Source organism: Vigna unguiculata, chromosome 3 (assembly GCF_004118075.2).
Source record: "Vigna unguiculata cultivar IT97K-499-35 chromosome 3, ASM411807v1, whole genome shotgun sequence".
NCBI classification, from domain to species: domain Eukaryota; kingdom Viridiplantae; phylum Streptophyta; class Magnoliopsida; order Fabales; family Fabaceae; genus Vigna; species Vigna unguiculata.
The window spans coordinates 57,608,576-57,713,508 of NC_040281.1; the positions used below are offsets into that span (position 1 = coordinate 57,608,576).

The 104,933-nt window shown below is 32.2% G+C and overlaps 6 protein-coding genes across 11 annotated transcripts; 5 read left to right on the top strand and 1 right to left on the bottom strand.

Annotated features, from left to right (window-relative positions):
• The first annotated feature begins 13,949 nt into the window (after positions 1 to 13,949).
• LOC114175538 lies at positions 13,950 to 14,957 on the top strand. The gene has a single exon (XM_028060293.1). The coding sequence runs from the start codon at positions 13,950 to 13,952 to the stop codon at positions 14,955 to 14,957; it is 1,008 nt and encodes a 335-aa protein (XP_027916094.1).
• A 635-nt stretch (positions 14,958 to 15,592) lies between these two features.
• Positions 15,593 to 17,032, top strand: LOC114175539. The gene has a single exon (XM_028060294.1). The coding sequence runs from the start codon at positions 15,593 to 15,595 to the stop codon at positions 17,030 to 17,032; it is 1,440 nt and encodes a 479-aa protein (XP_027916095.1).
• A 15,827-nt stretch (positions 17,033 to 32,859) lies between these two features.
• LOC114176141 (calcineurin subunit B-like) lies at positions 32,860 to 35,760 on the top strand. Its single transcript, XM_028061077.1, has 6 exons — positions 32,860 to 33,146; positions 33,223 to 33,347; positions 33,417 to 33,513; positions 33,613 to 33,722; positions 34,800 to 34,874; positions 35,493 to 35,760. The coding sequence occupies exons 1-6, from the start codon at positions 32,909 to 32,911 to the stop codon at positions 35,541 to 35,543; spliced, it is 696 nt and encodes a 231-aa protein (XP_027916878.1). The 5' UTR covers positions 32,860 to 32,908; the 3' UTR covers positions 35,544 to 35,760.
• Positions 35,761 to 38,207: 2,447 nt separating this feature from the next.
• LOC114177210 lies at positions 38,208 to 41,319 on the top strand. 4 transcript variants are annotated; one of them, XM_028062474.1, is made up of 4 exons: positions 38,687 to 38,905; positions 39,027 to 39,079; positions 39,247 to 40,640; positions 41,034 to 41,319. In XM_028062474.1, the coding sequence occupies exons 3-4, from the start codon at positions 39,294 to 39,296 to the stop codon at positions 41,055 to 41,057; spliced, it is 1,371 nt and encodes a 456-aa protein (XP_027918275.1). In that variant the 5' UTR covers positions 38,687 to 38,905; positions 39,027 to 39,079; positions 39,247 to 39,293; the 3' UTR covers positions 41,058 to 41,319. The 4 variants fall into 4 exon arrangements, with proteins under 4 accessions (XP_027918274.1, XP_027918275.1, XP_027918277.1 ...); XM_028062473.1 differs by lacking the exons at positions 38,687 to 38,905; positions 39,027 to 39,079 and adding an exon at positions 38,208 to 38,668; XM_028062476.1 differs by lacking the exon at positions 39,027 to 39,079.
• Positions 41,320 to 47,424: 6,105 nt separating this feature from the next.
• Positions 47,425 to 50,974, bottom strand: LOC114176920 (putative leucine-rich repeat receptor-like serine/threonine-protein kinase At2g24130). Its single transcript, XM_028062123.1, has 2 exons — positions 48,281 to 50,974; positions 47,425 to 48,066 (listed from the first exon to the last, which is right to left on the bottom strand). Exons 1-2 carry the CDS (start codon positions 50,805 to 50,807, stop codon positions 47,669 to 47,671), a joined length of 2,925 nt encoding a protein of 974 aa, XP_027917924.1. The 5' UTR covers positions 50,808 to 50,974; the 3' UTR covers positions 47,425 to 47,668.
• A 13,220-nt stretch (positions 50,975 to 64,194) lies between these two features.
• On the top strand, positions 64,195 to 94,249 carry LOC114177804 (DNA-directed RNA polymerase 3, chloroplastic). 3 transcript variants are annotated; one of them, XM_028063348.1, is made up of 19 exons: positions 64,197 to 64,930; positions 66,761 to 66,964; positions 67,047 to 67,180; positions 67,587 to 67,656; positions 68,197 to 68,255; positions 74,146 to 74,263; positions 76,766 to 76,879; positions 77,125 to 77,256; positions 77,487 to 77,903; positions 81,338 to 81,388; positions 82,500 to 82,570; positions 82,911 to 82,995; positions 83,077 to 83,229; positions 84,301 to 84,375; positions 84,509 to 84,598; positions 85,529 to 85,576; positions 85,653 to 85,740; positions 93,333 to 93,436; positions 93,627 to 94,249. In XM_028063348.1, exons 1-19 carry the CDS (start codon positions 64,256 to 64,258, stop codon positions 93,735 to 93,737), a joined length of 2,799 nt encoding a protein of 932 aa, XP_027919149.1. In that variant the 5' UTR covers positions 64,197 to 64,255; the 3' UTR covers positions 93,738 to 94,249. The 3 variants fall into 3 exon arrangements, with proteins under 3 accessions (XP_027919150.1, XP_027919149.1, XP_027919148.1); XM_028063347.1 differs by having other exon boundaries at positions 64,198 to 64,930; positions 85,653 to 85,767; XM_028063349.1 differs by lacking the exons at positions 93,333 to 93,436; positions 93,627 to 94,249 and adding an exon at positions 87,593 to 88,043 and having other exon boundaries at positions 64,195 to 64,930; positions 85,653 to 85,767.
• Positions 94,250 to 104,933: the final 10,684 nt, after the last annotated feature.

A 104,933-nucleotide genomic window follows, 5' to 3' on the forward strand; every position in this document is an offset into this window, starting at 1 on the left:
TTATATCTTATCTCTAATCTATTATCCCTTATCTCTAATCTATTATCCCTTATCTCTAATCTATTATCTCTTATCTCGTATCTCTTATCTCTTATCTCTTATCTCTTATCTCTTATCTCTCATCTCTCATCTCTCATCTCTCATCTTTCATCTCTCATCTCTCATCTCTCATCTCTCATCTCTCATCTCTCATCTCTCATCTCTTTTCTCTTATCTCTTATATCTTATCTCTTATCTCTTATCTCTTATCTTGTACCTCTTATCTCTTATCTCTTATCTCTTATCTCTTTTCTCTTATCTCTTATCTCTTATCTCTTATCTAATGTCTATTGTCTCTTATCCCTTATCTCTTATCTCTTATCTCTTGCCTCTAATCTCTTATCTCTTATCTCTTATCTCTTATATCTTATATCTTATCTCTAACCTATTATCTCTTATCTCTTATCTCTTATTTCTCATCTCTTATCTCCTATCTCTTATCTCTTATCTCTCATCTTTCATCTCTCATCTCTCATCTCTCATCTCTCATCTCTCATCTCTCATCTCTCATCTCTCATCTCTCATCTCTCATCTCTTGTCTCTTATATCTTATCTCTTGTCTCTTATATCTTATCTCTTATCTCTTATCTCTTATCTTTTACCTCTTATCTCTTATCTCTTATCTCTTATCTCTTATCTCTTATCTCTTATCTATAATCTCTAATCTCTCATCTCTCATCTCTCATCTCTCATCTCATCTCTTACCTGTTATATTTTATCTCTTCTTATTTGTCCCTTTCTCTTATCTCTTATCTCTTATCTCATATCTATCACCTCTTATATTTATATTTTATATATCATCTCTTGTATCTCGTCTCCTATAATTTATTTCCATTATCTTTTAGTATTTATTAATTTTCTATCTTTTTTGATTTCTTTTTATAGCGTTTTTTCTTGATATTTTTCCATTGATTTTCAATTTTCTTATTTTTTATATTTCTTATTTTTTAATTTTTTAATTTATTTTTAATGTTTTTCTTTAATGTTTTTCTATTTTTTTCATTTTTTTCATTTTCATTTCCGTCTTTTTTATTTTTTGTTTTTTTTTCTTATCTCTTATCTCTTATGTCTTATATCTTATCTCTAATCTATTATCTCTTATCTCTAATCTATTATCTCTTATCTCTCATCTCTCATCTCTTATCTCTTATCTCTCATCTCTTGTCTCTTGTCTCTTGTCTCTTGTCACTTATCTCTTATCTCTTGTCTCTTGTCACTTGTCTCTTATCTCTTATCTCTTATCTTTTACCTCTCATCTCTCATCTCTTTTCTCTTATCTCTTATATCTTATCTCTTATCTCTTATCTCTTATCTTTATCTCTTATCTCTTATCTCTTATCTCTTATCTCTTATCTCTTATCTCTTATCTCTTATCTCTTATCTCTTATCTCTTATCTCTTATCTCTTATCTCTTATCTCTTATCTCTTATCTCTTATCTCTTATCTCTTATCTCTTATCTCTTATATCTTATATCTTATATCTTATCTCTTATCTCTTATCTATTATCTCTTATCTCTTATCTCTTATCTCTTATCTCTTATCTCTTATCTCTTATCTCTTATCTCTTATCTCTTATCTCTTATCTCTTAACTCTTATCTCTTATCTCTTATCTCTTATCTCTTATCTCTTATCTCTTATCTCTTATCTCTTATCTCTTATCTCTTATCTCTTATCTCTTATCTCTTATCTCTTATCTCTTATATCTTATATCTTATATCTTAATTCTTATCTATTATCTCTTATCTATTATCTCTTATCTCTTATCTCTTATCTCTTATCTCTTATCTCTTATCTCTTATCTCTTATCTCTTATCTCTTATCTCTTATCTCTTATCTCTTATCTCTTATCTCTTATATCTTATCTCTTATCTCTTATCTCTTATCTCTTATCTCTTATCTCTTATCTCTTATCTCTTATCTCTTATCTCTTATCTCTTATCTCTTATCTCTTATCTCTTATCTCTAATCTCTAATCTATTATCCCTTATCTCTAATCTATTATCCCATATCTCTAATCTATTATCTCTAATCTATTATCTCTTATCTCTTATCTCTTATCTCTTATCTCTTATCTCTTATCTCTTATCTCTTATCTCATCTCTTGTCTCTTGTCTCTTGTCTCTTGTCACTTATCTCTTATCTCTTGTCTCTTGTCACTTGTCTCTTATCTCTTATCTCTTATCTTTTACCTCTCATCTCTCATCTCTTTTCTCTTATCTCTTATATCTTATCTTTTCTTATCTCTTATCTTTTATCTTTTCTTATCTCTTATCTCTTATCTCTTATCTCTTATCTCTTATCTCTTATCTCTTATCTCTTATCTCTTATCTCTTATCTCTTATCTCTTATCTCTTATCTCTTATCTCTTATCTCTTATCTCTTATCTCTTATTCTTATTCTTATCTCTTATCTCTTATCTCTTATCTCTTATCTCTTATCTCTTATCTCTTATCTCTTATCTCTTATCTCTTATCTCTTATCTCTTATCTCTTATCTCTTATCTCTTATCTCTTATCTCTTATCTCTTATCTCTTATCTCTTATCTCTTATCTCTTATCTCTTATCTCTTATCTCTTATCTCTTATCTCTTATCTCTTATCTCTTATCTCTTATCTCTTATCTCTTATATCTTATATCTTATATCTTAATTCTTATCTATTATCTCTTATCTATTATCTCTTATCTCTTATCTCTTATCTCTTATCTCTTATCTCTTATCTCTTATCTCTTATCTCTTAACTCTTATCTCTTATCTCTTATCTCTTATCTCTTATCTCTTATATCTTATATCTTATATCTTAATTCTTATCTATTATCTCTTATCTATTATCTCTTATCTCTTATCTCTTATCTCTTATCTCTTATCTCTTATCTCTTATCTCTTATCTCTTATCTCTTATCTCTTATCTCTTATCTCTTAACTCTTATCTCTTATCTCTTATCTCTTATCTCTTATCTCTTATCTCTTATCTCTTATCTCTTATCTCTTATCTCTTATCTCTTATCTCTTATCTCTTATCTCTAATCTCTAATCTATTATCCCTTATCTCTAATCTATTATCCCATATCTCTAATCTATTATCTCTAATCTATTATCTCTTATCTCTTATCTCTTATCTCTTATCTCTTATCTCTTATCTCTCATCTCTTATCTCTTATCTCTTATCTCTTATATCTTATCTCTTATCTCTTATCTCTTATCTCTTATCTCTTATCTCTTATCTCTTATCTCTTATCTCTTATCTCTTATCTCTTATCTCTTATCTCTTATCTTGTACCTCTTATCTCTTATCTCTTATCTCTTATCTCTTATCTCTTATCTCTTATCTCTTATCTCTTATCTCTTATCTCTAATCTCTAATCTATTATCCCTTATCTCTAATCTATTATCCCATATCTCTAATCTATTATCTCTAATCTATTATCTCTTATCTCTTATCTCTTATCTCTTATCTCTTATCTCTTATCTCTTATCTCTTATCTCTTATCTCTTATCTCTTATCTCTTATCTCTTATCTCTTATCTCTTATCTCTTATCTCTTATCTCTTATCTCTTATCTCTTTTTTTATTTCTTTTTATAGCGTTTTTTCTTGATATTTTTCCATTGATTTTCAATTTTCTTATTTCTTATAGTTCTTATTTTTAATTTTTTAATTTATTTTTAATGTTTTTCTTTAATTTTTCTCTATTTTTTCATTATTTTCATTATTCATTTCCTTCTTTTTTATTTTTGTTTTTTTTCTTATCTCTTATCTCTTATCTCTTATCTCTTATATCTTATCTCATATCTCTTATATCTTATATATTATCTCTTATCTTTTATATCTTATATCTTATATCTTATATATTATATCTTATCTATTATCTTTTATCTTTTATCTCCTATCTCTTATCTCATATCTCTTATCTCTTATCTCTTATCTCTTATCTCTTATCTCTTATCTCTTATCTCTTATCTCTTATCTCTTATCTCTTATCTCTTATCTCTTATATCTTATCTCTTATATCTTATCTCTAATCTATTATCCCTTATCTCTAATCTATTATATCTTATCTCTAATCTATTATCCCTTATCTCTAATCTATTATCTCTTATCTCGTATCTCTTATCTCTTATCTCTTATCTCTTATCTCTTATCTCTTATCTCTTATCTCTCATCTCTCATCTCTCATCTCTCATTTTTCATCTCTCATCTCTCATCTCTCATCTCTCATCTCTTTTCTCTTATCTCTTATATCTTATCTCTTATCTCTTATCTTGTACCTCTTATCTCTTATCTCTTATCTCTCATCTCTTATCTCTTCTCTCTTATCTCTTATCTCTTATCTCTTATCTATTGTCTATTGTCTCTTATCCCTTATCTCTTATCTCTTATCTCTTGCCTCTTATCTCTTATCTCTTATCTCTTATCTCTTATATCTTATATCTTATCTCTAACCTATTATCTCTTATCTCTTATCTCTTATTTCTCATCTCTCATCTCCTATCTCTTATCTCTTATCTCTCATCTTTCATCTCTCATCTCTCATCTCTCATCTCTCATCTCTCATCTCTCATCTCTCATCTCTCATCTCTCATCTCTCATCTCTCATCTCTTTTCTCTTATCTCTTATATCTTATCTCTTATCTCTTATCTTTTACCTCTCATCTCTCATCTCTTTTCTCTTATCTCTTATATCTTATCTCTTATCTCTTATCTCTTATCTCTTATCTCTTATCTCTTATCTCTTATCTCTTATCTCTTATCTCTTATCTCTTATCTCTTATCTCTTATCTCTTATCTCTTATCTCTTATCTCTTATCTCTTATCTCTTATCTCTTATCTCTTATCTCTTATCTCTTATTCTTTCTTATCTCTTATCTCTTATCTCTTATCTCTTATATCTTATATCTTATATCTTAATTCTTATCTATTATCTCTTATCTATTATCTCTTATCTCTTATCTCTTATCTCTTAGCTCTTATCTCTTATCTCTTATCTCTTATCTCTTAACTCTTATCTCTTATCTCTTATCTCTTATCTCTTATCTCTTATATCTTATATCTTATATCTTAATTCTTATCTATTATCTCTTATCTATTATCTCTTATCTCTTATGTCTTATCTCTTATCTCTTATCTCTTATCTCTTATCTCTTAACTCTTATCTCTTATCTCTTATCTCTTATCTCTTATCTCTTATCTCTTATCTCTTATCTCTTATCTCTTATCTCTTATCTCTTATCTCTTATCTCTTATCTCTTATCTCTTATCTCTAATCTCTAATCTATTATCCCTTATCTCTAATCTATTATCCCATATCTCTAATCTATTATCTCTAATCTACTATCTCTTATCTCTTATCTCTTATCTTTTATCTCTTATCTCTTGTCTCTTATCTCTTATCTCTTATCTCTTATCTCTTATCTCTTATCTCTTATCTCTTATCTCTTATCTCTTATCTCTTATCTCTTATCTCTTATCTCTTATCTCTTATCTCTTATCTCTTATCTCTTATCTCTTATCTCTTATCTCTTATATCTTATATCCTATCTCTTATATCCTATCTCTTATCTATTATCTCTTATCTATTATCTCTTATCTCTTATCTCTTATTTCTTATCTCTTATCCCTTATCTCTTATCTCTTATGTCTTATCTCTTATCTCTTATCTCTTATCTCTTATCTCTTATCTCTTATCTCTTATCTCTTATCTCTTATCTCTTATCTCTTATCTCTTATCTCTTATCTCTTATCTCTTACCTCTTACCTCTTATGTCTTGTCTCTTGTCTCTTATCTCTTATCTCTAATCTCTAATCTCTTATCTCTAATCTCTTATCTCTTATCTCTTATCTATTATCCCTTATCTCTAATCTATTATCCCATATCTCTAATCTATTATCTCTAATCTATTATCTCTTATCTCTTACCTCTTATCTTTTATCTCTTATCTCTTGTCTCTTGTCTCTTATCTCTTATCTCTTATCTCTTATCTCTTATCTCTAATCTCTTATCTCTTATCTCTTATCTCTTATCTCTTATCTCTTATCTCTTATCTCTTATCTCTTATCTCTTATCTATTGTCTATTGTCTCTTATCCCTTATCTCTTTTCTCTTATCTCTTATCTCTTATCTCTTATCTCTTATCTATTGTCTATTGTCTCTTATCCCTTATCTCTTATCTCTTATCTCTTGCCTCTTATCTTTTATCTCTTATCTCTTATCTCTTATCTCTTATCTCTTATATCTTATATCTTATCTCTAACCTATTATCTCTTATCTCTTATTTCTCATCTCTCATCTCCTATCTCTTATCTCTTATCTCTTATTTCTTATCTCTTATCTCTTTTATCTTATCTCTTATCTCTTATCTCTTATCTCTTATCTCTTATCTCTTATCTCTTATCTCTTATCTCTTATCTCTTATCTATTGTCTATTGTCTCTTATCTCTTATCTCTTGCCTCTTGCCTCTTATCTCTTATCTCTTATTTCTCATCTCTCATCTCTCATCTCTCATCTCTCATCTCTCATCTCTCATCTCTCATCTCTCATCTCTCATCTCTCATCTCTCATCTCTCATCTCTCATCTCTTTTCTCTTATCTCTTATATCTTATCTCTTATCTCTTATCTTTTACCTCTTATCTCTTATCTCTTATCTCTTATCTCTTATCTATTATCTCTTATCTCTAATCTCTCATCTCATCTCTTACCTGTTATATTTTATCTCTTCTTATTTGTCTCTTTCTCTTATCTCTTATCTCATATCTATCACCTCTTATATTTATATTTTATATATCATCTCTTGTATCTTGTCTCCTATAATTTATTTCCATTTTCTTGTTTCTTGTTTCTTCTCTCTTATCTCGCATCTTATATATATTATCTTATCTTGTATCTCTGATTTATTTTTTTCCATTATCTTTTAGTATTTATTAATTTTCTATCTTTTTTTATTTCTTTTTATAGCGGTTTTTCTTGATATTTTTCTATTGATTTTCAATTTTCTTATTTCTTATAGTTCTTATTTTTTAATTTTTTAATTTATTTTTAATGTTTTTCTTTAATTTTTCTCTATTTTTTTCATATCTTTCATTTTTCATTTCCTTCTTTTTTATTTTTTGTTTTTTTTTTCTTATCTCTTATCTCTTGTCTCTTATCTCTTATCTCTTATATCTTATCTCTAATCTACTATCTCTTATCTCTTATCTCTTATCTCTTATCTCTTATCTCTTATCTCTAATCTATTATCCCTTATCTCTAATCTATTATCCCATATCTCTAATCTATTATCTCTAATCTATTATCTCTTATCTCTTATCTCTTATCTCTTATCTCTTATCTCTTATCTCTTATCTCTTAACTCTTATCTCTTATCTCTTATCTCTTATCTCTTATCTCTTATCTCTTATCTCTTATCTCTTATCTCTTATCTCTTATCTCTTATCTCTTATCTCTTATCTCTTATCTCTTATCTCTTAACTCTTATCTCTTATCTCTTATCTCTTATCTCTTATCTCTTATCTATTGTCTATTGTCTATTGTCTCTTATCCCTTATCTCTTATCTCTAATCTATTATCTCTAATCTACTATCTCTTATCTCTTATCTCTTATCTCTTATCTCTTATCTATTGTCTATTGTCTATTGTCTCTTATCCCTTATATCTTATCTCTTATCTCTTATCTCTAATCTATTATCTCTAATCTACTATCTCTTATCTCTTATCTCTTATCTCTTATCTCTTATCTCTTATCTCTTATCTCTTATCTCTTATCTCTTATCTCTTATCTCTTATCTCTTATCTCTTATCTCTTATCTCTTATCTCTTATCTCTTATCTCTTATATCCTATATCTTATATCTTATATCCTATCTCTTATCTATTATCTCTTATCTATTATCTCTTATCTCTCATCTCTTATCTCTTATCTCTTATCTCTTATCTCTTATCCCTTATCTCTTATCTCTTATCTCTTGTCTCTTGTCTCTTGTCTCTTGTCTCTTGTCTCTTGTCTCTTGTCTCTTATCTCTTATCTCTTATCTCTTATCTCTTATCTCTTATCTCTTATCTCTTATCTCTTATCTCTTATCTCTTATCTCTTATCTCTTATCTCTTATCTCTTATCCATTATCTCTTATCTCTTATCTCTTATCTCTTATCTCTTATCTCTTATCTCTTATCTCTTATCTCTTATCTCTTATCTCTTATCCCTTATCCCTTATCTCTTATCTCTTATCTCTTATCTCTTATCTCTTATCTCTTATCTCTTATCTCTTATCTCTTATTTCTTATCTCTTATCTCTTATCTATTGTCTCTTATCCCTTATCTCTTATCTCTTATCTCTTTTCTCTTTTCTCTTATGTCTTATGTCTTATGTCTTATGTCTTATCTCTTATCTCTTATATCTTATCTCTTATCTCTTATCTCTTATCTCTTATCTCTTATCTCTTATCTCTTATCTCTTATCTCTTATCCCTTATCCCTTATCTCTTATCTCTTATCTCTTATCTCTTATCTCTTATCTCTTATCTCTTATCTCTTATCCCTTATCCCTTATCCCTTATCTCTTATCTCTTATCTCTTATCTCTTATCTCTTATCTCTTATCTCTTATCTCTTATCTCTTATCTCTTATCTCTTATCTCTTATCTCTTATCTCTTATCTCTTATCTCTTATCTCTTATCCCTTATCTCTTATCTCTTATCTCTTATCTCTTATCTCTTATCTCTTATCTCTTATCTCTTATCTCTTATCTCTTATCTCTTATCTCTTATCTCTTATCTCTTATATCAATCTCTTATCTCTTATCTCTTACCTCTTACCTCTTACCTCTTACCTCTTATCTCTTATCTCTTATATCTTATCTCTTATCTCTTATCTCTTATCTCTTATCTCTTATCTCTTATCTCTTATCTCTTATCTCTTATCTCTTATCTCTTATCTCTTATCTATTGTCTCGTCTCTCATCTCTCATCTCTCATCTCTCATCTCTCATCTCTCATTTCTCATTTCTCGTCTCTCATTTCTTATCTCTCATCTCTCATCTCTCATCTCTCATCTTTAAATATTTTAATTATAATAGGGACCTGCAAAGCTTTTAAATTTAACAAGGACCTACCTACAAAGTTTTTAAATTTATCATGAAGCTACCTTCAATGTTTTTCGATTTAGCAGGGACTTACCTTCAAAGTTTTTAAATTTAGCAGGGATTTACTTGCAATGTTTTTAAATTTATCAAGGACCTACTGTCAGCACTCAATTTTGTCCGGTTAATAAAACAATTAAATAAGAAATTATTTTAAAAAAATAAAAATAAAAAAAGAGAAGAAAAAACACATCACAAAAAAATCAACATTAATTTGAATGTACATATATACTCCTTTTCTTTTATTTATTTATTTGTTTTTGTTTTTTATTTTAATTTTAATTTTATCTTGCTTTTTATTTATCTATTTTATCTTGTTTTATTTTATCTTATGTTATTTTATTTTATTTTTTACTTCACTTTATCTTATTTTATTTTATTTTTCTTTTAATTTTAATTTCCATTTTATTTTTATTTTCACACCATTTTGTTTTTCTGCTCTTAAAAAAAATAATGAATATGAAAAATATATATAAAATATAAAAAAAAGGGTAATAACAGAAAAGTCATTTGACTTGACTATGCCATGCAAAATATGGCCAGAGTGGTTGGGAGGGTTTTTGGACAGCAGAGGAAGAAAGGTGGGGTATTGGTGTGCCACTGTGGCAGCAACCAGGGGCAGTCTGAGCATAGCAGTGCAGCCATGACTAAAAGGCAACTCCATACATAAGCAAAGGAAAAAAAAGCTAGAAGGAGGGGGAACGGAAGCGAAGAAGAGAGGAGAGAATCGTTTGAGTCGCAAAGAGACTGATAGGGAGGACTGCAAGAGGTAAACACTTCATTTGCATACTTGAATGTGAATCTGGTGCAGTTTGCATCGTGCTTGAGAATGAACATAATGTAATCATATATACTGAGCTTTGGCTTGTCATTTTTATTTTATTTGGCTCATTGAATCTGTTGGTGCATTACCACATTACTGTTGAATCCGTATGCATATCTTCCATCATCACTCTCGTCATTCTCGCACCCTCATCGTACCTCCCCCTTTAAAAAGTTTCATCGCCATCATTCATCCTCCCCCTTCACGGTCTCGTGATCACCATAACCCCGAACCAGTTCACCGTGATCAACTCAAATCGACCTAAAGCTGAACGCACGCCAACATTTCCAGCATTTCCATTCACAAAGCCACTCGTTCTCGCCATTCTCCATAGCCAATGAAATACTCAAAGCTGTAAACATTCCCACCAGAACCTATTTTCACCATTATCTCATCCTCCTTCAACATCAGACTCCATTAACCTGCAAACAGAACCCCAACCGAACCCCGCAGCCACAGTTCCCTTCCATTCATACGCCCACACTAGCCTCCAATTCATTCGAACCTGCAGACCCACCAAACAAACAGTCCAACACTCCAAATCCATTCTTCTACCTACACTCTCATCTTCATTGCTCACCTGCATAAAATCAAAATAAAATACAAAAAACAGCAACCCCAAACTCTTTCGTCTTCCCCAATCAACCATCTCCAATCGAAACGGAGGAATCAGAAGCAGGGAAGAGAACCCCTCGCCGGCGGCGAGGCCGCCGGCGATTCGGAGTTTCGAACTGTAGAGTATGGTCACGTGACGTTGGCGGATCTAGTCGCAGTGTGGCTGGCGCGGTGGTGGCGAATCACAGGGGCTATGACAGCCATCTCGCGCGTGGGAGGAGAAGCGAGAAAGGAGACGACTCGCGGAGTTGGGTTCTCGCCGGCGACGCTTCCGTTGGTGGCTGGTGTCGACGGCGGCGTGCCTCGCCGTCCGTGGGACTTGCGGCAGCGGCAAGGGCTCCTGGAATCGTGGTGGTTCGAGGCAAATGGAGAAAGGGTCTCGCGCGCGACGGAGAAGAAAAAAAAAAGGGGAGATGCGTGGTCACCGGCATCGTCACCGGCGTCGTCGCCGACGTCCCTGGTGCGGCGAGGCAGAGGTGGAAGTGGCGTGCTGATGGTCGGTGGACAAGGACCGCATCTCGTTGTTCAATTTTAAGAAGGAGGAAGATTAGGGTTGAGTAATCTGCCATTGCATTTGATTTGCTCGTGCAACCCCTTCTTTTACTGAGTCCACACCCCCACCATGCATTATTACCTTTTACCCCATTTCTTCCTTGCTTTCTGCACCTTCAACTTATTCTTCGCATCCCCTCCATTACCATATGTACTCCCTTTTTTATCTCTGCACCTCCATGTTCATCTTTTCTTTTCTTCGTGCACCACCATTTTAATATTCTCACTCTCTTGCATTTTTGAGTCATGTTTGCTTCCTTCCCGCACCTCCGTTATCTTTACCACACGCACCTCCTCTTTTACCTCAACCACACCCTCCTCTTTCCTTTTTTTCGTGTACACCCCATGTTTAATTCTTGCACCTCTGTTTTGTGTTCTCCTTAGCACATCCCTTTATTTACCACACGTACCCCCTCTTTTACCTCAACCGCCCCCTCCTCTTTTCTTTTCTTCACGCACCTCCCACATGTAATGCTCATGCACCCCATATCTTTGTTTATTATTTTTGGACTTGTTGTGATTACTTTGTGCACCCCCACTGATCATCCATGTACCCCATATTTTGTTTCTCACTTTCATCATTTCTTAATTAAATTATTTCCTTTTATTTATTTATTTATTTATTTTTCATTTATTATTATTATTTATTTATTTTCGTTTATTTATTTATTATTTTTTTTTATTCCTAGAAAACCAAACATTTGAAAATTATTAAAAATTACAAAAAATATAAAATCTAAAAAATGAAAAAAATATTCTCTTCCACTTTATTGTGTCTGTCCGGTCGCTCGCACCGCGTGACACTCATTTTTAAAAATACCAAAAATAGTTTTCTTTCCTTTTTAGTGTCTGTCCGACCGCTCGCGTCGTGTGACACGTATTTTCAAGTAATTCAAAAAATACAAAAATATAAAATTTTCAAAATATAAAAACATCAACATTTTCAAACAAAAGTCTTTTTAAGAACTACGTGATCCTTGATTCTCCACCGCGAGATACGTAGGAGCAAGGCCAGCCCTTGTCAGGTTCACCTCTCAAAAAAATCAAATCATTTTCTTAATAGTTTTTCAAATATCTTTTTAAGAACTACGTAACCCTGATTTCTCACTTTAAATGAGAATACGTAGGACCAAGGTCAATCATTGTCGGGCCCAAAAAATTAAAAAATATATTTTGTTTCTTTTTTAGCATTTTTTGTCTTATTATTTTTGGGGAAAATTAACATTTTAAAAATCACATCGACTTTGCATTTTTAATTAAAGGTACCGCCTTTGGGCGGGCGCTGTAGGGTGCTAACACCTTCCCTACGCGTAACCGACTCCCGGATCCAAAATCTGGTTTTCCGCAGACTTGTCTTATTCTTTATGGTTTTCCATAGTTTTCCAGAATAACTATGGTGGCGACTCCCAAATCTTTTTTAAAACGCGTTTTCTTTTTTCGATTCGTCGTCCCGTCGCGATTCCGGTTGCGACAGCTGGCGACTCCACTGGGGACGCTAGAGAGTCAAGCCATTTAATTAGAAATGCAAACTTGATGTGATTTTCCTAATGTTTTCTTTCCCCTTTCTTTTATTTGTGTATTCTTGTCTTCATATGTGGTATATATTTGCTTCTTGGATTAGTTGTGTGTGAATTACTTTGTTTATTTTGATATATATGTTGGAATTGCTCTATATCTGCCTGGGAAATTGTCTGATTGTTTTGCAGGTGGGGGTTTGGGTATGCATCATCCTCCCTTCACACACACACATTATGCATATCATGAGTGGGGCCCTGTACCCGGGTCTGTGTAACTTAGAATTAGAGGGGATTGTGTAGCAGTGCCACAGTGGATGAACCTCCCAAGTGGTCATTGTGAGAACCCCAAGTAGAGTTTGTTTGCTCCTTTGGTACTCTCACTTCTTGTTGATTACCAACTGCTGTGAGAAATGCCATGGAGTGGGCCATAACTCTAATGACCTTGACCATTAGGTACTAGGAAACCATCCTTGTGAGCGCATATACTTCACCTTAGATCTTAAGCGTCGAACCACAGCTAAGGCACAAAGGGAGATGTGTGCAGTTTATAACTCTAATTTGTATCTTCAGCTTTTGTCTATGCATCTTGTACATATCCCCCTATCATCTCGTACATCTTCTTTATTTTATTTTCTCATTCTTTTCTTTTTTTCTCCATACTTTTTCATGGTCTTATCACATTTGTTGGTTCTAGGTAGCAAATTATAAAGTTGTGATTAAGTCCTCGAAAAGAAAATGGAAACTAACATGGGATTTGGAGATGGGGAGCATTCAAGTGCATACACTTTGAAGAAAAGAATATCGATCAAAGCAAAGGAAGGTAATCTGAGTGGCCTCCGAGAACTAGTGAAGGGAATGAAGTCGACCCAGAGGGATGCATTCAGGGGAAAATATGGGAATTTGTTGAACCTATTAGAGGTGGAGGTCCAAACATCAGCGATTACTACTTTAGCTCAGTACTATGACCCACCCCTAAGATGCTTTACTTTTCAAGACTTTCAGTTGGCACCAACAATCGAGGAATTGGAGCAAATCTTGGATATGCCTCTCGAAGGCAAGACTCCATATAACTACCTCGGACAATATACCCATGTCTTGTCGCTGTCTGAAATAATGAAGATACACCCTATGAAGTTGGAAAGCAAATTCACAATTAAGGGTAAAGCAAGGGGCATTCCTCAAGGATACCTCGAGTGGTACTTGCATCAGTTAGCTGTGGGGGAAAAATGGGAAACGTTTATGGATGTTCTAGCCTAAATCCTTATGGTGTCATGCTTTTCCCTAATGTCAATGATTTTGTTGACTGTGCTGCCATGAATGCGTTTGTGGGATACAAAAGTCGTTATGAAAATCCTGTCACTGCCATTCTAACTGAGGTGTACGGGACTTTGAATCAATGTCATGAGCTTAAGAGAAGGAAGATGTTATGTTGTTTACCGGTGTTGTATGTATGGTTCATCTCTCGTGTGAGTAAGGGCATTTTGAATGCTACGTGCCCTGTGGAGGAGCTACTACAATGTAAACCAGAGATAAAAGGGGCCAATGAATGGGCACAACTCTGTGCAAGCTTAAGTGAGGAGAAGATTAGATGGTGTGCTTCTTGGCAGCAAGGATCGCATATCATATACCATTGTGGCAATTACCCTAATGTGCCCCTCATGGGTATCCGGTGTTGTATTAATTACAATCCTTTGCTAGCACAAAGACAATTTGGGTATCCTATGAGAGGATCACCAACATCGGCATCCCTCGCCACATTGCGAATTTATTACGAGGAAGGGACTTTTGCTGAAGTGCTTCACCAAATTAGAGACGCTTGGGGCAATATTGTTCGTGCAGAGGGGGACCCAAGATCGTGGACTGTTGATGAAAGAATTCCTTACAACCAATGGCTCGCAGCAAGGGTTAAGGCAGTCAAATTGCCATTCAAGTTGATTTCTCCAGACTCGAATGTTGAAAAGAGGTTGTTGAATGCTGAGGTTCAACAAGCGAAGTTGCTGAGGGCAGAACTAGAGAGGACGAAACAGGAAAATGTCACGTTGACCAATGACCTTCAAAACCTGCAACAAAATTATGCAAACCTCAAACATGATAAGATGGAAAGCGAGTGGGTGCATGAAGAGTTGATAAGAAAGCAGAAACAAGACCTAACATCAGTTAATGCTGAGCTGAGGTGGAAATCCATGGAGTGCGGCATAACAGAGATATCAGAGCGTGTTAGAAGAGACTTGTGTGGTGAATTCAAGAGGGACAAGCAAGAAGCATTGGAAAAGTTGTAGGACATACAGATCAAACTTAATGATGCCGAGCAACAGGTGGAAGAAGCAGTGGCGAAACTAGAGAAAGAACGTTTGCATCATGCAGAATCAGAAAATAGACATCAAGAATTGATGATTCAAATGAATGAATATGTCGTGGAACAAGGACGAATTACAGAGCACTGGAAGATATGTTTCTTGCAGCTAGTCTCCCTCGCTAATGGAGCCATCGAAAATGTCCCTAAGTTACTAGCTGATGCTGAGTCTGCAATGCCGATTTTTAACCCACCTAAGGGGATTGAAGCTTTCCTCAACCACTCCAAGAAACTGATGGAGGAAATGAAGAATGTGATGGCTAGGGCTCAAGAAAATTAAATCATGACTTCCTGTGTTTCAAATGTTATGCACTTGGATGCTTTATTGTATGGATCACATTGTTGATTCTGTTTTGTGCTAGTTTCCATTATGCTTGTGACAATGTTTTTCACAACTTTATAATTTCCAACTAGAAGTGATTGCATTATGTCATCTTTCCTTTTTCTTTCCATTTCCTTCTTTCTTTATCCATTTCATTCAATAAATTTCAACTAAAAAATACAAGTAAAATAGGCTAAACTTCCAAGACACCTTACAGGACGCGACCCTATCGCGAAGTCATGGAAAACCAAGGAGAAACCCCAGAGATGATGAAGACCGATATCCAACAATTGAAGAGTCAGATGAGTCAAATCTTGGAGGCCTTGAATGCCATGCAAAACCCTGGAGAGACGTGCACACCACAACAACACAGGGTTCAGGAAAACCAGACTTGTCCTCCATCTAGCCTCCCTTCAGATTACACTCCACCCCCTGGAGTGGACTCGAGGAAAGTTTACGTTCAAAATGTTGAAAACAATGCGGTTAAAGAAGAAAATAAGCTTGAAGCTGCTACTTCCACATGTTCTGGGGAAACCACTCATCCAAATATAGTGAACATGGTAGAGACAAAGCAACATGATGTGAAGTCTATCGCTGCACCTGGGGACGTTAAGGACGAAGAAAGTAAATTAGAAATGCTTGATAAGAGGTTGAAAGCCATAGAAGGGGAAAGGAATTTCGCATTCAGTGATGCTACTGGACTATGCTTGGTCCAAGACGTGGTGATACCCCCAAAGTTCAAGTTGCCAGAATTTGAGAAGTATCGAGGGAATACTTGTCCAAAGAACCATATAACCATGTTTTGTAGGAAGATGACTGCCTATGCTCATGATGAAAAGCTACTAATTCACTTCTTCCAGGAAAGCTTAATTGGCATCGCTCTTAATTGGTATACGCTTTTGGAACCAACTCACATTCGTTCATGGAAAGATCTGGCTGATGCATTCTTGAGGCAATATGGATACAATAGTGATACAACGCCTAGTAGGTTGCAGTTGCAAAATATGGCGAAGAAGGAGTTTGAGGCGTTCAAAGAGTACGCTCGGAGATGGAGGGAGATTGCTGCTCAAGTGGTGCCACCTTTGCCTGATAAAGAGATGGCAACTATGTTTATAGACACTCTGGAATCACCCTTCTATGAGCGCATGGTGAGTAATGTTTCCTCAAGCTTTGCAGACTTGGTGATAATCGGAGAAAGAATTGAAATTGGTGTGAAGACAGGGAAGATCACACATGCTTCTGCCATGATAGCGAGTGTGAACGAGTCCATTTCTAAACCTGGGAAGAGGAGAGATCGGAAAGCTCAATCATGTCCCACTGCTCAAATACCCTTGACCTACCCTCATTCCGGAGCCTTTCCAGGACAAAATTGGAGAACCGATTCGAACTCAACTTCCCACCGAACCACTGTACAGGGAAATGTTAATCAAGACAATAGACTTGTGAGTTTCACTCCTATCCCTATGACCTATGCAGCATTGCTCCCAAGTCTTCTCCAAAGAGGTTTGGCCTCTATTTGCCCGATGAAGCCTGTCAAGCCCCCGTACCCTAAAACTTATGACGCAGATGCAAGATGTGATTATCATGGAGGGGCTATTGGCCATTCAACTGAAAATTGTTGGGGACTCAAGCGTAAAGTGCAATCCTTGATTGATTCAGGACAGTTAAAGTTTGAATGAAATCAACTCACCACTGAGGCAAGGTATGGCAACGCCTTTGCAAACGCTATGGAGAAATGAAGTGGGCTCTAGGACCACATAAGAAAGCATAATTCATTGTAACAGTGAAATTGATGTTGTTTTGTTTGCTTGCTATGAGAACTTTGCTCATTAATGACACGATTTCATCCATGAACTCCACTGCGTTTAGTCATCACGGGGTTTCTCCTAGTTTTACTTGAAAACAAATCCTAAAAGGGTGTCACGGAAAAGAGTGAAAGATGAAAAGAAATGACATGAATGAAGGTCAAAAGCAACGTTCTGAGTCACTTGTTTTTCTTGCAAATCGTCAAATTCATGTCTTTCAAAAAAAAAAAAAAAAAAGAGGAAAATGAATAATCAAAAAGAAGAAAAGAATAATGGGGAATCATGCTTTTTGGAGGTCAAATGTTTTAATCAGGAACTACTTGGTGTTTTCTTTTGAAATATTCGTGTGCCTATTGCTTGAAATCCCTCGCCCTTCGCTTCCCCAAAATAAAGGATCTGTCGTAACGTCGTTTCTACCACCCATATCAATAAACCCGAACCTTCATATTGGGGCAAATTTGCCAAGGTTATCCTCGCTTGTGCTACTAAGGTGATCTCTTAATCCATTAGGACAAATCAAATAATTTTGCTAGATTGAAAACCCAAGAGGGCAGTTTGAGCAAAAACAAAAAAAAAAACAAAAAAAAAAATAAAAAAGAGGCAACTTGTGTTAAGGTCATCGAGTTTTGTCGTAGAGTTAACCTTTTGAAAATAAAGCAATTCGAATTTGAAATGATGTGTGGCCATCTTTCTATATTCATAAAAGTAAAAATTATCCCTTGCTACCCCCATTGAGCCAAAGATAAGTCTTTGTTCAAAAATGTCCTCAAACAAGGGTTATCATTATAGTAAAGGTTAGCTTAAAACGCGCGTACAAAGCACTCAGTAATCAAATGAAGGTCATCAAGGAAAAAAGGAAGGAAGAAATCACAAGTGATGACAAATGAAAAATGGAGATAAAATCTGAGAAAAGTGTAGCGTTCAAAAAGTGGACAAATAAGTCATACAATACCTATATGATAACCCGAGTTTCAAAAGTGATAACTGATAGACACTCATTTGGGCCTTTACGTCCTTTCTTTCAAAACCTTTCAACCCACAATCATGTTACAAGCCAAATAAAAGTCCACACTGATTGAAAAATGATCGCTCTAATTTTCTGAAAGCTTAATTCTATGATAAGGTGACATGGCTGACAATGCAGTCGTTAAAATTGAGCGAATGAAAAAATTCAATAAAAAAATGTGAAAAAATGATGATGTCTCAAGAAGAAGAGAACTCCTTATCATCTAGTCAAAAGCAAGCAAAGGAAAAACAAACCAACTGGGGCAATCCTTTTCATCCAATCCTTTTCAGTCAATCCTTTCCATTTCCACTACCTCTTTTGAAACAATACCCTTGTTCATCCAATTTCTCCTCCATACACAAAAATTGGGGCAATTTTGTGAGTCTCACATAAATTTCTCACCCAACGCTCATGAATCCCCATATTCGGAAACAAAACCCCTTGTTCAATCAAAATTCTTCTATGAATACCAAAGCTGGGGCAGCTTTCCGGGTTTCATGTGAATATGTCACCATAACATTCATTGATCTATATCCTCATACCCTTTTTCCCATATACCAAAACAGGGGCAATCTTTGGGTCTCTCGTGTTCTTCATCCTGACATTCACAAGTTAGATCTTCTTTTAGGAGTTTAAGAGAAATGATGAGCCCACATGGTTATCCAAGCCTCCTCAAAATCCTCCCAAACATCTCTTGCTTTTCACTTTTCCGTGAACCCGAGCAAGCGTGCACGCATATTTCGAAAGAGAAAGTCAAGTTAACATTTTGAGCATTACATCCCAATAAGTGTGACATTCCTCAATTTCATAAAACATTGAAAATAAATATGAATTTGACGATCATAAATAAAACAATTGACTCAGACATGCGTGAAAAGAACAAAAGACAAAACACATTCAACTTTTTCACCAGGCTTTCGTCTTTTCATATCAGGGTTTCGACACCCTCATTCTAGCATTAAGGGTTTGACACCTAGTGGTAAGAAATTCAAAAATCTTTTCTCATAACATGTGTCGACATCAATCCATCAAGACAAAATCATCATATTGGAGCCATCTTCATTCATATGAATGGTTATCATTTTCTTCACTTTCAAAAATGCGAAAAGATCAACAAACATTCAGGTTTCCTCCTTCAAGTTACAAAATTCCTATCAATTAAGTTTCTCTTGCATATCGGGGTTACGACACCCTGATCTCTACACCAAGGTTACGACACCTTGTTTCTCTTGCATATCGGGGTTACGACACCCTGATCTCTGCACCAAGGTTACGACACCTTGTTTCTCTTGCATATCGGGGTTACGACACCCTGATCTCTGCACCAAGGTTACGACACCTTGTTTCTCTTGCATATCGGGGTTACGACACCTTGATCTCTGCACCAAGGTTACGACACCTTGTGTCTCTTGCATATCGGGGTTATGACACCCTGATCTCTGCACCAAGGTTACGACACCTTGTTTCTCTTGCATATCTGGGTTACGACACTCTGCTAAGGTTATGACACCTTATCCCTATCCTCCTTTCTTCACAACCCTCTCTGATAGAATGGTCAGTGATTTCTTTCCCCCACCCTGGATAAGACCTGGTGAATCCATTTTCTTTCACTTTCCATATCCTGGCCCTCTTCTTGGATTTGGTCATCTCATCCCTCTAAATTAGTTTTATTTATCCCTTTCTCTTTGGAATTCGGACAAAATTAGTGTTTATATCTTTACTTATTTTTCATTATGATAATATGAAAATTCCAATTTTTATATTATCTAATAAAATTTAAGTAAAGAGGGGCAGCTGTCAACACTCAATTTTGTCCGGTTAATAAAACAATTAACTAAGAAATTATTTTAAAAAAATAAAAATAAAAAAAGAGAAGAAAAAACACATCACAAAAAAATCAACATTAATTTGAATGTACATATATACTCCTTTTCTTTTATTTATTTATTTGTTTTTGTTTTTTATTTTAATTTTAATTTTATCTTGCTTTTTATTTATCTATTTTATCTTGTTTTATTTTATCTTATGTTATTTTATTTTATTTTTTACTTCACTTTATCTTATTTTATTTTATTTTTCTTTTAATTTTAATTTCCATTTTATTTTTATTTTCACACCATTTTGTTTTTCTGCTCTTAAAAAAATAATAAATATGAAAAATATATATAAAATATAAAAAAAAGGGTAATAACAAAAAAGTCATTTGACTTGACTATGCCATGCAAAATATGGCCAGAGTGGTTGGGGGGGTTTTTGGACAGCAGAGGAAGAAAGGTGGGGTATTGGTGTGCCACTGTGGCAACAACCAGGGGCAGTCTGAGCATAGCAGTGCAGCCATGACTAAAAGGCAACTCCATACATAAGCAAAGGAAAAAAAAAGCAAGAAGGAGGGGGAACGGAAGCGAAGAAGAGAGGAGAGAATCGTTTGAGTCGCAAAGAGACTGATAGGGAGGACTGCAAGAGGTAAACACTTCATTTGCATACTTGAATGTGAATCTGGTGCAGTTTGCATCGTGCTTGAGAATGAACATAATGTAATCATATATACTGAGCTTTGGCTTGTCATTTTTATTTTATTTGGCTCATTGAATCTGTTGGTGCATTACCACATTACTGTTGAATTCGTATGCATATCTTCCATCATCACTCTCGTCATTCTCGCACCCTCATCGTACCTCCCCCTTTAAAAAGTTTCATCGCCTTCATTCATCCTCCCCCTTCACGGTCTCGTGATCACCATAACCCCGAACCAGTTCACCGTGATCAACTCAAATCGACCTAAAGCTGAACGCACGCCAACATTTCCAACATTTCCATTCACAAAGCCACTCGTGAAGTTTTTAAATTTATCATGGAGCTACCTTCAAAGTTTTTCAATTTAGCACGGACTTACCTTCAAAGTTTTTAAATTTAGCAGGGATTTACTTGCAATGTTTTTAAATTTAGCAGGGACTAAATTGAGCTTCGGAGCTCCTGGTAACCCCTACCGGGTCCAAACAGAGATATGCCAATCGGGAAGAGGCCTACTGAGGAGATAGCGGACTATATGGGTAAGGTGATATTTGTGCCTAACTTATCTTATTTGTTCTCTGCAGGAATATATATATATATATATATATATATATATATATATATATATATATATATATATATATATATATATATATATATATATATATATTATCTTATCTTGTGTCTCTTATTTTTTTTCCATTGTCTTTTAGAGTTTATTAATTTTCTTTCTTTTTTTTATTTCTTTTTTAGCTTTTTTTCTTCTTATTTTTCCATTTATTAAAAGTTTTCTTATTTTTTAATAATTCTTATTTTTAATTTTTAATTTAATTTTTAATGTTTTTCTCTTTTTTGTTTTTTTTTTCACTTTTTAAATCTTTTATTTCCATTTTTTTATCTGTTATCTGTTATCTTTTATCTTTTATCTCTTATATCTTATATCTTATCTTTTATCTTTTATCTCTTATATCTTATCTCTTATCTTTCATCTTTCATCTCTCATCTCTCATCTCTTATCTCTCAGATCTTACCTCTTATATTTTATCTCTTATCTTTTGTCTCTTTCTCTTATCTCTTATCTCATATCTATCAACTCTTATAATATTAATTTTATATCTCATCTCTACTCTTATGTCTCATCTCTCATCTCTAGATTCTTTTGTCTTGTATCATATCTCTTATATTTTGTTTCTAGTTTCTTGTCTCTTCTCTCTTATCTCACATCTTATATATATTATCTTATCTTGTGTCTCTTATTTTTTTTTCCATTGTCTTTTAGATTTTATTAATTTTCTTTCTTTTTTTATTTCTTTTTTTAGCCTTTTTTCTTGATATTTTTCCATTTATATAAAGTTTTCTTATTTTTTAATAATTCTTATTTTTAATTTTTACTTTGAATTTTAATTTTTTTCTCTTTTTTTGTACTTTTTTTTTCACTTTTTAAATCTTTTATTTCCATTTATTTTATCTCTTATCTTATATCTCATCTTTTATCTCTTATCTCTTATCTCTTATCCCTTATCTCTTGTCTCTTCTCTCTAATCTCTTGTCTCTTATCTCTTGTCTCTTGTCTCTTGTCTCTTATCTCTTATCTCTTATCTCTTATCCCTTATCTCTAATCTGTTATCCCTTATCTCTAATCTATTATCTCTAATCTATTATCTCTTATCTCTTATCTTTTATCTCTTATCTCTTGTCTCTTATCTCTTATCTCTTATCTCTTATCTCTTATCTCTTATTACTTATCTCTTGTCTCTTATCTCTTGTCTCTTATCTCTTATCTCTTATCTCTTATCTCTTATCTCTAATCTATTCTCTCATCTCTCATCTCTCATCTCTCATCTCTCATCTCTCATCTCTCATCTCTCATCTCTCATCTCTCATCTCTCATCTCTCATCTCTTATCTCTTATCTCTTATATCTTATCTCTTATCTCTTATCTCTTATCTATTATCTCGTCTCTCATCTCTCATCTCTCATCTCTCATTTCTCATCTCTCATTTCTTATCTCTCATCTCTCATCTCTCATCTTTAAATATTTTAATTATAATAGGGATCTGCAAAGCTTTTAAATTTATCAAGGACCTACCTACAAAGTTTTTAAATTTATCATGGAGCTACCTTCAATGTTTTTCCATTTAGCATGGACTTACCTTCAAAGTTTTTAAATTTAGCAGGGATTTACTTGAAATGTTTTTAAATTTATCAAGGACCTACCTACAAAGTTTTTAAATTTATCATGGAGCTACCTTCAAAGTTTTTCAATTTAGCAGGGACTTACCTTCAAAGTTTTTAAATTTAGCAGGGATTTACTTGCAATGTTTTTAAATTTAGCAGGGACTAAATTGAGCTTCGGAGCTCCTGGTAACCCCTACCGGGTCCAAACAGACAGATGCCAACCGGGAAGAGGCCTACTGAGGAGATAGCGGACTATATGGGTAAGGTGATATTTGTGCCTAACTTATCTTATTTGTTCTCTGCAGGAATATATATATATATATATATATATATATATATTATCTTATCTTGTGTCTCTTATTTTTTTTCCATTGTCTTTTAGAGTTATTAATTTTCTTTCTTTTTTTTATTTCTTTTTTAGCCTTTTTTTCTTCTTATTTTTCCATTTATTAAAAGTTTTCTTATTTTTTAATATTTCTTATTTTTAATTTTTAATTTAATTTTTAATGTTTTTCTCTTTTTTGTTTTTTTTTTCACTTTTTAAATCTTTTATTTCCATTTTTTTATTTGTTATCTGTTATCTTTTATCTCTTATATCTTATATCTTATATCTTATCTTTTATCTTTTATCTTTTATCTTTTATCTTTTATCTCTTATCTTTCATCTTTCATCTCTCATCTCTCATCTCTTATCTCTCAGATCTTACCTCTTATATATTAGCTCTTATCTTTTGTCTCTTTCTCTTATCTCTTATCTCATATCTATCAACTCTTATAATATTAATTTTATATCTCATGTCTTATATCTCATCTCTACTCTTATGTCTCATCTCTCATCTCTAGATTCTTTTGTCTTGTATCATATCTCTTATATTTTGTTTTTAGTTTCTTGTCTCTTCTCTCTTATCTCACATCTTATATATATTATCTTATCTTGTGTCTCTTATTTTTTTTTCCATTGTCTTTTAGATTTTATTAATTTTCTTTCTTTTTTATTTCTTTTTTTAGCCTTTTTTCTTGATATTTTTCCATTTATATAAAGTTTTCTTATTTTTTAATAATTCTTATTTTTAATTTTTACTTTGAATTTTAATTTTTTTCTCTTTTTTTGTACTTTTTTTTCACTTTTTAAATCTTTTATTTCCATTTTTTTTATCTCTTATCTTATATCTCATCTTTTATCTCTTATCTCTTATCTCTTGTCTCTTGTCTCTTCTCTCTTGTCTCTTGTCTCTTGTCTCTTGTCTCTTGTCTCTTGTCTCTTGTCCCTTGTCCCTTGTCCCTTGTCCCTTGTCCCTTGTCCCTTGTCACTTGTCTCTTGTCCCTTGTCCCTTGTCCCTTGTCCCTTGTCCCTTGTCCCTTGTCCCTTGTCCCTTGTCCCTTGTCCCTTGTCCCTTGTCCCTTGTCCCTTGTCCCTTGTCCCTTGTCCCTTGTCCCTTGTCCCTTGTCCTTGTCCCTTGTCCCTTAGCTCTTATCTCTTACCTCTTACCTCTTACCTCTTACCTCTTACCTCTTATCTCTTATCCCTTATCCCTTATCCCTTATCCCTTATCCCTTATCCCTTATCCCTTATCCCTCTCTTATCTCTTACCTCTTACCTTTTATCTCTTATCTCTTATCTCTTATCTCTTATCTCTTATCTCTTATCTCTTATCTCTTATCTCTTATCTCTTATCACTCATCTCTCATCACTCATCTCTCATCTCTCATCTCTCATCTCTCATCTCTCATCTCTCATCCCTTATCTCGCATCTCTCATCTCTCATCTCTTATCTCTCATCTCTCATCTTTCATTTTTTAATTTTTTATCTTATTTTTAATGTTTTTATTTTATTTTTTTGTATTTTTTTCACTTTTTAAATTTTTTATTTCCTTATTTTTTATTTGTCGTTTTTTTTCTTATCTCTTATCACGATTTTCTTTTTTCTTATCTCTTAACTCTTATCTCTTATCTATTATCTCTTATCTTTTATCTTCTTTCTCTTATTTCGTATCTCTTATCTCTTTTCTCTTATCTCTTATCTCTTTTCTCTTGTCTCTTGTCTCTTGTCTCTTGTCTCTTGTCTCTTGTCTCTTGTCTCTTGTCTCTTGTCTCTTGTCTCTTATCTCTTATCTATTGTCTATTGTCTCTTATCCCTTATCTCTTATCTCTTATCTCTTGTCTCTTGCCTCTTGTCTCTTATCTCTTATCTCTTACCTCTTATATCTCATCTCTCCTCCATCTCTCGTCTCTCATCTCTCATCTCTCATCTCTCATCTCTCATCTCTCATCTCTCATCTCTCATCTCTCATCTCTCATCTCTTATCTCTCATCTCTCATCTCTCCTCTCTTATTTCTCATCTTTAAATATTTTAATTATATTAGGGACCTACCTGCAAACTTTTTAAATTTATATGGTACCTACCTGCAAAGTTTTTAAATTTATAAGAAACCTACCTGCAAAGTTTTTAAATTTATAGAGACCTACATGCAAATATTTAAAATTTATTAAGGAGCTATATGCAAAGCTTTTAAATTTTTCAACGACCTACCTACAAAGTTTTTAAATTTATCATGGAGCTACCTTCAAAGTTTTTCAATTTAGCAGGGACTTACCTTCAAAGTTTTGAAATTTAGCAGGGATTTACTTGCAATGTTTTTAAATTTATAAGGGATCAACCTGCAAAGCTTTTAAGTTATAAGGGACCTACTTTCAAAGTTTTTTAATTTATCAAGGACCTATCTACAAATATTTTAAATTTCTAAGGGACCTATTTGACAAGTTGGTAAATTTATCAGGGATCTACCTGCAAAGTTTTCATATTTGTTTAGGGACCTCCTTGTAAAGTTTTAAAAATGATCAAGGGACCTACCAGCAAAGTTTATAAATTTATCATGAATCTACTTACTAAGTTTTTAAATTTATAAGACACCCACTTGAAAATTCGTGAAATTTATTAGGAACTTATGTACAAAGTTTTTAAATTTATCAGAGGGACCTAACTGCAAATTTTTTAAATTGATCACAGACCTACATGCAAAGTTTTTAAATTTATTAGGGACGTACCTGCCAAGATTTTAAATTTATCAAGGACTTATCTTCAAACTTTTTTATTTTCTAAGGGACCTATACAAAGTTTTTAAATTTATAAAGGAACTACTTGAAAGCAATTTAAATGTAACATGGACCTACCTGCAAAGTTTTTAAATCTACCAGGGGACGTACCTGCAAAGTTTTTAAATTTATAAGAGATCAACTTGCAAAATTTTTAAATTTAACATGGACCTACCTGCAAATATTTTAAATTTATCAAGGACTTACCTGCAAAATTTTAAATTTATCAGGCACCTACATGAAAAGTTTTTCAATTTATATGGGACTTACTTTCAAAATTCTTAAATTTATCAGAGGGACCTACCTGCAAAGTTTTTAAATCTACCATGGGACGTACCTGCAAAGTTTTAAAATTTTTAAGAGATCAACTTGCAAAATTTTTAAATTTAACATGGACCTACCTGCAAATATTTTAATTTTATCAAGGACTTACCTACAAAATTTTAAACTTATCAGGCACCTACATGCAAAGTTTTTCAATTTATATGGGACTTACTTTCAAAATTCTTAAATTTATCAGAGGGACCTACCTGCAACGTTTTTAAATTTATAAGGGACCCACTTGCAAAGTTTTCAAATTTCTCAGGGGCCTACTTGCAAAATTTTTAAATTTATAAGAGGGACTTACTTGCAATGTTTTTAAATTTATCAGAACCTACCTGCAAAGTTTTCAAATTTATTAGGGACTTACTTGCAAAATTTTTAAATTTAACACGGACGTACATGCAAATACTTGAAATGTTTTTAAATTTATAAGGGATCAACCTGCAAAGCTTTTAAGTTATAACGGACCTATTTTCAAAGTTTTTAAATTTATCAGGGACTTGTCTACAAAATTTTTAAATTTATCAGGGTCCTAGTTGCAAAGTTTTTAAATTTATCAAGGACGTATCTGAAAATATTTTCCATTTCTTAGGGACTAATTTGCAAAGTTTTTAAATTTATCAGGGACCTACCTGTAAAGTTTTAAAATTGATCAAGGACCTACATGCAAAGGTTTTTAATTTATCAGGGACCTATTTGCAAAGTTTTTAAATTTAACATGGACTACTTGCAAATATTTTAAATTTATCAAGGACTTACCTGCAAAATTTTTAAATTTATCAAGGACTTATTTATAAGGGACCTACTTGTAAAGTTTTTAAATTTAAGAATGAACTACACTCAAATATTTTAATTATATTAGGGACTTACCTACAAACTTTTTAAATTTATATGGGACCTACCTGCAAAGTTTTTAAATTTATATGGAACCTACCTGCAAAGTTTTTAAATTTATAGGCACCTACATGCAACTATTTAAAATTTATTAGGGACCTATATGCAAAGATTTTAAATTTATCAAAGACCTACCTGCAAAGTTTTTCAATTTATCACGGAGCTACCTTCAAAGTTTTTCAATTTATTAGAGGGACTTCACTGCAAATTTTTAAATTTGTTAAGGACATACTTGCAAAGTTTATAAATTTATCATGAATCTACTTACAAAGTTTTAAAATTTATAAGACACCCACGTGAAAATTCGTGAAATTTATCAGGAACTTATGTACAAAGTTTTTAAATTTACCACAGGGTCCTAACTGCAAATTTTTTGATTTCCTAAGGGACCTATACAAATTTTTTAAATTTATAAAGGACCAACTTAAAAACAATTTAAATTTAACATGGACCTACCTGTAAAGTTTTTAAATTTATAAGGATCAACTTGCAAAATTTTTAAATTTAACATCCACCTTCCTGCAAATAATTTAAATTTATTAGGGACTTACCTGCAAAATTTTAAATTTATTAAGCACCTACATGCAAAGTTTTTAAATTTATGTGGGACTTACTTGCAAAATTCTTAAATTTATCAGATGGACCTACCTGCAACGTTTTTAAATTTATTAGGCATCTACCTGCAAAGTTTTCAAATTTGTTAGGGACCTACTTGCAAAATTTTTAAATTTATCAGAGGGACTTATCTGCAAAGTTTTCAAATTTATTAGAGACTTACTTGCAAACTTTTAAAATATAATAGGGATGTACATGCCAATATTTTAAATTTATCAAGTACTTACCTGCAAAGTTTTTAAATTTAGCAAACACCTACTTGCAATGTTTTTAAATTTATAAGGGATCAACCTGCAAAGCTTTTAAGTTATAAAGGACCTATTTCAAAAGTTTTTAAAATTTATTAGGGAGTTATATGTACAAATTTTAAATTTTTCAGGGACCTACTTTCAAAGTTTTTAAATTTATCGAGGAGCTATCTTCAAATATTTTAAATTTCTTAGGGACCTATTTGCAAAGTTTGTAAATTTATCAGGGACCTACCTGCAAAGTTTTCATATTTATCTAGGGACCTCCCTGTAAAGTTTTAAAAATGATCAAGGACCTACCTGCAAAGTTTTTTCATTTATTAGGGACCTATTTGCAAAGTTTTTAAATTTAACAGGGACTACATGCAAATATTTTAAATTTTTCAAGGATTTACCTGCAAAATTTTTAAATTTATCAAGGACTTACCTTCAAAGTTTTAAATTTATAAGAGACCTACTTGCAAAGTTTTTAAATTTAAGAGGGAACTACCTCCAAATATTTTAATTATATTAGGGACCTACCTACAAAGTTTTTAAATTTATAAGGGACCTACTTGCAAAGTTTTTAAGTTTATCAAGGACTTACCTGCAAAATTTTAAATTTATCAGGCACCTACATGCAAAGTTTTTAAATTTATATGGGACTTACTTGCAAAATTCTTAAATTTATCAGAGGGACCTACCTGCAACGTTTTTAAATTTATAAGGTACCTATCTGCAAAATTATCAAATTTGTCAAGGACCTACTTGCAAAATTTTTAAATTTATCAGAGGGACTTACCTGTAATGTTTTTAAATTTATCAGGGACCTACCTGTAAAGTTTTCAAATTTATTAGGGACTTACTTGCAAAGTTTTTAAATTTAACAGGGACTACATGCAAATTTTTTAAATTTATCAAGGATTTACCTGCAAAATTTTTAAATTTATCAAGGATTTATGTTCAAAGTTTTAAATTTATAAGGGACCTACTTGCAAAGTTTTTAAATTTAAGAGGGAACTACCTGCAAATATTTTAATTATATTAAGGACCTACCTACAAACTTTTTAAATTTATAAGGGACCTATATGCAAAGCTTTTAAATTTATCAAGGACCTACCTACCTGCAAAGTTTTTAAATTTATCACGGAGCTACCTTCAAAGTTTTTCAATTTATTTGAGGGACCTCACTGCAAATTTTTAAATTTATTAAGGACATACCTACAAAGTTTATAAATTTATCATGAATCTACTTACAAAGTTTTTAAACTTATAAGACACCCACTTGAAAATTCGTGAAATTTATCAGGAACTTATGTACAAAGTTTTTAAATTTATCAGAGGGACCTAATTGCAAATGTTTCAAATTGATCACAGACTTACATGCAAAGCTTTTAAATTTATCAGGGACGTACATGCCAATTTTAAATTTATCAAGGACTTATCTGCAAACTTTTTAATTTTCTAAAGGACCTATACAAAGTTTTTAAATTTATAAAGGACCTACTTGAAGGCAATTTAAATTTAACATGGACCTACCTGTAAAGTTTTTAAATTTACCAGGGAACGTACCTGCAAAGTTTTTAAATTTATCAAGGAGTTACCTGCAAAATTTTAAATTTATCAGGCACCTACATGCAAAGTTTTTAAATTTATATGGGACTTACTTGCAAAATTCTTAAATTTATCAGAGGGACCTACCTGCAACGATTTTAAATTTATAAGGTACCTATCTGCAAAATTATCAAATTTGTCAAGGACCTACTTGCAAAATTTTTAAATTTATCAGAGGGACTTACCTGTAATGTTTTTAAATTTATCAGGGACCTACCTGTAAAGTTTTCAAATTTATTAGGGACTTACTTGCAAAGTTTTTAAATTTAACAGGGACTACATGCAAATTTTTTAAATTTATCAAGGATTTACCTGCAAAATTTTTAAATTTATCAAGGATTTATGTTCAAAGTTTTAAATTTATAAGGGACCTACTTGCAAAGTTTTTAAATTTAAGAGGGAACTACCTGCAAATATTTTAATTATATTAAGGACCTACCTACAAACTTTTTAAATTTATAAGGGACCTATATGCAAAGCTTTTAAATTTATCAAGGACCTACCTACCTGCAAAGTTTTTAAATTTATCACGGAGCTACCTTCAAAGTTTTTCAATTTATTTGAGGGACCTCACTGCAAATTTTTAAATTTATTAAGGACATACCTACAAAGTTTATAAATTTATCATGAATCTACTTACAAAGTTTTTAAACTTATAAGACACCCACTTGAAAATTCGTGAAATTTATCAGGAACTTATGTACAAAGTTTTTAAATTTATCAGAGGGACCTAATTGCAAATGTTTCAAATTGATCACAGACTTACATGCAAAGCTTTTAAATTTATCAGGGACGTACATGCCAATTTTAAATTTATCAAGGACTTATCTGCAAACTTTTTAATTTTCTAAAGGACCTATACAAAGTTTTTAAATTTATAAAGGACCTACTTGAAGGCAATTTAAATTTAACATGGACCTACCTGTAAAGTTTTTAAATTTACCAGGGAACGTACCTGCAAAGTTTTTAAATTTATCAAGGAGTTACCTGCAAAATTTTAAATTTATCAGGCACCTACATGCAAAGTTTTTAAATTTATATGGGACTTACTTGCAAAATTCTTAAATTTATCAGAGGGACCTACCTGCAACGATTTTAAATTTATAAGGTACCTATCTGCAAAATTATCAAATTTGTCAAGGACCTACTTGCAAAATTTTTAAATTTATCAGAGGGACTTACCTGTAATGTTTTTAAATTTATCAGGGACCTACCTGTAAAGTTTTCAAATTTATTAGGGACTTACTTGCAAAGTTTTTAAATTTAACAGGGACTACATGCAAATTTTTTAAATTTATCAAGGATTTACCTGCAAAATTTTTAAATTTATCAAGGATTTATCAGGAACTTATGTACAAAGTTTTTAAATTTATCAGAGGGACCTAATTGCAAATGTTTTAAATTGATCACAAACTTACATGCAAAGCTTTTAAATTTATCAGGGACGTACATGCCAATTTTAAATTTATCAAGGACTTATCTGCAAACTTTTTAATTTTCTAAAGGACCTATACAAAGTTTTTAAATTTATAAAGGACCTACTTGAAGGCAATTTAAATTTAACATGGACCTACCTGTAAAGTTTTTAAATTTACCAGGGAACGTACCTGCAAAGTTTTTAAATTTATTAAGGAGTTACCTGCAAAATTTTAAATTTATTTGAGGCACCTACATGCAAAGTTTTTAAATTTATATGGGACTTACCTGCAAAATTTTTAAATTTAGCAGGGACCTACTTGCAATGTTTTTAAATTTATAAGGGATTAACCTGCAAAGCTTTTAAGTTTTAAGGGACCTATTTGCAAAGTTTTTAAATTTATCAGAACATTCCTTCAATGTTTTTAAATTTATGAGGGACTTACTTGCAAAGTTCTTAAATTTATAAGGGATTTACTTGCAAAGTTTCTAAATTTAACAAGGACTTACCCGGAAATATTTTAAATTTATGAAGGACCTACTTGTAAAACTTTTAAATTTATCAAGGGCCTACTTGAAAGTTTTTTAATTTATCACGGACCTACTTTCAAAGTTTTTCAATTTATTAGAAGGACCTTCCTGCAATTTTTTAAATTTATTAGGGATATACCTGCAAAGTTTTTAAATATATCATGAACATACCATCCAAGTTTTTAAATTTATCAAATGAACCTTATTACAAATTTTGAAATTTAACAAGACTTACCTGCAAAGTTTTTAAATTTATTAGAGACCTATTTTCAAAATTTTAAATTTATCAGGGACCTGCCTACAAAATTTTTAAATTTATTATTAAATTTTTAAATTTATTAGAGACCTACCTACAAAATTTTTAAATTTATCAAAAATTACTGACAAAGTTTTTTAATTTAAAATGTATCTATTTGTAAATATTTTGAATTTATCATAAACTTTTCTCCAAATTTTTAAATTATAAGAGACCTATCCATAAATCTTTTAAATTTAATTAAGGGACAAATTTAAGAATAGATGAGGTTTAAAAGGATGAACGTAAAAAGTCAATAAGAAACAATTATATCTCTGCACACATTAAACAATATAATATGATCATTTGTGCATAAGTAACATCGTTTAAGTGCATAACTAATTACACTTACTATAATATTATCATGCAATTTTTGTTTACCATAAATGTAAAATAATTTTATATATCAATGTAAAATAAATGTAAAATAAAAAAACTAATTAAACTAATTTTTGCACGAAAACTAATTTTATATATCAATGTAAAATAAATGTTTTTCACAAATGAATATGCTGATATATATACTAATAAAAAAAAGTAAATAGTGATTATTTGAATTAGCTAATTTAACTACAAAATAATATAATATGTAAGATTTAAAAGAGAAAATAGTTCATCGAATACCATGTTAATCCACTCAACCAACTCATTCATTTTGGGGTTAAATATACCGAGTCAAATAAGCGTGAGTTTAAAATAATTGATACTTTAATTTATCTTAACATGCTTAATTTAAAAAAAAAAAGTTAAATAAATGATGAAGAAGGTCGAAACCTAAATACTGAACCATAGACCTAACTGTGCGTTAGATCACCTATTCACATCCCTCTCTAATTAAAATAATTGTGTGGGAAAATATAGCGACAAATTATTTTCAGAGAACATTATCATTATTACTATTTTAAAATTTTCAAAAATAAAACCAAATATAAAAAATAAAAAATTTGATTCTGAAAAATCTAATAAGAATTGATCGTAAGAAAGACCTGGTAAGATTTAAGTGAATAAAGGTGGAGTTTGATACAGTGGAGAAAAAGGGAGAAAATGTTGAGTGTGGAGGTGTTAGGCTTCCACATGGCGAAAATAGACCTTTTCAAATTCATTGATGCGTCGCAGAAGAAAGTAGTTGGGAGCAGTTGGGAAATGACGATGCAGTGCTCATTTCTTCTCTCTTTCTCTCTCTCACAGACACACGTTTTTTCGCAAGAAGCCATGGGCAACACATCTTCCATGCTCACCCAATACGACATCGAAGAGGTTCAGCAACACTGCCAACACGCTTGTAACTAACTACCTCCAAATCCTTCAATTTTTTAATTTCATTTACGTGTCTTTGATTTTCGCGTGTGCGTGTGTAGTTACGCAGCAGGAGATTGTTTCTCTGTACCAACGTTTCTGTCAACTCGATCGCAACAACTGCGGTTTCATCTCTTCCGATGAATTCCTCTCCATTCCCGAATTCGCCGTTAATCCTCTCTCTCAGGTCTCTCTCTTTCTCTCGATTCAATTTCCATTCAATTCAATTGAGGTCTTGACATTGATAACATTGCAGAGTTTGTTGAGGATGCTGGACGGATTGAACTTCAAGGAATTCGTGGCCTTCTTGTCTGCCTTCAGTCCCCGCGCCACTCTTCACCAAAAAATTTTATGTAAGTTATAATATGAAAATTATCGATTTATTTTCTCTTTGTTCAATCGAAGACAGATAAATCGCATCATTGTTTTAATTTTGCTTCTTCATTTCGCAGTCATTTTCAAGGTGTATGATACCGATTGCAATGGAAAAGTGACCTTCCATGACATGCTCAGGGCTTTGAGGGATTTGTCAGGATCCTTCATGTTCGAGCAACAGAGAGAGGTCACTTTATTCTTTTGCTGCCTTTTGCTGATGCTGTTCGGTTTTTCTTTTCTTCTTTCCATGTAGTACACTGCAATTTATTGCTTGGTTTGTTTGACAAAAACTTGGTTTTACCAGTAATTACGAAGTTGCTTTCACTTTAGTTTTTATGCACTTAGAGTATAGAAAGTGCTTTACTACCAATTACAAATTCTTATTCATATGACTTTTTAAAATAGTATTAGGGAGTGTTGATTGAGTTATAAACTTTTCAGGGCTTGTTTTGCATTCTTATAAACAAAAAAACCTTTTAAATGTACAAATCAATAAATTTATTATGTATGACCGTTTGTAATATAAATAACACAGCAAAATGTCCCTAAAGATGATGCTATTTGCTCTTTTATTTTCCAGTGTTAAAGATTGTATAGGAAATCAAAAACAAAACGTCATACTTCTGTAATTGTGTGTATTAATGTGTCGTGAAAACATTTCGCAAATCATAGAGGTATTGGCCTTTCACTGTCAACTTTCTGGTTATCTATCAAACCAATGTTTTTGTTCGATTATTATTCTGGCCCACATAACATCAGGGGAAACACATTACCGGTTACTTCTCACCTTTGTTCCTTTGAAATAAAGTTTTGGAATTGGATGTTTCAAGTAATTAGAATTTAGAAGTACCAATGACAGTATTCCTTGTATATAAGAGTATGAGCCACGTAAGCCGGAAACTAAGCAAAAGACAATATGTAACTAAGAGATGAGATAAACCTGTCTTTGAAAACTTGTTATCTTTTACAAGGCTCTCAACTTGTAGCTCTAATTGCACTTTTAATCCTTTTAAGATGAAATGAGAAGAGTGTTTCCTAGCTTCCATGTTGTATCTGTCTATATGTTACCAGGTGAAAACATCTTTATCATTCTTTTATAAAAAACATAGAAGCACAATCCTTTATTAACCAAGAAAAGTATTTATATGAAGTGTATAATCCATGTATGTTCTGTAATATCTCAGTTGCCAAATATATAAAAGGATGATGTGATCTGCTTATAATATAACAGCATAATGCATCCTCTTTCCTTTTGTATATGCAGGAAGTTCTGACACAGGTCCTTGAGGAAGCTGGGTATGCAAAGGATTCTTCATTAGTCTTGTCTGACTTCGTGAAGGTACTGAAATTTGCATGACTTGCTTCTCTAGAAATCTTAAGTTTAGTTTATACAATCTTTTTAAAAGGAAAGTACACACTAAGTGATAGTGCATTGAGTCTTCTATTATTTTTGGTGTTTCTCCTTCATATCTATTATGATCTTACCATTAACTTCCAAGATACGGAAAGTTTACCAGAATATGATTTTAACGCTGGATAGGGCCTGAACATAGATGTAAAGAAGGAAATAAAGTAACAATGCAATGATGAATTGATAATGTCAAATGAGAGTTCTATTTTATTGATTTATCTGTAAATTAGAAGGCACAGTTGCCCATATGATGCATATATATTAGCTTGCAGTGGTAAAGGTCTCTTACTTTCACCTGCCAATATGTTAAACCAACGTAATTATCTTCATTTGGTTCATAGGTTGCGATTAATATTGCATTTTCATACTCATGACTCTCTAAGGGTCATACAACAGAATTCTAGCTCATGATTGCTTGAGGATCTTAAATCCTCATAACCATTCTGGTTTTACACCGTGCATACTGAAAACTTCTCTTAGTTTGACATTTGTTACTGTGCTACCTTTCTTATGGAAATGCTTGACCATCATCCCTTTTGCTGATAGATTCTTGGCAATTCGGGTTTGAAGATGGAAGTAGAGATTCCGGTGGATTAGAGAGAGGATAGCACTATTGCCTAGCATAATTTATATATATATATATATATATATATATATATATATATATATATATATATATATATATATATATATATATATATATATACACAACTAGCTATCATGAGTACTTTATGAGTTTGATATCGGACATTATTGGTTCTGGTATTTTGATCTTTATCTTAATGGGTAATTAGATTATTTATTGAGTGTTTAATTACTCCGAAGCAAAATTATAGATAATACAATTTTTAACAAAATGCTTTCAGGAATCAGAATTGAGTTTCTCCATTGTTTTTAATGTTTGGAAATTTTATTTTGTTACGAACGACTTAGGTTTTTAAAATAAGTTCCTCTGTCAATTTATATATACATTAACTTTCAAGTTTCAAATTTCTAATAAATATTATTAAATTCTTTAGGACTTAATATTATTTTATGTTAATCATAAAACTTTATATTTTTTATACATAAAGACAAGTCATCAAAATAATGAAATAATTAACGTAAAAAATAAACAATAGAAAATCAATTATAAATTATAAAATTTTTAAATATTAAATAAAAAAATTTAGTAAAATTCTAAGGAAAAATAGAAACTTAAAATTTAATTAATTCTTCATTATAGACACTTTCTTCGTACTCTTTTTCTATTTCTAATTTTCTTAACAGTAGATGTCTCAAGGATTTCTATCTCTTAATTAGTATTTTTCAAATCCACGACACTAATTATACTAGTATTTTTAAAATACACGACACTAATTATATTTTTATCACTTATATCATTCACATAATGTTTAATTATTTGTTGTAATATAGAAATAAAAAGTAAAATAAGAAATCTTATATATACTTTATTGAAATAAAAGTATTGCATTTGCATAAAATATCCTTAAAACACTTAAAAAAGAAAATACGGAATAAATTTAACGGTGCAAGTCTTCACTATATAATCAATGTCGTAGTTGCAAACATGCAGAGCTCGTAAAATAAGAACATAGTTAAAGCTACATAATTTTCGACAGCTTCACAATATTAACAGGGTAGTTATTTTTATCGGTGTGCTTTTAACGAATTCCTAACAATAACAAAAGCATTAATAGGTATAATATTTTATGAATTAAATACAAAGTAAATGCATTAAACATTTTGATTTCCGAATATGTGTAACTCCTGTTTCCTTTCTATTAAGGAAGGAAAAATGTTCCAAAGAAGTCCTGTTTGTCTGGTATATATATAAATCGTTGGTTGAAATTTATTATCAAATTAACACTACAAAGCGCAGCGGAAGTAAATACTAAAGTTTAAAATGATCCAATCTATCTAAAATTTGGCAACTGTTTACTATTGTTCATTGTCGTTTATTGGTATTATTATTTAGCTTTTTCTTTAATCTCCTTCGCCTCCTACTTTATATTATTATTCTTCTGTTTTTGAACAAGTAGTCCTTCAATATTGACAAAAATCCCTTTTTCCTTCTTCACGGGACAACGCTGTTTTTGGCTTAATATATTTTTAGTCAAATAAGTAATAACACCAAATTATTTCTTATTATAACTTGGCTTAATAAAAAATATCAAACTATTTAAAAGAATTTTTTATTCAATCCGTGCATATGAGGGAAGAAGCTCTTTCTTTTTTTCATCGTCACTCTTCAGTTGCTTGGGTTTGAAGGGTCTGCAAGGCCTGAGGGTAAATAATATTTCTCTCAATATATTTGACTCTGAAAAAATGACAAACTATGAGTAGTGATTTGTGAAAAATAAAGAACCAAAAATATTGGTAATACGTCCTGACCAGAAAAAAATAAAAATATACGTATATATTGATATTTATAAAATGAACATACAGAAATATAATGGACCAAAACAAAATTGGTAAGATATTTATTTATCATAACTAAAAAAAAAGATACTTATTTAATGGGTATACTGAAAATGAAAATTTTAGAAAATTTAACTCCAAAATGTAATATAAATATCTTTATCTCGTGAGTTCGTCCATCTTTAGAGAAAAGAGCAATTGTCATTATAACACTACTTACAACTTTAAGCACATAGAATAGAATAAAATGATTTTTTGATTACTAAATTTTGACAACTTTCTCTTACAATCTTAGGTGGCATCTTTTAAGTGGTTAACTAGTTTTTCATTTTTTCATTCTCAATATGCCAAAATTACTTAAAAAATTGTAAGAGAAAGTTGTTAAAATTTAGTAGTTAAAATATCAGTGTTCAATAAATAAACCTTTTTTTAATAATTTTCATAATACCTTTTCAAAAGTAGTAGGTTAGTTTATAAGTCCAGTACATAAATCTAAACCTAATCATGCATTATTTAGTTATTAATTATTAAAAGATTAGCTATTTAAACATGATTTGTTTTGTGATCTAATCATTTATAATATCATTCTTTGCCTTCTTTAATGCACCGTAGTTACATTCTACACCTAGATTTCATTAATCACACAAAGTTTATGATTCGTAAAGTTTAACCTATACGTATTGAAGTAAAAACTTAGTTGTTATATACCAATACTTTACGCAACTAACTTAACCGTTTAACTAAGATCTCACCGTAATTGAATAATCACAGTAATTTATTATCAGATTTAGCTGTTAAAATAAAAGCAGATAAAACATAAAAGTCTAATTTAATGTAATAATTTGCCATTAAATTTAACAGTTAAAATAGAAACAAATGATTTTGTTTGATGCATGAGGAGGAGGCAAGCAGGGAAGCGCGTGTTGGAACATTTGATTATGCAAAACATCATCATAAGGTGGTCGTGGCTGTGGTTCATTGTAGCCGTTGGAAAGCATGAAGAAACGACTTTTTGAAACACCAAACAGAAAATAAATAAAGAAAGAAAGAATCGAAAAGAAGGGACTACCTATGAAAAGAAAACAAGAAGGGACCTACGACGAGACGACGATGCAATGCAATGCAACAACACAATGATGTCAAGACAAAAACGTTAACGAACCTCCATTTTGTCTGTAATGTAACTGTTGTACATCATAAGGAAACTCACTCTCTGTTTTTTTCCCACCGTATTAGGGTTCCTCTTTTTACTGCATCATTTTCCTCTGCAAAACTCAAACAAACCCCCAAGACACACACAGGTTTCATTCTTTTCTTTTTCTTCAGCCTTTCCTTTTCAATCTTTATACAAGAAATACAGGGTTTGAAAATAAATAAATAAATAAATGAAATTGTTAGGTGCATGCTGGTTTCGGAATATATAAATATGTTAGAAGCGTGGTGGTGATTTTTACGGTTGTGCAATATGTCCCTGTGTAAACCTCGCTTTCTCAAGAATTTTTGTCGAAAGAAAATATTGAAAAGCTCCGATTGTTAAGGTTTTCTACTTTGCCTAGTTTTAGATAGATTTTATATGCCTCAATTTGTTGCGATCGTCTGATATATAACCTTGTTTTGCTTTCTGATCAATGTTGTGTTCTTTTGCATGAGGGTAAATAGTTCCGAGCGACAAACTCGTGGATTGGACTCTGAAAGCTTGATTTTAATTTTAGGTTATGTGTTTATGATATTTTGCCTTGCTTGCGTACCTTAGAGCCATCATGTTAATTTAATTATGAAATTGATGACTTAGGAAAGAAATAGAATTTTATTCTATCCAAGCATTGTTTTCTCGTACTGTGTTTGCAGTGAAATTGAAATTGCTATGTTGTGTGTTCAGGAAAAAGTGATTGGTGATTGGTGATTGCTTCAAGATTTAAGCATCAAATGGTAGAAAGCAGCATGGCTGAGAGTGATATAACAGTCATGAAGGAGACGCTTCGTGCCCAGCAGCAACTTCTGCAGAAGCTGTATGCAGAGTTGGATAAGGAAAGAGAAGCGTCTGCAACTGCAGCCAGTGAAGCCATGGACATGATACTGCGGTTGCAGGGAGAGAAGGCTGCGGTGAAGATGGAGGCGAGTCACTACAAGAGAGTGGCAGAGGAGAAGATAGGTCATGCTGAGGCCACTCTTGAAGTTTTTGAAGAGCTTATGTATCAGAAGGAATTGGAAATTGCTTCTCTTGAGTTTCAGATATTGGCTTACAGAAACAAACTTCTCACCCTGGGATATGATTTCAGTACCAGTGATCTTGAATTCACTGAAGAACTGTTGTTGAGTAGAAGTGCATCAAATGAACAAGGAGAAAATGATCGAGCTAGTAGTAGCACGGTAAGAAGGCTAACTTCATTGCCCCCTATTCCGTTTAAGAATAACTTGAAATCTGCTCGGAAAAGAGAAAGATCACCTAGCCCTGTTCCAGATATGTTTCCTAGAATAGGGGACAGTGATGGCCAAGAAGCCACTTCTCCAAGCTTGGATTTGCCAAGAAAAACAGAAGATTATTCAGATGGAAGTCTTGATGCGTACTGGAACCAGATTATGAAGTTAGATGAAAAGGTGAAAGTAATTTCAGATTGTAAAGAGTCAGAAGGAGAACCATGTACCACGTTGAGGAGCAGAAGAGGGAGATCGGGTTTAATACTTTCACAGGCAAACATTAAGGTAACCTCAGACCAAACAGATACTAGTTGCTCAGGTAAAGAAAATCAAACACAGGACAGAGAGGATGTTGTTAATCCCTCGTGCGCGAGTAATATCCATGATGTGTTTGAAGTTCCACAAACATGTGCACCTGAGAAAAGAAGACTTGAGAAATGGATTTCAGATGCAGATAACAGGTTAACAAAACCAGACCTGGTGTCTGAGGAAATCATTGGATCGCATGTTAAACATGATTTCGACAAGCTAAAGAGCATGCTGAGTGCAAATCTTGAGAGCAGAATGCACAGTCCGAAAGACATGAAGGCCATTATTTGGCAGAAAAGGGAAGGGGCGGATGTGGAATGCAATGCTCTAGCTGAGTTTCAAAAGTTGAATCAGAGAATTGATCAGCTTGAGAGGGAAACAGTCAATACAATGAAAGAGATTATGAATAAAGTGAAAGGGGAAGAGCATTTGAGGTTGTTGAAAGATATATGCAGTCAACTCAAATCAATGGAATCAGAGATGAGAAGAGCAAAAACCCCAAAACCCTCACCTAAGAGGGATAATCCTTTGGATCCTATTCAAGAGGTAATCTATACTCTAATGCTTTTACCTTTTCTTGTTGAGAAAAAATAACTTTCTGTTGCTTGTTGCCCGCAAAATGGAGTCCAAATTCTCTGATAAGTTTTTTGGGTGTTATCTTCCGTTGAACATTATAAATATACAGATGTTGGTGTTTTGAAAATCTTTTTAATATATTTTAAAACATAAAAAATCAGTACCTATTAGTGTATTTTGAAGACACAGCATAAGCATATGAACAACATAGAAAAACTCAGCAAAGAATCCAAATTGGTGTAAAATGTCTCCTTTCTTTGATTCTCTTATGCTGAGAGGGTATTTGATAATGTTTTACATTTGATGATTTTGTTCTTGAATTATTTGTGTTCTTCTTGACCTTTGAAAACATTATATGAACAGGCAATGGTGTACTTCTGGCTTTGATCTAGTAAATGCAGAATGGCCATCTCAGAGAACCACTTAACTGGATGCAAATTAGGTGTAAGTATGGTTTGTCCAGAGAGAGGATAGGTAGAACAGATATTCTAAGCTGAATATTAGTTATGAGAAATGTAAATACACTTTCCTAATTCCTTATTTTACAATTGGGACTGGTGTGATGGTGACTTGACACTCTTCTGTTGTTAAGTATGGTGTCTTATGTTTTTCCCCAAACAATATACATGACTTAGTTAAATATACAAGTGCTTTGATAGATTCTTTGATTAGAAAACACATTACATTGCATTTTTTTATTCAATTAGAAAGAAAACTATTATCATACTAATGTTTCTGACCTTGTGCTGAACTTTTTAGCATATAGCTACGAATTCATATGTTGAAATATAAGCACAACTATAATTCACTAATTAATATATATATATATATATATATATATATATATATATATATATCTTGTATCATATGCTAGTTATTCTTATGTCTTGCTTCGTTTTAAATTTATGTCAACCAATGTTTTTGCATTATATTTATTTGCCTCACAATGAGAGGTTTTAGGAATGTCTCTGTAGCAAGATAGCTTGATGGAGTTTTTGAATGTGAAATTATATTTATGATTGATTTTTTTTTATCGACTTTCACTAGTTTGTTTTTTTTTTTTTTACTTTTTTCTCATAATTTGGGAGGATAACCCCTTAAGATGGGTTATTTTTCTTCTTCAAACGATCTTTGATTAAAAGGATACTTATAAAAGCAGAGATGCTGAAGGAAAGTATACCAAAATAAACATAACATCATGCTTAAATATGGTAGAAGTTTTGATACTATAAACTAAAAAAAAAAACACAAGATTCCCATTCTCGTGTCACAATGGTAACCTGATAGAGTCTTGTTCTATAGTTTTCTCCTTTGTTATCTTCTCCATAGCTTAAAGTGATTATCCAAATCAACCTACAACAAATTTTGTACTAAAGATTTAAATTTTTTTTGCAAATAATTGAATTGAAAAATATGTATTATCTTGTTTGGATTCATTGATGTACTCTTGAAGAAGTTGATTGACTATATTCACAACAAAAATAATATCTGATCTAATGTAAGATAGATAAATAAGTCTAATATTTTGTACTTCTCAACTTTGTATTTGGATCAAGCATGTATACTTGGTGGTATGCAAATTGTTTTACCTATTTCATGTAGCAAGTATAATGTATTTTTACTGAGATATGAAGATTTTTGTTTTTTAATGAATTATTTCAATTCTTAGTAAATATTTCAATTCTTTGTTGCTCATTTTCAGTTTGAGTGAACCTCAGCCTAATCTTATACCTTCTAATAATCCCATCAGTCCTATATTTTGTTATGTGAACCCACTTGCACCCAATAGTTTTTTTTTCTTTTAAGTGTGGTAGGGTGACTAATTTTCAAGTATTGTTCTTCTCTGATGTTTCCATTTCAAAATCCTTGACTTGTTTCCATTTTTTTAATTAATGTCTCAAACACAAAAGAATATATATTTAAACTTGCGAGAAAGGTTCTCTGAGTAAGCAAAATTTTGTAAAGGATAATTTGCTAAAGTGAGGTGATTTAGTAGATTTTGATTCATTTTCTAAAAGTAAAACAAAATATTTTATCAATTAACAAATGATGAATATTTATTTACTATTTCTCAAAATCCAATATGTTATTTCATTAATTTATAACAATATATAAAGAGATTCTCTCTTCTGTGTCCACATTTCATAATACCAGTTTTATCCTTAATTATTTAAAAATTAATTATTTTAAAAATAATATACTTTTAACCATTATTCTAAAAACCTCTTTTGTTTTAAACTATTATTTTAAAAACTTTTTTTGTACATATCTTATTTTTTTAATTTTACATTTAACAACTATTTTAAAAATTAATTATATATTTATTATTGATCTTAACTTAAATTTTTTAAAAATTAAAAAATATGTGTTCGCTAGTATTTATGAATAAAAATTAGTCTAGTTAATTTTTCATAGTCAAATACCTTATCAACTTTTTAAAAAATTAAGAAATATATGTTTAAATCTATTTTATGAATTTTAATTTTAATTTTTTTCTCAAAATTTAGTTTTAATTTTTAAATGTTGTTTTTATTTATAGATTAAATATCTCCACGAAAGCAATGTTTAATGATATCTCCTTATATTTATTTAGATTTTTTTAATAAGTGACATAATTTATCTTCGTGTTTCACGAAATGTAATTTCTATATTTCTCATGTTTTACTTTTTTTATTTTAATAAATTTTTGTATGATGATAAATGATTAATAAATTTTAAAGTGTCAACATATGTCCTAGTGTGATCCCATCGAAATAAATCGAATTATATTTTTGTAAAACAAATAAAATTTTTCATTAGATTTTAATGGATGAAAATAAATTAACTTTTTTTTATCTTACATGTGACTGTTCGTAAACGGATAATTTTTTAAAAATAAAATAAAATGTATGTACATGAATAGTGTCTATAACATATGATTTTAAAAGTGTTTAATCATTATTAATTTCAACCCATTAGTTTCAACAGATTAAAATTAAAATCTGACTAATGATGGTTTCAACACTTAAACAAATTAAGTTGACAGTACACTAGTACTTTAATTAACTTTGGTAGTTGTGGTGTGGTGTTAGATAATAGTTTTACATAAATTAATGATGTGCATAGATGCCTAACTTAAGTCTAATCTATTGATAAGATTTTGCAGTGGCATAAACAACAGGACCACTCAGGGCCTATATGTACTGGTGCATGAACCTACCCCTCTATATTTATTTTATCCAACTTCACAATCAAAGGGCTCTGCACTATTTTATAAATTTTTAAATTCACTTTATTGGATATTCTGTATCAATTAATTATGGAATGTTTATTGATTATTGGGAATTAAAATATGAGTAAGAGTCTTTATGGGTACCGAGAAAGACAGTGTATAAAGAAGAAAAAAAAGATTAAATATATTTTATTAAAAATTAAAATTAGTTAAACGATATAAAAAATCTAAATGATATTACAAAAGCATTTGAGACGTCAAGTAAATTTAATAAATTTTGATTAAAATGATTAAATTCATATATTTCAAAAATTAAAGATTAAATTAAATAAAAATTACGTTGAAGGATTAATTTTAATTTTTATTAAATGTTAAGAAATCAAAAATATATAAAAGAAATTATAAATCTATTATTTGATGGTTGTGGGTTAAAGTTGTTATTTTTTTATGTAAATTTAGCTCAAGTTTTATTGTTATTAAATATTTCTAGTAAATCTTTTTCAGACAATTATACTGAAGTGCAGATCTAATTTATAAGTTTATTTATTCTGTAAGAAATAAATTGTGAAAAAAAGCTTAATGATGAAGTGAATAAAGGGAAATCTCATTGGCAATTTTCCTTTTGGGAGGTGGTGTTACAAACCACTGAAATGGCCATGGAAGAAGCATGCGTGAGCGTGATACGCATCGATTACAAATAGATTACATGTAGAGAAAGTTACGTTGTATTTTGTATAATTTTATTATATAAATTTTTTTTATTTTGTTATTATCATGTAAATTTTTTTTTTTTGTTTAGAATCAATTATATTGTACATAAACATTAATTTTGTGGATGATATATAAATTTGAATTTTTTTATGAACGGTCTGAAGGATTAGATTAGTTAATAAATGATTTGTGATGGATTTAAATATTCACTTATTTATCAAAAGGTTTCTGAATCTGTCGATAAGAATATAAAATTGATTATTCTTATAAAATTTAGGACAATAATATTATGACTCTCATCTTTTGACTTTCATCTTTTATCTCATTTAATGTGAGTCATTGATTAATGTATCATTATCTTCTCTATTTTTTTTAAAGAATTAATGATCCACACTGAATCACCTCATGATAGAAATTAAAAAATATAATCAAAATATAATTTTCCTAAAACTTATATCCCATTATAGAATACAAGACGTAAAAATATATCTGTGAAATACATTTTTCAGAATAACCAAGCAATATTATCTTATAGATTTTTCCAAACTTTTTCAAATAGATCATTCATTGATTTCAAGTATACAATTCTTTTTGAATATCCCTGAACATCTATCTTTTATCGTATATTATTTTTACATTAAGTTATACAATGAAGTGTAATACTGGTCTTTCTCTAAACCTAATGTGACTTTTTTAATAAGACAATTAATAGGACTCATTAAGAGGATTAATAGTGGTATTTTACCAAATGCAGGAATATATTATGTATATGTGAGTACGTATTACATACGGAACTGTCCTTGTGAGTTGGACTTTCTCTTACTGAATATATAAGAAAAAATCTATTTTTTTATGATTTATATGTCAGTTACACATGTTACAATTAAATCACCACGAAGGACAGTTACACTTTCAAGTAGAAATAATGATTGTTTATTATACTTTTTAGTCTATTCATAATTGCTTGATCCAGTAATTGATACCGGAATTAATATCAGATGTTTAACTTCCAGTAATTTTTTTTTTTAAGCAAGTTAGACTTTCCAAAATCTTTATGCTTCAAATTAAGGAGATCTATTACCCTTAACTATAAATATCATAGAAATATCATGAGTCTAGCAATATCATACTATTAATTGTATATGTCTTATATAAATATATAAGAAAACACTTAGTTTAAAAAGATTTTATAAGTGAACAAATGGATATAGATATTTGAATTAGGTTACTAGTTTATGTTATTACTCTTCTTTATACTAAATGCTTTTATAATTTATTGTTTAGGGATTATTTTTGATGTTTTAATAATTTTAAAAAACATTTTTATTAATATTATAGTTCCAAAAATTAATTGATTTCTTATCAATATAAAAAAGAAATATTTATCAATTTTAATCATCAATATAATTGATTATTAGAAAAATAATTTTTTAACTCTTGGAAATCCCACATCGACTAGAGATAACCGTTGGAAAGTATATAAGTGAGGTGCAAACTCACCTTATAAGCCGATTTTGTGGGGTTGAGTTAGGCTTAAAACCTACTTCTAACATGATATCAGAGTTAGAGTCATCCTAGTGAACTTTGTTGGATATTCTGTTCCATCCGCTATCGAACCGCTAACGGACCACCTACTAATTTCTAGTCCTACGCACGAAATGTATATACATCGACGTGAGGGGATGTGTTGATAAGACAAATTCATAATATATAAGTGAGGTACAAACTTTCTCACATAAATTTTTTAAGCAATTTTTCATTTTTTTATTTTCTTGTTTCTCTATATTTCAAAATCATTCAATAATAATATCTCAAATTGTAAAGAAAAAATTATCAAAATATTATTATTCTAATAAAATTTCAAAAGCTAAATTAATAATTGATTCCAAGAAATTGAGACGGGTGTGACGTAATGGAAGGGTTGACAAATAGCACACAACCTCTTCGAAGACCCCACATTCTGTTCTAAAAGTGGAGTAGTAGCCGGCCAAACATAAACTTTTTCGAACACAACCACTTATACATTGAGGAATGAAATTATGGTGAATATATATATATAGATGATGTTTCAACTTATACAATGATGTTTTTTCGCTTCATGTTAACTTTTTGTGACTGATCAATGGTTTGAACAACAGTTTTGGGATCAAAATAAAAATCTTAAATTAAGTATTTCTTAATATTTAATCTTTATGCAAAGTTGTTAGAATTCATTTTTCAATATAGAAGATAATATGAGGCAAGTTTTCCTTCTTTCTACACATATACTTCACCCCATCTTCATTTTATAGGTGAATAAAAGATACCAAAAGTTTTTATTTTCTTCACAATCAACAATGCTGACTCGTTCTTGGAGAAAAAGGTTTTAGAAGCTATAAATTCGAGATCGGAAAAACCAAGACTATTTCATCCTTATTAAAATGATAATGATATTTTGATATAAAAAAATCTGATACTATCCTTCTTTTTTTTTTTTACGAATACAAAAATTCATTTTTATTAGAACCATTTTATCTTTGTAGTAAATTGTTAGTTATCGGTATCAAAGAATTTTTTCCTTATTAAAATCAACCATGGGAAGGACAACTTGACCTACCGACGTAAACAATCATGGCAAAGTGATTTTCTAGTGTTAAATCATATCTGCAATCTGAATAGGATTCATGTATAGTTCTTTTCTTTTCTTTTCTTTATCAATGTCCACTTCATAACTAATTAACTACATAAAAAATAGCCAGAAAGATAAATGCATATATAATTAATATCAACTTGATAATCTAAAAGAATAGAAATATTGACCCGCGTGTTTCACTCAACTTTACATCACCAAGTAGAACAAAACTTGCCTTCACAAATTGTAGGAACAATCATGTAGCGAGAAACTTCATGATCAATTTCCGCAATATACAAAAACTCACTGAATTAATGGCAATCACAATAGTTTGAATGGGATTAACCTAGAACTAAAAAGAAAAAACAAGTGTGTTAGGAGAAATAACAACACACATTAAAGAACATTTTATGTTTGAACTACTTAATCTTTTGTGCTTTTGTTTTATCTTCGATGCAAAAAGAATTAATGTTGGGATTGACTTGAATGACGGGTGAAGGTTGGCTTAGCGAGGTAGTCCTTTAACCTCTCCATCTCTTGTGCTATATCGTGCATGCTTGGTCTAGTTGAAGGGTTGTGCTGAGTGCAGATTAGTCCCAGCTCAATGAGTTCCAGAATAACATCGCTCCACACTTTGTTCTGAGGATTTGGCACACCAAAAGGATAACACCTTTGAAGTGTTTGTTGAACAAAGCTTTGAAGGTGGTGCGGTTGTGTGTATAGTTTCTTAAGCCACTCACTCAAGCTTGACCCTTCATGGCTCACCACTTCTGTGGGGCGTCTTCCTGAAACCATCTCCAACACAAGCACTCCAAAACTGTAAACATCGCCCTCACTTGAAGCATCTTTTCCCATTCCGTACTCTGTGTAATGGAATACAAAACATTTTCTAACATTAAATAGACATAAAAGTACTAAAAAGTAAACTTTAAACCAAACTTAACCCTGTAATACGATTTGTAGGGTAAGGTTTCTATTTCACTTGTATACTATAAAATTGTTTTATCTAATGTGTAACTTCAAACAAAAAGATATTATCATACTTATTTTTAAGTACAGAAAAATTTAAGTACATACCTGGAGCTATGTAACCAACAGACCCACATAGCAAAGCATGTGTTGAACTGAAAGATGAGGTAGTGGTGGATGTGTTCTCGTCACTTTGTACAAGCCTTGAAATTCCAAAATCAGTGACCAAAGCTGTCATATCTTGATCAAGGAGTATATTGCTTGGCTTGAGATCACAATGCACTACTTTCACTGGAGAGTAATGGTGCAGATAGGCCATTCCCTCAGCTACATCACTGCAGATTCTTACTAGTTGAACCACATTCAATCTTTGGCTTGGATATAGGTGACTCTCGAGGCTACCATTTGGCATCAAGGGAAAAACAAGAGCATTAAATTCTGGCCTGCAACAGATTGTTATGATCCTTATTAAATTTCTGTGCCTTATCTTTTTCAGTATTTGACATTCCCTTCTAAAGCTCCTTGAAATCTCACCATGTGTTGTGTCCAACACCTTCACAGCTACCCTTGTATTATCTTGGAGCATTCCTTCGTAGACTTGTCCAAACCGGCCTGAACCAATTAAGCTTGTAGCACTGAACCCTCCAGTGGCTTCTTTAAGTTGTTCATACGTGATTCTTGGGTACTTTACCTCTTTTGCTCCCTCTTCTACATCCTCAAAATCACCTCTGCTAACAATTGAAATTCGTTTTTTCACTCTTGACTTCATTACTATTGGGTACCTAAAAAGTATGCATAGGAGAGGGGTGCCAAATAGTGACACGGGAATTAACAAGAACACCAAATGATAACTACATTTCTTGTGACATTGTTGCATGCCTTTAAACGGGCCACAGAGAGCACCGTTTCCCAGGAAAGAGTCTATGGTGAGATTTGAAAATGCTCCCTTGTTTGACACTTTCCCTGAGAATCTGTTGAAAGAGAAATTAAGTTCCTTCAGAGAGGGAGACAACTGCATGGACTGTGGTATTGCCCCAGTTAACTGATTTGAAGACACGTCAAGTGCTCTAATATAAAGCAATTGGCCTAATGAATAAGGGAGAGGGCCTTCAAAGGAGTTACCAGAGAGGTTGAGATACTCCAGTGCTATGCAACTTTCCAACTGTGGAGGGATGCTGCCAGAGAGGTTATTCATGGATAAATCAATAGCTAGAACCATGTCCATTTTGCTGAGTTTTAGTGGTAAAGACCCATGCAAGTTATTGTTTGATAAATTCAGGTATAGTTTCAAGCTACTCAAGGCTGCAACTTCTGCAGGAATCAACCCAGTTATGTTGTTGTGAGACAAGTCTAAAATCTCCAAATTGACACATTTTCCCAGACTTGGTGGGATTGTTCCAGAAAGCTGGTTGTCATAAAGTAAAAGCCTTCTCAACTGGGGGAGATTTGCAAAACTGTCTGGTATTGGACCAGAAAGCTTGTTTCTTGACAAGTCTAGAAGCCCCAGATGCTGAATGCCACCAAGGGTTGAAGGAATCTCACCAGAAAGTGAATTATTTGACAAGTAAATTCTTTCTAGCCTATTCATATGGCCGAGGCTGGGAGGGATTGATCCATTTAACAGGTTACTAGACATCTTCAAGAAATTCAGGTTGACAAGGTTGGCAATTTGAGGAGGTATAGGGCCATATATGAGATTCTTTTCAAGGTGGAGTTGTTGCAGGCTGGTAGGAAGATCACCAATACTGTGAGGAAGCTTTCCACCAAGATTATTTCCCGCCAATTCAAGTTCTTGAAAGTGAGATAAATTCACCAAGGAGGCAAAGAAAGGTTCAAGGTTGGTATTACCATCATGGCTTGTAAAATTGTTGTATGACAGGTAGAGGAATTGTAGTTGTGGCCAATTACTTACAATCTCAGAAGGAAGCTCTCCACTCAGCATATTCAACCCCAGATCAAGCCATTTTAGCTTGGTGGAGTTTGAAAGAGCTAAAGGAACTTTTCCGACAAGTTTGTTAGACCAGAGTAACAGGAACTTTAGTTCTTTAAGGATGCAATCTTTGTTCAAAGGGATTTGGCCAACTAAGGAATTGTTAGAGAGGTCTACATAACCAAGTGAAGTACTATTGCAGAAGAGAGATGAGGGTATCTCTCCCTCAAGATGATTGCTTCCTAAGTTAAGGTAATCCAAGTTGTGAAGTGAACCAAACTCGGATGGAATGCGACCCTCAAGAAAATTCCCAGACAAACTGAGTTGTCTGAGATGAACCAAATGGCCTATTTCTTTTGGAATCTGACCCACCAAAAAGTTCCCAGAAAGATCAAGAATTTGCAAGGAAGAGATGTTAGCAAGAGCAGGGGAAATAGTGCCTCCTAGAGACCTTCCACTGAGATCAACCTCTACGATCATGTCACTTGCATTGTTGCATCTCACACCCGACCAATCACAAACATGAACACCGGGTGATTTCCAACTATCTAGAGCGTTTTGAGGGTCTGAAACAATGCTTGACATGAACGAAATAAGTGATTTTTTTCCATTCACGATGCCGGCATTTTCTCTCCCAAGAACTGTAGAATGAACAGTGCCCAGAAAGAAAAATAGGAACACTGCTAATCTAAAGAAACCCATCATGAATCAAAGTACTATCTTGTCGTGTCTCTGTCTTAACAGGGAAAAACAATGAAGAAAACGTTGAAAACCAAAGAAAGATATTTGGGGTGACAAACTAGGCTCAACGTGTCTGAATAAAATGGGAGCACTTAATTTAAAGTGAGGATTAGTGATGGAAAAATTGTGACACCATGTGCCTAATTGCCGTTGAAGTAGCAAACGAACGTTTGGTGCCTACGATGTTTGACTTTGAAACTGACGTATAAAGAAATGACACGCCAGCAACGTTAGGGGGTGTCTTGCAATAGTGATGTACATGTGAGCAGAAGAAGCCTAACATTGATATTTTAGTACCGAAGATATGATATGATATAAAAATGCTGTTATGCAGCTTTGGTTGCTAGATTGAGTTGAAGTAGTGGATTATGTGCTGTTTAAAAGGATAAGCTAGGTTAATAGCACGCCATGTGGGGACTGTGCTGACAATGTTGATTTGGTGTTTTTTGGCTGCAGTTATACATCGATACGTCGTTGGATTTCACTGTTATTTGTTTATTTGTTGCGATGGTTGAAGAGTTCCCATGGCAATGCCAATTAACTGGTAAAGGTGGCGGGACGCGGCGACTTGCCTCTCTTCATTACTCTCATGTTAATAATATCTCTTCAAAAAAATATTTAATATTAATAATTATTTAATTGATAATTTGATCTTTGTATTTATATTTGTAAGTATTTTTATTTGTATATTTATTTTTTACTCAATTGAGTCACAATTTCTGATAAATAGAGTCAATTTTGGTCTTTTCTTTAAATTAGCATTGAGGTGATTATACGGTCTAATACAAAGTGATCATGTAATATAATAAAATGCTTAATTAGTAATTTGTTCTTGTATTTTTTTTTCAATTTTTCTTTTGAGTCAATTGAGTTTATATATTCTTTACATGGATCATGGGACAGAATTCAAAAGTCACAATAAGATTCATATGTCCACCTCTTACAATCTTGAATATGTGATGTTGGATCTAAAAAAAGTGATCTTTGATTCGAACGAGGTGAACTTGATGAGATTTTGTTGCAAAAAAAAAAGGAATGAACATGGAAAAGAAGAGGTTTGGACTCATTCACAATCACTTCCTAAGAATGATAACACAAAAAAGACTATATTGTTCCTGTTTAAAAATATAGAAAAAATTAATCATGAACTAAAATATAACGATAACATTATTAATTAAATATTTTATTAGATTAAGACTTGGTCACCTTTCAAATTATTTATTTAATAAATATTAAGATTGGATCGAGTAAAAAACAAATATAATGAAAAAAATAAATCAAACTTCTAAACATAAAAAGTTAAACTACTAATTAAACATTATAATAATTAAATTATTTTTTATAAAAACATATCAATAAAATGTTATAAAAATTTATTTTCACACCATTTTAGAGCAAAACTTCCTACTATTGTGTAAAATATGTAATAAACTTCAAAACAAAAGCTAATAGGAAATATAAATATGAGAAAATAAAAAGCATAAAGTAAGAATTAAGCTTAACCAGATGGCGTGATAAATACTATAAAAATATGAATTAGTGGAAGATGCAAATATTTTCAAAGACCACAAAATTAAATTTAAACAATATATTTATAAATTGGTAGTGATACATAAACATCCCATTTTCTATTCAACACAAGCAAAATACTATTTTTACTTTATAACATAAAATAATTTAAAATGAATCAATTAGAAAATTAAAAAGAAAAACATTTTTTTTATTTGATATTAAAAAGGATATGAAATTGAGAGGTGTATTTGAAAAAGTTTCCTTATAAATATTAGAAGATATTTGTAAAACAGTGCAAAAGCGAAGAAATAAAGTATCAAAGTGTAATGAAATACTTAAAGGAGCGGAACCAATCGTGCGCCTCATTGATATTAAAAGGGTAAAGTTTCCAATTGGATTTGAATCCAGATATAATCACAATACAGTACTCCAATTAATCTTTTTTTTTATGAAATGAATGAAAATATATATATTTTGGTTTAATTTTTAATATAAAATTATAAATTAAACATTTTAATTTATTGATAATAAGTGTGACGCATTTAATTTTCATATTATATCTTACACATATATTGTATTTATTTAAAATAATGTGTTTAAAGTACTAATATATCATAATAATTAGTTCGAATTTTATAACATTACTTTGGATCAATTTTGAAGAATTGATTGGAATAGGTTAAATTTAACAAGCACATGCATCACAAGGATTCAAACCAATTAAAAAAATCTAAAAGCTATAAACTGGGTGGAGGAAACCCATTATTATGCTACTTCAAAAACATTCATCAAATTGTATTTTTAAATTGAAAAAAGAGAGCCGTAGTTGTGTAACTAATATTTGTTTGCGTGTTTTTTTACTCTGACTTTTGGAATTGTTTTTGGCTATAATTTAGGAATTGACTTCGAAAACAACTGAATTTCAGCTAATTTGGAAAAGTATAAGAGAATATATTGTTTTAAAATCAAATTATTCCAATTAGCCTAAAAGTTGGGAATGAAATTAAGAATAGTGTACGAATACTCTCATATATTCTTGTATACAATATTTCAAACTTTTTTACTCTAATTATTATTTACTTTAGGAGAAAAAAATCAGATATAAGATAATTTTTTATAGGAACTTATAAGAAATAAAATAAATATAAATTAATATATAACTAATTTGTATAAACTTCCAATCTAGTTTATTTCGATGGATATTTTATCTTATGCATAAATTAATTTTAGATTATAAAGAAACTCAATTTTTTTTTTACAAGTAGGGGTGGCAAAACGGACCAGCATGGCCCGTCTGTAGTCTGTAAAAAAAGAGTCGGGTCAGGCTGGCCCGTCAAACAGAAATGGCCCAACAATCATAATTTGTCTCATGTAAGACGGGCTAACGGATCGGACTGGCCCGTCTACTTTTTTTCTTTTTTTTCTAATTTTTTTAAAACTTTTTTAATTTGTTTTTAATTTTTTTATTTTTAAAATCTATTTATATTTATATATAAATTATTATTAAATGCATATTTAATCAAATAAAATATTTTAAAATATTTTAATTGATTAGTTAATGTTTTTAATTAGATAAATTAAAATAATTATTAAATTTACACATTAAATTATTGAATTATAACTAATAATTGAAACTTAATTTGTAGGTGTTAATGATTTAAATTATAATACTATTATATATTTACATATTTAAAAAATATAATATAAAAAATTAATCTTTTTAATTACTTTTATTTTATTTAAAATTTTTAAAAACAGGTTAACGGGTTGACTTGTACTTTGGCTCGTCAAGTTGACAAACTGGACGGGACGGACCAAAACGGGTTGACGAGCGGGTTGACGAGTTGAAATCTTCAATCCAATCCGTCCCTTTTAACACAAATTGATGGACTGACTTGTTGGACCTAACCCGTTTTACGAGTATCTAGAAAAAAAGATATCAAAAGATTGTACGAAAGAAATTTTCAATATTATTATTATGGTTAATTTTTTAGGGACTGAATTCCAATATTTTGATTCAGAGTAATGTAGTTCATCCAAAAATTGAGATATTTTCAAAAGTTGGTTTCTAAACATAGGTGATGGTGAGCATTACTTCAAAATAATGTAAATAAATTTATGTAGATTTTAAATTCATATTGAAAAAAAAAAGTAATTTTACTTGAATGGGTAGAAGAATTTGATTAGGAAAAGAGAAAAAAAATTGTGAATGGAGTGGTCAAAAGTAGCAAAGAAAGTAACAGCAGAAATAGCAAAGCAATGTGATCCATTTGAGCCTGTTCATATATGATGTTAGTAAAAATAGCGCAGCTACACCACGTGTTCTTTTTCATGCATTTTCTTTTGCAAACACTTGCATATTTAATTAAAAGAGGAACTCTACCAAACTAAAATACTTATTTTACCGTCCTATGTTTTCAATATATGATCAGGCCATGATCTATTTTCAAATAAAATATATAAAGTCTGTTTTGAATGTCATTTGCAAAGTATTGTTTGAGAAACTCGACAAATCAAAAGACGATTAACTAACATATTACTTGATATTAATTTTTGTATTCGAGAGAGGGTATTCTTTTAAGTTGTATTTATATAGGTACTTTATAGAATTAATTCCTCTTCTAGTTGCTATTTTGATTGAATTTTTTCGTTTCTATTTTAATTGAAAAGTTATAAGTAGGGTTCTATTTTTATTTTTGTTTCGATGAAGTCATAATTGTTTTTTAAAAAGGATTCAAATGGATATTTTTAGTAGCATCTTACGAACGATGTTACAAATATGTTATATATCAGTTTATAATTTTTATTTTTTTTTTAAATATTTGTTATTATCCTTGTGTCAGGTATGTGATACTGATAGTGTTACATATCAATATAATATTAATGTTAAATGTAACATCTCAAATTTATAATATAATATTTTTATTATATAATATATTAAAATTATATCATTCATATTTATATATATATATATATATATATATTACAACAATAAATTACTTACAAATTAAAAATTAATCAATCAATTAACTAAATATATATAATAATAATAATGTTAATAAATAATAATATTATTATTATAGTAATATTAATTAAAATTTATGAATAAAAAATATATAGTAATATTATTTTTATAAAATAAAATTTTATTGAGTTGACAAGTTGTCTCACTCTTTTCGTTTTTATTTTAATTGAAAAATTACAAGTAGGTTTCACTTTTATTTTTGATTCAATGAAATATAAATTTTTGATGAATCGATTCAATTGGGTATTTTCTATTATTACCTTACAATAAACATGACACATGCTACTTTGTAATTTTTTTGATTTTTTTTTTTTGAAATGTTTTATTATTCTCATATCAGGTTTGATAATGTAACATGTGACACATGTTAATGTTAGTGTCAAGTGTCACCTATCAAATTTATAATAAATTTTTTTTAATATATAATATATTAGAAGTGTATCATATTATATATATATATATATATATATATTAAAATAATAAATTATATATAATTAAAAACAAAACAACCAATTAATTAAAAATATACAATAATAATAGTGATAATAAATAAAAATGTTATTATTACAATAATATTAATTAAAATTTATGAATAAAAAATATACGGTAGTATCATTATTATTATAAAATCAGACGAAGAAATAAATAAAAGAAAAAAAAAGGAAATGAAAGAAACATTAACAAGATAAAAACTAAGTAGTACATTAAGGAGATACATGGAGAAAAAAAAATCTAACCATGTAATGGTTACCATATTTAAAATAAAGAAAAGTAAACAGAAATTTAAACTATATATCTAATTCTTAATTTCAACTAAAAAATATGTTAAACATCTATAATAATAATATATAGAGGAGATTCTCCTTTATGTGTCCACTTTTTAAAATACCGATTTTACCCTTTAAATATAATAATTTATTAAATTTTTAAAAATTGACCGTTATTTTTACAAACTTCTTATAAAATCAGATGTCTCTGCTTCTTCTCTTCTTTCTTATTTATCAAAGGTTATTCTTTTATTTCACTACAAGAAAAACTTGATTTACCTACAGCCAAAATCCGTATGTAACTAACAAAATCCGTAGGTAAAAGAGTATTACCTACGGATTACATACGGACAAAAATCCGTATATAATATGTCGTAGCTAAATTTACATACGGATTTGTCCGTATGTAATTACTTACGAATTATTCTGTAGGTAATTACATACGGATATATCCATATGTAATTACATACGGATATATCCGTATGTAATTACATACGGATCTATCCGTATGTAATTACCTACGGAATAATCCGTATGTAATTACATACGGATATATCTGTATGTAATTACATACAGATATATCTGTATGTAATTACCTACGAAAGAATCGGTATGTAATTACCTGATTGCTACTAAATTGCACAACTTTCATCTTGTATTAGTTTTAATGAAACTGTTTTGTAGAACACTTGTACAAACCTGGACATAATAGTTTATCATAAAAATTCAAAGTATAACTACATAGCAGGGAATATATATAACATCAAAGTTGTTAAATACAATATTCGTACCTAGGTTTTAACAAACAAAGTCAAAGATCCAAAGACAATAAAATACAAAAATCTGAATACAAAAACATGCAGTGATAATATATAATATAAAAAGAAAGTCTACTAATAATCATGATAAGGACGAGGTGAAGTAGGGGCTTCTTCATGATCTTGTTCCACTTGTTGATGTTGCACTTGATTTTCTTGTTCAGCCTGATTCCCTTGCTCAGTATTTGGCTGCTGGAAAATAGTTTGTGCAACCGCTGCTGCTGGAGGTGGCAAATACTGGATGATCGCACCAATAAAATTTTGTATCGTATCAAATTGGGTTTGAAATTGGGAACTCATTTGACGAATGCGCTCTTCACTAGTTGCTAGTCGCGTTTGAAGTTGAATAATCTGCTCTGGATTTACTTGCTGACTAGAAGATGCTTGTGTCTGTTGTATGTAACTATCAACACAATCATCATTAGAATCAACATGTCCAACCCCATACACTCGTCCCTTGTACCTTCCACCTACCGCTTCTAACCAACATATGTTCCTTAGTCTCTCCTCCTCAGCAGGGTCCATGGGTGTGGATTGTGAGACACCAACAGATGCAGTCTCAGATAATGCTTGAGAAAATCTATTTTGAAATTCTTCCTGTTCAAATAAGAAATGCTTGTATTAAAATAGTAAATAATTGAGGTGTCAAACTGTAAAAAACATGGTAGAAACTAACATGTGTCCGCCTAGATCTCTCATCGACAAAATCCCCTGTAGACTTTCGTATGTGCGTTTGTTCAAAGATTTCATCAACATGGACTGCACGACCAAGCTCCTCTGTCTGAAACAAAAAAGTTTATAAATGAAACAATTCTTATTACGTCATACATGAATAGGACATATATAAAGATGTCATACCAAACGAATAGCATGGTCATGCACGCTGATAGATCCCCCCGTGTGCAAACTCCCACCTTTCTCAGATAATCGGTTTTTCTTAGCTGTATCACATTTCTCTCGATACATAGGCATGTTCCATTTCTCCAACAAACTGTTCCAAATAGAATCTCCAATCCAATTAGGCCTCTTACCTTCTCTTCGAGCCTCTTTAAACATCTCTGAAAGTCTATGAGATGCTTTGGAGTGAAAATTTTTTAGAATTCTATCCTCGTCCTCAACCCTCCATGACACCTTTCTCTAAGATTGCAATGAATATAGGTTAAAATTGTATAATAATAAAGTAGAATAGAAATATCAATATGATAAATGAGTATTGAAATTCAAGAGTTTTATACAAGTTTGAAGAAATATTGAAAGTGTAAGAAGAAAAATGGAGCTTCAACTATAAATGATGAGACAAATAAAATCAAGACGTTGCATCTGTGAAATGAATGACATCTTTATGAATGTAAGATCTATTTCAAATGGAGCAAAGTGCATGGAAAATGGAACATGGATGACAAGTACACAAGAAAGGATTTTCACTATCAATCGCATATCATTATTTATTTTTCAAAAATAGGAGACTCACTATTTAATTTGTTGTATCTATTCTCAGATTTTAGTTTTATTTTAGTAAATTATTCACTTTTAGTTGAATCTGAGACTGAAGAATAAATTTGGCATTGTGTTAATTACTCTTTTTACCAAGAAATTGTTCCATTAAAAAAAGGAATCATGATAAAATCACATGCCAATTCACCTTAATAATTTATTCAAAAAAATATTACCAAATCAATGATCGAAACACAAATTTCATTATATTCTATTGTACTTATAAACATTTTTAAAACTGAACTAGTTTTAAAATTTAGCTGATTTAAAACTAGCTATAACATTTAACTAGTTTCAAAACAAAAACTTTTAGATTAAATTGGTCCCTGTCTTAAGATTAAATTGCTTTAAAAGTTTAAAACATATATAATATTTAACTTACAAGTCACTCCATTATTTCTCATATGAACAATATAATGTTAATGACATATACAAATATCTTAACCTAACAATTATTTTGACTATCTACGAAGTTAGCCAATGGGAGATAATTATGAGAGATATTCCAATGTAGACATAAGGTGGTTTTGTAAAATTCAATTAACTTAAAGTTCACTTTTACTTCTGTATAAACTCATTTTTACATCAAATAAAAATATGTAGTACTTGAAAGTTATATTGATCTTTGAAACTAAGATAATTGCTTAAATTTGTAATCCCTTTAATTCCAAAGAACTCAAATATGTAAGATTTGTAAGTTTGAACATGGATGGGGATGATTCTTGTGTTGTGGGTGTGAAGAGTATGTGATGAAGGAAACTATATATCAAGAACCATTAGTAGATAACTGGATTATCTACAACTGTTTTAAGGAAAGAATACTCCTAATTATTTTTCATAAGAAACTTGAGATTTACTCAAATATAAATAAATAAATAAACAAAAAGTAAGAGAATAAAAAATGATTTATTTTTATGTGAAAAAGTGGCCTAAGCACCCAAAATGCCAAAACATTTTGTAAAAGACGAACCTTGCAGGTTCGTAATTTATGTCTTATAATTAACTAAATCAATTGGAATAATTTGGTCACAACAAACTTTTACTTTAAACATGTTAGATAATCATTTTCAATGGCATAAACTATTGATATAGGATATTTATTGATTTTAAACTATTATTTTTAATAGGAAAATTTAGAAAGCCTCTTTAATCACATTTAGCGAATTCTTTCTTTTCTTTCACAATGTTTTAATGACATTATATTAATACTTTTTCTTTCAAGAACTAAAAATATCCAAACATGAATTGCTTTGAAATTCATACGTACTTTTTATCTTCTTATACATTTTCTTATAATCAACTTTCCAAAGGAGAAGTAAAAGTAAAAATATATAATTCTGCTATGGTTTTAAACTGATGTAACCACACCTTAAAAAACCTTTAACCAAAATCAGTTTTTTCAACACTCTTCTAAACTGACAATTGGATCAGTGTCCCAGTAGTTAAACTAACATGTTGAACAAATTTTGAAAACATGGGAAGGAATAGTTACAAGGAAAACATAATAGGTACTAAAGTTGACAGTTACTAACTATCCTAAAAACTTTGAAACTGTCTTTTTGTTTGTCCTTTTACCTTCTGAATTCAAACCACAGAGACAACAAACAAATTTTTTCATATGCACACACACACACACACTCTTCTAACTCAACTCCACACGTGCAAATACAACAATTCTTTTTCGTTTCTTTTATTTTCTCATTCTTGTTCTTGTTCTCTCTCTAAATCATGTTTGATTCTCTCTACAATCCACCCCTTCTTATTATTCTCCTCATCTGCAGATTCCCTCCTCACCCACCCCACAACCCATCTTTTTGCCTTTCTCTTCATTGCTTTCGAAGCCAAGAATCTCTTTGATTCCTCTCTTTCATTTACAAAATGGGTTTATGCAGAAGTAAAAGTGAACTTTAAGTTAATGCACTTTTGACTTGAAGTCACGTTTTAGTGCTAAAATCCTTTTAATAAATGTGTGTGTGAATACTTTCGTGCACATGTTTTATGTATCATTATGTGTTTATAATGAATCTTTATAATCCCAACATGTCCTTAAAGTACTGTGACCTAACCTAATAGAAGAAAGAAAAGAGGTATAGCTCTTAAAGAAATCCATTTAAGTCAGGTTCGTGTCATTGCCTATGAACTGTAAGGTACAACTCTATCTCTTCCATCCATAAACAAATATGATTGCGTGGTTTATATTTCACAAAACTAGAACACAGTCTCAGGAATTTCGAAAAGAAAAAATAGAGATTAAGTTGAAGGAGAATTAGAATGTTGCGTGTTGAAGGGGTGAGGATTGAAGGACCTGAAACCAATAAGCTACAGTGTAGAACTATTGTGTTTAGTTGGAAAAATTGACAAAACCCCTAATACTTTGCACCAGGCACCCCTGTTTTTAAGGGGCAATTAAGAAGTCGAGAACCAGCCTATGACTCGCTGGTTAGCAGAACCAAGGGTAGCCCCTCAAGGGTCCCACCGCCACCAAAACAAGATTACTTACTTCATCACTAACCAAAAACCAAAATAAACCAGTGTGGGTCAACACACAAATAAACTAATAACTTCAGAGATGGAAAACAAACACCCCATGGCATAAAAGTGTGGAAGACAAGGCACAAAATACTTCTTCTTCACCTCAGTTTCTCGTCTATCTCTCACCCCACACTTCCACTAAATCCTAACCCATTTTCTCGTCACAGATTTTTTATTCCTAAACCATTTCAGCTTCCTCCCATAATTCTTATCGAGGGTTTTGAACAAATTAACAATTTTCTTTGCAACTAACATAGACAAATAAAAAGGAAACACTGAAATTATGAAACATACCTTTAGAGCATTGTGAATCTTCCCAAAACGCAGCAACTCGCCTCAATCCCACGGTAGTGCGCTCTATGCCAATTGTAAGAAAGAAAAAAGGGATTTAGGGTTTTAAGAATTTAGGGATTTACGTAGGAATGCAAATTATACTTACCCGTTGAAAGAAGAAGAACGAAATCCAAAAGAAAGGAGACTGAGTGAGTGTTGGAAGTTGGAAGAACAAGCTTCTTCTTCTTTTTTTAGTGAAAGCGGGGTAGTGAGCGTGAGAGAGAGTGGTGATCGTGAGAAAGAGTGGTGACAGTGAGAGTAGTGAATGAAGAAGATTGAATGAAGAAGAAAGATGAAGAGTGGTGAGCGAAAATGAGCAAGGGAGATTAACGAGCGCAAGAGATTTCTTTCTCTGTGGGTGAGTCAGTTCCAATTTTGTAGGGAGGGAGAGTAGTGAGCGCGAGATAGGGTACAAGCATATTTTGGATTTTAATTTTTATTAATTAATTATTTCCAGATCCGTATGTATGATCAGTAGGTAAAAGTTTTTAAAAATTATCTACCACTCTTATACCGTTACATACGGATAATATCCTTCGCAAAATTTCCCGCTCTCACGCGCCAAAATTTCATACGGATTTTACATACGGCAAATCGAGACGAAATTTATTTAGCATTACATACGGAAAAATCCGTATGTAAATGATTTTTCAGATCCATATGTAAAATCTGTATGTAACAACTAACTTACGTACGGATCCATATCCGTATGTAATTATCTGTAGGTAATTCACATTTTTCTTGTAGTGTTTGTTCTGATATATTTCACTTTATTTTTAATAAATATAATTTTAATATATATATATATATATATATATATATATATATATTTAAAAAATACATACACAAATGTGCGATAACGCCTTTGTTACGCTAGTGTTTATTAATTGCATTTCATTAAATAAAATAAATTTATCAACTTTCAACTCTTTTAAAATCTGAATTTTGCATCAAAGTTTGTTTATATTGATTTTTGTTACATATACTTTAATATTGTTATTTTATTTGAATTTATATTTTAAATAATTTTATAATAATTTAAAACAAATATTTAAAATTTAAAAACAATTTTAAATAAAGTTGTATATGAAATATAAATTAATATAACTTTAATTTTGTTAAAATATCAATTTGAATAAAATATTAGTATAATATTATAAAAATTAAATTTTGTTTTAATTTAGAGAGAGACAAAATTGTTAAATTAAAACTAGATTTAAATAAAATTAAAACAAAGAGATCGAATTTAGACAAAAATTTGATATGTGTCGTGAAAGTGATATGTAATACGTGACACTGTCACTGTCACATGATACGATATCAGTTTGACATAAATAACAAAATTTTAAAATTTTCTAAACATAAATAAAAAACAAAAAAATGAAAAATCACAACACGTGACGTATATTTTAACATCATTAGTATAATACTAAAAAGAAAGATCTGATTGCAACCAAATTTTCAAAATAAAAACTAAATTAAGATAAATTAAAAAAACAAATTGATATTTCCCAACAAACATATAATTTAACTTATTATAAAATTATTAAATAATTTTAAAATATAAAATATATAATATTTTTTTATAACTATTAACAGAAAGACGGAAGAAAATATAAAATATTTAAAATATTGAAATAAAATAATGAAATATGATTTTGTAAGTAAATAAATGTGATCTTGGAGACATAAAAATAAATTTTTATTTTATTTTATTGAGTAATAGAGAGTTAGTAAAAGAAATGTTAGTTATAACACATTATTAATGGGTCCTATAAATTTTAATACATTGCCGTAAAATTTAAGCATCATCATATTTAAAAGGTATAAATATATATTTGGTATCCAAACTTTTTCGGAAAGTTCAATGTGGTACCCGAACTTTAGGAATGTTCAATTTGGTACCCAAATTTTCTAAAGAGGTTCAATTTGGTCCTCTCCGTTAAGTTGGAGTTAACACCGTGTCCGTACAGGACACGTGTCAAGCCATGAAATTTTTATTTTTTTTTAATTTTTTTTTCAAAAAATTAATTTTTTTTTTCAAAAAATTTTAAAAACTGCCACGTGTCAGTTTATCATCGTGCCACGTGGCAGCTTACAAGCATGACACGTGGCAGTGTAATAGTTGTTTTCAATTTAGTACCCAATTTTTTAAAATCATTCAATTTCGTCATCTTCCATTTGAGACCAAATTAGTAAATAAGCTTAATTACAACCTATATATACATGTTATAATAACTTTTTATAATATATATACATCAAATCATTTCACCTAAATACTTAAATTATTTTATTTTTTTCATTTTAACCTTTGTAATTTTTTATACATGAAATTTTTTACACTTGTAAAAAATAAAATAATTTGAATATTTAGGTGTAGTGATCTGATGTATAAATTCAAAACAATTATTTTAACATGTTTATATAAATTATAATTAAGTTTATTTACTAATTTGGTCTAAAATAGGAAAGGACAAAATTAGATCATTTTAAAAAATTTGGGTACTAAATTGAACCAAAAATTTAAATTGGGATACTAAATTGAAAACAACTATTATACTGTCACATGTCATGCTTGTAAGCTGCCACGTGGCACGATGATAAACTGACACGTGGCAGTTTTTAAAATTTTTTGAAAAAAAAAATAATTTTTTGAGAAAAAAAATTATTTTTTTGAGAAAAAATTAGAAAAAAAATAAAAATTTCATGGCTTGACACGGTGTTAACTCCAACTTAACGGAGAGGAACAAATTGAACCTCTTAAGAAAATTAGGTACCAAATGTGTATTTATACCTATTTAAAAGGAAACAAAAGAAAATCTTGAAAAAGGCAAAAAAAAAAAAATAGAACACAAAGGGAAGGGTTTAAGAAAGGTTTGATGTTCTTGCCATTCTTGTAACATTGTCTGCACTATTCAGACATTGGCTTCAATGGGGTTTGCAACTTTCTTTCCCACCCCTCTCCCTCACAGGGGAACCCCACCAACAAAATCTCAATCACTTAACCCCTTTTTTCCTTCCTCTTTTATTCCAGTAACAATCAAACCCTCAAGATCTCAATTTCATATTCTCTTTGATTCATTCAACCACAATTTCGTCCAAGAACTCGAAAATTGTCACGAACCAGTTAATGGGGTTTATCAAACCGAGTCCCCTGACCCACCCCAGAGGGTATTCATCCAAGACTCACCTTGGATTTTGAACGACTTGTTGATGAAGGATATTGAGGAGGAGAAGCACAATTTGCTGAGGAGGAGGCAGATTCAAATGGAGACCGAAGCGTTGGAGAATATGGTGGAGGAGTACAGAGAGATAGAGAGACAAATGCGTGAGAAGAATCTGATTCCCAATTTGCCTCACGTAAAGGCTCTATTTTTGGGGTGGTTTGACCCTCTCAAAGAGGCCATAGAGGCAGAGCAGAAGTCAAAAAGGACGAAGAAGCACAAAGCGGCATTTGCACCCCACATTGATTCATTGCCTGCGGCAAAATTGGCTGTAATTGTCATGCACAAGCTGATGGCTTTGGTGAGTATGGAGTATCATCATGCTGGTTGTGTTCTCCTTGTGGATGCTGCTGTTCAGATTGGTATGGCTGTGGAACAGGAGGTACATCATATGACAACTTCCTCTTTATTGGTTTATCAATTGAAGGGAGGTGTTATTTCTGGCCAAGAAAGCGGTAAAGAGTGTGTTGGATTGAGATTTGAATTTTTAAAAGACTATTTTGGCATTTTTTTTTTTAGGATTTTATGTAAAAATGCAACTGTTTTGTAAGAATTGTTTTGAATGACTGTTATAATCAATACTTGGTAGTTAATATTTTAATGGACTTTATCATAACAATTGGCAAGATTTTAAAATGAATTTTATGGCTATTAATATCAAACAGACAATCTATATGTTATAAGAAAAAAAATATTAATAAGGGTTGTTATATAAAAAAGAATACAAAATAGTGGGTGATTATAAAATATATGTGTGATTTTTAATGTTTTCTACTGTTGAAGTGTGTGAGTTACTTTTAGCATTAATAGTTTGTTTCTGTTTATTTTTAATTTTAAAATATAACTAAAGGTACGATAGAAATATGAAATGTGTAATGTGTTGTGATGTTGTGATGATTTATTATGCGTTTGTGATGTTGAAGTGTGAGGAGTTACTTTTAACATTTAGATAGTTGATTTCCATTCTTCTTCTTTTCTCCTTTTTTATTTTTTATTTTTTATTTTTAAAGTATATTTAACGTTAGAATAAAAGTATAAAATGTGTACAGTTAAAGGAAGAATCTTGTTATAGATTATAGATTATAGATAGTGTTGTTAGTAGGATATTAAGTGTACTACTATAAGCTGTTAGAAGTTGTTTTTCAAGTAATAGTATTTGAGAAGACTTCTTATATCTTTAAATAAACATTCAAAATTAAAATCATTTCAACCCCATTTTTGCAGAACATGTTTTGGCTTTGAACATTGTATCTAAGTCAAAAAAGCTCACCACCACCCCGAACAGGACCTTTGTTTCTGCTGGTTTTGTGGTCCGCGTGTAAGTTTTAGGGGACCCTAACGAGTTTTGCTTTAACATTAAAATTTAATTTATTTGGGTTTATTTTAGTGTGTTGATTTTTTTTTATCACCTAGTGAGATAATAAGGCTTTGTTGTTGTTATATTATTGCTATTGCTTGTATCGTTTTTAAATTGAAAATGGGGAAATGGGTGAGTTTTACTTCATCATGGGTGCCAAACTTTATGACTACTTGCCTCCGGTTAGGACATAGAATAGTGAAATGATATGTGGCGAGGGACTTCCAAATGGCCAATTGGCACGTTTACAACCTGTTGCAATATCTTAGTAGTTAATCAGTGGTTTTTCTGTTGCATTTTGTATGGTACCGTGCACTGAAGTTTCCAGTAAAGTTGTCTGGACCCTTAGTCTCTGATTGCGTGTTTTGTGACTTTTTTGTTACTGTTTTCACTTGAAGTTTCTGGCATTGGGAATAAAAGTGAAATGAGTTGTTCTGATGATCCAACACTTTACCCTTTGTTTGGGTTGCCGCTCTAAGTACTTTTGCTAAAGGAAAGCATGTGTGTGTATCTCTTTGCTTTTTAGAAGCTTCCCACCAGAAATCCCAACATGCTATTAGTAATATGTGATAGTGATTGAGGTTCAATCCTTTAATTACTACTTTTGGATTGTACCTAGTCCAGGGAGCTCTTTGTCAAGGAATTCTCACATCCAATTTTACTGTTGGGGGAGGGAAGGTACTAGTGGGAGTTTTGTGTCATTGAAGTTTCCTTCTGTGCTCATGCCACTTTTATTGGTTGTTGTTGCTGTAATATAGCATTAATAGCAATGTGAGATAATTGCACTCTTTCTACTTGTTCACTTCGGTTATAAATTACATATTTGTTTTGGTTATCTTATTGGTTGAACTTTAGGTTAGGATTCATAACTTCCTGGAAAAGACTAGAACTCGCAAGAGTAAGAAAACAGAGGCTGACCGTGAAGACTGTACGGATAATGATACACAAAAATTAAGGAAACATGTAAATGGTTTGATTAAAAGAAGAAGACTTAAACAGGTTCAGATGCTATTGAAAGAGGAAGAATGTGGCCCTTGGGGGCGTGATACCCAAGCTAAGGTTCGTTTTAATGTTTGAGTGTAATTATCTTTGACTTTATTGTTTTAATTGGAACTAATGTGAACTCTATGAATCTCTGCAGCTGGGATGTCGATTAATAGATTTATTAATTCAAACAGCATTTGTACACTCTCCAATTAATCAGTCTGCTGACACTCCACCTGATATTCGACCAGCATTCAGGCATAGATTTAAAGTTATATCAAGGAATCCAGAGTGAGGCTTCACCCTTTTCTAGAGAAATTAAATCAATACAATGATTGGTTTAACAGTTTAATCCTTAGTAACTAAATACTCTATCAGATCAGAGAAAGTAGCGATTGGCTGCTTTTTTGAATATTGTGCTGCTTTTAATCAATAATTATTAGTTTAGGATTCTCACTGACAAGCAGAAACTATAAGGTATTGTGATAGAGTAGGATTGTTTCTTTACTTAAGGAAAATGAGAGGATAAAAATCTCATATTTTGAAGAGGGACTCATATTTCACGTGTATGTCAATGATAGATCTTTTAAAGTGTGAACAACAAAATATCTCTAAAGATAGTTTAATGATTTGATGAAAATAGCTTTATCCGTGTGTTTTTATTGTTATATTTTGAATATCTGTTTGATATTTGTAGGCAAAAGATTTTGAAGAATTATGGTGTTATAGAATGTGATCCCTTAATCCTTGCTGGGATGGATAAATCTGTAAGTTGAGAGATCTATCCCCCACCCTCCTGATCTGTTTTAACAATAACTTGAAGATGAATTTGTCCTACTGAGCTGTAAAGGTTTTCATTTTACTGAGCATGAAAGCAAAGCAAATTAATAATTGTGTATAACAATATTTCACTATCCTGCTGTACATTAGTTTTTGAACTTGTTATTAGCCTAGAGAACTTTGTATTCAGATGGAGGTACAGAAGGGCCTTAACACCTGGATTCTTATTGCATTGTGTAAACTTCATGGTGAAGATTTTTGTGCTTTAAAGGACTTTATCTTTTCCTGTTACTCCTAGATAAAAGCATGAAGTTTGTTTTTTTTTTTTTCGTGAAATCATTGAACATTTACATTACTTCTAACATGTTCTTCTGTGTGTTATTTGTAAATCTATTTTCTTTTAAGCATGTTAGTAAGGGGTTATTCTTTCAAAAAGAAGAGGACAGCTCATGAGCATACTGTATTTTAATCTGTTTTTTTTTTTTTTTATTTATTTATTTATTAATCTATGCATTTGTTTTGTGCAGGTTAAGCATATGTTAATGCCTTACATGCCAATGCTAGTACCTCCAAAAAAGTGGAAAGGGTATGGCACATGGAATGGCTCATACTAGTATTTCGTGTTGAAATATCTGATTGGTTAGATTTAATGAGACTTGGCTTGAGTTATTGTGCCATGTTTAAACCCTTCTCAAAGCTGGAGAGAGGTGGACGTTGAGCCTAAGAACACAACATAATATGTTTCCAATGATGAGTACATGGAGTTCTTGCACTTCAGGGCATCATCCTTAGCCACAGTTTCTCATACTTGTAATTCTGTGCTGTCTCTCTCAATCCTCGTTTCTTGACCATTTGATTATGGATTCTTGTGCTTCTAATCTTGTACTTGGTAATCCTTTTCTTAACTCTAAATCATCCCAACTTAAAACTCCTCATCATATTACTTTGTAGGTTGTCAAAAGCTAAAGCTAGTGACATTGGTCATTCACTCTTCTATCTTTATCTCCTGATTATGTTCTTGTCTCTAGTTACATTTTTAATTTGATTTCTGCTAGTCCTCCAACTCGTAGTCAAAATTATTATATAGCCTTCACTTCTGATTCTATTTTTATATGGAATAGGCATATAAGTCGACAATTGGTACATAATATGAATCACGTGGGATTTATTACCTCCAGTCTTCATCATCAGTTGGATGCACCAGTACAAGGTCTCCTAATCTTCTTTGTTGTTGGTTGAGTCAGTCTAAAAAATTTAAAGAAAAGGATTCCTCATCAATCTTATTTGTAGTACTATCTTGTCAGCTAGAAAAACATGTATGTTCTTGTTATCCTTGCAGTGTCTAGTCACAAACTATGCTCCTTTTGCTGTTATTCACTCTAATGTACGATGTCAAGGTTCTGTCACTTGTTTTAAGACAGGTTTTTTGTAACCATTATTGGTGACTTTTCCATTTGTATGTGGATTTTTATCACAATTATATGGTATAATTAAAAATTTCTTTAAAATAATTCTAAATCGGTTTGATTGTTCTCTTTATATTCTACGTAGTGATAATGCAAAAAAAAATCTTCAGCTCCTTGTATTTCTTGTATGGTCAATAGTGGATTAATACTTGTGTCCCTGTCACCTCAGTAAAATGGTATTATTAATATAAACAGTTATATTATGGAAATTGCATGTACTCTACTTATGATTACTATTTCGCCTTTGAAGTTTTGGGCAATATTGTCCTTATTTCATTTTTTAATAAGCAAAATGTTATTTCCCCTAATCAAGACAAGGTGCATCATTCTGTATTGTTTCCTGATGAATCCCTGGTTTATATTCCTCCTCATGATTTTGGCTCCACTTGCTCTGTTCTTGATCTTAGTCTAAGACTTGACAAACTATTTTGCTTGTGTTGTGAAGCATGTTTTCCTTGGCTATTCTAGAGTTTAGAAGAGGTATCAATGTCAGTGTCCTTCTGCGCATCATTTTTTCATGTTAGAAAATATCAATTCCTTTGAAGGTATTCCTTTTCTGCTTCTCAAGCACTACTTATTATTTGTCTCACTTCAATTGTCCATCTACTTTTGTCTTGGATAGGTCAACTCCATTATATTCATAAAGGCCTCCTACTTAGAGGTGTCAATTTGGCCCCTAACCCATGAGCTAGCCCTGGCCCACTCTTCATAAAGCTACCTTTTAGGGGGCCCTCAAATGAGGGGGCCAAAAAAAAGCCTCAGCCCCCAAAGCCCCTCTCTAGTGAGTTAGGGCTAGGGCTAAGGTGGGTTAGGCCCCCCAAATGACATTAAGCCAGAGTCAAAGATCAAGTTGAGCGACCCGGACGAGTCTGAAGACCCAAACAGTCCCGACGAGCCAAACATGTACAATCACCCGGACGAGATCGACTACCTGGACGGGCCTAACGGTTTGGACAAGACAAATGATCTGGACGGGCTCGACAATCCAGACAGGTACGACGACCTGAATAGGCCCAACGATCAGACGGGCTCGACGAACGGGACGGGCCCGATGACCTGAACAGGCACGACGACCCGAACTTGCCCGACAACTCGGACGGGACCGACGACCCGAATAGGCTCGACGACCTGGACGTGCTCGAAGACCAGGACGAGCCCGATAACCTAGACGAAACCGACTACCCGGACGAGCCCGACGGTTTGGACAGGCTGTTGATCCGGACGGGTCCGACGACCCAAATGGGCCCAACGATCCAAATGGCCTGACGACCAGGATGGGCCTGATGACCTGAACAGGCCAGACAACCTCGACGATCCAGATAGACTTGATGACCCGGACGGGCCTGACGATCCAGATAGGCTCGACGACCAGGACTGACATGACCACCCAGACGGGCCCGACGACCTGGACGTGATCGACGACAAGGACGAGACCGACGACCCAAATGTGCTCGACGACCCGAACATGTTCGACAACCCAGACGAGTCAGCTACACGAATGGGCCCGACGACCCGGATGGACCCGATGTCCCGAACAGACACGATGACCTTTTCGTGCTCGACGATCTAGACGGACCCGACCCAACGACCCGGATGGATCCGATGACCTGGACGGACCCGAAGACCCGGACGTGCTTGACGATCCAGACGGTCCTTACGACCCGAACATGCTCGACGACTTGGATGGGTTTGCGACACCGGTGGGCCCAATGACCCAGACAGGCCCAACGACTCGAACGGTCTCGACGACCTGGACAGGTTTGACGACTCGAACAGGCCCGACGGGCCCGACGATCCAAACGGATCATTGGACCCGTTGGGTTCGGCTGGGTCGTCGGTCCCGTCCGGATCATTGGGCCCGTCCGGGTCGTCGGGCTTGTCTGGGTCGTAAGGCCCGTACGGGTCCTCGGTCTCGTCCGAGTCGTAGGGTTAGTCTGTGTTGTCGGGTCCGTCCGGGTCATCAGGCCTATTAGGATTGTCAGACCCGTCCGGGTCGTCAGGCCCGTTCGTGTCATCGGGCCTGTTTGGATCGTCGGGCCTGTCTGGGTCATCGGGCCCTTCTGGTTCGTTTGTTCTGTCCTGATCGTCGGGGCCAACTGTATAGTCGTGCCCAATCAGATCGTCGAGCGTGATCGGGTTGTCTGGCGCATTTGGGTCGTCGGACCCGTTCGGGTCGTTGAACCCGCTTGGGTCGTCGAGCCCATCTGGGTCATTGTGCTTGTTGGGGTCGTCGGGTAGGTCCGGGTCGTTGGGCCTATTCGGATCGTCGTGCTTGCCTCGGTTGTTGGGCCTATTCCACACATAATAATTTATTTTAAAAAATAATATATTTTTCATGTTGAAGATGAAAGTCCATGGGTTGGCCCTGACCCACAGGGCTTTTGTAGGATTTTTGACCCTGTGGGCTTCTTTGATGGGGGCTTTTTTTTTTAATGTAGGCTTTTTTGGCCCTAGCCCACATGGGTCAGGGCCAAGCCCTGTGTGCTGGGCCAAATTGACACCTCTACTCCTACTCCTTGTCTCTTGATAATTCATGAGTGTCGTTTGTGTCATGTCTTTGTTGACACATCTCCCGCAAGAGTTCAGTTGACTTGGCTTTTGTCCCAACCTTCTACTGTGGATTTTCTGGAGTTATTAACTGATCCTTGCATTGCAGTTTATAAAGGTATCCATTTCTCTTCTATTTATGATTTCCCTAGTTCATCACTATTTTTCTCCTCTGCACTATACCTGTGTCTTCATTCTTTCTTATGTCACTGTTCCTAAGTCTCTACTGCTCTTTTTCATCCAGGTTGGCAATAGACTATGATTGATTAGATTACAATTTTAGGCTCCAGCCAAATGTGGACCCTTATTCATTCTCCTCCTGGAATTTGTACCGATTGATGCCACTGGGTCTATGTTGTAAAAGTTGGTCTAGACAGGGTAATTGATAGGATGAAAGCTCATTTGGTGGCTAAAATCTATACCCAAATGTTTTCCCTTGATTATAATGACACTCCATGTGGCTAAAATGACCTGTATTAATTTCTTTCTTTCTATGGAAGCCATGTGACTCTGATAATTGTACCAGTTAGATCTAAAAATGTCTTTAATGGAAACTTAGAATAGGTAATGGAACAGCCTAATGGTTTTGTTGCCCAGGGAAATCCCATGGATGTACATTGTCTTTACAAGGTTTTATAAAATTTAGTCCAGTTGTCTAGCATTTTGCCCTGATTTGGAGGGCAGTAGACTACTCCATTTTTATGTGTGCTCCTCTAACCAATATTTTTATTTGGTTGTTTATGTTCATATAGTCATTTTCAAACTGAAACAATACCGACTGTATCTTTTTCAAACAAAAGATCTAGGTTGGTTGAGGTACTTTCTTGGGATATAGGTAGCTTAGTAAAAGGCAGGAATTGCTATATCTAGTGTACAGTAAATGCATATAAATGTCTTCAAGAATGGGCTTGAATTGATGGTACTTTAAACGTGAAAAACTTTTACCCCTAGATCTTTTTGAAAAGGGAAAACTTTGTAAAACGTCCTTTATTTCTCAAATGAATTGATTTACAAGTTTGAATTGAGTAGCCAAGGAACCTTTAAAGATCTCTTCAAGAATTTAAGCGAATCTCCAGTTAATCGAATAAAAATTAAAAAAATGAAAAATATTAGACAAGAGAGACCACACAACCCTTTTTATATTGATTCACTTTCAACTCTTAAACTACATCAGTCTTGAACAATCAATCCTTGATTGTAGGATTCCACAATAAGTAATATTATGTGTACACTTACAACCTGATCCATTCCAAATCACTTAGACACCTTATCTATAGTACCCCTTGAGTGACTACCTATCTCAAGAACACAATCCACTTAGCTGGAACACAAAATTTGGCTCCTGACTCTTTACACGAATTTGTAAGTAAAAATAGGAAGGATTAAACATACAGAAGCATGCACATCAATATAATCTCTCCAAACATTCTATCTCTCTTTTTAAGTGTAAAACAAGCTTTTTTCAGAGTATTTGAATGATTTTGAGATTTCTCTCTCTTTTTAAGTATGGGCTTGTGTATCATGTGAGGTAGAACTAATATTTATTTATGAGAACACATGTTGTGACGGATGTAATTGGTTACATTATTCTAACTGTTCATACCAGTTTTCCAGAAACTATTCTAAGATTATGTAATCAATTACAATAGAGAACACGTTAATTCTGACTTAAAAAAATTTATGTAAAATTATCTCGCTTGTATCGATTACAACTTAGAGCTCATGTGTACTTAACTGAGTTATGTTTTACCTTATGCATCGCTTACCATTGTTCATGGTTTTACCTTTGTAACTGATTTTCTTGCTTGTAACTGGATATGATTATTTTGTAATCTATCATTCCAAGGAGCATGTTTTCCGTGACATTCAAGATTCTAATCAATTGTATAATAGAACCTTGTTTTCCAGGATTTTAGGACTTACTCTCTAATCACTATCATCTAGGTCCTATGCTAGCTTGCCATCTTCAATGTTTGTAGCTTACAAAAAGCAAAAACTATCTTCAAAACTTCTATGGCTTTTTCTTTTTTGCTTCAAACATTTGACTTCCTCTTCTTTTATATCTAACACAGATGGTCCACATTAGATATTATGTTTTCATAGGAAGTATTTAAGATTATATAATTTGATTTGTATATATGCAATTAGCCTGTTTATAGGAAATTTGTTGTACATTTATAATTAGGATAGATTTTGCTTCATTCCCCCCTTATTTTTGGCTTCTTGTATCTATATATTCATGCATCTTTGTACGGTTTAATCCATTAGAAATATGTGTATTTTTAATCTTTTCATCAGGTCTCAATTGAGAATAACAAATTCGAATTGAACAGCGAACTTAACAACTTATAGCCATTTCTTTTTAAATGCAATTTTTCATCATCTTTACAACCTTAAATTCTTAGGTGCTTCTCTCTCCTCTCGTAAGACTGCATGTCTAGCTTCTGACAACAGTCTTTCCAGGTATGAAAATGGTGGCTATTTGTTCTTGACATCTTATATCATGCGCACTCATGGATCCAAGAAGCAGCAAGATGTAATGAAAAATGTTGGAAGGAAACAATTGCGAAAAGTTTTTGAGGTACTTTATATAAATTTTTATTACCCTTTTTCATTACCATGAAAGATCTTAGAATGTAATTATTCATTGTTACAAATTATAGGAAATTAATCATTGATTCCTGATTATCAGGTAAGAATTTATTGTTTTTCATTTTTTAAATTGATATAAATACATACCATGTTGCCTGCATTTGTCACATTTCAATAACATTTTTTTAATATTATGGTACCAGTAGTTTTGGTTTGTTGATTTGCAGAAGGCTCCTGGTTTTTGTTTTGTTTTCTTTTTTTTCTTGGGTAAACAGTACCTGCGGTCACTGTGTGCCCTTTTCCTCCATCACCTAGTGTCATTTTCCTTTGGTGACTGTTAGCGACCAGAATCACCCTCCCTTGGCAGCCACCAAGCTTTGTTCATCACTCCATTCCACTGTCTCACATGCCCACTCAAGCAGCTTCTTCCAAGCGTGTGTTTCACGTGCTTGTATACGCCCTCTGCCTCCTTCCTCACACCTAGTCACATCCATGTGTCCCTTTTGGGTTCATTCCCATGACTTCCAACAGTGCCCTTTAAAGTACCGCATCTCTCCTGCAATGACTTTTACCGCTGTTTCGCCGATTCGTAGTGCAAAACTGGCCAGGATAAACAACTACAGCTCTTGGGCTGCTGCTGTTAAGTTGTGGTTCTGGGGTCAAGGTCATGCCAACCACTTCACCAAAAAGACCAAAGATATACAAACCCATCACTAAACAAACTAGACGGTAGCTTTGCATAGTGTTCTCTGGTTCTCCATTGATGTTAAATTGCAGCCCAATACCAAGTTTTTACTATCTATTATGATGTTTGGAACAAAGCCAAAGAGAGTTTACTCCAATGATGCTCATTGCCTAACAGCTTTGTCTCCAAGCTTGTTTCTATAAAGCTGAAAACAATGATATACAAACCTATCTTGGTAAGCTCCATCGATTAATTTTTGATTTTGATGTAGTCATTCCTTTCACTAATGACACCGACAAACATGATAAACATCGTGGAAAGTTTTTTTATGGTTCGTTCTCTTGCTGAACTTCCTCTTGAGTTTGATTTTGTTTACAATCAAATATTATCCAACACTGTTATTCCATCTTATGACAATGTTAGTCAACAATTAATTCGCCTTGCAGTTTCTCACATGTTTGGGCAATCTCTTGAACTTTCAATAAATTCATTTGCCTTTTACTCCCACTTTACCTACTGGGTGGATGAAGTGGAAATCATGGTGACTATCGTGGTCAACATCGTCATTGCAACTTTTGTCAATTGTATGGCCATATTGAGGCAAATTGACATACAAAGGCCCGATAACAACTCAAGAAAACTAATATTGCTCAAGTCGTTTCGCCAGGAGCATTTGGTGAGGTCTTAATTTTTGTTGATGCCTACAATTAGTATCTCCAATGCGAGGCAGCCATGAAACATAGACAACCTCTTGCCACCGTTGCTCGATCTAGTAATCATGTAGCCTTTGTTTCTTAGTCTTCCTCCCTTGGACCTTAGATGCTTGACTCTAATGCCTTTGATCATATATTTGGTAACAAGTCCCTTTTCTATGATCTATCTTATTTGGAGTCTTTGCCTGTTTCCCAATGTACTTGGTTATTCTTAGTGAAAAATCGTTTTGATGATTTTTCTGTATTCCAAAGTTTGTCAATTGAAATTCAAAATCAATTTGGCACTTCTATTAAAATTTTTATGCATTGACAATGCTTATAAATATGTCTTGCTAGTTTCAGTCTATTTTGAGTGTACAAAGTATTCTTCATCAAACATCTTGTTCTCACATTACACAATTGAATGGTGTCACTGAAAGAAGGAATTGACACTCAGTTGAAATTGCTTGTATACTTCTTTGCCACAATGTTCATCTTTGCTTCTAGGGTGATGCGATTCTCATAACTTGTTATTTACCGCATGCTTTCCTCTACCTTTAATAATTAGGTTCCACATTCTCTCTTGTATCCAACTAGAGGTCTTTACTATATTCCTCTTCGTGTCTTTGGTTGCACATGTTTCCATGACCTTACTCCAAGTAAAGATAAACTTTCTGCCAAATATTTGAAGTGTATTTTTCTTGGTTATTGTCTAAGGGCTATCATTGTTTTTGTCCTCTTCTCCATTGTATTTTATTCTATAAATTGGCATAATACATACTATGGTCTGCATTTGACACACAACATTTAGATAACATTTTCTTTTTATAAAAGTAACATGGGAATATTCCAAATGAGCGGTTCCAATTTTTTTATGAAATACTATTGTTACTTTCTTTTAACTTTCAATTTTTGTAGTCTCCTACATTTAAAGGTGCTTTGGACTTTGCAGTTAATTATATCTTAAAATCTTATTTTGGTACCATTCTTTTTAATTTTCCTTGTACAAAGGCACAATTCTTTTTTACACTATTTCTTTTTTAGTCTCATTTTGATAGTATGCTTTTGGTGTATAAGCTTAACCTATTTTTCTTTTAATGACAAATTTTTGTAGGCCCTGGATACACTTGGCAGCACCAAATGGCGAGTAAATGGAAGATTACTTGGTGTTGTGGAGCACCTCTGGGCTGCAGGAGGTAACGTTGCAGGTTTGATTGACCGCAAAGATGTAAGCATAAACAGTATACAACTTTTAGAGATATCTTTATACGTGTTTTGTCTGTTTTTCAATTTATTTTAAAAATTAGACGACAAAGATAAACAAATGAAAGAAAGTTTAACATAAACTAGTTAAATATATATTCACCTGTATGCTTCCTCCTTTTTTCATCAAATGCTTGAAGTGTGACGAGTTTTCAGCATTACCTATTCTATGTAGTTTGTCTGACCTATATATGCCAAATTCACTTGTAGGTTCCTATACCAGAGAGGCCACCTATAGAGGAATTAAAACAAATTCAGGAATGGAAGTGGAGTGTAAGGAAGGCAGAAAAAATTAATCTAGAGAGACATTCTCTAAGATGTGACACGGAACTCAAGCTTTCTGTAAGACATCTCCTCCAATTGTCAATACTTTTCTATTTTATATTTTGAAGAATTGAAATTTCCAATTTTATATGTTTCATCAGTGACCTATGGTCTTGTCTTGATCTTGCATAGTACAGTGTTGGTTCCATTTAATCATGAGTTTCATAATCTCAACTAAATTTTCAATAATTATTTTCTATTCCATGTTTCACTAACTGGATAATAATTACAATATACATCTGAAACAGGTGGCTCAGAAAATGAAAGAGGAGGAAGGCTTTCATTATCCCCACAATATTGACTTCCGTGGTAGAGCATATCCCATGCACTCTCATTTGAATCATTTAAGTTGTGATCTATGTCGAGGATTGCTTGAGTTTTCTGAAGGGCGCCCATTAGGAAAGTCTGGACTACACTGGCTGAAAATACACTTGGCAAATTTATATGCTGGGGGTATTGAAAAGCTGTCTTATGATGAACGCCTGGCTTTTGTAGAGAATCATCTCCGTGATATATTTGACTCTGCTGATAACCCTATTAATGGAAATCGGTGGTGGTTAAGGGCCGAGGATCCTTTCCAGTGCCTTGCTGCTTGTATTAATCTGTCAGAAGCCTTAAGAAGCTCGTCACCAAATTCTGTTCTCTCACACCTGCCAATTCATCAGGTATATGTTTCATTGGAAGCCTTAGGATTGAAAAATAGATGTTTTAACTTTGTAGACTACTTTTATAAGTTATCAAACCGACTCCAAGCTCCCCCTGTGGGCTTATGATGCATAGAAATTTCTGCCAGATCATTAATAGAAATTATGCTATCTAAATAGTAATACAACCATAAGAAATGTCTGAATATATAAAAAAAAAATGAAATTTTGTACCAAAATTCCTACAATGAATTGCATGGTAGGTTCTTCATATTGGAAATCATTGTCATATGTATCCAGCTTTCGGTTTAATATTTTGATAAAAGGACAGTATCATTTGTTTTGTCAAGTATTGCACTTGCCTATAAAGTGCTTGATGTCAGTACCTTCCTAGTAAAAAAGTAATGTAATTTGCTTGTAGGTTCTAACAAAGCCTGAATGCACCTTGGGGTGATGAGTGAAATTTTGGTAAAATGGTAGGATACCTGGAAAACTTTTCAGGCAACACAATCTATCTTTATGGAATAACAATCCTTTTTAGAGGAGAAATTGGCAAGGGACGTTGTCCACAATGTGACTTGTATAATCAGTCTCGTTCCTTCGTCTGCTTCAGTTTCCTTCTCCCAAACCTCTCATTCAACCAAATTTAACCCTGATAAAGATGCATACATCATATGCTTGGAGAGAACATTGACTGCTCTATTTAAACTTCCTAGTTTGTACTATACTTCAAAGTCAAAAGCGGGAAATTTTGGAAGTTCATTCAAATTGATCCTCCCCAATAACCCTTTAGTCAATAAAAAATTTCAAGCTCCTCTGATCTAATGTTATGGTAAAATGCTGACCAAGAACATAATGTCCCTGTTTCTGCACTGCCATCACAATTGCCATCAACTCTCTTTCATAAGCAGATTGTTATTGGACCCTTGGAGATAACGGTTGCATGAAAAAGGAAACTGGTCTTCCTTATTTTAACAACACTTCCCTCACTCTGGTGTTAGTTTCAACCGTAAATGGTGTGGAGAAATCTGGCAGCCAAAATGGCAAAGTCATGGTATTTTTGAGCTGATTGAAAGCATTTTCAGCCTCATCAGACCAATGAAAGTGGTCTTTCTTGAGCAGGTCTGTAAGAGGTAATGCAATCACCCCGTGCTCTTTTACAAAGTGGCTATAGTAGCCTGCATTCCCAAAAATATCATCAGTCCTTTTAGTACCTTTGTAATTGACTAATTTAGCATTTTTTTCAATTTCTTTGGATCAGCTGATACCCCCAAAATCACACTTTGTTTTATTTACCATCAATTCATTCTTCTGTAATAATTGAAAGACCTTCCTTAGTTGTGTCACATGGACTTTCCTCATCCTTGTTATATTTTAGTATATCAAAAAAAAATTCTGTAAATTTCCTAAGTATCGTTTAAAGATATCATTCATCAAGGCTTGGAATGGAGAAGGTGCATTAGTTAGACCAAAATGCATTATCAAATACTTGTAGTGATTGCCATTCGTCCTAAAAGTTGTTTTAGGTATATCCTCCTCCTTCATTCCCACAAAGCTTGAATCTTTGTGGGAAGAAATCGCAGGAAATCTGGTTTTGGTTCTAGTTGATAACGGGGCAACTCAATTTCATACAAAATTGGTAGAAAGATTAGGGTTACCATTGGCACCTACAGTACCAGAACGTGTGAAGGTGGGAGGAGGGCAGAGAATTAAGACTAGTTGTGCGTGAGAGCTTACAAGGGCAGCTGCGTAAATTGTTTTAATGATGACTTTTATGTGTTGACTTTGGATAGGGAGTACAGTTTTGGGCATGGAGTGGTTAGAAGACATGGGTGATATAAAATCTAATTTCAGAGATTAGACATTGAGAATTTAAAAGGATGGAGTTAAGTGTAGGATTCACAAGTTAGACGCAACAGAAAGGATTGGGATTCTAGCACATGCCAGTGATGTTTTGGAAGAGTTTGAGGAATTTTTCCAAGAAAAACCAATTGTTCCACCAAAAAGGATTCATGACCATGCTATATTGTTGAAAGAAGAAGCAACAATCCCCAATCTCAGGCATTATAGATATCCTCATTTCCAATAATCTGAAATTGAGAAGCTAGTTGTTGATATATTAACTGCTATTATAAGGCCTAGTCCAAACCCTTATTCCAACCCAATTATACTAGTAAAGAAGAAGGATGACAGTTGGCATTTTTGTGTGGATTATAAATAAAGCTTGTAAACAAGGTAACAATTCCTAATAAGTTTCCTATTCCATCTAATTGATGAATTGTTGAATATGTGGGGTGCAGTAATTTTTATCAAGTTGGATCGGAAATCAGACTACGAACCCTGCCATGCTACAAAGATTCAAGCTTTTGAGTTAGCCTTCTGGTATAATCTCCTCTTTGTCTCCGTTCATCAACAAAAAGTGCAAAGACCATCATCTTGTTTAATGAATATGGCCTACGGATCCTTACTTCCACACAAATCTCTTTCTTTAGACTTTTGTGAAAATTTCACAGAAGTAGACCAGCTGGTTGACCTTTGATGAGCTCGCTAAAATCTCAGATTTTAATTTTAAGTAAAATTTTGAACGAGTTTTCCACCATTGTGGGCTGAAACTCCCTCAATTAAGATTCTTTGTGCTAGATTCCCACCACTGTAACCAAGATAGTGATCTCCCCTCCGTGGTTCCCAAGACTGCATGCATCTATTCTTCTTCATTAAGGTTCATTAAGCAAAAATACATTTTAATTCTCCCTAGTGCTTTATCTCCTTCAAAAAGGGATACTTCTGCCTTCCTAAACCGTTCCTCAGTTGCCAAATCTCCTGTTTTGTGATTCAACGAACTGCTGCTTCCCTGGTTTCAATTTTTCCTGTACATTTCTCCTCCCATTTTAAAGTTCCCATTTCGATTCACCCCAAGATTAGAACTCCCTTATCGATTACCCATCATTTCACCAAATTTCTGGATCAACCAATCTTCCATTTGTTTAAGTGGTACCTGTGTCCATTCCTCCACTTTACAAAATTCTCTCTAGATCTTCAATTATTGCATCTATTTTCTTGCAAACCATAAAAAAACACTGTTGGATCATTCTGCTTGGATACCAATTGATTGGATTCAATTGGCAGGATGGAAGATTTTGAAGAAAATAACAAGGAAAGGACCTACATTTTATCAAATGTCTATTTATCAATGTGACCTAGACATACAATAAGGTATTCTAGAAACCTCTTACAACTTCTGAATGAATTCTAACTTCCAACTACACCTCTTATCTTCTATTTATAAACTACAATAAGGTTTTAGGGGGTTGAATTAGGCTTAAAACCCACTTTTTAACAAGTTGTATGTCCCCTCTAATAGCCCTTACATACGCTCTCTTAAACACTGGTCTCCTATCACTTTTACTGGTAACTTTTTTGAAAATTGCTAACAACACTACTTCGATGAATTTTAGGATGGTTCCTGTAATGGCTTACAACACTATGCTGCTTTGGGAAGAGATTCTGTAAGTCTACTTATATCCCGTTTTTTATTCTGAAATCACTCATTACCCTTGAAATAATCCCTTCTTTTTGTGCCCATAAGTTTGTATTTCTTCGATTTTGAAACAATTTTAGTATGATTCATTATTCTATAGCTTTCTTCATCAGTTTCTTTTTGTCACTATATTTTGAAATGTTAGTGTTATTTTGGTGAATTAACATAGCTTGTTCAATGTACAGAAAATGGTATACTTTCTTGTTTTGGGTGCTTTACAATGTTTTTACCTTCTTTATGTTTGGTATTATATTCAATAGTATGACTATGATTTACAACTATGTTGTGGCAATATAATTGATAATCATTAAGACCACCTAGGCCACAGCGACCCACTATTTGGAAAGTTATTCTAGGAAAATTAGGAGCCTGGATACCCTTGGTTGACCTTGACTATTTAGTAGCGTATAATCATGATCTCAAGTAGAGGCTTCCACATGTTTGACCACACCTTTGGAAAATAACTCAGCAAGAAGCTGTAGCCGTAGTTTGATTTACTCACTCTAATTCTTCTCTGAACCTTTCTTAAATTTGACCATTTGAAAGCATGTCCTATGTACCCAAGACCATGTAGGGTACAGTCTACCAATGCCTCTCTGGACACCAATGTCTATTTAATCTATTATAATTGGTGTTTTATCAATAATATTTTATAATCGATAGTTTCTTTCCCATTCTCCCAATTGTTAATCATGAATTTCGATGAGTCAGAGCATCCTTCTGGCTTATTGTGTTATAGAGGTCTAGTCTTTCTTCTTGTTTATTGAATCTAATTAAAGATAGATATGCTTTATACAGATTCTCTATTTCCCTGACACGTGAGTCAGTTGGAACTGTAGTTTTAATACTGAATAACTAATTATATTTCGACAGCAACTAAAGTGTTAGCGAGAAATCAAGCAAAAGTTGCAATCAAAGTGCACAATTAGTGGAGCACATGAATCTCTTTATCTAAGTTATTAAGTTTTTATGTGTTCACTTTAATAAATTATTGCGTTTGATAAGAAGGGAAATTAAACTAATTAATTTTTCTATAATATTTTCTATTCTGACTTTCCGGAATAAAAATTATTTGTCAGCTGGAGGCTGCTGCTGTTAACTTGGTGGCTAGTGAGAGACCAGCTGATGTTTACTCAGAGATTGCTGTTAGGTATGTTAAACCCATTATCAGCAGCTTACACACTTCACATTCAAACCTCCGTTTCAGCCTATATTATTTGAAGCTCAAAATCATTACATTACTACCTTGCTGAAGTCTGAATGCAAAATGCATTTTTTCACAACTGCATTGAAATACCAATACCAGTCATGTAGATTTTTTGGTTAAAATCTGTTACCTCGTGACCTACTTTACTTGAGTATACTTACTATCTTATCATACAAGTAGCAGTTTGTCTACACCCAACAAAGTACTAAGTGCACTGTACAATTGATTTTACCAACTTACTGTGCATAATCAGTATTTAATTTGTACTTGAATATTTGAGCAGGGTTCATGATATTATGAGAAGAGACAGTAACAAAGACCCAGCTGTCTATCCAAATGCTTTGTTGGCAAGAGTTTTAATTGATCAGGTCAATATTGATTAAAATATATGTTCCTCCAATTAGCTATAATCTCTTCTTTTCAGTCACCCAACTTTTGGAAACTTTCAGATTGACAGAAAGCTGGTCAAGCAGACAGTGATGACCTCAGTTTATGGCGTTACTTTTGTTGGGGCACGAGAGCAAATGAAGAGAAGATTACAGGAGAAAGGCCTTATTAATGATGAACAACTTTTATTTACTGCAGCTTGCTATGCTGCTAAAGTAAGTTTCAGCCATGTTATCAGACTTCTGTTAGCTATTAGAAAGTGCAATGTAGCTGATTTATTGTGTTTTTCATATCCTTGCATCATTGGGAGATTATTCCCTACTAGAACACTTACAGTCTATGAAGCATGGACGTGATAAAGACAGTCACAGCGACATTTATAGTCTCTTAAATGTAGAACACGGCGACATGGACACATATATATACATATGTTATGAATGATTTAAATTTTTATTTTCAAATTCATCTAGAAAAAGTTGGTCGAATATAACGACCTAAGCACACTGTTGTCTAATTCAAGAATGAATTTAATCAATCATCTATAATCTAAAAAATGATCTAGTTCATTTAAGACATTTCATCTTCTTGATCATCATTATTGAAAAAGACATCCTCTAACTGACGTTCATCTAAAAATAAATTAACAACTTCAAGAATTCCACAGTATACGGAGATATAATGAGAATAAAATATCTTCCTGCTAATAGATATACAATGTTGACATTTTTTGTTTGTATAGGATTTGCTCCTTGTTTCTATATTGTAGCACAAACTTAAGCAATAATTTTCTGACTTCTGAAAATATCCTTGCTGCGTTGGACCATGTAAAAGCTGTGTCGAAGCTGCAAATTTTTTGTTTTTAAATTTGACATTTCAGCAGAGTAACAGACACAAAGACATGCTATTGAAGAGCCATGTTCGTGTTTCATGGCTTATAGTACACAAAATATTAATTTTTAAACCTGATCAATTTGAAACCTAGATATAGTTTTATCATCAAAATGATTATTTCAGAGAATTTTTTATTTAGTACTATCTGTGTGTTTATTTCTTGATGAGTTTGGTTTTACTAAATCTAACTGTAATATGAGAGGAAATACATGTGAACCAACATGCAAAAACATGCTTATACAAGAAGTCTGCTCTATTCTCTTGTTAGAGATATTAGTTGTTAGAGATATCTCTCTTTGTATTTTTTGGTTAAGTGAATCTTTTAATTTTTCTGTTTTGTTCTTTTTGCTTAGTTGTTACAGATTTGTGTAGTTATATTTTGACTCATTTTATAGGTGACATTAACTGCCCTTGGAGAAATTTTTGGAGCGGCACGTGTCATTATGGGTTGGCTTGGTGATTGCGCAAAGGTTTGGTCTCATAGCCATGTTAAACTTCAAATGATACTAAAATCCTATTGGTTTTGGCACTGTTGTGTGTGTGCCTGCATGTTTTCAAGCTTTCTTTCTATTCCTGAATGGTGGGACCTTAAAATTTTTATAGGTGATTACTTCTGAAAATCATCCTGTTAGTTGGACCACTCCTCTTGGTCTTCCAGTTATACAACCATACTGTAAAACTGAGCGTCATCTGGTAAGCTTTTATATAAAAATGATTCCTGCCGTGCCCCCCTTCCCCTCCTTATTTTGTGTTATAGGCATTAATTTACTCAACAGTGACAAGTTAAAAGCATCATACTAAATATACAATGGAAGATATCCACCTAACTGGTTAAAAGAATGAATTTTGTTAAAAGCCCACTTAAAGTGGTAACTTATGTGACATTATGCAATGGGTTGATGTATTAACAGATTGTCATGGAACTGTAGATCTTTCTTTAACATGTTGCTACCATATGGCTGTAATTGTAGGTGTTTAACTATTTCTTGACCAGTTGTTATGCTAAGATTCATAACCGTTACTCTCTACGAACTACATATTATGTATTACTTGCTTTTTGGTGACTCATCACTTCAGTAACTTTTGAGATTTTTGGTCATTTATTTAACCCAATAGTCTATCAATTGTGAGATGCCTCAACAAAGTCCGGCTATTAGGCAATGCAATGGAGATAGACCATGACCAGTCAGTTACCTGCGGAATATGTAATAAGTTAATCATGGTGGCTGTAAGACTCCACTGCATTTCAAACTATTTTGGTATGACCTTTTGATATTTCCTCATAATGTCTCGGCCATTATAATGCTGTGTGTTTGTCTGCTTCTAAGAGCACAACACAAGTATTAAGAAGCACTTCTTTTAGGCTGTAGAGAGAAATGGTAAATATTCACGTGATATCATCCCCTTATATACAGCTGAGGAATATAAATACATAACGTAAGGCCCAAGCCCGTTTACAGAATATACCTAGCATAAGCTATATAGATTTGCCGGCACTGTGTAATATGCTGTAAAAACCCAAGACAGAACCAGTAATTATACATTTGAATCAAAAAGAATAGTTTAAGGATTTTTTTAACTACCTTAAGGCATGACAGTTATGAATCTCGTCATTGACTGCAGATCAAAACATCTCTTCAATTTTTGGCTTTGAGACGAGAGGGTAACACAGTAAGTGTACACAGTCCTCTTTTTTGCAGCTTTCCTTTCTGTCTGATATTTTCAATTAAAACTATTCACATTCCAGGTAGATGCCAAGAAACAGAGATCTGCATTTCCCCCGAACTTCATACATTCACTAGACAGTTCACACATGATGATGACTGCTCTTGCCTGTAGGGATGCTGGTTTATGTTTTGCAGGTTTTAAGTTCTCCTTTCACTAACAAAATCCTAAAGCATATTAAAAATTTCCATCTAAAGTTGCAAAAATATACAATATTTGTTTAATACTTATCTTTTCTTGTTCCAAGGCAGTGTAAACCTAGGAAGTGATGGAAGTGTATGGCTTCTAGTATTTCTGCTACTCCTATTGCCATGACAACTGGAAAAACTACTTATCTTGGTTTTCCTTTTTTGGAGTTATGGTTCCTTAGTCAAGGATATCATGACCATCTGAAAACAGAAAATCAAATTCTTCACCTATTTTTCCAAATTATCCTTTATTTCATGTCTTCAGGTTTAGGCAAACTTAGCAAAGGATATTAAATGTGTTTTTTGGAATATTCTTGCCTTCAGAGAGGATACAAATGTTATTTTCCAACTATCCAAAGATACTATATGCAAACTTATGTCACCTTTATTATGACATGCCTTTTTTCTCATTCTCCATAGAAGTTCTTGCTTACATTCAACTTGATCTCCCTATTCCAAGCTGTGGTCCATCGATGACTCTAGTTTCTAACTCCAACCCAAATGTTAACCAATCTGGCTCCTCCACCTCCTTACATACCAACACAAGACAAAAATAACTTCTCCCACTCTTCCTAAGGTCTCTGATTATTCAAATCATACTCCAATAGTTTCCCATATCATGGATCCTTCTTGATCAACTCTTTCACATAACACCACCTCAAAGTAACCTGTTGCTCTTAGAATAGGTATTTGGTCTACTTGTAATTCTTATTCAATTGATATTTTTGAGTTATCATTATTTGCCTCCATCTATTCTTCTTTTGTTTCTTCTTCATAAGTCAATATTTTTCTAAAACTATTCATCAGACACTTGACCATCCTGGAAAGTGACAAGCCATGATTGATGGGAGCTTGTTCCTCTTCTCTTTGGATAGATGGGCTTATGTTGTTAAAGTTTGGCTCAGTGGTGAAGTTGATTGCCTTAAAGTTTGGTTGACGGCCAAAGCATATATGCAAATTTATGAATTTGACTAGTGTGATACTTCTTCTCTTGTGGCATAGATTAGCACAATTAGATTTTTCCTTGCTATGGTTACTAATCACCATTGGCCACTTTAACTTAGCATTAAAAGTTCATTTTTCATGATGATTTTGAGGAGGAAATTAACATGGATCACCCTCTTGGATTTTGTTCTAGTGTGTAACTTACACCGCTCTCTTTATAACCTGAAACAATCTCCCCAAGCTTGGTTTGGTAAATTAGGTCATTTTATGCAAGCTTTTGGATTGAAACAAAGTGAGATAGATCATCCAGTTTTTTATTGGAATACTTCTCTTAGAATGTGTGTTTATCTAATGGTTTATGTTGATGATATAATTAGTTTAGGAAATGAGGCCACAAAGATCTCTCAACTAAAGAAGTACATATTCGACCACTTCCGGACCAAAGATCTTGGTTATTTAAAATACTTTTTGGGTATTGAATTGGTTCAATCAGTGGAAAGGTATTGTTATTTGACAATATATATATATATATATATATATATATATATATATATATATATATATTCTTTTGACATTCTTGAGGGGATAGGGTTAGCAAATTGCAAGCCTATTGATATATGGATCCAAATCACAAGTTAATGGTGAATCAAGGTGAAACTTTTTCAGATCTAGAAAGATATAAGAGGCTGGTAGGAAAAACCGTTTATCATACCATTACAAGATTTGATATTTCTTCATGCAATCAATTGGATTTGTTAGCCAATTCATGCAAGATTCTCACATTAATCATTGGAATATTTTAATTTTTGCATTTTAATATTTCAAAAAGGTACTAGGAAGAGGATTATTGTGAGGACAAAGGAAATACTCAAATTATATGGTATTGTGATGCATTGTGTCAGCTCACATTTTCACGAGATCTACCACATCATATGATGTATTCATTGGAGGAAATATTGTCTCCCGGAAGATCAAGAAGCATAATGCTTTTGCCTAACCCAATGCAAAAGTTGAATATAGATCTATGGCTTTGGCCACTTGTGAATTTGTGTGGATTAAACAACTCCTTTAAGAGTAAAAATTTTGTGAAGTTGAGCAAATGAAGTTGTATTGTGATAATCAAACAGCCCTCTATATTGTTTCCAATCTTTTGTTTCATGAAGAGATGGTATACATTAAGATTGATTATCATTTTATTTTATTAGGGAGAAGCTATTGTCCAAAGAACTCTGTAATGGATTTATCAACTCTAATGATCAGCATGCGGACGTTATATTTGAGATTGATTGTCACTTTATTAAGGAGAAGCTATTGTCGAAAGAACTCTATAATGGATTTATCAACTATAACTATTAGCTTGCTGACTAGGGGTGATCATGGATTGGATTTTTAATGATCAAATCCACATTCATTTTGGATTCAAATAATTGGATTAGATTTTCGATCCAAATCCATTTTTTAAGAAAAAAGTAGATTGAATTTTTTAAAAATCCTGATCCAAATATTTAGATCAACTTTAAATCCAGATCTAAATATTTGGATCAAGTTCGAAATCCAAAATCCATTTTTCATAAAATAAATTCAAATTAATTTTTTTAAAACTTGTGTCCATAGGGCTGACACCATAGAATTTGGCAGATTTTTTGTCGGGGCCAATGAGGCCAAATTTCAGCATGGGATGAACTTGGATGACTTTCGAACGAATTTCGGTCGGGGATGACGTGACCAAATTTGGGCCAAGGTTGACTTAACATAATTTCAGTTGAGATCGACTTGACTGGATTCGACTGAATTTCGGCCAGGACCGATTTTGCCTAATACGACCAAATTTTGGCCAGAGTCGACTTGGCCAAATATGGCCACATTTGGGCAACGGCCTGATCAGTCAAATTTCGGTCAGGGTTGACTCCACTAAATTCGTCGACCGAGACCAACTTGATTGAACATGATCAATTTTTTATCACAGCCGACTAAGTTGAATATAGTAAAATTTCGTTCAGGACTTATTCGACCGAATACGGCTAAATTTGGGCTAGTGTCCACTCAACCAAATTTTGGTCATATGACCAACTCGACTGAATTTGGCCAAATTTAGGTCAGGACCGACTCGCCTAAATATGACCAAATTTCGGTCGCGATCGACTCTGTCGAATATGACCAAATTCAAGTCAGGACCAACTCGGTCAAATTTTGGTCGAGGCCAACACGACCGAATTTTGACCGGAGCCGACTCGACTGAATTTGGTCGAATTTCGATCATGGCCGACTCAGTTGAATACGGCCAAATTTCGATCGTGGCCGATTTATTTGAATACAGCCAAATTTCATTGTAGGCCGTCTCAGTCGAATCCGACCAAATTTGGGCCAGGGCCGACTCGGCCAAATCTCAATCGGGGCCAACTCGATTGAATTCGACCGAATTTTGACTAGAGCAGACTAGGCTAAATACAACCAAATTTTGGTCGCGGTTGTCTTGTTCAAATACGATCAAATTTTGTCTAGGTCGACTCAGTCCAATGTAGTCAAATTTGGGTTGGGGTGAACTCAACCGAATACTTCCAAATTTTGTCCAGGGCCAGCTGGGCCAAATTTCGATCGGGATCGACTTGAGAGAATTTGGCCTAATTCAGCCAAATTTTGTATAGGGTCACGCCAACTCAATCAAATACGACTAAATTTGGACTAGTCCGTCTCAATCTTTAGCCTAACCTGACCAAAAATATAAACTGAAAATTTGGATTGGATATTTTGGATTATCCATTTTGAAAATCTAGATTTAGAGTATGGATATACAATCCATAAAATATATAAAATGTTGATCAGATTGATATCCAAATCCAATAAAATGAATTGGATTTTTAACAAAATGAATATTAAATGGATTGGATCATAGCAAACATGGATTTGATCATGAAAATTATATTTTTTTCCCATCCTTAGTTTAACTTTTCAGGATCATTCTTTGCATCCTTCCGCTCATTTAAGAGTTCAATAAATATAAATTATTATTGTTATCCTCATAATTTTTATTTTTATGTGTTAAATACACATTAATTATTACTTTTATCCTCGTATTTTTATTCTTTCAATTCTATATGTATTTAATCTCTTTTTATTAATACATTTTTTTACAAGAGTATAATTTAAATTTGTTAGGACAAATTTATGGATACACTAACAATTCTTTTATTAAACTTCTAAAATTTTCTATTAAATTGTAAGCTTTAAAGTTTATAAATATAAATGTCAAGGTTTAGTGTTTACGGACATCTCACGTCTCACGTCGCACGTCGCACGTCTCACGTCTCACGTCTCACGTCTCACGTCGCACGTCTCACATCTCACGTCTCACGTCGCACGTCGCACGTCGCACGTCGCACGTCTCACGTCTCACGTCTCACGTCTCACGTCTCACGTCGCACGTCTTACGTCGCACGTCTCTCACGTCCCACGTCTCCCACATCTCTCACGTCTCTCACGTCTTTCACATCTCTCACGTCTCTCACGTCTCTCACGTCTCACGTCCCACGTCCCACGTCCAACGTCCTACGTCCCACGTCCCACGTCCCACATCCCACGTCCCACGTCGTCTCATGTCTCACATCTCAGGTCTCATGTCGTCTCACGTCTCACATCTCACATCTTACATCCCAAGTCCCACGTCCCATGTGTCATGTCTCACATTTCACATCGTCTTACGTCCCACGTCTCACGTCTCACGTCCCATGTTGTCTCACGTTCCACGTTGTCTCACGTCTCATGTCCCACGTGTCATGTTTCACGTCTCATTCCCACGTCTTACGTTTCACGTTTCACGTTTCACGTCCCATGTCTCACGTCTGACATCTCACGTCTCACGTTCCATGTTCCACGTCTCACGTTTCATGTCTCACGTCCTACGTCCAACGTTCTACGTCTCACGTCCTACGTTTCACGTTCCACGTCCTACATCCTACGTCTCACGTTCCACATCCTACGTCTCACGTCTCATGTCGCACGTCCCACGTCTCAACTTCCGCATTCCACGTAGCACGTCTCACGTCTTACGTAGCACGTCTCACGTCTCACATTATTGCACTGAAATACTTGATTCTTTCATAAAATAATGGTACTTTGATTTACTGGTTGCAGTATAGCTAAGGTTCTTCTTTACTGTTTATTCTTCTTCAAGTTTCTTATTGATCAAAACAAGAGAAATGACATTATTTCACCGGAAATAGGAAAGCTAACCCTATGCAACAACAAATAATTTGAAGTTTTTGCATATGTCTGCTATCATTACATGAATGATTTTAGAAAATTGTTTAGATGTTGGCAGACAATATTTTTTTATTGGTTTTCTGTTCTGACATTCAATATGCGAAGAGATGTGTCAAAAAATTCTAATCAAGGGTGGGCAAAAAATACATTTTTTATAATCTAATCTATTTTTTCTATGATCTAATCCATTTAATATTTATTTTAGTAAAAATTCAATCCATTTTATTGGATATGGATATCAATCTGATATATATTTTATATATTTTATGAATTGGATATCCATTCTCTAACTCTAGATTTTCAAAATGGATAATCCAATCCAAATTTTCAGTTTATATTTTTAGTTAGGTTAGGCTAAAAGTTGAGACCGAGTAGTCCAAATTTAGTCGTATGTGATTGAGTTGGCGTGACCTTATACAAAATTTGGCCGAATTTTGTCAAGTCAGTCTCGGTCGAAATTTGGCCCAGCTGATCCTGGACAAAATTTGGAAGTATTCGGTTGAGTTCACCCCGACCCAAATTTGACTGCATTGGCCTAAGTCGACCTAGACAAAATTTGACCGTATTCGACCGAGACAACTGCGACCAAAATTTGGCTGTATTCAACCTAGTTGGCTCCAGTCAAAATTTGGTCAAATTCAATCGAGTTGGCTCCGATTGAGATTTGTCCGAGTCGGCCCTGGCCCAAATTTGGCTGAGACGGCCTAGGGTGAAATTTGGCCGTATTCAAATGAGTCGATCACGATCGAAATTTGGCCGTATTCAACTAAGTTGGACCAAAATTCGGCCGAATTTAGTCGAGTTGGCTTCAGTCAAAATTTGGTTGTGTTGGCCTCGACCAAAATTTGATCGAGTTGGTCCTGGCCTGAATTTGGTCGTATTCGGCAGAGTCGATCATGGCCGAAATTTGGTCATATTTAGGCAAGTCGATCCTAACCTAAATTTGACCAAATTCAGTCGAGTTGGTCATGACCAAAATTTGGTCAAGTCGGCACTTGTCCAAATTTAGCCGTATTCGGTCGACTAAATCCCGAACGAAATTTTACTATATTAAACTTAGTCAGCTGTGATTGAAAATTGGTCATGTTCAGTGAAGTCGGTCTCGGCTGACGAATTTAGTGGAGTCAACCCTGACCGAAATTTGACTGATTAGGACTTGACCCAAATGTGGCCATATTTGGCCAAGTCGGCTCTGGCCAAAATTTGGTCGTATTAGGCAAAATCAGCCCTGGCCGAAATTCAGTCGAATCCAGTCAAGTCGATCTTGACTGAAATTTTGTTGAGTCAACCTTAGCCTAAATTTGGTCACGTCGTCCCCGATCGAAAGTCATCCAAGTTCATCCCATGCTGAAATTTGACCTCGTTGGCCTCGACAAAAAATCTGTCAAATTTTATGGTGTCAACTCTATTGAAAATCTAATCCAAATCCATTTTGGATCCAAATAATGGATGTGGATCCAAATTTGTGTTCATAGGGCTGACACCAAAGAATTTGATAGATTTGGCCGAATACTTCCAAATTTTGTCCAGGACCAACTGGGTCAAATCTCGATCGGGACCGACTTGATAGAATTCGGCCAAATTTTGTACAGTGTCACGCCAACTCAATCAAATACGACAAAATTTAGGCTAGTCCGTCTTAACCTTTAGCCTAACCTAACAAAAAATATAAAGTCAAATTTTGGATTGGATATTTTGGATTATCCATTTTGAAAATCTAGATTTCGAGAATGGATATTCAATCCATAAAATATATAAAATATAGATTAAATTGATATCCAGATCTAATAAAATGGATTTTAAATTGATTGGAATTTTAATAGAATGGATTGGATCATAGAAAAAATAGGTTGGATCATAAAAATTGAATTTTTTGCCCACTCTTATTGCTGACATTATCACCCCTTGTCTTAACTTTTTATAAAGCTGCTTTTTTGGGTGTATGTACCTAGCCTAAGGTTGAATGTCATAACTTGTAATGTATTCTTCCCTTTTTCACACACATACATACATATATATGGTATACAGCTGAGAATTAACTCGCCAATTTTTTATCACGTCCAAATTCAAGTGATGTTATGATGTCCAAATTCAAGTGATGTTATGATGCTAATTCTCAAGGCACATTTGTGTTAGTAACCACTGTAGTTAAATCCGTAATCTAGTTATCTGGTTCAGTAAATATATTTACGTCCAACTTTCACTTTATATACTCCATTCTGGAGAAAATTTGGTGGAAAAGTAAATTTATTAAAGAAAAATACTTTATGTTTTGGTGCTTAAGTTTTGTGAAATAAATGTGTGTGCAGGGGTTCATGACTCGTTTTGGACACATGCATGTGACGTGGAGAAAATGAGTCACATTCTTAGAGAAAAGTTTGTGGAGCTTTATAACATGCCAATACTTGAAAATGTAAGGTTTTGCTGTATTATGAGAAACATTGGCTTATGTAATTGGAACACATGGAAAAGAGTTATTTCTTACTTTCTCATCATCAAATATTAAACATCACGATAATAGCATCATTCTACTTAATGCAAATCCTTTTGCTTTTAAACCAATAGAGGGAGAAAGAAAACCTCATTATTTGATCTGTTAACAGTTGTTGGAAGGCTTTGAGACATCACACCCGAGATTAGCTTTCCCTCCTGTGCCAGAGAGAGGTGATTTTGACTTGGGGAAGGTTCTCGAGTCTCCATACTTCTTCAACTGAAAGTTCCTTCAAAGGAAGCTATTACAAGATTCCCTGGAAGTGTTGTTGCCTTCACTTTTGAGGCAAAATAGTTCAGAATCTTCTGCTTCTGAGACAACACTTCATCCGGTCGGAAGTTGTACTTCAAAGAAAGACCCCAAGTTGTTTTTGGGAAAGGCCTGGAAAGAAGTCTCGTGTTGCTAGAATGCTCAAAACAATACTTATTTGGCTGGTTTAAGAAGAACGAAGCTTTCATCATTTTTTACATATCTATTATTGGCGATTTCCTCCACTCAAACTGGGTTTGCAGGAAAGCTTAAGCACAATGCGGAGGAGCTGAAGACCTTAGCTGATTTTGATAATGTAAACCATTTTCTATCTGTTTACCTGTGCTATAATGTATGAATATCTGTATTACATCAAAGATTGAAAGATAGATCGTTAGGCATAGAATAAATCATTTTTGTAACATGTACATAGAGTTATTCATTTCATTAACTTCAATTATATATTAAAATTTTATCAAGATTGAAGTAGATAGCAGAGTTCATCCTTGTTATGTCTATCCGCTTGATGCTATAAATCTGATATAGTTTCATTTCTAAGGCCTGCAAAGAGAATTGTGGCCATATCATCTTATCTTCCTTTCTAATGTCTTCAAGTAACCTTCTTGCTTTTAAACTGTGACCCATGTTTGAGTTAAACCTGAAGGCCATAAACATTGGTTGTCAGATTTTGCTAAACCGGGTAAATTTTTTATTCCTTTTAAATATTTTGTGTTATTTATTATCTTGTAGTTGCTTTATTTCTTGACTTTTCATTGTCCTTTACATATCAAAGACTTGATCATATTGTTGGCAGTTCATACTATTGGCTCATAGAGCTTACAGTAAGGAGACTGATAGATGTCTGGAGCTTTTGAGAATTTGCAATTTCATTTTTCTTGGATGATTTTCTCATTATTTAAAGGTGCTCATTATGTTGATAATCGGGCTCGAAATTCACGAAAAACCTAAATCCCTCTATCCTCTGCTGACTGTTGCAATAAAATTATAGATGTTACTAAATCTATCATGGTTTCCAGATTATCTTTTTCAGAATAAAAATTGGAACAAAAAGAAATTGTTTTAAATTTAACTATTCCAAAATTTATAGCAGAGATTTAACTTTTCTCTAAATATGAGGCTGCATGAAAAACCAAATCCCAGGGTACAAGAAAAAACAGTCCACTTGTTATGTACCATGATAGCTCAATTTATTACCAAACTAACATATAAAAAGCAACAAACTATGCCAACATAGTCAACTTAACACAGGTTTCACACTCCGGCTTCTTGAACCAACTAATATGTTAGATAACGTACGAAACATTGGTTCTTGGGGCAAGCAATTCATAGATTTCTTAACACTGATCTGATATATGCACAAAGACTGAGATCACATTGAAGGCTGAACTTCAGCAGTACTATTTTTTTCTTAACTCGTCTTCATCCTTCCAACTACTCTTTTGTACTATCAAAACAGTTGCACTAATTTGCAGTGGACCACCCTAAATAGATAAACTTTCTTCCCTCATCATTGCTATTTTTTTCTTATATAAAGGTGATATACTCTTACTACTCCTTCCAACAATAATGTGTAAATTTTCATTTTCTCTTTCATTGCATATAAGCTTATTTTATTTTAATTAGTACGCGATTTTTCATCAGTTAACAAATAATTATAAATTTAGTTTCTAGATACACCTGCGTTGAATACTCAGAAATATATTCTGGTTATGAAAGAAAAAAAAATAACATATTTAAGCTGAAAACTGATGCTTTTAATAACATTTTGAGTTAACACCAACAAACAACAAAGTTCTAGAAAATAAAATACGAACTTTAATATTTTTAAAAGCCACATGGAAATCATGTATAAATTGGTATATTAGTTTATGTATTATACATAATAATTCTTTACTTTTACACAATTAAGATTTAAATAATAAATAAATTAGTTCCATATATAAATTTCTGAATCATCATCTTGACGAGTTATTTTCACTCTTAGGTGACTTATCATAAGCTCAAACATTAATTCCAATATTTTTTATATTGTTGTAGAGAGAGAAGAAAAAAAAAGGGTGAGAAAAATGAAATGACAGCAGTTTTGGCATTATTTAGTGAATAGGAAAAGAAACAAAAACCAGCTATAGTGCTACATAGACCACAAATCAGAATCACCCACTTGCAATCACCAATACACTTTGAAGACAACACAACACACCAAACTGTATCATTACTCTGCACACTACTTAGTACAAGGATCCTAAGTTAATAAACAATTTATTAAACATATTGTTGATTTTAACAACTTATAATTATAACTAATTGAGAATATCTAATATGAGTTTGTGTTGTGTCACCATACTTATCATTTTGAAGGAGAGACAGAACATGTGGGCTGCAGCAAAATCTATGAATGTGCACTTGTTGATGTATTCCTATGCTGTGTTCTGCTGTGGTGGTCCTTCTCAATCTTCACGACACCACCTTTTAAGGTCACACATCACTGTCTTCAATTTTGAAGGATAGGAAATAAGTGAATATCATGTCCCAATTTTAATTCTCTGGATTCTAAAATAATCAGAAATTTAACATTTCTCATTTCTTGTAAGCAAAAGAAAGAGCCACGTGTACGGAGAAGATAAGTTTGGATGGAGATTAACCACATGATATTGTGACACGACATGTTCTATTTTGAATCAAAGAGGACTTGTTTCCAGATTATTATAATGTAATTATATGTATATATATAATATTTAGAATCGTGTACATTGAGGTATATTTTTATTCCAACAAAAATATTTGATAGGATGTGATGACGCAGATATTTGTATGATCATATCTTTGTCTGTCTTTTGTTGTTTCTACGTATGCATACACATCAGATACAAGGTGGCAAAACAAATTATTAAATTTTGTGGAAAAAAAAAAGTGAAATATTTTGGAATATTCCATAATCATTCCGTGATGAAATAATTAATGTAAACAAACCAATGTTCTCAATCCACCTTACTATAATGCTTCTTTCTTAACCAAAGCAAATTATTATAGTTTTGAATCCAATTTTCAAGTCTAACTTTTGGCTAAAACAATCTTTTCTTAGACTTACTTTCAACTTTGTCATGTTAATACAAAATAAAATCGTTAATGAAACGAAAATTAGTTTCAATTCCACTTAGTCATTGTAAAATATTTTTATCATCATTTATAGAGTTTAAAATGCATTAATTAAGAAGGAAAATATAATCACGTGATTGAATTGAATTACCAATTGTAGTAGTACTATATAGTTAAACCGCCAAGATGGCGTGCCCACTCCAACAACGTAGCAGAAAGAGACTTCAATAATTCAATATTATGTTCCATCCTTTTATTAGTTAATCGTTGTACTTAACCAAAATCTTTATCAAGTTATTATTAAACTGACACGTAGGAAATAATTATTTATGATATTGACTTTTCCTCAGAAGAAACTCGTTTTCTGAATGATTTAATTAATTATCAAAGTTTTGAGGTTTCCTTGGCACTTGATCGAAAACGATGTCGTTGCCAACATTGACCTTCGTGTTTCTCCCTCAAGAAAACGACGATTCAAAGGAATTAACTTTGGGCATGAATTAGTTGAAAGTGGTTAATTAAAGGTTTGGTTTTATTGAAGACGTTACTCATTGTTGTTACCAAAGATAAAAAAGAAAATGGGGACCACGTGCCGAATATTTGGACATGAAAGTGCAAGTATGTGGAAATTGCTACCCCTTCCTTTCAATATCCTTGTGTTCTAATTTTGAATCCTATCGGAATTAGATTCTTTGGCAGAAATGAAAACAACTTTGAATATAGCATTTACATGTGTTTGTTCTTACGGAAGTTTCCAGGAACTTACCCTTAAGTTTTATTATGAGCCACAAAACATGGACTATCAGATAAATGCCACAACATCATCTCATTGTCGCCAAGTCCAAAAAATATTCACAAAGACAAAATACATTTTTTATCCTGAGGTTGGGATTTAGGCTTTCGTGTTTTTTTTTTTTATAGATTGATTTGGGAAGAGGGTGAGGAATAGATCGAAAGAATTAGAGGGTGAAATTGGTATTATTTTTTATTTTTTAAAAGGATTTAGAATTGATTTTGGAGTGGATTAAAAAATGAAATTTATGAAAGTTCGTAACCGAATTGATTGATGTGACATATTAAAAAAATAATAGATAAAAAGTTATATGATCAAAATGTTCCTAATGTTAAAAATAATATATAAATAATTTTGAATTATTTTTATAAATTTTATTGAATGATTGAAATTATAAAAAAATTATTTATAAAAAAATGAATAGTACAATATATTTGGTATGAAAAGAAATTTAACATTTACATATTAAATATTTAAGTAAGAAATAATTTATTTACATAGAGATTTTATTTTCTTTTTAGTGGTAATAAAAAGGCTTAAATACATTTTTTGTCCTCATTCTTGTTGCGGATGGTCCTCATTTTGACAGAATGTTTAAAATGATCTTCATTTTTACAGAATGTTTAAAATGGTCCTCATTCTCATAATTCGTGTTTTATTTGGTCCTTTTCTGTGACGCCGTTTAAATTATTAACGGATCATTGTACAGGTGACACGATTTGTATTAGGGTGTATTATGTGTACTGTACATGTGTTGTGTTGTGTGATAATTATATATCTGAGAATAAATAAATAAGTTAGGATTTTAGTAAAGAATGTTTAGGAATTTAAATATAAATTAAAAGTCTCACTATGAATATAAATAAAAGAGTTGAGTGTTATATAAAGAAAAAGAAAATAATAAATTCTAAATTTTGATTTTGTATTGAAAGGGACAGCAGATTTGTTATAAGAAACTCAACAGATTTCCGTGCCACTACAAATTATTTGTTGAAAGTGAGTAAAAGAAAAATTTAGCAGTAACATTTAACTTAATTAAAAAAAAAATAGACCCCTTCCGCTATCTTCAAAATGTTAGACTTACTCTGAATTGACAATTTATTAGCCTCTGTAGAGTTTAAATATGAAAGAGCTCTAAACATGTAATATATAATTATATAACACAATGATGAACTCTCGTGAGTCGTAATCTAAAATATATTAAACCTTTTTTTTAATCCAGTAATGCATATCTAAGAATGTTAGAGGTTCGTAAAAGAATAAAAAATATTTTCAGAAGAAAATTAGCAGTAAAAGACAAATTACGTTTATTTTGTTAAAGAGTATCGGTTATTATATTTATTGTAATTCCGCTTAAGTAGCCTCTGAAATATCTCCTAGACATGAATGATTGGTGTGGCTCACGTGGTAATTGTAATTGTCATTTCATAAGGAAAAATGGCTGCACTATTAATTATAATGTTTAAAGATGATTTTGTAAATCAATAATTGTGTTCATTTGTTTGGAAAAGCAACGTATGAGGACATTATTTGTGTTTTCACTCGCTGTCAACTTTCAAATTCTATATTTTATGTCTACTTGCATTTCTACACGTGACTAATTACGTACCTTCATTCGTATTCTTCCATCAAAAATACTTAATCAACTCTATATTTTTAATTGGATTTTAGTATATCATTTGTAGAAGTTTGTGGATACGAACTCGAAGCAAATAGTGACACAATATTTGCAATTTTTATTTCAAAATAGAAAATACAAAAGAGTGTTGCAAACACGATATGCTAAGAACAGCAAATTTATCCAAAAATATTTTATAAGCGTTAATGTATTTCTTCACTTTGAATATGGAAAGTCTTTGGTTGTATTTGGATTGAGGAGATGATCTGATGAAAAGTCGATAAATGAATTTGAAATGACAAAGAAATGATTGTAATATTGTTTGTTGTATCGGATAAATGAAAAAATTTGAAAAAAAATCATAAAAAATTAAGAATAATTTGATAGTTGTGATAAATAAAATAAAATGTTTTGATAAATTAAAATATAAAATTACACTTTTACTTTTATAATTAAAATGAATAAAAAATAAAATCTATTTAGATAAAATTAAATTTTAATAAATATAGCTAATTTAAAATAAAATGTGATTTATTGTAAATAAATTTAATAATATATTGAACTATAAAAAGAATAATAATATATGCACAAAATGTGAACATTCAAGGTGCAGTTAAAATAATATTATTAGTATATGTATATCTTACTTTGCTTTGTAACAGAGACAAAAAAAAAAAAAAAAGACAATTTAAATCTGTCATTTCAGTGGCTATTTAAGGCAAATTTTCATTTTGTGCGAAAATCATAATCTCTTTTTTCTCTTGCAATTTTATACCTCGAAAAATCATAGCAATATGTTGATCCAAATACTCGGTTTAATATCAATTGGAACTAGTCAAATGCAAAAAAAGTAAAATAAAAAAATACACTTGTTACTTTAGATAGATATAAATAGGTATAATTACTCGTATAGTATTCAGTAGTTTGGTGCTAGTGTGTCAAATAGGTACTCGGTTTAAAAAAAGTGTCAATTGTATCCCAACTTTTGAAAAAGTGTTTCAATTAGGTCCCTATCAAACAGAATTGATTAACATCGTTAGTCAACATGTCACGTGTCAGTATGTGGTTTTTTTAATTTTTTTAATTTTTTTAAAATTTTTGAAAATAAAAATAAAAATGCCATGTGTCAAGTGTCTGTGTGTGACACGTGGCATTGTCAGTGCCACGTGGCATCGTAATGCCACGTGTCTCACTATCAGATGTAATTATGTTGATTTTTATTTAGTCTCCATATACGTCTTTTTGTTTCAATTTAGTATCTAAGTATGTGTATTTGATTCAATTTTGTTCCAATTTTTTTTAATAATTAAAATATTTTTGTAATCCATTTTTTATAAGATTAAAAATAATTAAGTATAAATATTTTTACAAAATTAAGTACTAATATTTATTTTTTTCTTTCAATTTCAGACCAAATTTATTATTTGTATAAATGTTATACTAATATTTTTTATTAAAAATGACTTTTTAACATATTACTTTATTAATTACTTTTTTATTAAGTACTCAGTTGTTAATTTTTATTTTTTTTTTCAAAATAGAACAATATTGTCTCTTACTAATTTTAAACCAAAATTTTTATTGGTATGAATGTAATACTATTTTTTTTTATTAAAAATGACTTAATAAAATGACTTTTACCACTAAATTTTACTATAAATATCAAATACTTAATTTTTGTAAAACTTTTATACTTAATTACTTTTAATTTTATAAAAAATGGATTTTAATTATTAAAAAATATTATGTCAAAATTGAATCAGATACACATAAGTACGTACTAAATTGAAACAAAAAAATATTATGAGGACTAAATCGAAATCAACATAATGGCATCTGATAGTGATACTGACACGTGGCACTGCAATGTCACGTGGCACTGACAATGCCACGTGGCACACACACGGACTTGACACATGACATTTTTATTTTATTTTATTTCCAAAAAAAATTTAAAAAAATTAAAAAAATTAAAAAAAAATTAAAAAAAAACAAAAAAATCACATACTGACACGTGGGAGTTGACTAACTGTCTGGAAGGAACATAATTGAAACACTTTTTCAAAAATCGGAATGCAATTGACACTTTTTAAAATCGAATACCTATTTGACACACTAGCTCCAAATTGGGTATTATACGAGTAATTATACCATATAAATATGACAAGTTGTTTATATTTCAAAAGAAAACGAGAAAAATAATTACTGCTTTGAACAGGCACAAATATGACAAATTGGAAATATAAAATTTGAGAAAAGCCTTCTATGGTTACTTATGGAGACAAAATTGAATGCGGTTTACTTTGTAGAAAATGAAGTAAAACGGCAGAAGAAAAACAAAATGTGAAATGACTATAGTACAAAATTTGTTGCTATTTTAATAGAAAATTAAATAAAAACAACAACATGCATTTACTTCATACTACTGTTTATACTACTGGTGAAAACACGTATCTATTTAATTTATTATGATAATAAAAAGAAGTATTTATATCATTATTATTTCAAAAATATATATAAAATAAATCATTTTTATAATTTTATTAAAGATGGTTAATTAAATTTTAAAAAATAATTATAAAATTTAAATGATAAAATAATAAAATGATTTATATGAGTAAAAATAAAACTGGTAACGAAATATGTATCAAAATAATTATAAAAACTAATCTTTTTATTAACAGACATAAATAATAATACAAAAAAAAAAACTGTTATAATTAGTAGAGTTACATGCTCCACGAGTTTTCTATTTTTTATGATAATAAAATATAAAAAATATTGTTATTACTATTATAATTATTAAAATAGATGAAAAAAATTATAAAAGTAATATTGTTATTGGAGGTTGTAGTATCTCATTTTAGTAGCTTAAAACTAATAAAATATAACATTTCATCATAATATTCAAAATAGATAAACTTAGTGTATAAAATATATTAATACAGTAATACAAAAGATAGAATTATAAAAATATAACATTTATACACTCAAACTAAACTAATTAATTCATTACAAAGACTACATCTTCCCCATACCTCTAACTAGTGGCTCCTTATTCTTAAGGTGTCTTTAAACTTACAATTTCATTTGCCCATACCTAATAGGTGATTATCGCAAAAGAAAGAGACCAATAACAAAAGAAACAAAGCACACAAAAGGGTAAGCTAGTATATGAAAGAGTTGACTTAAAACCAATAAATAATTATATATATATATATATATATATATATATATATATATATATATATATATATATATATATAGCTAAACATGGCTAAAATACAAGGAATAAATTTGCACACAAAACATCTTAACTTAATTGTCCAGATATATGTCATTGATAAAGAATTCATGGAGGTGTATACATGTGATTGTCCCTAAACTCTGCAGAGACTAGTCTCAAGGGGTCATCATCCAACCACACACAAGGTTAATCCCTTGAGTACCTAGAACCCAAACAAGTCCAAATGCTAGCATCTCTTACGATTCTCACCACATAACTTATTCTACTGTATTTAAGATGTGAAAAATTATTAAAGTCAAGGATACATCCTTACTAACATTTCTTGTGTCAAGACATACACTAAGATTATCACCACAAAGAATTTCTCCTTGAAATTCCTCAAACACCATCATCCATGTCCCCAACTATATTATCACCTCAATCAATAATAAACAACATTGTAAACATACATCAACTCCATAACAAGTCTATACCAAACAACCAAAGATGAAAACAAGGTCAACATACAAAATTGGCCTTCAATTTCATTCTTATCGCAAAAGACAACACTTTTTAGCGCTCAGCAGCCTGCAGTTAAAATGCTCCAGACTTGTAGTGAAAAGATGGCGTTAAACAGTGCACTGCTAGTGCACTACTGCCACTTAGCGCCACAACATTCGCAAACCATGACGCTCAGCGGCCTGGAGCTAAAATGCTCATGGACCTACACAAGGAGGTTGACATTTAGCGCTAGTCCGCCACCTCTCAGCATTATATCATATATCAACAGATGAAAATCTTTGATTTGGGGAAATGAGACTTGTTCAATTGATCAATTTGGTACTCCCTTTTAGTGATTTGGTCAAAAATAGTTTTAAAACATTAGGCTCGTACCCATTCGCTCAATTTCTCATATTATAATTCCTTCAATCAACACAAAATCAACCAAAACACTTAAGCATGAAACAATCATCCAAACCATACAAATCAAATAAGCCATACACATTAAATCAGATTCATCATAACCAACCAAATTACCATTCCCAAGGGCAATATTGCAATAACATAAAAAACATCAAATTGATAAACTCACCCACATATAAATACTAGCTTCCCTTACCTGTTAGAAGGGCTCAACAAGCTTAGTGACACATAATCACCTTTAGATCCATAAGTTGCTCTATATACACCTAGGAACAATACAAGAACAATTAGGACATACCATTATCAGTTATGGCTTAAAAGATGCATGCAAGTGGAATAAGACTCACATGAACTGATCGGTCCAAATTGAAGAGTTCACCGTGAGGATCAATCCTATTATCTCAGTTCTTTAATCAGACGAGTAGAGAGGAAGAACTTTTAGATAAAAGTCAAAGAACTTTAGAAAAGTGACTTATAGAAAAATAATGTGTTTCACAAAAGTGTGTTTTAAGAATAGTTAATAAGAACTCTATTTATACTAAACCTTTTTAACTTTTCAATAATTGAGTCTCAATAGTTTTTAACAATTATCACTTCTAAAATGTCATTTTTTAAGTTTTACAGAGTAAATTTATTTCTTTTACATATTATTTTTTATGTATGATAAAAATAATCATTTAAAAGATAAAATGATAAGAAGAAATAATAATGGATATTAAAATAATAAATGATAAGCAGGTATGTGATATATTAAAGAAGTTGAGTGATTTTGAAAGTGTGGTTATTAGAAATATAAAATAAGAGAAAAAAATAAATGCTAAATTGAAAAATAAGATTAGGAGTTAACTAATAATTCAACGTAGTATTATATATATATATATATATATATATATATATATATATATATATATATATATATATATATATATAAAGAAATATCTTCTTTTGTTTTCACATTTTGTTATTTCAGTTTTACCCTTAATATTATTTTAAAAATTAATTATTTTATAAATAATTTATCTTTAACTGTTATTCTAAAAACTTCTTTGGTCTTTAATTTTAAAAACTTATTATATTTTATTTTTCTAATTTTACATTAGACAATTATTTTAAAAATTAATTATATTTTTTTTATTGATCTTAACTCAAATTTTTATGAAAATTAAAAATTATAAAATGCGAATACACTAGCATCGGCTTGTAAGATGAGGTTTGCACTTCACTAATATATTATGAAATTATCTTATCTATAGTCGATGTGAGACTTCCAAGACTCCCCTCACGTCAAGGTATATTCATATCGTGCGTGGAACTAGAGATGAGTGGTCTGATAGTAGGCCGAGATAGTGGATTGAACAGAATGTCCAAGAAAGTTCGTTATGATAGACTTTAATTTTGTTTAAATAATGGTTCTGATACCATATTAGAAGTGAATTTTAAGCCTAACTCAATCCCACATGAGAATATTTAATACTCTCAATTTAAGTGTTTT

What these genes read in the sequence shown, in the direction of transcription:
- LOC114175538 (XM_028060293.1), top strand. Translation starts at nt 13,950, where the DNA reads ATGCTTTTCCCTAATGTCAATGATTTTGTTGACTGTGCTGCCATGAAT.
- LOC114175539 (XM_028060294.1), top strand. Translation starts at nt 15,593, where the DNA reads ATGGAAAACCAAGGAGAAACCCCAGAGATGATGAAGACCGATATCCAA.
- LOC114176141 (XM_028061077.1), top strand. Translation starts at nt 32,909, where the DNA reads ATGTTGAGTGTGGAGGTGTTAGGCTTCCACATGGCGAAAATAGACCTT. An exon ending in CCGTTAATCCTCTCTCTCAG is followed by an intron (nt 33,348 to 33,416) that starts GTCTCTCTCTTT and finishes ATAACATTGCAG; the next exon opens with AGTTTGTTGAGGATGCTGGA. An exon ending in TCTTCACCAAAAAATTTTAT is followed by an intron (nt 33,514 to 33,612) that starts GTAAGTTATAAT and finishes TTCATTTCGCAG; the next exon opens with TCATTTTCAAGGTGTATGAT.
- LOC114177210 (XM_028062473.1), top strand. Translation starts at nt 39,294, where the DNA reads ATGGTAGAAAGCAGCATGGCTGAGAGTGATATAACAGTCATGAAGGAG. An exon ending in CTTTGGATCCTATTCAAGAG is followed by an intron (nt 40,641 to 41,033) that starts GTAATCTATACT and finishes TTATATGAACAG; the next exon opens with GCAATGGTGTACTTCTGGCT.
- LOC114176920 (XM_028062123.1), bottom strand. Translation starts at nt 50,807, where the DNA reads ATGATGGGTTTCTTTAGATTAGCAGTGTTCCTATTTTTCTTTCTGGGC. An exon ending in TGTTGGTTACATAGCTCCAG is followed by an intron (nt 48,067 to 48,280) that starts GTATGTACTTAA and finishes TCCATTACACAG; the next exon opens with AGTACGGAATGGGAAAAGAT.
- LOC114177804 (XM_028063347.1), top strand. Translation starts at nt 64,256, where the DNA reads ATGGGGTTTGCAACTTTCTTTCCCACCCCTCTCCCTCACAGGGGAACC. An exon ending in GTAAAACTGAGCGTCATCTG is followed by an intron (nt 84,599 to 85,528) that starts GTAAGCTTTTAT and finishes CATTGACTGCAG; the next exon opens with ATCAAAACATCTCTTCAATT. An exon ending in ACATGCCAATACTTGAAAAT is followed by an intron (nt 93,437 to 93,626) that starts GTAAGGTTTTGC and finishes ATCTGTTAACAG; the next exon opens with TTGTTGGAAGGCTTTGAGAC.